The following is a 142,176-nucleotide window of genomic DNA, read 5'->3' on the forward strand; positions in this document are numbered from 1 at the left end:
CTCTCTTCAGATTCTGAACTGGAATGGTGACGTTTTTTGTTCTTTCTACTCTTCTCTCCAGAGTCACTTTTTTTCTTTTTGTTTTCATATTTAGAGGCATGTTTATCATGTTTAGAAGACTTCTTGTGTTTTTCATATTCACTGGATGAGCTACTAGATAAAACTGTCAGCCATTTTTCCAAAGTTAATTTACACTTACAGCTAAGCTCCCTCTTTCAATAGAACTTACACCCAACTTAACTCTATGTGGGTCTATTCTTACTTTGTGCATCTACACTTGTGTTGATTTGCAGAACCCTAGCGCCTAGCCCAAAGTTTAGGCCTACATCAACCCACAGACCTGGGGGGTTAACAAAATAGCACCTCAGTTGTCCTCACGAGGCTGCATTACCTTTCATGAGTGCTTACTTTTCTTGCCATGTTTCTTCCTTTTCTTATAGCTATCTTCTTCACTTGTATCAGAGGTTTTCTTTTTCTTTGATTTCTTATGCCTCTTTCTCTTTTCTCCATCACTTGAATCAGAGCTACTGTCTTCAGATTCTGAACTGGAATGGTGACGTTTTTTATTCTTTCTTCTCTTCTCTCTAGAGTCACTTTGTTTCTTTATGTTTTCATATTTAGAGGCATGTTTATCATGTTTAGAAGACTTCTTGTGTTTTTCATATTCACTGGATGAGCTACTAGATGAAGAATCCGAATCAGAGCTACTCTCTTCAGATTCTGAACTGGAATGGTGACGTTTTTTGTTCTTTCTACTCTTCTCTCTAGAGTCACTTTGTTTCTTTTTGTTTTCATATTTAGAGGCATGTTTATCATGTTTAGAAGACTTCTTGTGTTTTTCATATTCACTGGATGAGCTACTAGATGAAGAATCACGGGACTTGGTTGAGTATTTTTTTCTTTCCTGTGTGCTTGTGTGTTTCTGGTTGGAGTCATATTTTTTGTTACTTTTCTGTTTGTATCTGTCATCACCTTCACTGTCACTGTCAGAATAGTGTCTGCTTCTGGATTTGTGAGACACAAATTTGTACTCTTTTTCTCTGTGATGACTCCTGAACTCATATTTATCTTTGCTAGTTGAATGAGATGTTTGGTGTCTTTCTTCACTGTCACTATCTTTTCTTTTCCTTTCCTGATAATCTCTTCTACTCCTGCTAGATTCCTGTTTGCTGTACTGTTCATGCTTGTTTTGTGATCTAGGCTCATTTGTTTTATATTGTTTCATTTTCTTTTCTTCATATTCACTATCAGAACTGTTTCCATACTTGGAGTATTGTTTCTCATGTTGTTCTCCCCTGTGGTTATTTTCTGATTTATCTTTTACTTTCTCAATATTACTCTGCTTAGCAACTCATTTGTTTTATATGGTTTCATTTTCTTTTCTTCATATTCACTATCAGAACTGTTTCTATACTTGGAGTATTGTTTCTCATGTTGTTCTCCCCTGTGGTTATTTTCTGATTTATCTTTTACTTTCTCAATATTACTCTGCTTAGCATCTTTTTCTTTGTACTCTTCATATTTATTCATGTTGATAACTCTACTATTCTTATCATATTCACTCTGGGTTACTCGAAGAAGTAGAGATTCAACTACAGTAACATGTTCATCACCTAAAGCTAACTTGACTACAACTCTCCCTGAGTCTTCATTGAAACTTTCAAGTTTCCCATAGTTATTTTTAAACATACCACCTGTAATCTTAACACAACAATTTTTAACCAATTTGGCCTCTTCAGGATTTGTATTACTTTTTGAGGTTGTAATTTGTGTGGCACTTTTGTCAGCACCCAATCCTAAACCTTTAGGTCTTAAGGTGACATCCATTGGTTTGTTTTTATTTTTGTTTTCATCAATTTGTATTACTTTTTGAGGTTGTAGTTTGTGTGGCACTTTTGTCAGCACCCAATCCTAAACCTTTAGGTCTTAAGGTGACATCCATTGGTTTGTTTTTATTTTTGTTTTCATCAGAGGTTGTAGTTTGTGTGGCACTTTTGTCAGCACCCAATCCTAAACCTTTAGGTCTTAATGTGACATCCATTGGTTTGTTTTTATTTTTGTTTTCATCAGGTTTCCATCCCATGCCTCGTAGCATGGCCAAACCAAATTCTTGAATAGGAATATTCTCATAGTCATCCAGAGTTGGTTCTTTTTCTCCTTCCTTAGGAGCATTTGTTGTCAGTGGAAGGGAAAAAACTTTAGTTTCATTTTCATCACCATCAGGATTATTGAGGCTTTCTAATATTTCACGTCTAGCCTGTGCATCCAATGAATTTGCATCTCCTTGGTCTGTTACTTCTACTTTGACTGTAACCTTGGTAGAAATATTTTCCACTTTAGAATCATTGTCATTTAATTCTTGTTTTACTTCTACTCTTTCCAGCTCTGGTTCTTTCTTGATTATTCTGGTAATGTTAGCTTGTTTCAAAGGAATAACTAGTTCCTTCTTTTCTTCAAGGATTTCATCTTTTACTTTGATTGACTGATTCTCCAAACAGTCAATGTATTGTACAGCATTCACTTGACTTTTAGAACTGGTTGTTTTGTCGAAAGACTTTATCACTTTGGATGGTGCTTTCAATTTACTGAAGCCAAAAGATATTGTTTTCTTTTCTTCTGCCATGTCTGAGATGTTGTCTGGTTTTGAATGTCTGAAAATAAAAGAAGAGCTTTAAATAAAATGCGGAAATTTTTGGTACTTGAACCTATAGGATACACAAAAAGAAAGTACTTATGTGATTGTACAATAAAGAAGGTTGAAAAATCAAGTTAAGCCAAAATAGCAAGCCATGGTTTTCTTGACGGAGACTTGCTTGGCTGTACAATGATGAAGTTTTTTGGTACTTGAACCTATAGGATACACAAAAAGAAAGTACTTATGTGATTGTACATTAAAGAAGGTTGAAAAATCAAGTTAAGCCAAAATAGCAAGCCATGGTTTTCTTGACGGAGACTTGCTTGGCTGTACAATGATGAAGTTGATTGACTCCAGCATTCAGGATCCACTATTTTGAATGAGGTTTATCTTGAGTTTCAGATGGGAACATAGTGTGTTTATCAGAGATTAGCTGGGCATGGCAGCAAGTCAAAGATTGGTTGAGTAGGAGGAAACATGAATGAAATGAATGTAGATTGTTTCAGCATGAAAACAATCTCTTACCTTTATACTGGACTCAATCCACATACGATTCAGACCTTGATAGATATTTAAATAGTCTTAAATCATATCACAGTTTGGTATTTGAACCTATAGGATACACATTCTCAAAAAGCTGGGCATGGCAGCAAGTCAAAGATTGGTTGAGTAGGAGGAAACATGAATGAAATGAATGTAGATTGTTTCAGCAAGAAAACAATCTCTTACCTTTATACTGGACTCAATCCACATACGAATCATACGATTCAGACCTTGATAGATATTTAAAAGGTCTTAACTCATATCACAGCATAATTCCAATATTAAAAGGAGACTTTTTGGATTTCAAAGTTAAAAAGTTAAAATTTGTGGTTTTTTCCGTTTTGCCAGCGAACGATTTTTTACAAAAATTTTGAAAATTTCCCACCAAACTTCACCAAAGATCAAATATCTATTTTGATATACGCCACTGATCATGGAGGTAAATGAACAGTGGATATTGAAATCGAATGACTACTTTAAAATTTTAAAAATAAGGAAATCTAATAAAATTTAATTTAAATTTATAATAATTTTATTTATGAAATGATTCAAATGCCCCTAAATAACACATATTAGGAGTATTTGAGCCCTATAACTTATTTTAGATGTCAAAATAATCAAAGATTCCTAGAAGTGATCGAACGGCGAAAAGAAAAATCGTGTAGACGGTTCTTTTGTTTTCTTTTTTCAGTGCCGGAGAAAAATTCTTATCTTATCTAAACATTCTAAACTGCTCCATTTAAATCTGCAAAATCTGCTCCATTTCAAAATTTTCTTCAGTTCTTTTTAATTAAATCTAATTAATTAATTAAATTAACGTGACTTCAAGTGTTTTAATCACTTAAAATATTAGTTTACATAACTCGCACATTCCTGTAAGGTTACCTGTGTTGTCTGTTCAAATATCTCCAAGCCTTCTTTTGTTCCTTTTACAAGATTACAGTCAAAATAGTGGGTTATCTATTTGGCTGTTTGAATAATGCATGATGTCTTCTTATCGTATGAGGTAAATGTCTTATCAAAATAGCACATGTATTTGATTATTCGATGTATTTGATTATTCGATATAGCTACCTATTATGGAGGTGAACTTTTACTAGAAGCATGTACACTGATGGTTGTAGCCAAATTAAGGAGTGTTTGTAAGATTAGTAAAATCAATGGGTGGAACCTAAAAGCATCAAATTGTACTTCCCATGGCAATATTGTGATACAGTAGCTGGTAGAGGAAGTTCTTATTTCATAATCTACAAGCTGGAACTCTACTGTTGGGCAGTGATTATGTACAATAAAGGAGTGGGGCAGTGCTCTACCTCACCAAGTCAAAATTTGACAGCACTACTAAGAGATATAAGTATGTCACCGAGTCTACTGTACATGAAAGTATATGCTGGAATAGTTGTCTAGAAAAAAAGGGGCGGAAATTTCCTCAATTAATTTTGCATCTATCATGGAGTTAGAGTCACGGTTAGAAGGTAATCAATTGGTACTTACCTAGGTATGGGTACTTTGTGTTTAATGCCCATTTTAATTTCTTTTATAGAGTGAAAGCATTTGAAGATACTCTGAGCCAAAATCTGATTGACATCAAAACACTCCGGAAACTTTGCTTCAATGGTAAGAAAATTGAAAAATAATCATAATAAAATAATTTATGTACCTAGTTAGCCTCCAATGGCATAGTGGTCACAGTGCTTGCCTTGCACGCGGGAGACCCGGGTTTGATTCCTGGCGGGGTCAAGAAATTTGTATCATGCAAATGATTGGTTCCGTAACTGGCTGTTGCGGGGCCCACTCAGCCTTGTGAGGAAAATGAGTAGCTATGACATATAAATGCTCATAGCAACCGGTGCCAGCATGGTACTTAGGTCAACATTGGATTTTAGGATTATTGAGATATTGGGAAAAATCCTACAGTGCTGCAGTGAGCACCAAAGTTGTGACATAATAACCCAAAGAAACTGCATTAATTTATGTACCTACCTACTGCTACATAGATACTTTAAATTGAGAGAGAAAGACAGGGTGTTTTTTTTTTTTTTTTTTTTTTTTTTTTTTTTTTTAAATATTCCTTTTGGTTTCATCTACCAACCAGAGAAATTTGAATTCTGGAAATACCCAGGCCACTACATGTACTAAGGCTTCCATACATTTGATGTCGATATTAGCATTATCCCTAACATTTCTATGTTGTACTTTCAAAGCAATTGTGCTACCATCATGTAATGTAGCTTTATGCACTTGGGCCAAGGATGCCGCTCCCATTGGATTTGGTTCAATGGAAGCAAATATTTCACTAGGATCTTTTCCTAAATCTTCTTTCAGAACAGCTAGTATATCTTTCATAGGAGACATTGGAGCCTTGCTATGCAATACTTTCATAGTCTCCACATACTCTTTGGGCAATAAGTATTCCAAAGCTCCAATGTGCTGTCCTACTTTAATGTAAACACCCTTGTTCATTTTACACAGTTCCAATAGTTGTTCTGCAGCTTCTTTATGAACTTTGGATTTCAAGTTGCTATACTCTTCAGAAGTAGGATCTGGAGTTGCTTTCTGATAGAGTGCCTTCTTATAAATGTAGGCTATATTGAACACACAGCTGGCTGCTCTTACCAGACGCACTGCTACCAATGAGTTGACATCATAATTGTTTCTATGCAGGAGGATACCTGTGCCACCGATGACTGAGCCCACACCCAGGGCATACTTGATGTGCCTCCTAGTCTGCAGGATTTTGTTCATTTTATATTGGTCTTCTGGAAACAGCTCAAGTTACTAGATGCAATCCTGCCCTCTGGTTTACCTCATCCTCTGCAAAATCATTGAATACATAATCTAGAATAAGGGTTCCATTGTCAATAAAGAGTTATCAAAGAAAATAGAATGTTCAAATCATATTTTAATTTTTTACTCTTATCACCACATTAATTTACACAAGGATGGTACAAAGTTAGTGTTTTATATTACATTATTATTAAATACCTACTTATTTTAGAAGTTAAATAAATTGTAATTATAAGTAGACTAAACACTAAAATTAACTCAACTTATTTTCTATTTATTTTTTAACATAAAACCAAGTTAAAAAATTACTAAAAATAATTGATTTCATGTAGGCAATAATAAGTAATGGATAAAATAAAATACATAAAAAAATAATATATATATATAAAAAATACTGGTGGATACTCTATATATTATTGACACTGAACAAGTAATAGAAACACTACCATTAGGTATTCTATCACTAGTCAAATAACTTTCACTCAACAATAGGTGATAATGAATGAAGAATTCAACATATTTCAATGTTAGGACTAGACCAATCCTAGCAAACCAAGGTTTAGGATTTGGAACTATTTTTTTTTTTTTTTCAAGAGGTTTGACAGAGGGAACTGTAACTGCTATGGTCTTATCATCCCAAAATCGAAGGGAGAAGGAAGACAGGATAGGAGAAAGCCAGCCGTTCTGAGAACGAACATTATCCGTTCAGAATAAAATGCGCCACGAGCGGGAATCTAACCCGCGGCCTAGCGCTTATATCAACCAAGCTAACCAGGCTAGCCAATGTAAGTCAAGTGAGGTAAACGTTACATAATGGTTAAATATTCCTACATTTGTAACAGCAAATACTTGGGTCATATAAGGGCATGTCTCAGCCATCAATTGGGTGGGTTCAATTGTTACTTAATTTAATCGGAATCTGAATGATTTGAAAAGATGTTTTATTTTACTTACTTATACATAATAATTTAAAATGGTCTTACTTACTCATATTATGTACTTGGACTGAAATAAAGGGCTTCACACATGAATCATTTTTAGTACATAAAACACTGTTTTTACTTACGCATCTGATTTTTATTTGTTCATTGCTTACATAATTTAATTGGAATCTGAATGATTTAAAAATTATTTTCACTTAAACATAATACTGAAAAATGGCCTCACATAATATTGTGTACTCAGCTTGAAATAAAGGACTTCACACATGAATCATTACATAAAACACTGTTTTTACTTACGCATCTGATTTTTATTTGTTCATGCTTATTTATTACATTGGATTTGATAAGCAGCAGGTATGTATAATGGCATTTCATTAAATTAAACTTGTTAATGGCCATATCAGGATTATGATACCTCGGTCGCCCGTCCAGATAAACCTACACGATGGTGCTTAACATCAGTGATCCATCACGAACTGGTACATTCAACGTCATATTTCTTAAAAAAAAAAAAAAAAAAAAAAAAAAAAAAAAAAAGGATGTTTTTTTTTTTTTTTAACCTATTATTTTTTTCTATTTTTCAACAGGAAGTATAGACTGTGGTCAAGAAAACAGTCTTCCTATGGAAGATCAATTGGAGAAGGAAATGGAGGAGAGAGAAAGAGAAGCAAAGAGGGGGAGGGAGAGAGAAAGAGAGAGAGAGAAAGGGGAGAGTGAGGAAAAAGGGAGAGGTAGACAAAAGTAAAAAAAAAGTACACTATTATTTTTAATGAAGTATGTAGATATAAATAAATTATAAATTTTGTCGCAAATGAGAGATACCTACATTTTTTTATTATTATTTATTCATTTACTCAAGTTAATAGCAGAGAAACAGTCAGTCTTAAGAGGACTATAATGAGATAAAGAAGTTTGACATACTTGTATAGGTAAACACCTCCATTTTCGCTCAATATTTGTTCACAGACGTCTGTGTCCAGAGATCTCGTTCTTCCAGCAAGCTGCTGAGTATCCTTGCAAGGCAGTAGTCACCAGTGGAGGCAGGAAACGACTACACCGGAGGGTCACACATTCCACACTCAGCTCCGCCAATGTACAGAGAAGAGGCCTGGGAGTCACCAAAGTAAGTCTTTTTTTTCTGAAGAGGTTTGATAGAGGGAACTTTGACTGCTAGGGTCTTATGTGTCGTTCTCATGTGATCACTTGAGCTCACACTTTATTGAGTCCAATAGTTAAAGTCTTCGGATTTTTTTTTTTTTTTTAAGATGTTTGATAGAGATATGAGATGAAGAAGTTTGACATACTTGTATAGGTAAACACCTCCATTTTCACTCGATATTTGTTCTCAGACGTCTGTGTCCAGAGATCTCGTTCTTCCAGCAAGCTGCTGAGTATCCTTGCAAGGCAGTAGTCACCAGTGGAGGCAGGAAACGACTGCACCGGAGGGTCACACATTCCACACTCAGCTCCGCCAATGTACAGAGAAGAGGCCTGGGAGTCACCAAAGTAAGTTTTTTTTCTTCTTTTGAAGAGATTTGATTGAGGGAACTGTAATTGCTAGGGTCTTATCGTCCCGAAATCGAGGAGAGAAGGCAGACAGGATAGGAGAAAGATCCTCTGCGGGCGGTAATCGAACCTGCGGCCTTGCACTTACTTACAAGGCAGACACACTAACAACCAAGCTACCCAGGCTGGCCAAAAAGTCAAATGGGGTAAACGTGACCCTAATGGACAAATATTCCTACATTTGTAACAGCAAGTACTTGGGTCATATAAGGGCATGTCTCAGCCATCAATTGGGTGGGTTCAATTGTTACTTAATTTAATCGGAATCTGAATGATTTGAAAAGATGTTTTATTTTACTTACTTATAATATACATAATAATTTAAAATGGTCTTACTTACTCATATTATGCACTTGGACTGAAATAAAGGGCTTCCTTCACACATGAATCATTTTTACATAAAACACTGTTTTTACTTACGCATCTGATTTTTATTTGTTCATGCTCGTTTATTACCTACATTGGATTTGATAAGTAGCAGGTCATAATAATTTAAAATGGTCTTACTTACTCATATTATGTACTTGGACTGAAATAAAGGGCTTCACACATGAATCATTTTTAGTACATAAAACACTGTTTTTACTTACGCATCTGATTTTTATTTGTTCATGCTCGTTTATTACCTACATTGGATTTGATAAGTAGCAGGTATGTAATAATGGCATTTCATCGGATTTTTTATTTTAACTTGTTAATGGCCATATCAGGATTATGATACCTCGGTCACCCTTCCAGATAACCCTACACGTCGCGTCGGTGCTTTACTTCAGTGATCCATCGCGAACTGGCACATAAGGTACATTCAACGTCATATTCATATTTCACCAAAAAACCACTAGATGTTCTATTTCTGTACTTATTACCAGTTCTCAAGGTTAAGGTTGCCTTACACCCCGGCCACTTAGGGTTTTTTGTGTACATTTCCAGTTCTTGTCTAATATACTCCATCCGATTTTCTCTCTGTCTCCATAGATCGCTCTGGTAGTTCGTAAGGCGTCACCAAAAAACCACTAGATGTTCTATTTCTGTATTTATTACCTGTTCTCAAGGTTAAGGTTGCCTTACACCTCGGCCACTTAGGGCTTTTTGTGTACATTTCCAGTTCTTGTCTAATATACTCCATCCGATTTTCTCTCTGTCTCCATAGATCGCTCTGGTAGTTCGTAAGGCGGCTGAAGACTATGCCCCTCTGGAAGAAGGCCGGGAAGCTCACTGGGAAGTTGTAGAGCGACTCTTGTTCCTCTACGCCAAGATGAACCCAGGCCAGGGATATGTACAGGGGATGAATGAGATCATTGGACCCATCTATTATACGTTCGCCACGGACCCTGTATTAGAGAATCGAGGTACGATTTCATTGTCTAGAGAAATTGGATTTCTTACTTTCTATTACTAATATTTAAAGGGAACCTATACAAATTAATAATAAGAGAGTACAAGGTCCAATTTTTAGTTTAACGTCACTGTATAGCTGCTAAAAAATTTAGTGGCCGGGGTTTTACCCTCCATCCAGCTACCCGTCTCTTACATTAACTTCACCCAGTACGAGTTGGGCTGAGAGAAGCCATCATATGATTTCTTATAGCAGATGGTCACCGTCCAATTTTTGCTCTGTCTCCATAGATCGCTTTGGTAGTTCGGAAGGCAGCTGAGGACTATGCCCCTCTGGAAGAAGGCCGGGAAGCTCACTGGGAAGTTGTAGAGCGGCTCTTGTTCCTCTACGCCAAGATGAATCCAGGCCAGGGCTATGTACAGGGGATGAATGAGATCATTGGACCCATCTATTATACGTTCGCCACGGACCCTGTATTAGATAATAGAGGTAAATTTCTTTGTTAGAAGTACGATTTCATTTCATTGTATGGAGATATGTATTAGATTTTTTTCTATGAAGTTTAATATGTCACTGCTTTTAGTGACAGGGGTTTTACCGTCTATTCGGCGACAAGCTACCCGTCACCCGTCTCCCTACATTAACCTCACCCTGTCTGAGTTGGGCTGGGAGAAGCCAACACATGATTCCTTGAGATAGCAGATGGTCATCGTTGCTTAACTTCAATCGACATTTAGGTTTAAGAACTTACTAGTATGCCCTATGCCAGCCTAGTTAGCTGGGTTGGTAGAGCGTCTGCTTTATGAGCGCTAGGCCGCCCGGGGCGAATTTTCTCCTGAAGGGATAAGGTTCGTTCTCGGAACGGCTGGCTTTCTCCTATCCTGTCTTCCTTTTCTCTTCTATTTCGGGACGATAAAACCTTAGTAGTTACACTTCTTTCTGTCAATCCTCTTTAAAATAATAATCCTGATTTTGTTATTTTTCATTCACAGAGCATGCAGAAGCAGATTGCTTCTTCGTGTTCACAAATCTGATGGGAGAGATCCGAGACTTCTTCATCAAGAGTTTGGACGAAACTGAATCCGGCATCAATCGACTCATGAGCAAACTCAATCAAACCATGAAACAGAAAGACCTCGAAGTGTGGGAGAAACTGTACGCCATTGAACTTCATCCTCAATATTATAGCTTTAGGTAAGACTTTTGTTTAATCATGTTTAGGTGGGAGGTACCTGTATTACTGGTGTAAAAGTGTGAAATTCGAAGACCAGAAGCATTTTTTTTCTTTTTTTTTTCAAATTTTCGGCCTTAACCGAACATTTATCGAAATCGGGGCCAAGGACACTTTTGATCTACGTAAATTAGAAGTTCAGTGTAGACCTCACTTAGACTCCTTTCTTAGGCAAATTTAGTTTGGTGGTTTACCTGTATTATCTACGTAAATTAGAAGTTCAGTGTAGACCTCACTCAGACTCCTTTCTTAGGCAAATTTAGTTTGGTGGTTTACCTGTATTATTATTATATTATTGAGGCACTTGGGCCCCTACGGGACCCCTGTTTCCTATCGGGCCCCAGATTTAATGAAGAAATTTCCTTTGTGTTGAACATTTTTGCCAAGTTTCATTAAAATCGGATGAAACGTTCGATAGTTCTTGTGGATCAAACAGACAAAATCAAGGCAAATCGTCCATAGCAAAATCAGTAATTTATTAACCATTCCTTTGTTTCTTTTCAGATGGTTAACCCTCCTACTCTCGCAGGAGTTTCCCCTTCCCGATGTACTTCGGATTTGGGACTCCCTGTTCGCGGACGAACACTTTTGATCTACGTAAATTAGAAGTTCAGTGTAGACCTCACTTAGACTCCTTTCTTAGGCAAATTTAGTTTGTTTTTAGGTAATTTAGGTGTATTATTATTGAGTCACTTTGGGCCCCCAAAGGACTCCCTTTTCCTTATCGGGCCCCAAATTTAATGAAGAAATTTCCTTTGCATTGAACATTTTTGCCAAAGCCAAGTTTGATTAAAATCGGATGAAACGTTCGATAGTTCTTGTGGATAAAACAAACAAAATGCAAAACAGTCCATTGCAAAATCAGTAATTTATTAACCATTCCTTTGCTTCTTTTCAGATGGTTAACCCTCCTACTCTCGCAGGAGTTTCCCCTTCCCGATGTACTTCGGATTTGGGACTCCCTGTTCGCGGACGAGCTTCGCTTCTCCTTTCTCAACCACATCTGCTGTGCCATGATCCTTCTAGTGAGGGAAGACATCCTGGCGGGAGATTTCCCGTCTATAGTGAAGCTCCTGCAGCATTACCCGTCCTCCGTGGATATACCGACTGTGATTAGCAAGGCTGTGGAGCTGGCCGGCAGAGAGTGAGTGAATACTGTGTGATTTTTAACGTTTTAAACCGGTTTTCCACCCAAAGTAACCACCATAACATTAATCTATTAATATACCCATAAAATACATGAAACGTTGTTTAGACTGCTGGGGTAAAGGGACTTTTTAGTCTCATTCGAGCGGGATTACCTAGTCCCTCTATGAAACCTCCAAAAATTAGCGAACGACCTATTGTCCTTAGTGTTAATGCGCCTTAAAGGAAAAAAAGTTTATAACTCATAGTACCCTAAAAAAAAAGAAAAGTTCATCATATTTCATTGTACCCCAAAAAGTTAATAACTCATTGTGCCCTTTCTCTGCTTTGTCTTCCAGTGTACACGGCAGTCTACTACACAGGTGACCTGAGACCTAGTCCCTCTATGAAACCTCCAAAAATTAGCGAACGACCTACTGTCCTTAGTGTTAATGCGCCTTAAAGGAAAAAAAGTTTATAACTCATAGTACCCTAAAAAAAAAAAGAAAAGTTCATCATATTTCGTTGTACCCCAAAAAGTTAATAACTCATTGTGCCCTTTCTCTGCTTTGTCTTCCAGTGTACACGGCAGTCTACTACACAGGTGACCTGATCGCGGACGAGCTTCGCTTCTCCTTTCTCAACCACATCTGCTGTGCCATGATCCTTCTAGTGAGGGAAGACATCCTGGCGGGAGATTTCCCGTCTATAGTGAAGCTCCTGCAGCATTACCCGTCCTCCGTGGATATACCGACTGTGATTAGCAAGGCTGTGGAGCTGGCCGGCAGAGAGTAAGTGAATACTGTGTGGTTTTTAACGTTTTAAACCGGTTTTCCACCCAAAGTAACCACCATAACATTTATCTATTCTGTTCTTATACCCATAAAATACATGAAACGTTGTTTAGACTGCTGGGGTAAAGGGACTTTTTAGTCTCATTCGAGCAGGATAAACAAGGTATATCCTATTCTATTTTACATAGGTTGGATGTGGTTTTTAACGTTTTAAACCGGTTTTCCACCCAAAGTAACCACCATAACATTAATCTATTATGTTATTATACCCATAAAATACATGATATTTGTTTAGACTGCTGGGGTAAAGGGACTTTTTAGTCTCATTCGAGCAGGATAAACAAGGTATATCCTATTCTATTTTACATAGGTAGGTCTATGTACTCATTGTGCCCTTTCTCTGCTTTGTCTTCCAGTGTACACGGCAGTCTACTACACAGGTGACCTGACAAAGTCACCCCCTTCACAACTCTTATCCTGCCACTGGTTTACCATATCATCTTCCAATCATTCAACTACAATATTTTCGTGTATCAAACTAATGGCCAGGACCACAACTGAGTTTAAACTTGGTCTAAGTAAGTTTGACTCTGGCTAATTTGGAATTCTCCCAGCCTCTTCAGGGCAATTGAAGAGCTGGTTTAAATTCCAATAAATTTGGGTAGCCGGTCGGGAAATTCTCATATCGAACAAAATCAGCCTGAGTTTAAACTTGGTTTAAGTAAGTTTGACTCTGGCTAATTTGGAATTCTCTCAGCCTCTTCAGGGCAATTGAAGAGCTGGTTTAAATTCCAATAAATTTGGGTAGCCGGTCGGGAAATTCTCATATCGAACAAAATCAGGTACTCAAATTATAACCAATATCCAAAGGTATTTAAATTAGCCAAAGTTGGTTAAGGATGGTACTCAGTCCCCCCTCCTCATGTTTAAGCGATTAATTCCTATTTTTACACTATATGTACCTATATGGGGGGGGGGGGGGGGGGGGAGAGTGAATACTGTGTGATTTTTAACGTTTTAAACCGGTTTTCCACCCAAAGTAACCACCATAACATTAATCTATTAATATACCCATAAAATACATGAAACGTTGTTTAGACTGCTGGGGTAAAGGGACTTTTTAGTCTCATTCGAGCGGGATAAACAAGGTATATCCTATTCTATTTTACATAGGTAGGTATAGCCTTCAAAGCCCGTTCAAATTTGTCCGGGAAAAAAATCGTGTCGTGTGAACACGCTCATTGAAATTATATTGCCTACAGGACAATCAAAAAAAAAAAAAAAAAAAAAAACGGGAAATAAAAAAAAAAAAAAAAAAAAAAATCGGGTGAAACTCACAAGTGTGAACAGGCTCTAAGGGATTGGATATAGGTGGGTGTAGGTAGAAAGGACTACTATGAGCACTAAATGAGAGAAGAATAGGCCATTGTCGAGTCGAGATAAATCAAGAAATTAGCCAACATAGCTTGGGGGGGTAGAGCGTCTGCCGCGTTTTATATCTTAGATGCGAGGCCTTTTCTGTTTGTTCTCGGAACGGCTGGCTTTTTTCTATCCTGTCTTCCTTTTCTTTTCGGGACCATGAGACCTAGTCCCTCTATGAAACCTCCAAAAATTAGCGAACGACCTACTGTCCTTAGTGTTAATGCGCCTTAAAGGAAAAAAAGTTTATAACTCATAGTACCCTAAAAAAAAAAAGAAAAGTTCATCATATTTCGTTGTACCCCAAAAAGTTAATAACTCATTGTGCCCTTTCTCTGCTTTGTCTTCCAGTGTACACGGCAGTCTACTACACAGGTGACCTGACAAAGTCACCCCCTTCACAACTCTTATCCTGCCACTGGTTTACCATATCATCTTCCAATCATTCAACTACAATATTTTCGTGTATCAAACTAATGGCCAGGACCACACCTGAGTTTAAACTTGGTTTAAGTAAGTTTGACTCTGGCTAATTTGGAATTCTCTCAGCCTCTTCAGGGCAATTGAAGAGCTGGTTTAAATTCCAATAAATTTGGGTAGCCGGTCGGGAAATTCTCATATCGAACAAAATCAGGTACTCAAATTATAACCAATATCCAAAGGTATTTAAATTAGCCAAAGTTGGTTAAGGATGGTACTCAGTCCCCCCTCCTCATGTTTAAGCGATTAATTCCTATTTTTACACTATATGTACCTATATGGGGGGGGGGGAGAAAAGTTCAGTTTGTGTTTAGAATGTTTCCTTTTCCTTCGTGAAGATCTCTTCTTTGAATTTTCCATAATTCCACACACATAAACCAACTCTGGTTAATTTCACCACTTCTCCAAAACTTGCCCCCAGTTTTTCATTTACCCATTGTAAATCAAAGCAATTCATAATACTCTTGTAGGTATATTTAATATAATATCGAAATTTATTTTTTATTTGTTATTATTAGTTTTTTTTATACATAAATAATTTAAAGTCCAAAAATGCGAAATAAAATTATGTATTATGTATTAACGAATAATATTGCATTTTTAATGTGAACAAAGTGTCCCTTTACTCCAGCAGTAGACTACTGCTGAAGTACGAGTACAATAATAATACTTTAGGACTTGCATAGAAGGAACCACTAGGCGAGCATAATATTGCTTTTTTAATGTGAACAAAGAGGACTAAAGAGTCCCTTTACTCCAGCAGTAGACTACTGCTGAAGTACGAGTACAATAATAATACTTTAGGACTTGCATAGAAGGAACCACTAGGCGAGGTTAAAGCCACCGGAGGCGTCCTCTACCACCTAACCCGTTCGATTGTACGAGGACAGTACCTAGACATGCAAAGAAAAAGGAAACTAATAATTACCTGGTACAAATCTCGGCTTGTTTTTAACCTCGGTCATTTTGGATACAATTGAGTTTGGAATGTTCTCCTTGTTGAGTCCTGTTTTCATTGTTCTAATGGGAGTTTTCACCACGGGTCTATTTTTGTTCATATTGGAACTAGTTACCAGTGGAGCGCGAGCAGCTGGAATAATATATCGAATTGTTAGACTTGGAATAGATTGTTTAAAGAAAAAAAAAAAATAGAAAGCTACTTGAGACTTATATGAGTCATATGCCAATTCCGCAGTGCCCCTTCGTATAAGAGTAACCCATCCTTTCGAGCTGTTTGCCCCTACAACTAAGCCTAAGTGACATTGTCTCCAGGCTTTATAAAATTATACCTTTAAAAAAATGGACACTCTGAATAATAATAAAAAAAAATGTCATCTTAAAAGAAAATTGACGAGATAAATATTTCAGGTTTCTGTCATGGAGATGTAGAAAATGTCAGCTTAAAAGAAAACTGACGAGATAAATATTTCAGGTTTCTGTCATGGAGATGTAGAAAATGTCAGCTTAAAAGAAAACTGACGAGATAAATATTTCAGGTTTCTGTCATGGAGATGTAGAAAATGTCAGCTTAAAAGAAAACTGACGAGATAAATATTTCAGGTTTCTGTCATGGAGATGTAGAAAATGTCAGCTTAAAAGAAAACTGACGAGATAAATATTTCAGGTTTCTGTCATGGAGATGTCATTGCGAGGAGATCTTGAATTGAATTCATGGAATTATCCCTGTGCCTGTGGACATTCACCACCTGAGCTGTATAAACGTATATTCGACTTCTTAGTATAATCGATCGTTGATTGATTTTAACCTGAAAAGAAGGAGAAAGAATTAGATATATCAAGAATAAACAGGTTATTTAATAATTGGATCTTTAGTTGATTGCAGACACCTCTTATTCTTTCAAGACTAATCAAGTGGTTTATGGCTGACTGGTTTAGAATCTAAACTTTAGATTTCTCGTTTCGTTTAGGTTTAGACCACTCATACCGATTTCAACACGGAGGTGCTGGGTTCAAATCTCGGCTAGGGCGGAAAATTTTGACCAAACTTTTCCGTCCACAGACAAGCAAAGATGTAAAAGAATGGTCAATAGAGAGAAAAAACAAAATGAATAAAAGTACAAATTAACTAAAGTTCTAGATATTAATAAAAAGAAACTGACAAGCACGCATATAAAAAACAAACTAATCACAGCACAAAACAAATAACAATCTAAAGACTGTCAGTACGCAAAATAGTAGAACTAGGTATAAATACAAAACAGCACAATTTTAGAAGCACAAAACACTCATTTTCTTACAAATTGGCCGACTCGTAAGCGCGGGGTTGGGGTATAGATATAGGGGAATCAAGTTCCTTCCCTTCATAATCCTCAGAGCGGTCATTAGTGCTACAAGAATTTAGATCTCTCAATATTTGACGCGTCCTAGAAACACGGGCAAAGCAATGGCATCTTCAAATTGTTCATGGAAACCACCGCGGTCGTTTAAGTGGAAAGCACTTCTAGCTAGACGAGAATAACGCTAGATAGTAGATACCCTTTCTTCCTTAGTGGATCACTGAAGTCAAGCAACGTTTCGCGTGGTTGATACCCGGATAAGTGACCATTTAGGCATAGATATAGGGGAATCAAGTTCCTTCCCTTCATAATCCTCAGAGCGATCATTAGTGCTACAAGAATTTAGATCTCTCAATATTTGACGCGTCCTAGAAACACGGACAAAGCAATATTGTGATGGCATCTTCAAATTGTTCATGGAAACCACCGCGGTCGTTTAAGTGGAAACCACCTCTAGCTAGACGAGAATAACGCTAGATGTTGTTGTTGTAGCGGCTTTAACTTTCGCCGAATGGCGATAGCAGAATAAAGAAAAGATGTCTTTTTGTATCTGCTATACACCGAGGTGATGATCTCTAGCTCTAGCCATGTTAAATTGGCTGGCTCGTCCTGAACCGCAGTCAACCATCGTGAGGACTTGTACTTGGTCTTTAAAAGCAGAGAGAACCCTTTGAGGAACTGCCAGCTTGCTAGGCTGGTTAGGGATAGTAGATACCCTTTCTTCCTTAGTGGATCACTGAAGTCAAGCAACGTTTCGCGTGGTTGATACCCGGATAAGTGACCATTTAGGCAATCGCGTGCTGCTAGCTATTCACGGATCACGGCCCACTTGGGCTGAGTGAGGTCAATATTTGGAGTCGAATAGCTGGTAAAAATCCCCGTCACTATAAACCTAATCAGTTACACAGTGATGTTAAACCCCTTCAAAATAATTATTCCATTTTGGGTCATTCGGACTTACCTATTTACTAATGTAGGATCAGAGATGACAGCAGGGGTTTTCCTCGAATAAATATTATTACTTGTCACTTCGGACAATAAAAGCCAAACTACGTTTTACCCAGTTTTTCCTAAGTCAAGAACTCAAAAATAACGTGGACTTTTTCTCAACTTGTTGTTTAATTGCATACAAATTTTTGTCAGTTTCAGAAATAATATATGGTTTCTTCAAATTAAATTGTTTCCAAGGGCCATGTTCCTACAACTTTTCATAGTACCTACCTACTCAAACTCTTCAATTGTATTGACGACAAAATTTCATACCTCAGCTGGGATTGAACCCACGCCCTCCTGTTTACTAGGCGAGCAGCTTGACCATTACAGCACCGAGGTATAATCTTCTTCGAGCAAGGGTTGAACAGGCAATGGTAAAGTTATTTTCTACCTTAGATAAAGACTTACCTGAGTCTAACTGAACTCGTAAAATTTGTGGCAAATACGTTTGGTATTTGCCACAATTTGACAGCCCAAAGCAATCACCCTAGTTAGGACTGATTGAGAGGCTGACGACAAACGCCGACCTCGTCTGTACACGAGGAAAGGCAAAGAAAAAGAAGAAGAAGACTAAAGACTTACCTGTTTAAGACATGTAACATCATCTAGGTCCGTATCTAGTTGTTCCTTCTCAATAGCGCTAAGATAGGATGAGATCTTCTGTTTCATATGTATTCGCCACTTGATGCTCAGTTTCTGAGAGTGACAAATGTACAGCTCGTTCACCACTTGTTTCTTCTGCTCGTACATGGATTTCATTTCCTTCCGCTGAGGATCTACGTTCAGTCTGAAATATGAGGAAAACATGTAAGCAAATAGATCACTTAAGTTAAGCAACGTTACACGTGGTTTGAAATAAATATTGCGTGATTGGCTTCAGCTTTAATGAAGATGAACCTAAAGTCATTCGCCTTTAAAACTATGTTCATGTTTTTTTCAAGAGGTTTGACAGAGGGAAAGGGAATTGAAAAAAAAAATCTACCCTACTGATATTTGACCAAATATTTTCTTAACCAACCTCCAAAGAGTTTCTCCAGATTTCGAAACGATAAGACCTCCGTTTTGGCAGTTTCCTCCTTCAAACGTCTTGAGAAAACAAAGAACATAGGAGACTATTCAGACCTAACTTATCAAGGTAAAGTCCAATCTATTTTGAGACACACACCTGTTGTTCTTGAAGTCCTGTAGATTAATGGCCTCCTTCAGAGACGCTATCTCCTGCAGCAACTTCTCGTTCTCTTGCTTCAGACAACTGTTCTCGGTTTGAACATTCTCAAAGAACTTCTTATATTCTGCATTGTGCATCTCGACCGTCAAAATATTCTTTGTGAGCTGAAATCAGAACCAATACTTGGTTTATCTATCTACAGGTTTCATCCCCAGGGCCACAAAGTGAGTTTAAACCGATCTTGAGATCGGATGATGCTTAGAGATAATGACAAAGCACTCTCCAAGATTTCTCAGAGATTGAGAAATACTGTACCAAGAGATTGTAAATCCAGGGTAAGTACTGCATACTAACTTTGATTGGCATTAGGTCCCACAGAACTGTTCTCGGTTTGAACATTCTCAAAGAACTTCTTATATTCTGCATTGTGCATCTCGACCGTCACAATATTCTTTGTGAGCTGAAATCAGAACCAATACTTGGTTTAAGTATCTATCTACAGGTTTCATCCCCAGGGCCACAAAGTGAGTTTAAACTCCGTTTGAGTTTTAATCTGGGTTTAAACAATCTGATTGTGTAGGTAACTAAACATTGTTGAGGATTTCCAAGAGGATGCCTATTACAAGATTTACAAGCAACCTTAATATAAGTCCACCAAACTTGTGCTTGGGTTGCATTCTGTGTGGGACAATAATCACAATATCAACCAAAGGGATAGAAGGATACTTCTGTGTGATTCTAAGGTCAATTTTCTGTGTGAGTTTTACAGTGCAATAAACTACTAGTAACAATCTGGGTATTTCTTGATGAAAACGCCCCCGGCCTTAATAAGTAATGATAAAAAAGTACCTAGGAAGGTTGAAGAAGACTTGAGAAAGAATAGAATAGAATAGAATATACCTTGTTTATCCTGCTCGAATGAGACTAAAAAGTCCCTTTACCCCAGCAGTCTAAACAAGGTGGGTGGATGGGGGAGGCATTGGATAGAAGGGTGAAGTGTTCGAAGAGCCGCTCGCCCTGTATTAACACGAAATAGAGTTTCAAGGTTTTTCTACATTTTCATCTCAAGTTTTCTCGCATTTCCCTTCAACTTTAAGCAAATTTCATTCCCCCCGGCCTTAATAAGTAATGATAAAAAAGTACCTAGGAAGGTTGAAGAAGACTTGAGAAAGAAGGGATGAAGAAGGGTGGATGGGGGAGGCATTAGATAGAAGGGTGAAGTGTTCGAAGAGCCGCTCGCCCTATATTAACACGAAATAGAGTTTCAAGGTTTTTCTACATTTTCATCTCAAGTTTTCTCGCATTTCCCTTCAACTTTAAGCAAATTTCATTTTCTCAAGATGTGTCCAAATGTAGGTAATCGACGACGACTGACACGTCCACACAGATTTAGGTACCTCGTCGACCGACGTTTGGACACACCTGCAGTCAGATATTCTAGTTTAAAGTGAGCACCGGTTCTCCAAATGTAATCGACAACGACTGACACGTCCACACAGATTTACCTCGTCGACCGACGGCCGGTCGACAATGCTTGGACACACCTGCAGTCAGATATTCTAGTTTAAAGTGAGCACCGGTTTTAAAAGTCCCGCTTACCTTGGCTTTGATCTTCTTAGCGCCGACAACGACTGACACGTCCACACAGATTTACTTCGACGACCGACAATGTTTGGACATACCTCCAGTCAGATATTCTAGTTTAAAGTGAGCACCGGATTTAAAAGTCCGGCTTACCTTGGCTTTGATCTTCTTAGCGCGGGTTGCATACTTGAGCGTATTGTAGGAGTCTTCATAGCTGAGAGCCGTAGGAGCTATGTTAGCAATCATCACCGTCTTACAGTTACCTCCTAGAGAGTCCTTCAGGATTCGGGTCAGCTTGGAATCTCGATAGGGGACATGGCGGCACCCGTCAGCCAGACTGTTGATACAGTTGCCTGTGGCAGAAGGGGAAAAGCTATTAATATTTCCGATTTATAAATCGAAGGAGAGAAAAATCTGGTATAGATATCTCTAATCATTAGCTAGATCTGAAAACCCGCCAAAATAACGCCAATCGTTGCACCGATCTTGGCCACCGATTGTCATATTTGAGGGCTTCATACCAATTTTCAAATCTCTAGTTCATTAGCAATCATCACCGTCTTACAGTTACCTCCGAGAGAGTCCTTCAGGATTCGGGTCAGCTTGGAATCTCGATAGGGGACATGGCGGCACCCGTCAGCCAGACTGTTAATACAGTTGCCTGTGACAGAAGGGGAAAAGCTATTAATATTTCCGATTTATAAATCGAAGGAGAGAAAAATCTGGTATAAATATCTCTAATCATTAGCTAGATCTGAAAACCGCCAAAATAACGCCAATCGTTGCACCGATCTTGGCCACCGATTGTCATATTTGAGGGCTTCATACCAATTTTCAAATCTCTAGTTCATACCGTCCTTGAAATATTTCGTTTACTGACACACCCACGGACCAATTTTCATGTAAAATTCTTGTCCTCAAGTATACCAGAGGACAGAAAAGTTCTAAATAAGTTCAGTAAATAATAAATAAGTTTGACTCCAATCATGATCCAATAAAACATGTTTCACTTGGGGTCGACTGGATTGGAACACATCACGTGCCTTCAGGCACACTCCCTTTGTCAAGGGTGTAGGTTTTCCTTACCCTTGGGATCAATTTAATTGCAATAAAAGGAATATTGCCAGGAGATACCGTCTTTGAAACATTTCGTTTACAGTTTACAGACACACCGACGGACCAATTTTCATGTAAAATTCTTGTCCTCAAGTATACCAGAGGACAGAAAAGTTCTAAATAAGTTCAGTAAGTAAATAATAAATTTAGTTCATACCGTCCTTGAAATATTTCGTTTACAGACACACCCACGGACGAATTTTCATGTAAAATTCTTGTCCTCAAGTATACCAGAGGACAGAAAAGTTCTAAATAAGTTCAGTAAGTAAATAATAAATAAGTTTGACTCCAATCATCATCCAATAAAACATGTTTCAGTTGGGGTCGACTGGATTGGAACACATCACGTGCCTTCAGGCACACTCCCTTTGTCAAGGGTCGAGGTTTTCCTTACCCTTGGGATCAATTTAATTGAAGAAACTTACCTAACGCCAGGAGAGACTTGTTGATGTTGGATCCTTCCTTGAATGGGGATCAATTTAATTGAAGAAACTTACCTAACGCCAGGAGAGACTTGTTGATGTTGGATCCTTCCTTGAATCTCATCTGATTGGAAGAGTTGGCCGCTGCTCTTTCTGATCCTGCCAGATCTATCATGCTTAGCTTAACCATCTTCATTTGTTTGGTGGCCTTGTCTTGCATTTTCACGTAGACCTGAAGTGCAGTGAAACAATATTGTTGGGACAGAATAAAGTGCAGTGAAGAAATAAAATAAATTCAGCTGTAGCCGAATGGTGATGGCAGAATAAACAAAAGATAAATAAATCGGTAATAATTAGACCCTTGACAAAGGGAGTGTGCCTGAAGCCACGTGATGTGTTCCAATCCACTCGACCCCAACTGAAACATGTTTTATTGGATGATGATTGGAGTCAAACTTATTTATTATTTACTTACTGAACTTATTTAGAACTTTTCTGTCCTCTGGTATACTTGAGGACAAGAATTTTACATGAAAATTGGTCCGTCGGTGTGTCTGTAAACGAAATATTTCAAGGACGGTATGAACTAGAGATTTGAAAATTGGTATGAAGCCCTCAAATATGACGATCGGTGCAACGATTGGCGTTATTTTGGCGGTTTTCAGATCTAGCTAACTGATTAGAGATATCCATACCAGATTTTTCTCTCCTTCGATTTATAAATCGGAAATATAGTACCATGCCACTATACAGTTCCTAAGTTACTCAGCTAATTACCTACTAAATACTTTGAAGATCAAATTAGATCCAACACTATAACCTCCCAGAGAAATTGTATACTTCACCATGGGAAATTTCTCTCTCAAAATACAAGATAGGCTCTCTAATTCACCCATTGTTGGACCTCCAGTGTTGGCAAACAGTCTCCAGGTTTGAAAGGGCAATTTTCACAAGTATAAGAATATAAGTCAGTGAAGTCAAAGACCCTCGCGGTCTGTTAAGACTATGGAGTAAGTACCTAAATAGTTTAAGTATAAGTAGTGCTTTATTTAGAGTATTTAGACTGTCAGATTAGAACAAGTTGTTCCATTAAACCAACAGTTTTACCCAATTTCCCTTTGACAAATACACAATTTATGCCCAATTTTTAGGCTGTCAGCTTAGAACAAGTTGTTCCACTAACAGTTTTGCCCAATTTCTCTCTAACAAATGCACAATTTATGCCCAATTTTTCTTGAAGAGATATAAAAAAATTCATACCAGCTACCACCACACCATGAGTTGCATCTTCTCGCAGATGGAGGGCTTTCTTCTCAGGATTAAGCAAGTCTTGTACATAAAAAATTCATACCAGCTACAACCACACCATGAGTTGCATCTTCTCGCAGATGGAGGGCTTTCTTCTCAGGATTAAGCAAGTCTTGTACATTCTCATTGTACACCTAAAACATAACAGAAAATAAAAGACAAGTTATTAAAAATCCGCCTTGAAGTAATGCAAAAGCCATTCCTAGGTACAATCTATTTATATAAAAAAAAGTCCGCCAAAGCCACTCAGTTAACTTGGAGGGTAGCACATCTGTCTTGTAAGTGCTGAGACACGGTTTCGAATCCCCATAGTCAAATACATGATGCCCTTGTGATTCTCATTGCCCAACATGGTGTGGGTTTTGCCAGCCCCTGTGGCACCGTACACAAACACTGAAACCAAATTGGATATGAAGATTTTATGTTAATGATGACATGTTGTTGTTGTTAGCTAATGTCAATGTAAAGAGTACTTTCCTAACATCATATTCATATACTTTGCATACCCCCAGTGGAGTAATTCCCCCCCCACAAGGTTTTGATAGGGGGCCTCCTGGTTCAATACATTGACAGAGGGGGGATGCTCCAAAATTTGGCATTTGGGGACCCTCCCAAAATTTAATGTTTAGGTGTATAAGAAAGGCTTTTACATATTTTGACAATATGTGCCTTTGTTTTACCTGAACAGTTGTACCCTTCCAAAAGAGAGGCAATAATGTCCTTAGTGCTTCCATCATACACATCTTGGTTACTCTCTGAAGGTCCATACACACGATCAAAAAGAAACTCCATCTCTTTGCTTTTCTTCTTGTTGATGTCACGCAATGATTGCTTGACTCCATGGAAGAAGAATTCTGAGTCATCTTGTTTGGGGTCAAAAATGATTGTGTCCCTATTTAAAATCTTGACAATCTCCCTGAAATGGAAAAGCAAAAGATGGATGTTTACTAATACAACATGAGACTTTGATACCATGCAACTTACTATTACTTATCTTAAGCAGAATAAGGAACTAAGCACACACTTATCTATACCATATGGTTGATATGGATCACTTGAACTTCAGTGTAAAACGGTATGTATATTCCCTGAAATGGAAAAGCAAAAGATGGATGTTTACTAATACAACATGAGACTTTGATACCATGCAAATTACTATTATAGTAAGCAGAATAAGGAACTAAGCACACACTTATCTATACCATATGGTTGATATGGATCACTTGAACTTCAGTGTAGAACGGTATGTATAATGCCAAGTTCCAGTGTTGTCATTACACTACCTACTTATTACCATCTCCATCAACATGCCTTTTGAACTAATAAAGTCATATCTGGATTTGTCTAGTTTAGGGCATCTTGCCTTCTGGAAAAAAAAGTTTACCTATGGCAGCCATCTTCTTCTTTCTGACTCTGAGGTCTCACTCGAATGTAAACTTTCATGTGGGACTGTTCTCCGGTATGTATAATGCCAAGTTCCAGTGTTGTCATTACACTACTTATTACCATCTCCATCAACATGCCTTCTGAAAAAAAAAAGTTTACCTATGGCAGCCATCTTCTTCTTTCTGACTCTGAGGTCTCACTCGAATGTAAACTTTCATGTGGGACTGTTCTCCGGGGGTTCTTGAAGAGGATGTGGATCTTGGCCTGACTTTGCTGACTCTTGGCGAGAAAGCCCGCTCAATGTCTCTTTTCCCCAACACCATTGTTGAAAGTTAATCTGCAAACAACAAATTAATAAGAAACACTATAAATCAGGAATTGGTGGAATTCATATTCCAAGATGGCTACTTAGGTACCTTCACTCCTATCATGCTAAGTATAGGTAAGTGCAATAGTGAGGGTAGGCCCCATGGCATGAAACAAATGGATAATTATGTTGACAGAAAACCATCAGTCAATTTTGTTTCCAACCTCATGTTAGAGGCTGTGGTTTCCAATCTTGAGATCGGATGATGCTTAGAGATAATGACAAAGCACTCTCCAAGAATTCTCAGAGATTGAGAAATACTGTACCAAGAGATTGTAAATCCAGGGTAAGTACTGCATACTAACTTTGATTGGCATTAGGTCCCACATATCGGATGATGCTTAGAGATAATGACAAAGCACTCTCCAAGAATTATCAGAGATTGAGAAATACTGTACCAAGAGATTGTAAATCCAGGGTAAGTACTGCATACTAACTTTGATTGGCATTAGGTCCCACATTTGATAGATACTTGCAATTTTAGGTTGGCTGGTTGAGAGACTGACTGCTGACTAACCATTAAATTTGACAGAGGTAAGATATTAGGTACCTAACTAAACATTGTTGAGGATTTCCAACAGGATGCCTATTACAAGATTTACAAGCAACCTTAATATAAGTCCACCAAACTTGTGCTTGGGTTGCATTCTGTGTGGGACAATAATCACAATATCAACCAAAGGGATAGAAGGATACAAGTTTCTGTGTGATTCTAAGGTCAATTTTCTGTGTGAGTTTTACAGTGCAATAAACTACTAGTAACAATCCGGGTATTTCTTGATGAAAACTTCATCTGTTATTCATGCCAAGGGCTGGGCTTACATTAACATACTAGTGGTTGACCCGTCCTTTGTACAGGATCAGCACAGTGTAAGGGGCATAACTTTGAAGCACTGCCATTTTGAATCAGAATGAAATGTGAAAAATTTAAGTAGCCTATGTCTCCCTCAGTACTCTTCTTATTCACTCTTGGTTAGTGAATTGGAACTTTACGTTGGTCTTCAGAAAGCTGAAGGCTCCAGGCTGCCTGATAGGACCTCATACTTACCCTCTAGAATTAGTGCACACTTACAAACTAACGAAACATCTAATAAAACTGAAATCTATCTTAATAAACGCAATGGATACTTGGGAAAGAAATTAAACATGGGAAAATCAAGTAAAACAATTATTACATTTAAATCGAACGATAAAAAAGTCTTTTTTGGCTAAAAAATTTTCCTCAAAATCCTCAAATAAAAAAATGACGGTTGGTTGCTCGAGATCGTTGTTTTTCAAAATAGAAGTCACCCATCAAAATAATAAACAAGCGTACTTGCGCAGTAATTACATTTAAATCGAACGATAAAAAAGTCTTTTTTAGCTAAAAAATTTTCCTCAAATAAAAAAATGACGGTTGGTTGCTCGAGATCGTTGTTTTTCTAAATAGAAGTCACCCATCAAAATAATAAACAAGCGTACTTGCGCAGTAGACTACTGCGCGTCCTTCAACAAGCCGCGTTCACATCCTATTTGTTATCGATTATCGTTGGTAGGATTATCGCACAATGTTTCCTCAGTATTTAAAAAATGAAGAAATCTGATGGGTGAGCTAACTTTTCCGACTTTACATTATTTATTCTAGCCCAGAACTTGCCACAAGTTTAAAAATAATAAATGTATGAAACAATAAAACAGCATACCTCTTACCATGGTTGGTTTAGTGGTAATAGGTTTACATATATAATGCAGAAGGTCCTGGGTTGAATTCTATATATAAAAAAAAGGCACATCTCTGGAAATTTTTCTCATCAACTCCTTGTGACTATTCAAGTTAAAGGCTTAAAATTAAAGACATGATTCAAGTTTTTTCTTTATTTATTTACATACAGGGTGATACTAAAACCACTAAAACCCTGCATACAGGGTGTGACTGAACTCTTTTATTCATTACAATTACACCATCAGAACTACTCTTCAAACATCAGGTGTTGACTTTCTTCTCAAAGCATTTGTTGACAGTGTCCTATAAATACCATGGGGAGAGCCTAGGAAGTTTTCTGTCCCAGAAGTAACTCGAGAGTAGCTTCCTTATACCTGGCTAGAGTGTACACATCTTCACCTGAAATTAAATCAAGACAAGCAAGAAATTAGGAAAGCTTGTGTTGACATAGGATATAGCACCCAATGGGAAAGGATTATGTCTTATGAAATGAAATGATGAGAGAAAGGTATTTTTTTTTTTTTTTTTTTTTTTTTTTGGGGGGCATTTACCCCCCCCTTTTTTTTTTTTTTTTTTTTTAATGGGATGCTATACACTGCCCAGGCAAAGTGTGGCATTACTTCAAGGCTACCTATGGTTAAAGAGAGACATGCTATGATACAGACCCATAAAGTTATTTTTATTTCATTGGGAGGGAAGTTAGGCAGTAATTCCTGATCCCTTATGTGCCGCATCCATTTTAGTTTAGGACTATAGCACTGGGAGGGGAAAAAATATTAAATAAATAAAACCTATTTAAAATATCATTCTTCTTTTTCTTTGCCCTATCCCAGGTTTAGATGGGGTGGGCACTTGTCATTGGCCTCTCAATCAGCTTTAGAGTGATCACTTTGAGGCCAATGATATTAAGAATATTAAATAGGTCTGTCAATAGGTCATTACCTTGGTTAAATAGGTCTGTCACAGCCTTGCTGTACTTCTGAGTGAGAGGATCTTGACCTATCTCTTGTTCAATATTGCTTGTATCTTGGGATGGATAGGCTTTCAGTTTCAAGTACGTCTGATAGGATGGATGGTCCTTCCATTCATAGTATTCCATGTCCAGAGTGCTTTTCTCTTTTTCCCACTCTTCAAAGGTCTGAAAAGAGGATAAAAATGAATAAAATGACAGGTACATAAATAAAAATATACCTAAAAAAAAGAGGGTGTCAACTCAACATCAACTCAAAGTACATGATTATTTCCAAATGCTGACTCATATCAATGGAAAATTGCTACAAGAAGGAGCTGTGAACAGTGTTATTATAGGGTTAAGTTAAACACAAAAGAGAGCTTCTTTATGATTGTTGTGGCTTCTGAATAATTACCAAAATAAACACCTACACCATGGAAAAGTTTGCTTACCCAAGACTCATGGAACAAAGCTGTAAGAGCTTCTTTTTGATTGTTGTGGCTTCTGAATAATTACCAAAATAAACACCTACATCATGGAAAAGTTTGCTTACCCAAGATTCATGGAACAAAGCTGTCAGCACATACATACAGTAATCATAATTCTGTTTCTTCATAGGACACCTGTCAGTCACAATGGTGAGTACATCTGTTTTAGGATTGTAGCGGTCTCCTACCAAGCGTAGAAACTTGTCTCTTGCATGATCATCAAGCTCCAGAGTGGACAATTTGAGCTGAAATAAGAAAAACATTAGGATGAGTAGGTAAGTAAGTTTTATTATTTTTAAAATTGGTCATAAAGTCTATTTCCCATCTAGATCTTACCTTTATTGTGACTATCCTAGCCTTAATATCTCTAATGGTTGGAGATGAGTGACAGTAGTCTGATGTGATGACAGTAATGGGGATTTTCCCATCTATATCTTCTCTTGAAGCAATGAAAGGAATCCAACTTACCTTTATTGTGACTATCCTAGCCTTAATATCTCTAATGGTTGGAGATGAGTGACAGTAGTCTGATGTGATGACAGTAATGGGGAAATGCTTCTCCATTTGCATCTCAGTTTCCAAACCTTGAGGCCAAGGGGTACAGAATTTCCGAATGGCATCACAATGTTTTTTAATGGCAGGTGGAGTCAAATGTAAGAAGTTGGGCACTTTCATAAGTTCTGCATTTCCAAACTTTCCTTGTGCCACACGCTTCTTATCATAACCTTGTCTCAGAGGTAGAGGTACAACTGCTGGGTGGAATGTCCGAGGACCAGGCCATACACTAGTCCAATCTTGATCCACAGGCATTTTTAAATATCTGAAAGTGCCAATCAATTTGAACATTACATTTTAGAATGAAAATACATTCTATTTATGTTATGTCAGCCACAGCAAAATAAAAGGTACTTCTTTATGTGTTCTCAAGAGTCTTTTATCTTGATTTACCTTGGAGGTTGGGCTTTGAACTTGAGTTTCCTTCTTTCTTGTCTTTTTTCTGTTACTGAATTTTTTCCTGGTATGACAAACACTCTGAACTCATCCTCTGTAACAAAATAAATACAAAGTAATTAACAAGGAATCTCTATTTGTCTTCAGGGAGAAAATGAAATACATTGATGGACCACTATTGAAGATTTTGATTGATAGAGGTTCAACATTATCATGTGCTGACTAAGGTTATTACTGATGGGGTTTTTGCCATCCATGCTCTATTCAAGACCACTATTGAAGATGAAGATTTTGATTGATAGAGGTTCAACATTATCATGTGCTGACTAAGGTTATTACTGATGGGGTTTTTGCCATCCATGCTCTATTCAGCCACAAGCTACTAATTTTTGAATGAGTGTTTCAGTAAACATTCATCTTCACATATACAATTTCTGACCCATGCACATCTCTTACCTTGAAATTTGTCGGCTTCTTGAGGATTGGAAGAAGTGCCAGTTGCATGCTGTAGTCTAAAGCTAGAGTGGGAATAACTAGGACTGAAGTGCAAAGGACTGCATCTGGAGAATTTCAGGAGCTTTGCGACATTCATGCTGATATTGTTGATGCTGTTTAAAGTACTACAAAAGTAAAATAATATGGATTGGTGTTACACTGATCTACGAACACATTTGTGTATCTCCTAGCCTGGTTGTACTGACAGACTGAGACTGATTATGACTAGGATTAATGAAGATTAATATGAAATGATTCAATCAATTAATATTCATTGTAATCTTCAGAAATTATTGACAAGATGATAAGATCACAATTTTACTTTTTTATACTTATATTACTTATCAAAAAAGATTTTTACAAGAAAAGTCACTCCGACACTCCCGGAGAAGATCAAAACAAAGCATCAAAGGGTTAAAAAAATTGAGGTTATGTGGAAGTCACCCACAAAAGACCCCGTCACTTTTGATGCTGCACGTGTAAACGAATCTTTTCAAGGAGGTTGGAAGCTTTGAAATCTGATCGTCTGGAAAGTGAAGCCTTTTTTTAAAAAAAATCTTGATTTATACAGGGTGTATAAAAAAGAGCCACTAGAATATTTTCAGATTTTTCAGAATGATTTTTTGAGTTTCGAAAATTACTTGGAAACTTGTCTCCTTTTATCAAGGGCATCTCTTGATGCCCAGCAAATTTGATTTAAGCATACATATTTCTATCTATTTAGATACTACAATTTCAGTTTTTTATGTACAAAGTTGAGCATTCATGCTTTTATTGTTCAGCAAATAATACACATCAACTAACATAAATGGAACTTTCATGTATACTATTCCTTGGTGATAAAAATATTTGAGGATATTAACATGTACCTGGCACTGGCTTAATATTATTTTTTTTCTTTTCTCTCCAAATTCAAATAATGGTAGGAATTCAATATTACTCATTTTGACAGCATTAAGAAGAAAGAGCCATCCAAAATATAAGACAAATAAATTAATTTTCTATTCTTTTAATCCAGTTTAGGCCAAGCTGTACATAATTTTTGACATGTGGATCCGATCTGGTGGTGGTACCCATTTTGCTGTTGAATACTGATCTCAGGACAACTTTCAGTACCTATATGCTGTCGATCGATCGTGTCTACAAGGTGAGCTCTATACCAGAGTGTGCAGGCTCGTATAGAACTAGACGAGCCCTTGAATCGGCTGAAGGACTTAAATTGTTAACCTCCTCTTTAAATAAAACAGATTTAAAAAAAAAGTATGACTAATATGACCAATATTACAGGAGATGAACAACCATAACCCTAAAATTTGTGTGAAACCAAAAAATTAAAAAATAAAATTTGTGTGAAACCAAAATTTTGAAAGTTTATGGCTCTCTCCACTACTCACCTTTCTTTTTTTCACCTTTGATTGCCACAAGCACCTTATCACCAATAGTTCCAATATGGGTCTGATTGTAAATGGCAATGACTCTAGGAGGTTTGCCTTCTGCCATTGCCTGTCTTCCGATTTCACAGTTGTCCACAACCCTCAATCTTGTCAGCAATTTGATATGGTGCAAACAAGGTGTTGTGTGATACAAATCAGAGCAGAGTTTTAATGCACTTGGTGTTCTTGACAGAAGGGATTTGACATTTTTAGTGATTAACATTGTTACCTGAAAATTTCTCAGAACTATGTTCAAAAGGAATGTAGGTACCCACACAGTTTAGTATTAACTAATTAGAAGAAAGAATAAAAAATATTGGAAATTTTGAAAACACCTCTCAGTCTCTCAGCTTTCAGTCTAAATCAAAAATCGAATTTCTTAAAAAATTCAAAAGTTGGCGCGAAGATGCCAACGAAGTGCTCTCGAGCCAACGAAATTATCGGCTACCGTAGTTTACTTTAGATTTAGAGGGAAATTTCAAATTTTCCTCTCTTGTGACTGGTGTGAAAAAAAAGGTTTTCAGCTTTACGCCTTTGCATCTCGAAGAAGTATTTGAATGTTTGAAACACACCAGAGTTTGTTTAGATTACTATTCAAGTGCTCTTGAAAAAGTGGAAGGCACACATAATTTCATCACCAAATAATCATTTTGGTAAAGTATGTTCTTACAATTCAAGAGGTTCAAATCAACATGCTTCATTACAACTCCAATATTCTATGTGAATGCATCTCCTCACATTGGCCATTTGTACACAGCTCTCCTAGCAGATGCAACTCACAGATTTGTCAAACTTGTAAACCCTAGAATCAGCTCAATACTGACTACAGGAACTGATGAACATGGGTTGAAAATTCAAAATGCTGCTATAAAGCACAAATTAGAAACTATTGACTTTTGTAATAAAATAAGTGATCAATACAAACTAATGTTCAAAACCTATGATATAGAATACACTCATTACGTTAGAACTACAAGTGAACATCATTTCCGTACAGTGAATACTGTGTGGACCAAGTTGAAGCAGCGTGACAGCATTTATCCAAACAAATATAAAGGGTGGTATTGTGTTTCAGAAGAATCTTTTCTATTGGAACACCAAATTAGACCAGATGAGAAAAATGAAGGTCAGTATGTGAGCATTGTGATATCTTTTTTCTTTATTTAAATAAAGTCTTTGAAGGAGTTATTATTTTCGTCCCCGAGGAAGTTCTTTGCAGTCCCAGGGAAATTAATAAGGAGACTTTAGTTGAGCAGTTCGTCCAATAAAAGATTGATATAGTAATCTTTAACTCTGTATGAGGTCTATGTTTTAACAGGTTTGACAGAGGGAACTGTTGTTTTAGATATTTGTTTATGCGTTTGAAAGTTCTTCTATAACTCGCGATTGCCTGGTCCGATTTCGATGAAATTTGAGTTCCTTGAATCAAGGCACGTCGGTCCTTGAAATAAAACTTAGACCTTCCTTTGTTCGGTTAACAAATTACCTCCAGAATATAATTGTCCATTTCAGGTTTGAGTGTCTCATAGACCAGGGTACCGAGGTTTTGTTTCCAGTTGTTGATGTTGTTGTTTATCTGGGACTGTTTGGCTAGGAGAGTTCTCATCTTCTCGTCCAGAGATTTGATTTGGCCGTCAAACTGGGATAGGGATGCTTCGATACGTTTCACGTCCTGAAATACAAAAAACAAACCCTTCAGATACCTATGTTTAAGAGCCAAACTACTTTACTTAATTAGACTTATTTTATCTTGGACACTTGTAGCTATGTTGAAAGTTGAAAGTCAGGAAGACGTTAGATTCTCTCAAGAATATGTACAAACCCTTCAGATACCTATGTTTAAGAGCCAAACTACTTTTCTTAATTAGACTTATTTTATCTTGGACACTTGTAGCTATGTTGAAAGTTGAAAGCCAGGAAGACGTTAGATTCTCTCAAGAATATGTAAGATTCATACATGTACATTCGGACAATACATGTACATTCTAACTGAACTCGTAAAATTTGTAGCAAATACCAAATGACAGCCCAAAGCAATCACCCTAGTTAGGGCTGATTGAGAGGCTGACGACAAACGCCGACCCCGTCTGTACACGGGGAAAGGCAAAGAAAAAGAAGAAGACTAAAGACTTACCTGTTTAAGACATGTAACATCATCTAGGTCCGTATCTAGTTGTTCCTTCTCAATAGCGCTAAGATACATACATGTACATTGTACATTCGGACAATATATGCACATTCTAACTGAACTCGTAAAATTTGTAGCACATACCAAATGACAGCCCAAAGCAATCACCCTGATTAGGGCTGATTGAGAGGCTGACGACAAACGCCGACCCCGTCTGTATACGAGGAAGTACATTCGGACAATACATGCACATTCTAACTGAACTCGTAAAATTTGTAGCAAATACCAAATGACAGCCCAAAGCAATCACCCTGATTAGGGCTGATTGAGAGGCTGACGACAAACGCCGACCCCGTCTGTATACGAGGAAAGGCAAAGAAAAAGAAGAGAAGGAGAAGAAGAAGAAGAAGAAGAAGAAGAAGAAGAAGAAGAAGAAGAAGAAGAAGAAGAAGACTAAAGACTTACCTGTTTAAGACATGTAACATCATCTAGGTCCGTATCTAGTTGTTCCTTCTCAATAGCGCTAAGATAGGATGAGATCTTCTGTTTCATATGTATTCGCCACTTGATGCTCAGTTTCTGAGAGTGACAAATGTACAGCTCGTTCACCACTTGTTTCTTCTGCTCGTACATGGATTTCATTTCCTTCCGCTGAGGATCTACGTTCAGTCTGAAATATGAGGAAAACATGTAAGCAAATAGATCACTTAAGTTAAGCAACGTTACACGTGGTTTGACCTGCTATATTTCTTTCTAACTCATTATTATGCTGTAATTATTGCTGTATGTTACGCGGATTCAACTGACTGATTTGAGATACCTTTTTGTTCTTTATTTAAATAAAATCTTTGAAGGAGTTATTATTTTCGTCCTTGAGGAAGTTCTTTGCGGTCCAAGGGAAATTAAAAAGGAGACTTTAGTTGAGCAGTTCGTCTAATAAAAGATTGATATACGTAATCTTTAACTCTGTATGAGGTCTATGTTTTAACTCGACTGTTTTGCATTTGTTTTAGATATTTGTTTAAGTATGTGTTTGAAAGTTCCTCTATAACTCGCGATTGCCTAGTCCGATTTCGATGAAATTTGAGTTCCTTGAATCAAGGCACGTCGGTCCTTGAAATAAAACTTAGACCTTCCTTTGTTCGGTTAACAAGCCGGGCGAGCTTTATGCTAAGCCGATATTAAGGCTTTTTTAGGATTGGCTTGCTTTCTAATATCCTGTCCTCCTTCTCTCTTCGATTTCGGGACGATAAGACCTCCTCCGTTACATGTTCCCTCTATCAAACCTATTGAAAAAAAGTATAGTATTCTGCCAGACAAACATTTCCTTTTGAAGGGTAGATACACATTGGATTTGACTGAAAAGTCTAGAAAGAAGAAAGTGAGACTGAAAGAAAGAGAATTAGACAGATTGTTAGACGCCGAATGGATTGCTTGCCAGCCTAGTTAACTTTGAGGGTAGCGCGCCTGCCTTGAAAGCGCTGTCTTCCTTCATTCGGGACGATAAGACCTGTCAAGTTAGTTTCCTCTATCAAAACTCTTAAAAAAGAAGGGAAAAATTCTTCTTAAACTATACGTACCATATGATTGCCCTTCATTTCGCGATCTGTTTTGCCGTAGATTTTGAGCAGAGAGTAGTAGCTCATCAGCTTGATGGAGACCTCGGTTAGCAGAGTATTGTGACTATTGAATACAGAACATAGCATACTGTTCAAACCATTGTTGTGCTCGGACTCCAGGCGAGATTTGATTAGATCCATCTGAAATGAAGAAATTTTATTAAAACGGGTCTTTGTAAATTGATAGTAGTAACCTGCCTTCACTATTCGTACTAAACATGCCGTGGTAGTGGTATAATTACGGCCAGGCACTCACTATCAGGTAGACGTAGACCACCTGCCTTCACTATTCGTACTAAACATGCCGTGGTAGTGGTATAATTACGGCCAGGCACTCACTATCAGGTAGACCAAATCAGGTCTACCTGGTACATGATGAGCACACACACTATCAGGTAGACCTGACAGCCGGACCTGATCAGGTGTGCCTGTCAGGTCTATCTGATAGGGAGTGGCTGGCCTAAGGCACTCGACAAGATTCCATGTTAGGTTAGGATTCAAACCCACACTTTCCAACTAACGAGTCGATCGCCTTAGGGTTATCTTCCTATGATTGTTTATCCTATACAACGGACTCATTGAAAAGAAAATAATTTGGCCGTCAAAAATACCAAGTTTTCGAAAGAAACCTATTCCTGTACTAATCGAAAGACAATTTTTTCAACCCCCTTCATTTCTCGCTGCTTTTGGCACAATGGAATATTTAAATCCGAAACATCAGCTGAGCAAAACTTTACCTTTTAGACTCAGGTGACCTTGAAACGGATATTTCCAACCATTTCTCAATTTTGCGAATTTTTACTGACTCCAATGCTGTTTCATTCACCTCATATAGGTTCCTTATTAACATACGTTACTTGGATTGTGGAAAGTAGCAATATATGTTGCACACTAGTTGCGTACATATTTTTAACATGCGTAAAAGAAACCCAGAAATACATTTCTAAATGCGTAGGGGAGACCAGGTTTTACCTGAAAGACCGCATGAGATCTGGAAGACTCAGCATTGGCATCTGTGGGATGTTGAGTACGATTGTCATTTCCTTTCTTGAGTAACTCGAACAATTGATCAGCATTGTGAATCACTTCTACTTTCATACCTGAAAAGAGAATCACGTTTGTATACCATGCCACTAACGCTCAGAACAGGAGAAAATCCAGCTGTCATCAAAAGTGTACACCTGTTCCGAGAACGATCAAATCTAGTTCCGAAATATGTCGAGAGAGGGCTGCCCGGGAAATTGAAGCTAATAATTTGACTTAAATACTTTGACCAATTTTTAGGCTGTCACCTTAGAACAAGTTGTTCCACTAACAGTTTTGCCCATTTTCTCTCTAACAAATGCACAATTTATGCCCAATTTTTCTTGAAGAGATATAAATACTTTGAAGATCAAATTAGATCCAACACTATAACCTCCCAGAGAAATTGTATACTTCACGATGGGAAATTTCTCTCTCAAAATACAAGATAGGCTCTCTAATTCACCCATTGTTAGACCTCCAGTGTTGGCAAACAGTCTCCAGGTTTGCAAGGGCAATTTTCACAAGTATAAGAATATAAGTCAGTGAAGTCAAGGACCCTCGCGGTCTGTGAAGACTATGGAGTAAGTAAATAGTTTAATTAAAGTAGTGCTTTATTTAGACTGTCAGATTAGAACAAGTTGTTCCATTAAACCAACAGTTTTACCCAATTTCCCTTTAACAAATACACAATTTATGCCCAATTTTTAGGCTGTCAGCTTAGAACAAGTTGTTCCACTAACAGTTTTGCCCATTTTCTCTCTAACAAATGCACAATTTATGCCCAATTTTTCTTGAAGAGATAAAAAAAATTCATACCAGCTACAACCACACCATGAGTTGCATCTTCTCGCAGATGGAGGGCTTTCTTTTCAGGATTAAGCAAGTCTTGTACATTCTCATTGTACACCTAAAACACAACAGAAAATAAAAGACAAGTTATTAAAAAGCCGCCTTGAAGTAATGCAAAAGCCATTCCTAGGTACAATCTATTTATATAAAAAAAAGTCCGCCAAAGCCACTCAGTTAACTTGGAGGGTAGCACATCTGTCTTGTAAGTGCTGAGACACGGTTTCGAATCCCATCGGGCGAGCTTTATGCTAAGCTGATATTAAGGCTTTTTTAGGATTGGCTTGCTTTCTAATATCCTGTCCTCCTTCTCTCTTCGATTTCGGGACGATAAGACCTCCGTCGTTACAGGTTCCCTCTATCAAACCTATTGGAAAAAAAGTATAGTATTCTGGCAGACAAACATTTCCTTTTGAAGGGTAGATACACATTGGATTTGACTGAAAAGTCTAGAAAGAAGAAAGTGAGACTGAAAGAAAGAGAAAGTGTTTCAGTAAACATTCATCTTCACATATACAATTTCTGACCCATGCACATCTTACCTTGAAATTTGTTGGCTTCTTGAGGATTGGAAGAAGTGCCAGTTGCATGTTGTAGTCTAAAGCTAGAGTGGAAATAACTAGGACTGAAGTGCAAAGGACTGAAGAAAGAGACTCACCTCCAGGTAAGAGATACCAAGTTCAATGTTCAGTGTGTCCTGACAAGCGTCCATGTGTCGATACAGATCTACCATAGTCAAATACATGATGCCCTTGTGATTCTCATTGCCCAACATGGTGTGGGTTTTGCCAGCCCCTGTGGCACCGTACACAAACACTGAAACCAAATTGGATATGAAGATTTTATGTTAATGATGACATGTTGTTGTTGTTAGCTAATGTCAATGTAAAGAGTACTTTCCTAACATCATATCCATATGCTTTGCATACCCCCAGTGGAGTAATTGCTTCCCCCCCCCCTGCAAGGTTTTGCCAGGGGGCCTCCTGGTTCAATACATTGACAGAGGGGGGATGCTCCAAAATTTGGCATTTGGGGACCCTCCCAAAATTTAATGTTTAGGTGTATAAGAAAGGCTTTTACATATTTTGACAATATGTGCCTTTGTTTTACCTGAACAGTTGTACCCTTCCAAAAGAGAGGCAATAATGTCCTTAATATACAATTTCTGACCCATGCACATCTCTTACCTTGAAATTTGTCGGCTTCTTGAGGATTGGAAGAAGTGCCAGTTGCATGCTGTAGTCTAAAGCTAGAGTGGGAATAACTAGGACTGAAGTGCAAAGGACTGCATCTGGAGAATTTCAGGAGCTTTGCGACATTCATGCTGATATTGTTGATGCTGTTTAAAGTACTACAAAAGTAAAATAATATGGATTGGTGTTACACTGATCTACGAACACATAGTATCTGTCTTTGGTATGTGAGGTTTTTGATGCTTCTTCACACCAACTATAATACCTGAAAATAAATAACAATAAATTCCTCAATTGTTGAAGAATGACATTGATAGATTTGATTAAAATTTTAATTCTGGCTAATACTTTGTAGGAAGTTTTACACTTTGTATTACACACTTTACAAAAAGTATGATTAGGAAAGGACTTAAATTGTTAACCTCCTCTTTAAATAAAACAGATTAAAAAAAAAAAGTATGACTATAATATGACCAATATTACAGGAGATGAACAACCATAACCCTAAAATTTGCAAAGGACTGCATCTGGAGAATTTCAGGAGCTTGGAGACATTCATGCTGATATTGTTGATGCTGTTTAAAGTACTACAAAAGTAAAATAATATGGATTGGTGTTACACTGATCTACGAACACATTTGTGTATCTCCTAGCCTGGTTGTACTGACAGACTGAGACTGATTATGACTAGGATTAATGAAGATTAATATGAAATGATTCAATCAATTAATATTCATTGTAATCTTCAGAAATTATTGACAAGATGATAAGATCACAATTTTACTTTTTTATACTTATATTACTTATCAAAAAAGATTTTTACAAGAAAAGTCACTCCGACACTCCCGGAGAAGATCAAAACAAAGCATCAAAGGGTTAAAAAAATTGAGGTTATGTGGAAGTCACCCACAAAAGACCCCGTCACTTTTGATGCTGCACGTGTAAACGAATCTTTTCAAGGAGGTTGGAAGCTTTGAAATCTGATCGTCTGGAAAGTGAAGCCTTTTTTTAAAAAAAATCTTGATTTATACAGGGTGTATAAAAAAGAGCCACTAGAATATTTTCAGATTTTTCAGAATGATTTTTTGAGTTTCGAAAATTACTTGGAAACTTGTCTCCTTTTATCAAGGGCATCTCTTGATGCCCAGCAAATTTGATTTAAGCATACATATTTCTATCTATTTAGATACTACAATTTCAGTTTTTTATGTACAAAGTTGAGCATTCATGCTTTTATTGTTCAGCAAATAATACACATCAACTAACATAAATGGAACTTTCATGTATACTATTCCTTGGTGATAAAAATATTTGAGGATATTAACATGTACCTGGCACTGGCTTAATATTATTTTTTTTCTTTTCTCTCCAAATTCAAATAATGGTAGGAATTCAATATTACTCATTTTGACAGCATTAAGAAGAAAGAGCCATCCAAAATAAAATTATGAATGTGATGCAATGTCAAAGTTTATTCAGGTCATGGTGATAGAACCACAAAACAGCCGGCCACCAGCATGTGATGTACACCATGCCCATCTACTGTGTTCTGTAATAACCTTGAGGAAGCTACTGGCCTTTAGTAACATTTGACAGACTAGCTAATTCTCGTTTCAATTTGCATTCCTACTTGGTCAATTGTCTTAGATAAAAGTAGTGGCAATTGCTAGTAACTTTGTATAATCAGCCCCTTTTGACAGTGTTTTTTCTTTAAGAATTGTACGCAGCATTGATGGTATTGGGACATGTATTCTTGTGCCCAAGGGGGTTCCACTGTCATCTATCAGAACAACATTGTTGGTATCTGTCTTTGGTATGTGGGGTTTTTGATGCTTCTTCACACCAACTATAATACCTGAAAATAAATAACAATAAAATACTCAATTGTTGAAGGATGACATTGATAGATTTGATTAAAATTTTAATTCTGGCTAATACTTTGTAGAAAGTTTTACACTTTGTATTACACACTTTACAAAAAGTATGATTAGGAATAGGACTTAAATTGTTAACCTCCTCTTTAAATAAAACAGATTTAAAAAAAAAGTATGACTAATATGACCAATATTACAGGAGATGAACAACCATAACCCTAAATTTTGTGTGAAACCAAAAAATTAAAATTTGTGTGAAACCAAAATTTTGAAAGTTCATGGCTCTCTCCACTACTCACCTTTCTTTTTTTCACCTTTGATTGCCACAAGCACCTTATCACCAATAGTTCCAATATGGGTCTGATTGTAAATGGCAATGACTCTAGGAGGTTTGCCTTCTGCCATTGCCTGTCTTCCGATTTCACAGTTGTCCACAACCCTCAATCTTGTCAGCAATTTGATATGGTGCAAACAAGGTGTTGTGTGATACAAATCGGAGCAGAGTTTTAATGCACTTGGTGTTCTTGACAGAAGGGATTTGACATTTTTAGTGATTAACATTGTTACCTGAAAATTTCTCAGAACTATGTTCAAAAGGAACGCAAGGCTACCTATGGTTAAAGAGAGACATGCTATGATACAGACCCATAAAGTTATTTTTATTTCATTGGGAGGGAAGTTAGGCAGTAATTCCTGATCCCTTATGTGCCGCATCCATTTTAGTTTAGGACTATAGCACTGGGAGGGGAAAAAATATTAAATAAATAAAACCTATTTAAAATATCATTCTTCTTTTTCTTTGCCCTATCCCAGGTTTAGATGGGGTGGGCACTTGTCATTGGCCTCTCAATCAGCTTTAGAGTGATCACTTTGAGGCCAAATTTCGAAGTTTTGTAATTTTTGTTTACATTTGCTGCCAACGAAATTTGTAGCTACCGAAGCGACTACCGTAGTTTTGAAAAATCGTTGGCTTTGCCGATCGTTGGTTTTTCTATTGGCGGGATTTTGAATTTTGTGTGTATCCGCATCCGTACCCGTACCTTCTGGAAACAAGGCTCAAGGATACTTTTGATCTACATCTACTACATAATTTATCGAATCTCTGCGCCAAGTTCGAGCGACTTTGGCTGAAATTTAAAGGCCTGAAAATAAAATTGCGAACGAGCTTTTTCGATTAAGTTTTCGGGTTAAATAGCGGCTGAACCGTATATTTCTCTTAAGTCCGTCCTGCGGACACTTTTGATCATCATTAATTATGTAAGCTGTCTGCAAAATTTGAGCGACCTGTGGCTAAAGGTAAAGTTGTGAGAAGCGCTCAATCCTTTTGAGCTTTTTCCCTGTATAGCCCTAAATAAATAGCGGAACTCTGTTCCGGAATAACGGCCGAACCGTACCTTCTGAAAACAAGGACCAAGGATACTAATTTTGATCGACATAACTAACTTATCGAATCTTTGTCCCAAGTTCGAGCTACTTTGGCTGAAATTTAAAGGCCTGAAAATTGCGAACACTTCTTGAGCTTTTTCGAAGTTTTCGGGTTAAATAGCGGCCGTACATTTCTTGAGGCCAATGATATTAAGAATATTAAATAGGTCTGTCAATAGGTCATTACCTTGGTTAAATAGGTCTGTCACAGCCTTGCTGTACTTCTGAGTGAGAGGATCTTGACCTATCTCTTGTTCAATATTGCTTGTATCTTGGGATGGATAGGCTTTCAGTTTCAAGTACGTCTGATAGGATGGATGGTCCTTCCATTCATAGTATTCCATGTCCAGAGTGCTTTTCTCTTTTTCCCACTCTTCAAAGGTCTGAAAAGAGGATAAAAATGAATAAAATGACAGGTACATAAATAAAAATATACCTAAAAAAAAGAGGGTGTCTTTTGATCACCATTATTTAGTATGGAATCTGCAAAATTTGAACGACCTCTGTGGCTAAAGGTAAAGTCGTGAGAAACGCTTGTTTCTTTTGAGCTTTTTCCCTGTATAGCCCTAAATAGCGGAACTTTGTATCCTTATTTTTTTAGCATTCATGATGAGACCAAATCGGTGCAGGATTTTTTTTCTATATCCGCCACTTACCACTGTTATCAACAAATGTAAAAGAGTGGAAAAAGAGGAGGAGGAGGAGGAGGAGGAGGAAGAAGAAGAAAAAAACGTTGGTGTTATGAGATGGACAAAAAATGGTAAGTTATGTTATGTATTATTTATTGATCAAAAGAACAACCTTTTACTAGTAATAGGGTTAAGTAAGTTAAGTTAAACACAAAAAAGAGCTTCTTTTTGATTGTTGTGGCTTCTGAATAATTACCAAAATAAACACCTACACCATGGAAAAGTTTGCTTACCCAAGACTCATGGAACAAAGCTGTCAGCACATACATACAGTAATCATAATTCTGTTTCTTCATAGGACACCTGTCAGTCACAATGGTGAGTACATTGTGACAGCATTTATCCAAACAAATATAAGGGGTGGTATTGTGTTTCAGAAGAATCTTTTCTATTGGAACACCAAATTAGACCAGATGAGAAAAATGAAGGTCAGTATGTGAGCATTGAATCAAACCAACCAGTTGAATGGGTAGAAGAACAAAATTACATGTTCAAACTATCAAATTACATAAATGATGTAGCACATTGGTTAGATAAAAATGAAGATGTTGTAAAGCCAAAGAAATTTTACAATCAGTTGAGAAACATGTGTTCTGAAATAGAAAATGATATCTCAGTGTCCAGACCCAAAGCAAGAGTTCATTGGGGTATTCCAGTACCTGATGATGACACTCAAACCATTTATGTATGGCTGGATGCACTAATGAATTACCTAACAGTCAGTGGTTATCCTGATTTTCATACATGGCCTCCTCATATTCAAATATTGGGTAAAGATATTTTGAAATTCCATGGCATTTACTGGCCTGCATTCCTAATAGCTGCTGGATTAGAACCTCCCAAGTCTTTCTTGGTGCATTCTCATTGGACAGTGGATGGTGTGAAAATGTCCAAATCAGTTGGTAATGTTGTGGATCCTATGAGTAAACTATCAGACTTCACATCTTGTGGCTTGAGATACTTTTTGTTGAGGGAAGGGACAAACCACAGTGATTCCAACTATAGTGAAACTAAGGCAAAAAATATTTTGAATGCAGAGCTGGCCAATACCTTGGGAAATTTGTTGAACAGGTGTCTGTCAAAATCTATCAATCCAGATAATGTAAATCCTCTTGTAAACAGAGAATGCTATGAGGTGATGTTCACCAAAGAACCAGTACTAACTGAACTGATAGAGAACTGTCAGACATTACATGAAGATGTAAAACTACATTACAGTGAGTTCAATTTCTATAAAGGTGTAGATAGCATTATATTAGTGTTACACTTAGCCAATAAATTTATTGATACAACCAAGCCCTGGACACTCAGGAAAGAAAACAAAATTGAAGAGTTGAATTTAGTTTTAGGAGTAACATTTGAAGTTCTTAGGATATGTGGTATAGGATTACAACCCATTGTACCTAAATTAGCTGATAAACTGTTAACAAGGCTAGGTATTCCAACAAATGAAAGGCTTTGGGATAACATGAGGTTTAGTGACAATGACATGTTCAATGATCTGATAAACTGTTAACAAGGCTAGGTATTCCAAAAAATGAAAGGCTTTGGGATAACATGAGGTTTAGTGACAATGACATGTTCAATGATAGACATAAACTAAATGATGAAAAAATTATTTTGTATGAAAAAATAAAGTGAACATGTTTTTGTGTTAACATTACATTGTTTTTGTTTGTTTATTTTGTACCAAATATCAAAATCAGATGAACCTTTTGAGAGTTATAATAGAATTTGTTAAGAGCTAAGGTATAATTAGCAGATTCTATTAGAATGAAAAGTAAAATACACATGTGTTGCTCATCAGTGTAATAAATGGGGTATGTACATGAGTTTTATTAAAAATTAATTTTAATAAATGATAAATTTGTACATATTGTACCTAGTAGTATGCTTTTATCCTCCATAAAATTATGAAGTCATACAATACAGGATTTCTCAATGACACACGTGTTGCTCATCAGTGTAATAAATGGGGTATGTACATATGTGAGTTTTATTAAAAATTAATTTTAATAAATAATAAATTTGTACATATTGTACCTAGTAGTATGCTTTTATCCTCCATAAAATTATGAAGTCATACAATACAGGATTTCTCAATGACACAATTTTTGTCTGACACAAAACACTACAGAATTTTTCAATAACACAATTTTGTCCAGCACAAAACATTTGTGTCAAATTGTTACATCTCAAATGTAAAAGGGTTCAAATATTTCTTACATCAAAAGGTGCATGAGAGCTTTACTTCTTAGCAAATGAGATCTTCATAGCATGAGTGGGAGTGATTTTGAAGCCATGGAGAGCAAGTTTGGCAGCAGCACTTATAAAGTCATACAACACAGGATTTCTCAATGACACAATTTTTGTTTGACACAAAACACTACAGAATTTTTCAATAACACAATTTTGTCCAACACAAAACATTTGTGTCAAATTGTTACAACTCAAATGTAAAAGGGTTGAAATATTTCTTACATCAAAAGGTGGATGAGAGTTTTACTTCTTAGCAAATGAGATCTTCATAGCATGAGTGGGAGTGATTTTGAAGCCATGGAGAGCAAGTTTGGCAGCAGCAGATTGCATTTCATTTTCAAACTCAACAAAAGCAATATCATGTCTGTTGGGAACCAATCGCACTTCTTTGAAGCCAGGAAATCTGTAGATTAAAAAGCAGGGATAATAATAATTGAATGAATGTTAAAAACTGATATGCCAGCATAGTTAGCACCAGCCTTGTCAGTGCTAGATCATGGGTTTGATTCCCACCTGGGGCAAGCTTTATACCAAAGGTTCTTTCTGAAAATATTGGTGGCTTTCTCCTGACCTCCTTTGTTCCAGCTGCCTCTATCAAACCTCTTAGGGTTGGCACAAACAACACAAGTGAGAGAGAGAAAAGTTGGGAGAAAAAAGCAGTTGCAAAAGAAAACTTACTGATTGAACAACATGGACAGCATCATTTCACTGGTTTCTTCTGGTAGATTTGTGAGGAAAAGAATTTGATTTGGAGGCTGCTCTGGAACTCCAGCAGTGGCCATGGCTGAAATGAAAGGGAGGGAAATATAATATATGTGAACTAGTACAAAATAATTTTCAAGATGCCTCAATCACTTAACCCCCAAATTTCATGTTGACCTTGATTTTTTTTTTATTATTATATATATAAAGAAATCAGCATTAGTAGGTACCACAGCTTTACAAGCATGTAACAATTGTAACATTACTTTGCTTTTAATAGGATAAAAGAAGTAAAAAGGCAGTACCGAATACATAAGACCTTGTTTTAGACTATGGGAGTAAAGGGACTTTTCAATCCCATTCTGACAGTATAAGCAGGGTATATTCTATTCTATTCTGTGTTTTATACTCACGGGCAGGTGGTGCAGGTTGGCTGACTGGAGGTTGTTGTACAGATAGAGCTTGCATCTGCTGCTGTTGTGCTTGCATGAGTCGAGCTTGCTCCTTGGCTGCCTTTTTCTTAGATTTCTTGGCTTCAGCAGGATCTTCCACAGGGGCTGGTTGTTTTCTAACTTTCTTGGGTCGCTCCATAAATGTGCCCTTGATTTTGGAGATCACATCAGAGTCTGTTTTGGAATACTGTATTCTCTGTAAGAAAGATTCATTATTTTAATAGGTGTTTAGAATAATGGTTAATACCTGTCATTTTTCAGAAGTTTAAAGTTGAATATTCTAAGAAATAGTATAGTAATTAAGTAATACAATAAAGCAAACCAACATCACCATGATGAACTAATGAGTTAATTAACTGTGTAAAATACATTCATAAAAAATAAAATGAAAATAAAATCCAATTATTAATTTGAAAATATGTTACTTCTTACCATGGGTTTATCATAGAATGGAAACCCTTGCATGGATCTCAATGCATTGGTAGCACTAGCAATTTCTTTAAATATCACAAAGGCTTGACCTCGCATCTTCAATGTTTTGAGGGCAACAATGTCCATGATTTGTCCAAACTGAGAGAATATTGCATACAGGGACTTCTTCAAATCTGTTGAAGAAATGTGTGTGACATAAACAAAGTTAGTGACACAGATATGAGCTAAAATAATGTTCATTTAGGTAATCTTATGCAAATAATAAAGTAAATGAATCCTCATGAATAAATCATCAGACAAAATTCAGAAATCATGGAGCTTGTAAATACAAAGTACTTAGGTAGGTGTCATGTGACATATTAAACAAAGTTAGTGACACAGGTATGAGCTAAAATAATGTTCATTTTTGTAATCTTATGCAGAAAATAAAGTAAATGAATCCTCATGAATAAATCATCAGACAAAATTCAGAAATCATGGAGCTTGTAAATACAAAGTACTTAGGTAGGTGTAGGTAATCTTATGCAGATAATAAAGTAAATGAATCCTCATGAATAAATCATCAGACAAAATTCAGAAATCATGGAGCTTGGAAATACAAAGTACTTAGGTAGGTGTAAATCCTTCTGGGAAACCCAACTTACCTTCTTTTTTCACTTTCTCATTGAGATTGTTGATATAAATTGTGTGATTTGGTCGTATGTCCAACATGGTTGTTGAGTTCGGTGTCAAATTCTGAAACATAATAACAAGTTTTCCAAATGAGGTCTTTCATAGTCTGTGAACATCCCCAGAGCATACCATGTCTATTTAAAATTAGAACATGGCCTCAGTAACATAGTCGTTGAGACACTTGACTGGTAAACTAGAGTGCATAGGTTCAATCCCAGCTTGTGATTACCTTCTGCTCAGAGTATTTACCTGGACTTCTTAGTCCCGCTTTGGTCCTACACATCTGCTATGTTAGTCAATTTGGGATATCATCTATTCCTTCATAGTAGTAAAAAGTACCTTTTAACATGGGAATGAAGATCCTAGGGTAATCTTCAACTAACGTAGGTACTAACAATCTTACCGTGTGAAGAGTGAGATAAGCCTCGAAAACCTTAGCTCCTGATATAAGGATGTAACTGGATAAGTACTCTAACCCACTTTTGATTATTTTTTGGGGTAGATTTGAAGATTTGAATGAAAATCTGTACAATAGAGATGAAAACTGTGGAAAACGGAAAATCCTCCCCAAAACGTCGATTCTTGCAGCAAGCGGTGTTTCGAAGTTTTGTTTATTGTTTACATTCGCTGCCAACGAAATTTGTAGCTACCGAAGCGACTACTAGTGATGGGCCGAGTGAATGATTTTACTCGAGTGGACTCGAGTTTGACTTCACTCGAGTGCACTCGATTATTATTTTGTTCCACTCGAGTGGAAAAACTATTCATTGGGTTCTCTGACCCGAGTTCACTCGCGCACTCGCCACATATTATTGCAGCATACAGTTTCTATTCGAGTACAAATCTATTCGTCAGAAAAACTATTCGTTTGAACGAGTTGAATGATTCACTACCCCCCTCTCCCCTCTTGCCTCTTACTAGATGATGATGCAAGAAAGAGAACTGAAGAGGGGGAGGGGTATAGTGGTATACCCGTATACCGAGAGTTTCCGAACGAAAACCCGAATATCAGCGACTCGCTCGCCTACTCGACTCGCGAGTGAGAAATCGGCCACACTCAGACAAAATATCCGGGATACCTGCTTGCATTGGCACACCACACACGCCGATGGTGAAATGGATAAAAATAGTTTCAATTAATGTTTGTTTTTCATCCCTACTCTTTAAAAAGGTAGATTTTCGGGGGATTTTTTATGGTGGAAAAAAAAGGGATTTTTTTCAAAAACATTGCTACATCGTCTTTTGTCACACCCTGACGAATTTGTAGTTTCGTTGGTAGGATTCGTTGGTAATTTCTATACAGTGAAGATTTCGAAGTTTTGTAATTTTTGTTTACATTTGCTGCCAACGAAATTTGTAGCTACCGAGACTACCGTAGTAGTTTTGAAAAATCGTTGGCTTTGCCGATCGTTGGTTTTTCGATCGTTGGTTTTTCCATTGGCGGGATTTTGAATTTTGGGTGCATCCGTACCGTACCTTCCGATAAATTATGTAATAATATAGTAGATGTAGATCAAAAGTATCCTTGGGCCTTGTTTCCATGATGATGATGAAAGCTGACATCATCATCATCATGGAAACAAGGCCCAAGGATATACTTTTGATCTACATCTACTATATTACATAATTTATCGAATCTCTGCGCCAAGTTCGAGCGACTTTGGCTGAAATTTAAAGGCCTAAAAATTGCTAACTCTTTTTGAGATTTTTCGATTAAGTTTCCGGGTTGAATAGCGGCTGAACCGTATATTTCTCAAAGTCCGTCCTGCGGACACTAACTTATCGAATCTTTGTCCCAAGTTCGAGCGACTTTGGCTGAAATTTAAAGGCCTGAAAATTGCGAACACTTCTTGAGCTTTTTCGAAGTTTTCGGGTTAAATAGCGGCCGTACATTTCTCGAGGTCCGGGCCGCGGACATTTTTGATCATCATTAATTAGTATCGACCTCTGTGGCTAAAGGTAAAGTCGTGAGAAACGTTTCTTTTGAGCTTTTTCCCTGTATAGCCCTAAATAGCGGAACTTTGTATCCTTATTTTTTAGCATCCATGATGAGACAAAATCGGTGCAGGATTTTTTTTCTACATCCGCCACTTACCACTCATCTTATCAACAAAAATGTAAAAGAGTGGAAAAAGAGGAGGAAGAAGAAGAAGAAGAAGAAGAAGAAGAAGAAGAAGAAAAAAAACGTTGGTGTTATGAGATGGACAAAAAATGGTAAGTTATGTTATGTATTATTTATTGATCAAAAGAACAACCTTTTACTAGTAGTATAACTATAAATCAAATTTCAGGAATTGAAAAAAAAGAACCTAATAAATTACTAATAAGATAATTACCTACATACTTTTGACAATGTGTGGAATCGAACCTGCGATCCCATACACGATATACAAAAACAAAAGGAAAGAAATGATATAAGGCCAACTAATAGGGAACAGTCATGATAAAGATGACAGTAAGGTAAACACTAGGTGAGGTTAACACTGAAGGCATTCTCTATCACCTAAACCTCAGAGTTCTATTGTTATGGTAGTCAATGTCTCAAATAAATGAGGATAAAATTTCATGTTTTGGCTGGGTTTGAAACCATGACCTCCAGTGTACCGGACGAGTGCCTTGACCACTATTAAATTTGAATATAAAACTAAAATAATATATTTATTAAATTAAATCGTAGAGTAAATAAGTAATTTATTTAAAAATAAAATGGTTTAATACTAGTGACGTATTACAGTATACATCTTTGAGAAGAGATATTAAAATTAAAATACCAGGAACAAAAATAATACTGTTGACATAAAATATGACTAGGTATAAGGGTGGTTATATGGAGCAACCTAGCTACTTCTCTAGAAAAAAGTACATACATACACCTAAGTGACTATGTACCTACTTAAAATTAAATTCGGGGGTAAGTATATAAGGGTGGTTATACATATGCACGGAGCAACCTAGCTACTTCTCTAGAAAAAAGTACATACATACACCTAAGTGACTATGTACCTACTTAAAATTAAATTCGGGGGTAAGTACCAACCTATTACTTAATTCGTAATAATACTCAATTTCATTATTATTATTATTTTAAATAATTAATTAAAATGAAAATCACATAACGGACACAACTTTGGTTTTGGTAACTAATAAAACAGTAGGTAACTAAAAAAAAAGTTCAAGATTTTAGTTTTTCCGCTAGCTACATCATAATATTAATTGCTTGAATAACTATGTACACGTAATTTTATCCAATGTGATAATGGGAATAGCAAAAGTTGTAAGAATAATTTTGACTCTGTAGTCTGTAGTCAAATGAGAGAGTTATTGAAGTAATTCAATACTTAGGGAAAAAAACAATGTTTGCGACTGTGCGTGTTAAAATTGCAGAAAAGAAATACATTGTACCAAGAAAGTGTTTATGTATATGGTTGTACTTTATAGAGTTATTTAATACTTATATGAACTAAGATATGTTATTTGATAAAAAAAAAGCATGGTTCCAAAGACAAACAAATTAAATTATAGATTTTTTCTCTCCAAAACTATGCTCAAGTCCATTTCATAAAAAATGAGCAAAAGTAAATGATTAATTTATTAACAACCTTAAATTTATAAATTCAGCCGCTGCTGGACCATAATCTATCCTTCCCCACATTAGGAATGACTTCCCTAAATTGTAACGTTTTAGTATTAAAGATTATAGCTAAGTTTGGTCTACAAACCTACATTAAACACTTACCTATTAGAGAGGTAATTTTATTACCTCTTAAATATTGTGCTTGCTCGTCCTTTCATAAATGCAACGAACAATGCAACTATCACTATGACCTTAGTAAGCTACATAATATTGAGACTAGAATTTGCTACCCATTAGATAGATATAATGTAAGTATAAGAAAATATATTAGGTTGTTGTTATGTACTGGGTTAGGGTATACTAGGATATGAAAAGAAAGGTGCTTATTTATACTGCTCGTCGCATAGGACTGAAAAGTCCCTTTACTCCAGCAGTAGGCTACTACTATTGTTGTGGTCAAATTCTCAAAATTTACCTATTGAGGATAAAAATTCCATACCTCGGATGGGATTGAACCCACGCCCTCCTGTTTACCAGGCGAGCGTCTTGATCACTACACCACCAAGGCAGGTAGAAAAAAAAAAATCGGAGCAAAGTATAGCCCCCAGCACATAAACACAACCTTCTTTATACAACCGGTAATACTGATACTCATACCCGTATTTATGAACAAGTTCTTCAGTTCAGATCGTTCTGAGAATGTACTTGGGAAAGAACGTACTCAGAGGTAAGCACGTTCTAAACCCGTTCAAAATAAAATGGTATTTATAAACAAGTCCGATGAGAGGTAAGACCGGTCTTACCTAAGATCATGCTAAGCGTGAGGTACGCGTTGGCAACACTGTAATTTTACTCGGGATTTTTCAAAACATATTTATTCAAACATTTATTCATAAATACGGGTGTCAATGTTTCAAAGCCGCTTACACACTGGTAATACTGATACTCTTCTGTTTGCAAGCTGCTTACACAGTCTTACCTAAGATCATGCTAAGCGTGAGGTACGCGTTGGCAACACTGTAATTCATTTATTCATAAATACGGGTGTCAATGTTTCAAAGCCGCTTACACACTGGTAATACTGATACTCTTCTGTTTGCAAGCTGCTTACACACTGGTACAGTTGACACCGGGCGCGTGTGTTTGAGAGAGACGGATCAGGGCGCTACTCTGACCCGTGGGTGATTGCTAGGAGGCCGGGGCAGCGTCTGGAGGGTCGGTGGGGTGCTCCGACATCCAGTCATACAGGGGGTACTCGCAGCACAGGATGAACTTGAGAAACTTGGGCACCTCCACGTACACGGACGGGGGGATGGGGATGAGAGGCGAGGTGGACTTCTTGTAATACTGATACTTGGCGTTGCTGGAGAGAAAACACGTCCAGAAGTGAATATATTGAGTGAGAATAGGGAGAGAGAGGGGAGGTATTACATAATTTTCGTAAAGATTTCCTGTAATACACCAACCTCGTTAGCTTGGAAGCTAAGCAGTGCAATAGTTCTAGACAAAAATGAACGCGCCACACAAGGGATCAAGAAGAGAAGCTTAGCTGGTAAAGTCACGCCTTGTAAGCGCTACATGTATCATGGGTTCGCTTACCACCTGAGGCGATCTTTATCCTAAATATAAGGTTCGTTCTCGGAACAGCTTTCTCCTATCCTGTCCTCCTTCTCTGTGATTTCGGTACAATAAGACCTCCGTTGTTAGAGTTCCCTCTTGAAAAGAAGAACACCAGTAACTTATAGTCTATGACGAATCTTCACAAAGTCACGTCAAAATCTATCAAAGTTCCCCCTATCAAACCTCTTGAAGAAAAGACACTTACTCGCGATACTTGTGATCCGAAGATCGCTCCAGAAGCGGTATTCCCGAGAGAAACAAAATGATGAGTGTTATGAAGATGGGACTTAAGACACAGACGAACTCAGCACCACGAATCACGTTGAGAGAAATGATGAACATGCCCCACCAGAGTACTATCTCGCCGAAATAGTTCGGATGACGAGACATACTCCAAAGGCCTGGGGAAGAAGTGCACAAAACAAATTTCACTTTTCATGCATTATTAATTTTTGATTTTGTATTATTAATTAATTTTATGGCACCCTGGAGATGTTTTCTAAAAGTCCTTTCTTCTGTCCAAAGTAGGCTATTTTTGTCGACTTTTTTCTTCAATATTGGTACAAAAGAAGCTGATTTTGTATTATTAATTAATTTTATGGCGCCCTGGAGATGTTTTCTAAAAGTCCTTTCTTTCCAAAGTAGGCTATTTTTGTCGACTTTTTTCTTCAATATTGGTACAAAAGAAGTACTATTTTTACTACTTTACCAGCAAATACATAAGATTCATATGGGGAACTGTAACAACACCCTTAAATCATCTTATCATTCCCCAATTTACAGTGTTATCATTATCATCCTTAAATTCAAGAGAGAAAGAGGACATGATAGGAGAAAGCCAGCCATTCCAAGAATGAACCTTACCAGCTTACCTGTTAATTTGCAGTAATCTGGCTTGGCTGCTATTTCTTTTAAAAGGATAGCTTGAGGCAGCTCCAAATTTTTATTTCTCCAGTTCATTGGAAAAAAATTGTCCACCTTGAAAATACATACCTAAATATCAATCAAAGCATGAGGCTGAGATAGAGACTAGTGATTACCTAGGTATCTTTTACAATCTCTCTCTCTCTCTCTCTCTCTCTCTCTCTCTTTCTCTCTCTCACTCTCTCACTGTCACACACTTTTTTCCAGGAAAAAGCTGATTGAAGGATCTCGTGGTATCTTGCAAGGTACCTCTTCTCTGCTGCTCTGCTTTGACGAGTCCGAAGTACGAAAGATGATTCGCGAATGCAAGAAGGTGCTGGACTATTTGGCCGTGGCAGAAGTCATCGAGTCCATGGAGGACTTGGTTCAATTTCTCAAGGATTTGAGCCCGTGTCTGAGCAAGGTCAGTGACCCCCAGGTCTACTGTTTCATGTTGAAAGACAAATAAAATCGGTGTAGGCAATAGGCATAGATGCGCTAAAAACGTGCAAGAATCCCACAGGTCTTGAAAGACAAGACATGTTGGGGATTCCGTGCAGGTATAGATGCGAGAAAAACGTACAAGAATAGGGCAATCTAAAGTTTACATGAGACTGTAAATCATGAAATGTTGAGCTGGAAGAAAATCCAATCCATTATTAAAAAAAAAAAAAATCAAGTAGATAACCATCGGGAAAGTCACAAAAGATCTAACCAGGTCGCAGTGACATAGGGCGTTAATTATAGCCGATGGTCCTACTTCTTATACCAATACCAAAGTAGGAGACCTTTTTAAACTGTGGGTCGAATGTACCAGTTGTTTCACAGGTACAAAATAAAATCGGGATGAAACACTCATCTTTTCTAAAAGGTAACTGCCTGCTGTAGAATGTTTGGCCTTAAGATACAGTTCTATAATGTAAACATTACCTTATAAGGTATCTATTTTATAAAGACAGTAGTAACTGCCTGCTGTAGAATGTTTGGCCTTAAGATACAGTTCTATAATGTAAACATTACCTTATAAGGTTATTCATCATTCTTTACACCTAGATGACTTAACTTCAATAAAATCATATTAGAGATAACATTTCTTGTTCTGCCCTTGACTTTATTATGCTTGAATAGACTATTAATATTGTATGTAGCAAAATCTTAGCTACTTCAGAGATAACATTTCTTGTTCTGCCCTTGACTTTATTATGCTTGAATAGACTATTAATATTGTATGTAGCAAAATCTTAGCTACTTATAAATTAGAGATAACATTTCTTGTTCTGCCCTTGACTTTATTATGCTTGAATAGACTATTAATATTGTATGTAGCAAAATCTTAGCTACTTATAGAGATTTACTATCAGATGAATTCTCTGTTTTGACACACAAGTATGTGTATGTTATGGACCTATCAGGTAGTTTGAATGACACTGGTTTTTTTCTTTTTTATTCATTTAATGTTTTGTGGGAAAGTTATTTTGCAATACAATATTTCCTAATAATTACTTTTAGGTATTTGATCATGTTCTCCATACTTTTATGTTATCATGTTTCAGGTGTCAAGACTTGTTATCCTTCATGAGGAAGCAGAAGATGGAAATGCCATGCCTGACCTGGAACGGCCGGTGCAGGCTGTCAGTCGTGCTGTGACCAATCTTGTCAAAGTAAGGCTGACAAACACTACATGAACTTATCAAGTACCTATATTATATTAAAATCTGACTATCAGCTGTTCCCTCTTGAGAATTTTGGAAGATTTGTAAAAAAAAAAAAAAAAAAAAAAAAAAAAAAAGGGGAGCTGTTCCCTCTTGAGAATTTTGGAAGATTTGTAAAAAAAAAAAAAACAAAAGAGGGGAGCCTAGGTATTTGGCAATGAAGAGTTGTTCAATGATGTTACTTCACATGCATATCTTCACAGCTTTTGCTACTCTCTTGATAGGTACCTCATTCAAAATCCCTTACAATGTCTAACCTCCCTCAATGGTACACATGTTTATTTCTTCTACCTACCTACTATCTAGGTACCTACCCCTTCTTTGTTGTTTTTATTATTATTTTTTATTACCAAGTACCTACTGGTCCTTTTAATTCCCTCTAAATGGTTGAAATAAATTTTTGCTTCCCCCTTGTCAAATTATTGATAGATGACTCTGATGTTTACTACTCTTTTGTCTTAACTGTTCTTGTCCTAGGTGGGTAAGGAGACCATCAACAGCAGTGATGACCCCATTCTGAGACAAGACATGCCCTCTTCTCTGCATCGTGTGGAGGGGGCCTCCAAGCTCCTAGAGGAGGCCTCAGCCATGCTCAAAGCTGATCCATACTCTGGCCCTGCTAGGTGAGATTATCTATACTTTTGTGTGTTGATTTCTTTTTTCTTCAAGATTCAGAGGGGGAACTGTAACAACACCCTTAAATCATCTTATCATTTCCTGATTTACAGTGTTATCATCCTTAAATTCAAGAGAGAAAGGATAGGAGAAAGCCAGCCATTCCAAGAACAAACCTTACCAGCTTACTTTGTGTGTTGATTTCTTTTTTCTTCAAGATTCAGAGGGGGAACTGTAACAACACCCTTAGATCATCTTATCATTCCCTGATTTACAGTGTTATCATCCTTAAATTCAAGAGAGAAAGGATAGGAGAAAGCCAGCCATTCCAAGAACAAACCTTACCAGCTTACCTGTTAATTTGCAGTAATCTGGCTTGGCTGCTATTTCTTTTAAAAGGATAGCTTGAGGCAGCTCCAAATTTTTATTTCTCCAGTTCATTGGAAAAAAATTGTCCACCTTGAAAATACATACCTACATATGAATCAAAGCATGAGGCTGAGATAGAGACTAGTGATTACCTAAGTATCTTTTACAATCTCTCTTTCTCTCTCACTCACTGTCACACACTTTTTTCCAGGAAAAAGCTGATTGAAGGATCTCGTGGTATCTTGCAAGGTACCTCTTCTCTGCTGCTCTGCTTTGACGAGTCCGAAGTACGAAAGATGATTCGCGAATGCAAGAAGGTGCTGGACTATTTGGCCGTGGCAGAAGTCATCGAGTCCATGGAGGACTTGGTTCAATTTCTCAAGGATTTGAGCCCGTGTCTGAGCAAGGTCAGTGACCCCCAGGTCTACTGTTTCATGTTGAAAGACAAATAAAATCGGTGTAGGCAATAGGCATAGATGCGCTAAAAACGTGCAAGAATCCCACAGGTCTTGAAAGACAAGACATGTTGGGGATTCCGTGCAGGTATAGATGCGAGAAAAACGTACAAGAATAGGGCAATCTAAAGTTTACATGAGACTGTAAATCATGAAATGTTGAGCTGGAAGAAAATCCAATCCATTATTAAAAAAAAAAAAAATCAAGTAGATAACCATCGGGAAAGTCACAAAAGATCTAACCAGGTCGCAGTGACATAGGGCGTTAATTATAGCCGATGGTCCTACTTCTTATACCAATACCAAAGTAGGAGACCTTTTTAAACTGTGGGTCGAATGTACCAGTTGTTTCACAGGTACAAAATAAAATCGGGATGAAACACTCATCTTTTCTAAAAGAGAATAGAACAAAAACGCATGATTTGTGTGTTTTAACTTCTATGTTGATTTTTTTCTTCTTCCAAATAATGTATTTTTATTTTATTCATGACAAGTTTCATATCAGAGTGAAGTGTCCCGGAGGACACGGTATTTGTTTATTCGAATGACTCAGATATGTCACTAGGGCTGCTTTGTGTCCCCCTTCTCTTCTAAGCACATGCTTGAGTTCATTCTCAATTCGGGCATGGGTCCAAATTTTCGAGTTTCGCTTCCGAGTCTACCAAGGTAGACAAGGCATTGTGTTCACTAATATTTAGCAGTTCAGAGAAAAAATGAAACATGTATAGGATAAGAAAAGAAAAAAAAAAATCCTCCGTGTTTCAGAGCTTTCCGAGTAAATTTGGTTCCATGGCAGTTTTAGCAGTCTATCTATACTTACATAACTTCCTGATTTATGATGCTTAATGATCTTATAACTGTCCGACTGTCCATATTTGACAATCAAGCTGAACTTTTGTTTAGTAGGAAGAATGTATAAATTAATTAGGCAGGTCATTAGATGGCTTGAGGTTTTGAATTATAGGACCCCCAAAAACAGGCATCAGTATACTCCTCATTTGACATTACGAGGCTGAATGCCCTTCGAAACAGCCATCAGCACGCTTCGTCCTAGGCGGTCACCCATCCATCTTCCACCCACGCACAAAGTTTCTTAACTTCCCAATCTTCCCATCCCTCTGTTCCAGGTATCTCGCGAAGTGGACGCCCGAGAGAAAGAGCTAACGCATCAGGTACATCGTGAAATTCTCGTTCGGTGTTTGGACCAGGTGAAGACCCTTGCTCCTATACTGATATGCAGCATGAAGATCTACATTCATATTATCTCCCAGGGGGGCAAGGGGGCGGAGGAGGCCGCTGAAAACCGAAACTATTTGACTGCCCGGTAAGAGAGAGTTGTATGAACAGTGATGTCTTATTTCCAGGAAAAAGTCCGTGTTATAAACTATCTATTAGAATTTCTACTGTCCAAATACCTAAGCCCTTTCTTTTTACGTTTTTTACAAACCTTTGCAGAACTTTAGAAGAAAAAAAGTGATACCCATTTTACTATTTCTAGCAAGTACAAAACAACCCAGGAATCAGCCATAGATACCAACAGAAATTTAATGCTCTGATTGATGCTAACAAAAATGATGGTGAAAAGGGGCCACATATGGCTTCCATCTTTAGTGTGTGAATAAATCGTGAAGAGATTCTCAGCTGCCATTTGATGATTTAGGTAGCAGAGGGTCGAGCAACCGTGACTTTGTTTAGACTGGTGGGGTGGAGGGACATTTTAGTCTCATTCGAGTAGGATTCTTCTTTTTTTTTTTTTTTTTTTTTCTTTATTTGAATTTTCATGGACTCATTCTAGTGTTTTCAATGGCCATTTTTTTAAAAACACACTTTGATAGGTAATGATCCAAGTTTTATGCTGATTTTGGATTGATCTTTAGCCATTTAACAGAAATGCGTGAACACTTGAGGTCTTGAACTTGAACGTCTCTTACTACTCTTATTTTTTGCAATTTGCATGGTTTATTTTTTTCTTATCTTATCAATTTTTTAGGATTTTTTTCATTTAAATTTTTGCCGTCCAATCTCCAATATCGACCAGCTGCCGTCAATGCCGTCATTGCCGTTAAGAACCGTTCACACGATCGATAAGTAGCTCATTGTTCTGGTTATTCCGTCATGACAGTCACCCATATGGGATGGGGCAAAATGACGGCATGTACCTACTAAGACGGCAAATCTCTCAGCTCCCAGTTCGTCTTCTGAAAAGAGAGAGCAAGAAAATATTTTAAATTTTATTCATTTGAGCTTTGAAAGAATTTGGGGGAAGGATATTTCTCGTCTGTTAAAAAAAAATAATTTATATCTTTTACTACCTTCTTTTTTAAAAATATAATGTTTCTTCTCTTTTTCGATTAAATAGCTTTTTAAAAACACCTACCGGTTGTTTAAAAGTGTTTCAACCCTATCAAATCCCTGCTATTTAATTATTGAATCAATTTGTCCAGAGTACTCTTATCAAAATGCCAGTGTTTCATACAAAAACTATTGAGAGTATCCTGGAACCAGTAGCCCAACAGGTAACCTGACTGTTATGAAGAAAGCTCACAGTGCCATTCAGTCCAAGATGAGAACCGCGTATGATTGGCTCGAGGTAACACTGGGCGTTAGGTAGCGTGAAAAATGTCTTTCACAATTGGCTCGGGGTAAAACCATGGTTAGGTAGCGTGAAAAATGTCTGGCTCGAGGTAAAACCGGCCATTAGGTAGCGTGAAAAATGTCTTTCACAATTGGCTCGGGGTAAAACCATGGTTAGGTAGCGTGAAAAATGTCTGGCTCGAGGTAAAACCAGGGTTAGGTAGCGTGAAAAATGTCTGGCTCGAGGTAAAACTGGGGTTAGGTAGCGTGAAAAATGTCTGGCTCGTGGTAAAACCAGGGTTAGGTAGCATGAAAAATGTCTGGCTCGAGGTAAAACTGCGGTTAGGTAGCGTGAAAAATGTCTGGCTCGAGGTAAAACTGCGGTTAGATAGCGTGAAAAATGTCTGGCTCGGGGTAAAACCAGGGTTAGGTAGCGTTCAAAAACTCCTCCACAAATGAGCCTAGGTAGTGCGATAGAGAGAGCGAGTTTCCCCTCTCTCTCTCTCCATCAATATGGACCTTCACAAAGTTACCGAGGCATTCATTCATCAAGAGCCTAGTTAACTTGAAAGGTAGTGCATCCGTCTTGTAAGATGTATGTTATTAATTGACTCATTACAATATCAAATATAATTACACACTGTTTAAAATAATCATCTGGTGCATTTTATGTTCTGGTATTTCTCCCAACAATTGAACATTGTACCTATCTATTTTATAAAGACAGTAGTAACTGCCTGATAATAATAATGAGGAACTAATAGTTATGGCCTTTTTGTCCTTACTATTTCCCAGAATTCGTTAATAGAATATATGCTATTTTCCATCAGGAAGTTCTTTAATGTCTGCTTGAATGTATTTGTATATCCTAAACGGATAAGAGTAAAAAAGAAGAAGAAGAAGAAGAAGAAGAAGAAGAAGAAGAAGAAAAAAAATGGTACAGTTCAAATTAATGAACTTTAAATTAATTAGTCAATAGCGCAATATTCATGTTCAATTTCATGTCACCATTCAAGCGGTCCACTATGATTATATGTCAGGTAGATCCCCCTTTAAGAGAAGAATTAATCTCTGCCAAGATAAGGGTTAATAGGAGTATGCGATTTTCTCTGCCATCTTTTTAGACTTTTGTGACAATCAGTTAACAAATGTTCGTAACATTTCAGGATCCGCTCGCTCTCCGTGGAGGACTCGGGGAGAAATCCCTGCGCCAAATCCTCGACCATGCTATGACTGTGGCTGAGCGCGCTCTTCCACCTGACCAGACGGCTATTAGAAAGCTCTGCTCGGAGATAACGACCATGACGGACGCCCTGTGTGAACTTAGACAGGACGGGAAGGGCGCTACTCCTCAGGTAAGATGAGTGCAGAGGTCCTGGGTTTGATTCCCAGAGTTGAAAAAAAATTGCTCTCAAATTTCGATTGCAAATATTTTTAAAAAAGTAATTTTCTGGTGCTCTTATGTTGACGCAGCACCTATGTAATAGGAAGAGTATTTTGTTAGCTAAATTCCCTTTAAGGGTGACCTATTCATTTTCTTTTTGCCCTTCCAATTTACTGCAAGATATTCATGCTACGAAACAAACTTATAACGTCCAGGGTAGCAGATTTTTCATCTCTTCGAAATGTTTCTCCTGCTAAAAAGCCAAGATAGGAGTGAAAAGTCAGAAAAGTCGTTCCTCAATCAATATCTACACTGTATGAGTACCTCTGTATTGTTATAATTTTGTTTTTTATGCCCATCTCTGACTATAATTTCCCTCCGTTTGATTCCAGGCGGAGTCTCTCGCGCACAGCATCCAGGAGAAGCTGGGCTCTCTCAACCAGGCGGTAGGCGGGGCCGTTAAATTACTAATAAGATAATTACCTACATACTTTTGACAATGTGTGGAATCGAACCTGCGATCCCATACACGATATACAAAAACAAAAGGAAAGAAATGATATAAGGCCAACTAATAGGGAACAGTCATGATAAAGATGACAGTAAGGTAAACACTAGGTGAGGTTAACACTGAAGGCATTCTCTATCACCTAAACCTCAGAGTTCTATTGTTATGGTAGTCAATGTCTCAAATAAATGAGGATAAAATTTCATGTTTTGGCTGGGTTTGAAACCATGACCTCCAGTGTACCGGACGAGTGCCTTGACCACTATTAAATTTGAATATAAAACTAAAATAATATATTTATTAAATTAAATCGTAGAGTAAATAAGTAATTTATTTAAATATAAAATGCATGACAGTAAGGTAAACACTAGGTGAGGTTATCATTGGAGGCATTCTCTATCACCTAACCCTCAGAGTTCTATTGTTATGGTAGTCAATGTCTCAAATAAATGATGATAAAATTTCATGCTATGGCTGGGTTTGAGACCATGACCTCCAGTGTACCGGACGAGTGCCTTGATCACTATTAAATTTGAATATAAAACTAAAATAATATATTTATTAAATTAAATCGTAGAGTAAATAAGTAATTTATTTAAATATAAAATGAAGAAAACACGTCCAGAAGTGAATATATTGAGTGAGAATAGGGAGAGAGAGGGGAGGTATTACATAATTTTCCTAAAGATTTCCTGTAATACACCAACCTCGTTAGCTTGGAAGGTAAGCAGTGCAATAGTTCTAGACAAAATTGAACGCGCCACACAAGGGATCAAGAAGAGACCGCCTTAGCTTATTGGAAGTCACGCCTTGTAAGCGCTACATGTATCGTGGGTTCGCTTACCACCTGAGGCGATCTTTATCCTAAATATAAGGTTCGTTCTCGGAACAGCTTTCTCCTATCCTGTCCTCCTTCTCTGTGATTTCGGTACAATAAGACCTCCGTTGTTAGAGTTCCCTCTTGAAAAGAAGAACACCAGTAACTTATAGTCTATGACGAATCTTCACAAAGTCACGTCAGAATCTATCAAAGTTCCCTCTATCAAACCTCTTGAAGAAAAGACACTTACTCGCGATACTTGTGATCCGAAGATCGTTCAAGAAGCGGTATTCCCGAGAGAAACAAAATGATGAGTGTTATGAAGATGGGACTTAAGACACAGACGAACTCAGCACCACGAATCACGTTGAGTTCGAAATAACAGAGGATTATGCAGTTCGGTAAAAAAATTCTATCGAAGGTATGGACAAGAATAGGTACAAGGGAGGAAGGATAATTTAAAGATCAAAGAAAATGACTACAGTGCGGATAAAAAAATTGAAGTTACCTGTGAAAAATTTATGTTTCTTCGAGCACTTTAATTCAGAAATTTATTGCATTATCTAATTTATTCTTTTATTTTGTATTAACACACTTTTTTTACATTATTTGCTTTGTGCTGCTTTTTTATTTGCTGAAGGATGATAGAAAGGTAAAGAGATTTTTTCCGTTTTTGATTGAAGCTCTTTTTATTTCAAGCTGCATCACTGCTCTCTGCTGCACTAATTCCTTTATCTGATACTATACCTTTGTGTGGAGGATATATTTTGACTATTTTGAGGGCATAAATCGTAAGGTCTGAGTAAGGGTCGTAACTTAGTAAGGTCTTATCGTCCCGATTCCCGAAGTCGAAGAGAATAGGAAGACAGGATAGGAGAAAGCCAGCCGTTCCGAGAACGAACATTATCCCATCAGGATAAAATCCGCCCCGGGCGTAAATCGAACCCGCAGTCTAGCACTTACAGGGCAGACGCGCTACCAAGCTAACTAGGATGGCAAAAGCTAAAACTTAAAATTCACATCGTTCCCTCAAAAATTCAATTCTCTCTTCACAGGTTGCCGAGGGTTTACCCGGTGTACAGCGGGCCGAAATCCTCTCCCTGTGTGACGAAGTGGACCGTCTCTCGCGGCAGCTAAGCGATCTGTGTCGTTCGGGCCAAGGTAGTTCGCCTCAGGCTCAAGAGATCGCTCGTCTCCTGTCGTCCAAATTGTCAGAACTCAAGGATCGTATTCAGAACGCGGTGGTGACTCAGGCTCAGGAGATCGCTCGTCTCCTGTCGTCCAAATTGTCAGAACTCAAGGATCGTATTCAGAACGCGGTGGTGAATCGTGTTGTAGAGGACTTTGTGGACATTGCCACTCCGCTCAAACAGTTCACGGAAGCTGTGCTCGCCCCTGAAGGTAAGTTATTTCGACGGAAAAAAAATGAAATAAAGAACGAGTTTTCGTAGCGAGAAGCCAAATTTTACCTAAAAGGTGGTGAGACACCCACATAGCACATAGTAACAAATCTAAACCAGATTTTAGGGCCGAGCGACTTTGAAGAGACTGACTAAAAACGTATTGTCCATCTTGAAAATACATACCTACATATGAATCAAAGGATGAGGCTGAGATAGAGACTAGTGAATCTAGTGATTACCTAAGTATCTTTTACAATATCTCCCTCTCTCTCTCTCCCTCTCTCCCTCTCTCTCTCTCACTCACTGTCACACACTTTTTTTTCCAGGAAAAAGCTGATTGAAGGATCTCGTGGTATCTTGCAAGGTACCTCTTCTCTGCTGCTCTGCTTTGACGAGTCCGAAGTACGAAAGATGATTCGCGAATGCAAGAAGGTGCTGGACTATTTGGCCGTGGCAGAAGTCATCGAGTCCATGGAGGACTTGGTTCAATTTCTCAAGGATTTGAGCCCGTGTCTGAGCAAGGTCAGTGACCCCCAGGTCTACTGTTTCATGTTGAAAGACAAATAAAATCGGTGTAGGCAATAGGCATAGATGCGCTAAAAACGTGCAAGAATCCCACAGGTCTTGAAAGACAAGACATGTTGGGGATTCCGTGCAGGTATAGATGCGAGAAAAACGTACAAGAATAGGGCAATCTAAAGTTTACATGAGACTGTAAATCATGAAATGTTGAGCTGGAAGAAAATCCAATCCATTATTAAAAAAAAAAAAAATCAAGTAGATAACCATCGGGAAAGTCACAAAAGATCTAACCAGGTCGCAGTGACATAGGGCGTTAATTATAGCCGATGGTCCTACTTCTTATACCAATACCAAAGTAGGAGACCTTTTTAAACTGTGGGTCGAATGTACCAGTTGTTTCACAGGTACAAAATAAAACCGGGATGAAACACTCATCTTTTCTAAAAGAGAATAAAACAAAAACACAACATGATTTGTGTGTTTTAACTTCTATGTTGATTTTTTCTTCTTCCAAATAATGTATTTTTATTTTATTCATAACAAGTTTCATATCAGAGTGAAGTGTCCCGGAGGACGCGGTATTTGTTTATTCGAATGACTCAGATATGTCACCAGGGCTGCTTTGTGTCCCCCCTTCTCTTCTAAGCACATGCTTGAGTTCATTTTCAATTCGGGCTCGGGTCCAAATTTTCGAGTTTTGCTTCCGAGTCTACCAAGGTAGACAAGGCATTGTGTTCACTAATATTTAGCAGTTGAGGAAAGAAAAAAAAAGTCTGTGTTTCAGAACATTTGCACAAATTTGGTTTCATGTTCAGTATTATCAGTCGATCTGCACTTAACTTCCTGATTTATGATGCAGTTTAATGATCTTTTAATTATCCGACTGTCCATATTTGACAATCAGACTGAACTTTTGCTTCATAGGAAGAATGTATAAATTAAATAGACAGTACATTAAATGGCTAGGGATTTACAAGTATAGGGCTCCCAACGGGCGTCAGTAAACTCCCCATTTGACATTCCGAGGCTGAATGCCCTTCAAAACAGCACGCTTTGTCCTAGGCGGTCACCCATCCATCTATCAACCACGCACAACCTTTCTCAACTTCCCATCCCTCTGTTACAGGTATCTCGCGAGGTGGACGCCCGAGAGAAAGAGCTAACGCATCAGGTACATCGTGAAATTCTCGTTCGGTGTTTGGACCAGGTGAAGACCCTGGCTCCTATACTGATATGCAGTATGAAGATCTACATGTGCTGACATTTGGTTTTGGCTACAAAATTTTTCGAGTGGATGCCCTTCGCACTCAACCTTTGCTACTTATTTCGCTCATTCGAGCAGGATAATTCTATTCTACTTATTTGCCTTCATATTAATTTCATTGAATGGATTTCGTTTTCCAGAATGACAGACGAGCTGCATGAAATCATCCGTGTTCTGCAGCTGACCACTTATGATGAAGATGAATGGGATGCTGACAACCTGACTGTTATGAAGAAAGCTCACAGTGCCATTCAGTCCAAGATGAGAACCGCGTATGATTGGCTCGAGGTAAAACTGGGCGTTAGGTAGCGTGAAAAATGTCTGGCTCGGGGTAAAACCAGGGTTAGGTAGCGTGCAAAAATTCCTCCACAAATGAGCGAGCCTAGGTAGTGCGATAGAGAGAGCGAGTTTCCCCTCTCTCTCTCTCCCCATCAATATGGACCTTCACAAAGTTACCGAGGCATTCATTCATCAAGAGCCTAGTTAACTTGAAAGGTAGTGCATCCGTCTTGTAAGCCTTAGGTCGCCGATTCTATCACCGCCCGGAGCGATCTTTATTGAAATTGAAACGGATTTATTGATCAATCAATTGTTACATTATAAAATATATACAACCAATACCTAGCTATGGTACATTTGATCAAAAGTCATAAACTATATCAAATCTATTTACTCTGGTGCCGCCACTGGTCGCTAGTAGCGCTACTCAAGTAAAGTAGCTACCCAATTGTCCCCACGCGTCGTGTACGATGATGCAGGGCTGGGCGTGCGGGCGATTTCGCTTATACTGGACGAGGGAAAGAAGGTGAGTAAAGCAGTATTTTACTGTGTGACTTTTCTTTATAGTCAACATGGCTGAACCAATGAGATTAAATTTTTGCCGTCCAGTATCGACCAGTTGCCGTCATTGCGGTAAAGAACCGTTCACACGATCGATAAGTAGCTCATTGTTCTGGTTATAGAAAACATGACATGACAGTCACCCATATGGGGCAAAATGACGGCATGTACCTACTCAAAAGACGGCAAATATCTCAGCTCCCAGTTCGTCTTCTGAAAAGAGAGAGCAGAGAGCAAGAAAAATAGAAAATATTTTTTTATTGAAAGAAGTTGGTGGAAGCTGGAAGGACATTTCTCGTCTGTTAAAAAAATAATTTATCTTTACTACCTTCTTTTATAAAAATATATAATGTTTCTTCTCTTTTTCGATTAAATAGCTTTTTAAAAACACCTACCGGTTGTTTAAAAGTGTTTCAACCCCATCAAATCCCTGCTATTTAATTATTGAATCAAGTTGTCCAGAGTACTCTTATCAAAATGCCAGTGTTTCATACAAAAACTATTGAGAGTATCCTGGAACCAGTAGCCCAACAGGTAAGAAAATGGTAACTTTTTAACTAATAATTAATTCATTACCTACGTCTAGATTTGCCTTCAAAATATCAAAGACCTACACTACATGTAAATGGTTTTCAAAGGGTCCTCTTGAAAGGAGTACCAGCTCTATCAGGTACATACTTACATAGATGGAAACTTCTCTTTTGAAGGGTTTTCGTTTTTTATTTCAAAGAATGAAATGGATTTTATATTAATCAAACATAGAGCAAAATGTAAGAATATCTTGAAATTTGATGGACAAGGGCTCAGTGATGTGTAGGTGGGGCCCATTTCATCAAAATCTATTTTTAAACTTGAGTTATGACTCATACCATCACATGTATGTTATTAATTGACTCATTACAATATCAAATATAATTACACACTGTTTAAAATCATCTGGTGCATTTTATGTTCTGATATTTCTCCCAACAATTGAACATTGTACCTATCTATTTTATAGCTATTAGAAAGCTATGCTCGGAGATAACGACCATGACGGACGCCCTGTGTGAACTTAGACAGGACGGGAAGGGCGCTACACCTCAGGTAAGATGAGTGCAGAGGTCCTGGGTTTGATTCCCAGAGTTGAAAAAAAAAAATTGCTCTCAAATTTCGTTTGCAAATATTTTTCAATAAGTAATTTTCTGTTGCTCTTATGTTGACGCAGCACCTATGTAATTGGAAGAGTATTTTGTTAGCTAAATTCCCTTTAAGGGTGACCTATTCATTTTCTTTTTGCCCTTCTAATTTACTGCAAGATGTTCATGCTACGAAACAAACTTATAACGTCCAGGGTAGCAGATTTTTCATCTCTTCGAAATATTTCTCCTGCTAAAAAGCCAAGATAGGAGTGAAAAGTCAGAAAAGTCGTTCCTCAATCAATATGTACACTGTATGAGACTTGGACTCGAACTACAAACCTCTAGATATGAGGTTCTGCTGACCACTACGCACTTCGTTACAATAATTAGTTATTTCCCTTCTTTACAAGTATAAGTAGTGCTTTATTTAGACTGTCAGCTTAGATCAAGTTGTTTCTCATACTAACAGTTTAATAGAGCACCTCTGTATTGTTATAATTTTGTCTTTTATGCCCATCTCTAACTATAACTTCCCTCCGTTTGATTCCAGGCGGAGTCTCTCGCGCACAGCATCCAGGAGAAGCTGGGCTCTCTCAACCAGGCGGTAGGCGGGGCCGTGTCTCGCATGGATAAGAGGGGCAAGCTGGGGCCTGGGGGACAGCCGGCACACACGGTCCAGGGCCGACTGGAACAAGCCCGGGCCTGGTTAGCACATCCTGAGCGAGATGATGCAGGGCTGGGCGTGCGGGCGATTTCACTTATACTGGACGAGGGAAAGAAGGTGAGTAAAGCAGTATTTTACTGTGTGACTTTTCTTTATAGTCAACATGGCTGAACCAATGAGATTGTGAGATTCCGTGGAGCAAGTGTGGACACCCAAAGCGGAATCTCATTGGTTCAGCCATGTCGACTATAAAAAAAAAGGCACATAATACATGAGTTCGAAATAACAGAGGATTATGCAGTTGGGTAAAAAATTCTATCGAAGGTCGAATTCTATGTAAAATATGGAGGCCGTGTCTCGCATGGACAAGAATAGGTACAAGGGAGGAAGGATAATTTAAAGATCAAAGAAAATGACTATAGTGCGGATAAGAAAATTGAAGTTACTTACCTGTGAAAAATTTATGTTTCTTCGCGCACTTTATTTCAGAAATTTATTGCATTATCTAATTTATTCTTATATTTTGTATTACTTAACACACTTTTTTTTACATTGTTTGCTTTGTGCTGCTTTTTTATTTGCTGAAGGATGATAGAAAGGTAAAGAGATTTTTTCCGTTTTGGATTGAAGCTCTTTTTATTTCAAGCTGCATCACTGCTCTCTGCTGCACTAATTCCTTTATCTGATACTATACCTTTGTGTGGAGGATATATTTTGAGGGCATAAATCGTAAGGTCTTAGTAAGGGTCGTAACTTAGTAAGGTCTTATCGTCCCGATTCCCGAAGTCGAAGAGAATAGGAGGACAGGATAGGAGGAAAGCCAGCCGTTCTGAGAACGAACATTATCCCATCAGGATAAAATCTGCCCCGGGTGTAAATCGAACCCGCAGCCTAGCGCTTACAGGGCAGACGCGCTACCAAGCTAACTAGGATGGCAAAAGCTAAAACTTAAAATTCACATCGTTCCCTCAGAAATTCAATTTTCTCTTTACAGGTTGCCGAGGGTTTACCCGGTGTACAGCGGGCCGAAATCCTCTCCCTGTGTGACGAAGTGGACCGTCTCTCGCGGCAGCTAAGCGATCTGTGTCGTTCAGGCCAAGGTAGTTCGCCTCAGGCTCAGGAGATCGCTCGTCTCCTGTCGTCCAAATTGTCGGAACTCAAGGATCGTATTCAGAACGCGGTGGTGAATCGTGTCGTAGAGGACTTTGTGGATATTGCAACTCCGCTCAAACAGTTCACGGAAGCTGTGCTCGCCCCTGAAGGTAAGTTATTTCGACGAAAAAAAAAAAAAAAAAAAAATAAAGAACGAGTTTTCGTAGCGAGAAGCCAAATTTTACCTAAAAGATGGTGAGACATAGCACACCGTAACAAATCTAAACCAGATTTTAGAGCCGAGCGACTTTGAAGAGACTGACGAAAAACGTTGCCCCTGCTTGAGCGGGAAAAGGCGAAGTTCACGAAGAAGATTGGGTATAATAAAGAAAGTCAAACGGTCAATAGAGAAGGGACTCGAAAACAATTTGAACAATCCACAAGATTATTATTTTTTTCTTCTTAATAATGTACATGTGTACACCTATGAAAAGAAAAAAAAAATAAATAAATAAAAATAACGGTAGTTTTATTCTTGTTTCAGACACACCCGGGAGAGAGGCCAACTTCACCGAGAAGGCCAACAACTTGTCCGAGTGGTCTAAGCGGGCCGCCAAGACAGGCCGAATGGTGGCGGCCGGCGGCCCTGGCGGGAAACAGAAGGCGGGCCGAAGCCCCGGGGTGGCGGCAACAAGAAGCTGGCCGAAGCCCTGGTGTCGGCTGCAGGCCAGGTAAATATCCTCGAGACAATACATAGTAACAAGGAGGGAATGAATGGGGGATTATATTTTCCCTCCTCCAACCCCTAAACATGATGAGAAATTAGTATGTAAGTTCTTTCATTATCTTTCGCCAGCCTAGTTAGCTTAGTTGGTAGCGTGTCTGCCTTGTAAGCGCTAGGCCGCGGGTTCGATTCCCGCCCGGGGCGGATTTTATCCTGATGGGATAATGTTCCTGCGTCTGCCTTGTAAGCGCTAGGCCGCGGGTTCGATTCCCGCCCGGGGCGGATTTTATCCTGATGGGATAATGTTCGGGTGGCGCGTCTGCCTTGTAAGCGCTAGGCCGCGGGTTCGATTCCCGCCCGGGACGGATTTTATCCTGATGGGATAATGTTCGTTCTCGAAACGGCTGGCTTTCTCCTATCCTGTCTTCCTTCTCTCTTCGATTTCGGGACGATAAGACTATAGTAGTTACAGTTCCCTCTGTCAAACCTGGCTGGCTTTCTCCTATCCTGTCTTCCTTCTCTCTTCGATTTCGGGACGATAAGACCATAGCAGTTACAGTTCCCATCGTAGGCTTTCTCCTATCCTGTCTTCCTTCTCTCTTCGATTTCGGGACGATAACTAGCAGTTACAGTTCCCTCTGCTTTCTTCTCTCTTCGATTTCGGGACGATAAGACCATAGCAGTTACAGTTCCCTCTGTCAAACCTCTTCAAAAAAAAAAAAAAATCATTAACTTGTACTTATGTACCTAAGAAAAATAAATACATGAAGTTTTGAAAAGAAGAATAAGAAGCAGAAGAAGAAAAAAAGTAAGTAGACTGGATGGAGAAAAGAGGGGGGGATTGAGGCGAAAGCCGGCAGGTGCCCCCTTTCAATCGCCCACCAGGGGAAGGATGAAGGGACCACTAAAAAAAAGTTCTCTCATTTATTTTTTTTTTCAACAGTACTTTCTTTATTTGATTACTGAATATTTTGAATACAATAACTGGTAGGTATCACAATCAATAGAATAGAATACTATCATTAGAATCAATCTTGGATTCTTTGTCCCCCTATGTCCCGATAGATTTTAAGGCTTTTTCTAAGAGATAACAATGGATGGTAAGTAAGGCTTTTAACAGCGTGCACCAACCTCAGTGGTGCAGTTGTTAGCACGGTGGACTTTGAATCTGGAGGTTAGTGGTTCGAGTCCAAGTTAGGTCATAAAATTTAGCGTAGTGTATTAAGCGGGGAACGACATTTGTAACAAGAATTTGTGCTTAACGCAATTAAAATTCCTATTTGACCGCAGGTTGAATCACTCACCCCGCAACTAGTCAACGCGGGTCGCATACGCATGACATACCCGCAAAGCAAGGCCGCAGACGAGCACTTTGAGAATTTGCGGAACCAGTACGCAAACTCCGTGGGTAGACTGCGCGATCTGTGTGATGAGGCTATTGATCCCGCTGAGTTCATCAAGTATTCCGGTAGGTCAAATAACTAACCAAACGAAGTGAGGTCCAGTTTTTTTCCCCCTCTTAAAAGAGTCAGGGTGGATTTCACCAATATTTTTTCAGTCCTTAGAAGGCCTGTTAAGCTAACAGCCTGTTAAGTTCCATAGTCCAGGGCCAAAATTTCAATGTAAAATTTAAACCGGAAAGAGCCTTCAAACCTAGTTAGCATGGAGGGTATCGCGTCTATCTTTTTAGTACTAGGTCGTGGATTCGATACCCGCTTGGTGCGGATTGTATTCTAAACGGTCGGCTTTGTCCCATCCTGTCGTCCTTCTCTCTTCGCTTTCGGGACGATAAAGCTCCAGCAGTCAAGTCTGGCGCACATTGAGACGCAGTTCACTTGCACAGCCGCGCAGTTCAGCAGAGCAGTTTTTGTAATCCACTGGATTCAATTATACCGCGCACATTAAGACACAGGACACTCGCACGTTTCACTTGCCTGTGTCATTGGCCTGCGACACTTGTTAATAGGCTTAACAGCGCTGTTAAGCTGACGGGCTGTTAGGGACTAAAAGAAAGTTGGTGGAATCCAGGCTCTATTGTTCTATTAAATCAAAGGCTCTATTATTCAATTAAATATCAATCATTAATTATTTGTGGTGATGCAGAACTTTTTCACAACGTTTGCGCTTAGTACCTTCTTTAAAGTCAAATCTATTTACTCTGGTGCCGCCACTGGTCGCTAGTAGCGCTACTCAAGTAAAGTAGCTACCCAATTGTCCCCACGAGGCTGAGTGTATCCCGAACTTCAAGCACACTGCCGAAAAAACTTCGAACCCGGGACTTCTCTTATGAAGCCTAGTGTAATATCTACTCACTCAACCATGGAGGTTGCTAAAGTTTCGATTTTGAATATTTTTAGGTCACTCGATTTTGATTTTTTTTTTCATTATTATTTATTTATTTGTTTCAGAGGAGCAAATGCAGAAGCATACCCACCTCTGTGAAGATGGCATCACGAAGCACGACCCGAACAAAATGGTGGAGCACACCTCTGCCATTGCTAGATTGGCCAACAGAGTGCTGCAGGTGGCCAAGCAGGAAGCTGACAATAGTGAGGACCCGGCCTACGTAGCAGCATTGAACAGAGCTGCCAACGTGTTGCAAAATGGTGAGATTAGTTTCATATAAATAAAGAGTCTAAACAGTTTAAACTGCGGAAAGTTAAACAGGAAGGAAGTAGACCAGCTTAGTCTGGCTGGGGGACTTTAAACAGGGAGTATACCAGTTAATTTCCCTTGTTAAAGAAACAGCAAAGGTTGAGTGTGAAGGGATCGACTCGTAAAATTTATAGCCAAAACCAAATGTCAGCCTAAAGTAATCACCCTAGTTAGGGCTGATTGAGAGGCTGACAAAAAATGCCAACCCCGTCTGTACACGGGAAAAGACGAAGAAAAAGAAAGAGGTTCCATTTTACTAACCTTTTTTGCTGCCAGCCTAGTTAGCTTGAATGGTAGTTCCATTTGACCGCTAGATCGCGGGTTTGATTACCACCAGGGGGGACTTTATCCTGAATAGATGAGTTTTGTTCTTGGAAGGGCTGGTTTTCTCCCATTTTGTTTTCCTTCTATTTTTTATTTCGGTCCAGGTATGAATTTTAAAGATACTAAAACTTGACTACTTCTTATTTCAGCGGTTCCTCCCATGGTACAGAACGCCAAACAAGTGGCTCTCAACACAAGGGACGCAGCCTAGTTAGCTTGAAGGGTAGTTCCTTTTGACCGCTAGATCGCGGGTTCGATTACCACCAGGGGTGGACTTTATCCTGAATAGATGAGTTTTGTTCTTGGAACGGCTGACTTTCCCCCATCTTGTTTTCCTTCTATTTTTTTATTTCGGTCCAGGTATGAATTTTAAAGATACTACAACTTGACTACTTCTTATTTCAGCGGTTCCTCCCATGGTACAGAACGCCAAACAAGTGGCTCTCAACACAAGGGACGCAAGTGCCGTGTCTAGATGGAGAGAGGCCAACAAAGCTGTAAGTAGATTTGCTCGCCTCGTCCTCCTTCTCTTTTCGATCGCGAAGTGCCTCGGTGGAGTAGTGGTCAAGACTCTCGCCTGCTAAACAGGAGGGCGTGGGTTCGATCCCAGCCGAGGCATAAAATTTTATCCTCATTTATTTGAGAATTTGACCACATAATAATGGGGCTCTAAGGGTTAGGTGGCAGAGAACGCCTCCCGCGTTAACCTCGCCTAGTGGTTACATTTCACTCAAGAGTATATTATTATTATTTGTCTATTTTCATTCCAGTTATTGAATGCCGTAGGGCAAGTAAGACGGGCAGTCACTGTAGTGCCTGACATGGAATCCTTGAGACTGAACGGTAAGCTCTCTTTGTGGTTACATTTCACTCAAGAGTCTATTATTATTATAATTTGTCTTTTTACTTTTTTTCATTTCAGTTATTGAATGCCGTAGGGCAAGTAAGACGGGCAGTCACTGTAGTGCCTGACATGGAATCCTTGAGACTGAACGGTAAGCTCTCTTAGTGGTTACATTTCACTCAAGAATCTATTATTATTATTTGTCTTTTTACTTTTTTCATTTCAGTTATTGAATGCCGTAGGGCAAGTAAGACGGGCAGTCACTGTCGTGCCTGACATGGAATCCTTGAGACTGAACGGTAAGCTCTCTTGTGTTATTAACTCGTACTTGTACTAAATAAACACTGAGTGAGTTTCTATTAGGGGCCCATTTCTGATAATCCTGATTACCCAATGAAGGAAATAGGACCTACCGCATTTGGTGGTTCAAGTACAACACCGACCCTTCCAGGAATTGGCCCCAGTAGATTTACCAGTACCAGTATGCATGTTAGATAACACTTTAGATCTCACTGAAAAATTAGTAGAGAGTAGATTTCACTAAAACCATCTTAGTAGTGTGTAGATCTCATTAAAACACATTTGAAGGTTTAAAAACAGTAGATTTGTTGAATTAATATTGGTCAAGGAAACTACTAGTTAATACTCAAAGTTAATACTCTTTTGAAGATAAAATGCCTAATCAGTAATTAGCATTCAAAAAAGAGAGATCTATTTTGCCCCGGCTGGGATTTGAACCCAGAACCTACGGGTCGATAGTCAGTGTCCAATGACGATGCGAGTAGCAGGACTACCAACTAGCCTTGTGTAATATTGTAATGTTGTGTATAGTGTATAGCCATAGTTGTCCAGTCCAGTTTAATTGCTGTCCAGTAGTGTCCAGTCCAGTTTATTTCACTCTTCTTAACCCTAACGTTTTGTATATAGCCATAGTTGTCCAGTCCAGTTTAATTGCTGTCCAGTAGTGTCCAGTCCAGTTTATTTCACTCTTCTTAACCCTAACGTTTTGTTTTTCCACCGGCCATTGTTTCAGATGCTAATATCAATAACGAGTATGACTTTAGCTATGCTCATGCTCACCCAAGTAACTCTTCACCCCATCACATTGCTTACGCTAACCATTATGTAGTGCCAGGTACATTGACTAATTTCTTCTAGTTTTTTAACCATTAATAATAGTAGCAGTTTCAGCAGTCTTCAACTTCCACTGTTTCGTAGTTTTACGTCCCAGGAATGTTGCGACCATTTTTTTTAACCATTAAAGGTAGACTACTCACTCTACTAATGAATGATCAACAAACCCTGGTTGAACCTTATTTAGACTACGGGGGTAAAGGGATTTTTCAGTCTCATCCTAGCCGTATAAATGAGGTATAACAAACGTTCATGATGTATAATAACTTTAAAGGAGCAACCTCATTGGCCGAGTGGGTATCACACTAGGCTTGCACGCAGGAGGCCCGGGTTCGATTCCCGGCGGTGCCGAGGTTTTTTCGGCTCTGTGCTTGGAATTCGGGGTGCTCTGATGTTGTATTGAGTGTTTTCCTGTGGTTTGATGTTGTAAATACTCTGTTCCATGTTGCTCTATCCAAATTTCAATCATTTACTGTTAACTCTATTCTACCCCGCATACCCTATTGTTTTGTGTGTTTGCACCGTTTGTTATCTACAGATTTACTTGATTCGAGTAGCGAACAGTGGCTACATTACCAGTGTAAAAAGATTAATAAAATATGGAAATTGATTGCAAAGGAGGCACTTAGTAATGTTGTGATATCCACAAAAGTTGTGAAAAAGCTCCGCTTTACCACAAAAAATTTGAGAGAGACTAATAACTTAAATGGTATTCTGGAATACCGTGAGTAAAGTAGGCTTAAAATGTATCACCGACTCAAGTTGAGAGTTTGGTAATGTTGTATTTAGATGTTAAAAAGATGGATTGGAAAAAATATTTTGACACTTAGGAAATAAGTCATTACACTTAACCAGTCACTCAGCAATGTGCGAGTTTTTTTTTTTTTTTGTCACTTTTATGTTTTAGATTTTTTCACTTTAGAATCATTTAGAACTTTGTCACTCGGCAATTTTGGGTTTCGATTTCTGTCACTTTGAAATGTTTTGCACCTCGAATACTCTCATTTCTTTCAGATGAGCCTCTCTATCAACAGAAACAAATGAAACCCAATGTGTACGCCGACAGAGGTAAGAATTTCTTAGTCATAGATTTCACAGATCAACCCTATAGTTTTCATATAAGTGGAGAGACCCATATTTGTTTTCGATTTTTCAGAGAATTACAATAGTAAAGCAGCGTTACGGGTGATTGATATCCAAATGGGTGACCACCTGGACCAATAGTGTCCAGATGGTTTGACTTTTCCTGGCCACACTCAGGCTGTATAAGGTTAATGTTAGGAGGCGAGTAGCTTGTTGCCGAATGGAGGTTAATACCCTCCATTACTAAAAACCTTAATATTGATGGTGTCCGGTCCGTTATACAGTGAAGTTAAACCCCTTGGATATGGGGTGCAATAGTCCTACATACTGGACTCCGCACACAGGAATTTCATCAGAAAAGGCCCCCATTTCAATGTAATGTAAACCCCTTCGCTTAACCGAAGACAAATTTCTGTTGTGGTTTCAGACATGGCCCCACCCCGCCCCCCTCTACCAGGGGGTGATATGCCCCCTCCCCGTCCTCCCCCTCCCGCGACAGATGATGAGGATGATATGTTCATGCACGCCCCCCTTCCCAGTCAACCTATCATGGTAAGAGGGAGAAAAATAATTTCCGGACTTTGAGGGTGGATTTCACCAATATTTTTCAGTTGAAAAAATGCTCAGGTTGTTTTTCAGTTTTACCTACATTCATTTGACATTCCCTCTTCTTCGCCTTTTCCCGTGTTCAGACGGGGTTGGCGTTTTTTTGTCAGCCTCTCAATCAGCCCTAGCTAGGTTGTTAGCTTTGGGCTGACGTTTGGTTTTGGCTACAGAAATTTTACGAGTGGATGCCCTTCGCTGGTATCCTCCCTGTTGAAAGTCCCTTAGCTAGACCAAGCTGGCCAACTCTCTGTTGTCCACCAGCCAGACCAACCTACATTCATTTAACACACTTTTTTTTATTCAGGTGGCCGCCCACGGTCTGCATCAAGAAGTGAAGCAGTGGTCATCGAAAGACAACGACATTATTGCCGCCGCCAAGAAGATGGCTCTGCTCATGGGCCGCCTATCCTTACTAGTGAGGGGAGAGGGCGGTACTAAGCGAGACCTGATTGCCTGTGCCAAGGCTATAGCCGAGGCCAGTGAGGAGGTCACCAGACTCGCTAAGGAACTCGCCAGGGAGTGTACGGACAAGCGAATGCGTACGGTAAGTTATCGGAATTTTTTTCGTTAGGCTGAGAGCCTCTTCACAATTTTTGCAGGTATCGTAGCATTACCTAAGGAGAATTTTATTTTCGCTACCAATTTTGGTTCCGCCTAGGAGATGTGCATTTTCAACTTCAACGCCTTGTTGGCTGGTGTTTATCCGCAGGCCCCCATGTATGAAAACATCTCCATTACGTGAGAGACAGACTCTAACCATTGAAAATACAGAAATACAAGTGTCCCGTGGCAGCCAGTGTGGCAGCGCTATCAAGCCCAAAGAGAAAAAAGTTCCGGAAAATAAAATGCCCCTTTAGTTTTCATGTCTGTAAGACAAGCATGATTCCTGTATCACAGTGTTTGAGTCATATTTATTAAGTAAGCAGTCATATGTATTAATTAACTTCGATGTTGTTTCTATTTGGTTTTCAGAACTTGCTGCAAGTATGCGAGAGAATTCCCACCATTGGAACTCAGCTCAAGATTCTGTCCACGGTGAAGGCAACCATGTTGGGAGCTCAAGGTAAACTTCAGACCAAGTGTGTCTTAACTAAAATATCAAGGGGGAAAAGAGATGGCCCTCCTTCTTGTGAAAGAACGAAGAAATTTAAGAACTGTGTATGTATGTAGCAAATGTCGGGATCTTTGACCATTAGGCCATTTTTCCTCTCGCATCCCAATATCTCCCTACAATGTCATTGCTGGCTTCCAAGGCAGGACAGAAGTTTAGGTGTGAGGAGTTCATAGGGGCATTCAAGGAACATAAAGGACAAGTCCTTCTCTCTTCGCTTTCGGGACGATAAGGCTCCAGTAGTCAAGTCTGGCGCACATTGAGACGCAGTTCACTCGCACAGCCGCGCAGTTCAGAGCATTTTCTGTAAACCACTGGATTCAATTATACCGCGCACATAGACACAGGACACTCGCACGTTTCACTTGCCTGTGTCATTGGCCTGCGACACTTGTTACAGTTTCCTTCATCAAACCTAAAAAAAAAAAGTCTACACATACACCTACATTAATTTAACACATTTTTCTTTATTCAGGTGGCTGCCCACGGTCTACATCAAGAAGTGAAGCAGTGGTCATCGAAAGACAACGACATTATTGCCGCCGCCAAGAAGATGGCTCTGCTGATGGGCCGCCTATCCTTACTAGTGAGGGGAGAGGGCGGTACTAAGCGAGACCTGATTGCCTGTGCCAAGGCTATAGCCGAGGCCAGTGAGGAGGTCACCAGACTCGCTAAGGAACTCGCCCGGGAGTGTACGGACAAGCGAATGCGTACGGTAAGTTATCAGAATTTTTTTCGTTAGGCTGAGAGTCTCTTCACAATTTTTGCAGGTATCGTAGCATTACATGAGAATTTTATTTTCACTCTTAATTTTAGTTGCGCCTAGGAGATGTGCATTTTCAACTTCAACGTCTTGGCTGGTGTTTATCCGTAGGCTCCCATGTATGAAAACATCTCCATTAGGTGAGAGACAGACTCTAACCATTGAAAATACAGAAATACAAGTGTCCCGTGGCAGCCAGTGTGGCAGCGCTATCAAGCCCAAAGAGAATGAATTTCTTCTCTTGCATTATGAATTTTTAAATTACATTATTAGTTACTGATAGTTTACGAAATTTAGGAATGTTTTAAAAAAATTGCTGTACGTCTGTTATGTTTTAAATCGATCAATTTCTCTCTAGGTGTCTTCTAATGTGTAGAAAGTAATCTTACCTGGTTCACATGACATTTCACTACAAGTTATAATTATATTCTAAATTCCACGCTACATTAATTTTATTAACTTTATTTTCTCCTGTTTAACATTGTCATATTGTGAACCAGGTCCAGATTCATCGCATGAAATTTTCTTTATATCCAAAAAAGAGTATTTTTTTCGTTTTTTTTTTTTTTTTTACTTTCTTTTACTAATTTTCCATCTATTTTCTGCTAGTACCTTTTTTTTTTTACTTTCTATTACTAATGTTCCATCTATTTTCTGCTAGTACCTAGCGTAATCTCTTAACATTTAATTGAATACTAATCCAATTTAGGGCTCAATTGCATAATAAGATGACTGTCTTCTTTTTACATATCACATTCTAATCAAACTTATTACGTTTGGTAGTATCCTTCCTATCATTTTGAACAATCTCTAGTATGCATTTGGGCCCTTCAAGTAGGTACCTAATTTTCTTTTCTTTTTTTTTAACTAGTTTTTTTGTTTTTACTTTCTTTCTTTCTTTCTAACCTGTCTTGTGCAGTTATTAACATTTGGATTTTCTTTTTCTCTTCGTCAACTTTCCAGGCCTGATGATTGGCGCTAGTAAGTTTTATTCTGATACCCCTCTGATGTTGTATTGAGTGTTTTCCTGTGGTTTGATGTTGTAAATACTCTGTTCCATGTTGCTCTATCCAAATTTCAATCATTTACTGTTAACTCTATTCTACCCCGCATACCCTATTGTTTTGTGTGTTTGCACCGTTTGTTATCTACACCTTTCTCTGCTGTAGGTGTCATATGCTTCGCATTACACAAAGGATATAGAAATGTATTTTTTTATCCAGCTCCTAGCTACTTCTAAGTGTATCGCAAAATTTGTCATTTATTTTGTACGTGTTTTCCTTGAGTGTTTTTGCATTATTATTTCCTTAATTATTATTTTTATTTTAAGAACCCTTCTGATGTTGTATTGAGTGTTTTCCTGTGGTTTGATGTTGTAAATACTCTGTCTGTTCCATGTTGTTCTATCCAAATTTCAATCATTTACTGTTAACTCTATTCTACCCCGCATACCCTATTGTTTTGTGTGTTTGCACCGTTTGTTATCTACATTCTGATGTTGTATTGAGTGTTTTCCTGTGGTTTGATGTTGTAAATACTCTGTTCCATGTTGTTCTATCCAAATTTCAATCATTTGCTGTTAACTCTATTCTACCCCGCATACCCTATTGTTTTGTGTGTTTGCACCGTTTGTTATCTACACCTTTCTCTGCTGTAGGTGTCATATGCTTCGCATTACACAAAGGGTATATATAGAAATGTATTTTTTTATCCAGCTCCTAGCTACTTCTAAGTGTAGGTATCGCAAAATTTGTCATTTATTTTGTACGTGTTTTCCTTGAGTGTTTTTGCATTATTATTTCCTTAATTATTATTTTTATTTTAAGCAAATCTCCATTAGGGTCAGGGCCGTATTTAGCCCCCCCTCCTTTACCATAGGCCAGACTCCGAAAATTTGGAGCATTTTTACTGACGGGAAAATCAATTGGCAATGTTCGGAAAACTAGACAAGAGTCTTTTTTCAAGCAATTATTTAACTTTGAAAAGGGGAACCCAATGGTTAGCTCCAAGATAAAAGCGAATAATTGAATTTATTTCATTTCTCTCCCTAGGTACGGAGGAAGATCAAGAGGCTACGGATATGTTGGTGGGTAACGCCCAGAACTTGATGCAATCCGTGAAGGAAACGGTGCGAGCTGCTGAGGCCGCGTCTATCAAGATTAGAACAGACGCTGGTATCCGACTAAGATGGGTACGGAAGTCTCCTTGGTACCAGTAGATACCAGGTAAGCTATGTACCTTAAATTAAATTAAAAAATTAAACCCAAGTCTCCTTGGTATTAGGAGACCAGGTCAGTTATGTACCTGAAAAATAATTTGGACCGATAACAATACTTTCTCATTACTAGCTTCGCTAGTACTTTAGTAATCTTCTTCTTCTTCTTTTCCCGTGTACAGACGGGGTCGGCGTTTTTCGTCAGCCTCTCAATCAGCCCTAACCAGGGTGATTGAGTGACATTTGGTTTTGGCTTTGTCACTGGGTTGTGGTCTCGGCCATTCAAGATCAGGTAGGTTCCGTGGTCCGTACAGCTTCATTAGACGCGTACCTGTTTTTATTAGGTATCATTTCTCATTAATATTATTTTTCGGGAAATCTCATAGTTACAATTTATTTTTACTTTTTGTGTATATTTCCTGTGACCAATAAAAACCACTGACCTGACGTTTTCTGTTTTAGGTTTTGGGGAACTCTCTAGCCTGTCTCAATAAATGATCTTGGAATCGGTGCATTATAATTTTTGTTTTTATTTATTCTACTAAAGCCAAGCTGCCTTATTGTTTAAGATTTGTTAAGTGCCATTATTTTATTTATTTCTGTGTATACTGGAAGTCTAGTTATAAGACAGGTAGGTATCAAATTACCTATTTGTCCCGATAGATTCAGTGTGACTCAGAGAACCATCTGTGAGACACCCTGAATTGCAGATCTTATCTATTTGTAACTTTTAATTAGTTAAATAATGTACAAAACAGTGTAACGAACTTGGGCTATTCCTTAGAATCCCGACTCATATGCAATTTTTTAGGTACCTTAATATTGAATTTGCCTTTTTTTATGAACCTAAGTAGACAATCATGGAAAAAGTTGAGCAATTTCCGTATTTGTCAAATTGTCCTTTTTTCTCCCTTTCATTTCCTCCCACAATTTACAAAATTAGATGTCCACTATATGCAAAGCTCTACCTTACTAATAGACTACAATGTATATTACTTACGATAGTAGATAATTTTATTCCAATTTATTAGCCTCTTTCTTCAGGTCATATTTATCAGTAGGTACCTTATATATATATAAAAAAAATTGACCCTGCCAAAAACATAGGTTGCTACATGTCATATTGAATAAATTTACATGCTTTTATTTAAATGTGCCAGTTTTAACCCAAGTTTCAATAGTTAGAGGCATTTTTTTTTTCCTCAGAATTATTCCGTCCGTCTATCATGCTCTATTTCCTATTTATTTTCGCTAACCATGTCCACTTTTCTATATTTAGCTAGGTGCTTTGTAAACCACAAAAGAGTAAAGTTACCCAAGTTCATAAATAGGAGTATTTTATATTGCTAAACAAGCATACATTTAAACATGACAGATTGAAAAAGCCTTTTTTGTTTTTGATCTAGAATTTAGTATTAATTCTGTAGTTCAATATGTTTAGTCTGTAGTATTATTATTATTATTTTTTTTTTATTTGTATATTTTTAACATAAAAGCAAACCGTGGGCAAATTAAGAGTAAGAATAAAAATGAAAAAATCAATATGGGCTTGACATTATTGATATTTTAGGGATTAATTTGTATTTTAAATTGGGTTTAAATATTTTTCCTGTGTAGTCCATCATTTGATGGTTGTTATTGTTCATGATTGTGTATGTAGGTAATTCAATACCTATTACCTACCCATTTTCATTACTTTCCCTATTTTATATTTAGGGAAGATTTCAGAAATTGATGTATTTTTTACAGTTTTCCCTAAAACTGTAGTCTTCCCTTATTTGATATCTTTATTACAAAACTTCTTCCCTTTATTATTGGTCTTCCTTCTTCAAATGCACTGGAGTAAACACAGAAATATAAACCATGGTATAATGTAGGTTTACCCTTGTTTCAATAATAAAATTACCATGGTGACAATTGAAGGAGTTTTATTTTAAAATCTTACTTATGATGTAGCTCTAGTTAAAGATTGTGTTCACATATGTGGGTTAGAACTAAGGGTGGGGATTTTCTTATCAAAAACAGGCATGAAAATTTTACTAACAGTGATAACTTTTGGAAAAAGATTCCCACATTTAACCTGTTTAATCACACCATTTTCCATAGTTTACTAATTTTCCTATTTAGCTAATTTAGTCAAGTAATAATGTTGTTTGTTGACTAAAATGTTTATTTTATTTATGTATTAAAAATAACTGTTTAGAATCGAATTATATAACCAAAGTACCTAGGTATGTCCCGGTAAAAAAATAAAAAAAAGGCATTTTTTTTCACCTCTGAGTGCATATGTGTAGTACAGAAGTCAGAAGTTGTATTGAGTACCATGCTTTGAGTGTGATTATATATCTGTAGCGCTGTTTTGAGAATTATATATTAATATTTATTTCAATAAAATTGAGAACTATGAAATCATAACAAAATGAGAACTTGTCATTTATTTATCTTTATCTGGATTTGTGTGTTCAGATAGTTGTTGGATACAGATTGAAGGAATGTAGCTGTTTTGATGTGCACTGTACCAAACCATTGAACACAGAGGAGTGGCACTACATTGTGGCTAACACATTGGACACAAATACAGAAACTATGAAACTTGGCACTTTACACAGTGCTGGGAAAATTGAAATCTTGCTCTACATTGACATAACACATCTTGATTTCTCAATGCCACTCATGAAATGAGAATATTAATAAATTCATCAACCCTTTCATCATGCATTGTTGTGAACACCAAACTACTTGTATTGTGTGGACAGATTTTTAAATCTGAATTACGAAAATGCCTGTAGTTTTTGTTTGAGTAGGTACCTGGAAGATATTCACATTGGAAGTTTAATACCAATCAAACTGTGTAATTAGTACCCAAGTATGTATTTTTTTCTCCTTTTCACAAAACATTGGAAAAGAAAACTGCACATTTGAGTGGGCTGAGTTAATGCTGTAATTTTAGGTCCAATTCAATTAACTTTTCAGTATTTTTTTCTCCATTTCACAAAACATTGGAAAAAAAACTGCACATTTGAGTGGGCTGAGTTAATGCTGTAATTTTAGGTCCAATTCAATTAACTTTTCAGAAGTTCTGACACCCAATGTCTCGAAAACAGATTGATTTTAAAAAGTTTCCTTGTGGTAATTAATGACACAGCTAATAACGTTTATTAGTAATAATGACACAGCTAATTATTGTGATTAACTCATTTACTCTAAGCTTGTCATGAAATAGGTTAGTACGTTTCCTTGTGGTAATTAATGACACAAGCTAATAACGTTTATTAGTAATAATGACACAGCTAATTATTGTGATTAACTCATTTACTCTAAGCTTGTCATGAAATAGGTTAGTACTTACTGTAGCAGGTATTAGTACACGCTTAGTACTGTGACACGTGCTTTAAGTAATGGGATAATTAACGATGACTTGAACAATCGAACTCTTTTTCCATTGAAATCGACGTGAGAAACAAGTAAAATAATACCTAAGTAGGGTGGTAATACTGAATTATAGGTAGGTACTAGGTACCTACCAAATTACCCATACACCAAATAAGTTAACTTTAGTAAGTGGAACCCTACAATATTTCCAACAGTGTTGTAAGAACCCTAGGTGAACCCTATTCTTGTAGAAAAGCACTCCCTCAAATTGACTCTGGATAAAATGATGAAAGGTCTTACCTCAGGTGTTTTTTTATGCGGATAGGCAGTACCTACTTGATAATATGATAATCTTCCAGATAAATAATTAAGAAAACTTCAGGCAAGTACAAACTAGATAATATGCGGATAGGCAGTACCTACTTGATAATATGATAATCTTCCAGATAAATAATTAAGAAAACTTCAGGCAAGTACAAACTAGATAACTGGAAAATTCACTTTTCAAAGATTTCAGCTTTCAGCTTTCAGCACTTGCAACTCGCAAGCACGAAGCACGTGAGCAAAAGAGGAAAACAAAAAAGAAAAACAAAAATCAGCTGATTTGTCAAAGAGGTGATGAACAGTGGACTGGCAAGGGTACAGAAATGAAGCCAACTTATGAAAAGTTCGAACACAGCTGCTAGTGTTCCCTACTTGATTTACAGTGACTGTTTTGATGTGCACTGTACCAAACCATTGAACACAGAGGAGTGGCAGTAGTGGCACTACATTGTGGCTAACACATTGGACACAAATACAGAAACTATGAAACTTGGCACTTTACACAGTGCTGGGAAAATTGAAATCTTGCTCTACATTGACATAACACATCTTGATTTCTCAATGCCACTCATGAAATGAGAATATTAATAAATTCATCAACCCTTTCATCATGCATTGTTGTGAACACCAAACTACTTGTATTGTGTGGACAAATTTTTAAATGTGAATTACGAAAATGCCTGTAGTTTTTGTTTGAGTAGGTACCTGGAAGATATTCACATTGGAAGTTTAATACCTATCAAACTGTGTAATTAGTACCCAAGTATGTATTTTTTTCTCCATTTCACAAAACATTGGAAAAGAAAACTGCACATTTGAGTGGGCTGAGTTAATGCTGTAATTTTAGGTCCAATTCAATTAACTTTTCAGAAGTTCTTACACCCAATGTCTCGAAAACAGATTGATTTTAAAAAAGTTTCCTTGAAGGAATGTACCCATCATCTTTCATGTAAACTCAGAGAAGGACTCTACAACCATAGCCCTTTACAATCAACTTTGTTTTAGAATTCAGTTCATAAGTGGTTAAAAAACTCAAGGTCATCCAGTTGATCATAGTTTACATAAGTATTTTGCTTTACTTTAGTATTTTAAGCCAGGTATTATTCTTACCCCAAAGTGTGAGTAAATTTAAAAGAATGGTGGCATTAAATAATTTTCTATAGCCTAGTGTTCAGAGAGAAAATGAGAATAGTTTCATAAGATAAAAGGACCTTGCTTATTACTTCTAGTTTTCCCAAGATCTAACCATGGCAGTCTGAATGATCTTAGTCAGACGCTGAAAGTAAATCACAGCCCAGTCTTTATAGTAAACCACTGATTGAAAACAATATGGATGGCATATGGGTTCAGATATTAAATATTTATCCAGATCAAGTGCTGACACTGGTTGATAGAGAGGCACTCAAAATTTCTGCTACTTTTCGTTCTTTTTTACCCTTAGCTTTATTTTTCTTATTTTTGGCCTTGAGGACTTTCCTGTTCTTAGTTTGAAACTGTTCTGCTTTCTTTCTCTTCTTCTTGTCATGTTTTCGGTCCCGTCTTAGATTGTCTTTCAATTTTTTTATGGCTCTCCTAGACATCCACTCTGGATATTTTCCCTTTTCATCTACAAATGTCTTCACGTCTCCAGTTCTTTTCAGTCGACCAGTTCTGTCTTCAAGGTCACCTACTGTTTCATTCATTTTTCTAATCTCACTCATGATGTGTTTCTCGGCTCTCCTAGACATCCACTCTGGATATTTTCCCTTTTCATCTACAAATGTCTTCACATCTCCAGTTCTTTTCAGTCGACCAGTTCCGTCTTCAAGGTCACCTACTGTTTCATTCATTTTTCTAATCTCACTCATGATGTGTTTCTGTCTGGCTGACATTTTCAGTTCTTTAGCTGATCGGACTGAAATAAAGGAAAAAAAGAAGAAAAATTATTAAAACTTATCTCATTAAAGTTTATTAATAAATTATACTCTTTTCTAAGGAGCCAGTTGTCAGAATAAAACTGATTTTAAAAAGGGATGACAAGTGAAATCCGACTTGACTACCCATCTCACATTAAATTCATCCAGCCTGAGCAGGGCTGGGAAAAGATTGCATGTGAACTGGTGCATTCAACACGCATCATCATTGGATAACTATTTTTACCTGTAGCAACATCTTCAAGATTTTTCATTTCTGCATCTGTAGTGGTATCTGTAATGCCCAACATAGTTTTAAGTCTTTGCAGTTCTTTCTTTCCATAGCGTACTCTTTTGATCCTCCTCAGCTTACGCTCCCTTTTTAAACGACTTGAGAAGTCTCGCGACCATGGACAAAAAGAACTAAATAGAAACAACCAGCAACCAGCGCGATGCTAAAATGATTTCCAGTTTCGTGTAGGGTTTTTTAACCCTCACTCTGTTTTCTATAGTTGTTGTTGTCCTAGGTTAAGGTTAATTGTGTTGAATTTCCTCGTATTGGATTCCCCCGCTGTTAACCCTTGGTGGGATTAGCGTTCGGTTGTTCGATAATCACGACAATGGGAAGCTGGTAATACCGATGTAGTTTCCAAGTATCGCTCATTTTATTCAGCCATTCACAGGTCGAGTAATATGGTGAAATGTTTGCGTCCTTAAGGTTTTGTTCATTAGCATTCGGTTGTTAGATAATCACGACAATGGGAAGCTGGTAATACCGATGTAGTTTCCAAGTATCGCTCATTTTATTCAGCCATTCACAGGAGTCATATGGTGAAATGTTTGCGTCCTTAAGGTTTTGTCCAAATATAGTCGACCGGCTGTCACGCGTCGATTGATCGACAAGGTGAATCATTGTTTTCCAGGCAGTGTGGCAGTGTGGACGGTTCACTCGACATCGATCGACGGCCGGTCGACTATGTGTGGACACACCTTAATATACTCGTACTTTGGTGAAAAAGGCAGATTTTTGGGAAACCCTTAGTTGGGTTATAAATATTATGTGGGCAAGATTTCGGGCAAGATTTTTATGAAATAAATCTCTGAAACACTTTCACGCATGAGCTTTCTGTCTGTTCACAAGTAGACAAGGGTTGAAGGATAACTGAGTACATATTTCTCCTCTGAATCCCAAAACCTCTCCTCCAATACTATAACCCAGACCACCCTCCTTTCACTGTTTCATAAATCAGGGGCGAAATCAGCTTCGTCTTGAGCCTAGTAGATAAAGGGAACTGTAACTACTAAGGTCTTAAGGTGTGTCCACACATAGTCGACCGGCCGTCGATCGATGTCGACTGAAGCGTCCACACTGCATCGAATCGATGGCATAGATTCACCTCGTCTATCGACCATGTTTGAACACATATTTATTGTCCCGGAATCGAATAGAAGAACAGGATAAGAGAAAGCCAGCCGTTCCGAGAACGAACCTTATCTGTTTAAGATAAAGTCTGTGTAGGTACCCAATAGGTACCTAGTACGTTTGGCAACAACGCCAATCCTGAGTTCAGAAGTTGGCCATGCAAAGCTTCAGTTAGCAAATAAGTTGCAAAGGTACAAAACCTAGGGACTCGGGTGTCCAGACTAATAGCGTATTTTCCTTTCATTAATGCACATTAGCTTAATTCGAATTTTTCTTTCTGAAATGTTAATAATGTAGGTAGGTACATTAACTTCCCCTTTTTGGCGGTAAAATTTAAAATTTCATCAGCTGATTTTTTTTTTCATTTTTTTTTTTTTTTTTAATCGTCAATTTTTACCCCCCCTAAGAGAAGGAAGACAGGATAGGAGAAAGCCAGCAGTTCCGACAACGAACATTAACCCATCAGGATAAAATCCGCCCCGGCTGGGAATCGAACCCGCGGCCTAGGCAGACGCTCTACCAACCAAGCAAACTAGTAGCGTATTTTCCTTTCATAATGTTAATGCACATTAGCTTAATTTGAATTTTTCTTTCTCAAATGCTAATGCACATTGGCTTCCCCTCCTCTCCTTTCACGAATTTTGTAATGTAGCTTTTTTCTCGCATTACGATCCGCCATCTTGTTTTACATTAGGAATATAGGTTAATGCACATTGGCTTCCCCTCCTCTCCTTTCACGAATTTTATTGTAATGTAGCTTTTTTCTCGCATTACGATCCGCCATCTTGTTTTACATTAGGAATATAGGAAGTTTTTGGCGGTAAAATTTAAAATTTCATCAGCTGATTTTTTTAATCGTCAATTTTTACCCCCCCTACCAAACTTCTTCCATTTTATTATCCCCACCCCTGGAAAATCCTAATGTCAATGCGCATTAACATTACGAAAGGAAAATAGGCTTTGCGCAAGTCTCCTTGGTACCAGTAGATACCAGGTAAGCTATGTACCTTAAATTAAAAAATTAAACCCAAGTCTCCTTGGTATTAGGAGACCAGGTCAGTTATGTACCTGAAAAATAATTTGGACTGATTACAATATTTTCTCATTACTAGCTTCGCTAGTACTTTAGTAATCTTCTTCTTCTTCGTCTTTTCCCGTGTAAAGACGGGGTCGGCGTTTTTCGTCAGCCTCTCAATCAGCCCTAACCAGGGTGATTGAGTGACATTTGGTTTTGGCTTTGTCACTGGGTTGCTGGGAATGCTGGGATTGACTCTAGCTTAGTACCGACCGACCCGAGAGAAAATAAACAATGCTAATGGTGTATCCACTATCCACACATGTCCACATTGCCTTGACAACCTAGATTCACATCGTCGATCGACGGCCGGTCAAATATATTTTACACCTTAATAATGAAGAAGCGTACTCAACAGAGTCTTGACTATAGTACTGTAGTATATACATACTGACCCTTTCTTTCTGTGACGGACTTGACGGTCAAAGCTTTTCTTGTTTGACGAAAAAAATCGAGAATTTGTCTCTCATTCAGGGCCTTATTTAGGAGGAATATGCTTTGGCAGTCAAGATGTTAAAGTAGAAAAATTGAGCATAAAAGAGAAGCTTAAATTTGTGAAGTAAATATGGCAACATTGTAGACTAGCTGATGGCGATCGTGGCTCGACTCGAGACTCGAGACACTCGAGTTGATTTTGGATTTCTACTTTTCTAGCCATAAAATTGAACAGTAAAAAATTAAATACAGTGCTTGAATTTCATTTTAGTTTTAATTATTTTATCTCGAAATGCCCTTTTTATAACTACTCTTTTAGTTTAGAGCTTTTTAATACCTTTTAATTCCCAGTTTACTGTGTAACTTAAAATCATCAAAGGGTTCCTTCTAAAATTTTTTTAGACCAAAGGTAAGCTACTCATACCTACTAGTAAAATAAAATTTGTTTGTCTTTTGTACCACCTAAGTACTTGTGAACAAAAAATAAGTACAGTAGTGCTCAACTACTAATTATCCTTCCTTATAATCGTCCAAACTTCAAATGAAGTAGGTTTGTTTGGATTTTTGGAAACCTTTTCCCACACACCAAAAAATGATAAAGTATAACTCCTCAACTGATAGTCAGACAGGTACATAGGTATATGTATTTTACTACCCTATCTGAAAGGTTGTGAAAAATAGTTACCTACCTACTTGGGCTGGGAAAAACCATTCACATGCTAAACTATCTATAGTTTTTCAAAAATTGCACAAAATTTTCAGTTCACGATAGTAAAGACCATGACTTCTGATTTCAAAAAAGTATAACTCCTCAACTGATAGTCAGACAGGTACCTACATAGGTATATTTTACTACCCTATCTGGAAGGTTGTGAAAAATAGTTACCTACCTACTTGGGTTGGGATAAACCATTCACATGCTAAACCATCTATAGTTTTTCAAAAATTGCACAAAATTTTCAGTTCACGATAGTAAAGACCATGACTTCTGATTTTGTAAAATCAAAAAAAAAAGTAGCTTATGTACTTAGTGCTTATAAGGTTGAAATGGGTTTCTGCGCAAGTGCAGATGTATGAAAAATGTCCAATGGGCCAACATTAAGTCAACATGCGACCGTAAACCAGGGCCCCAGGGGTGAGCTAATGCGAAGACAATTTGAGTTACTAGAATAGTATTGATACTTAACAATATTTATGTCAGAAGATAATATGAAGTTTCCAGCGAGAAGTAGGTAACAGGACTTTAAAGAGATTTTTTTTTCTTTTTTAAAGATGTTTGATAGAGGGAACTCTAACAACTGAGGTCTTATTGTCCCAAAATCGAAGAGAGAAGGAGGGAAGGATAGGAGAAAGCCAGCCGTTCCGAGAACAAACTTAACGTTTGCCCGGGTGGAAATTGAACATTACACGACCGCTACCCTCCAAGATAACTAGGCTTTCACGCTGGCAGTATGTGTTTATGAATTTCATCTTTGAAGAGAAGAGCTGGTAACTAAAGTTCCCTAATAGACGTGGTACTTGAAGAATTTTTCTCCGACACCCTGTTGTACGTACACAACAATCGCAGCTCTGGACGGGAGATTGCTCCAAGTGCCACACATTTTCAAGGCTGATGCAAAAATCGTAGAATATGATTGTTGGGTGTTTGTTGAGTTCCATACAGCTGGTGATGTATTGCAAGTCGGAAATTCTCCAATGCCTGGGCAGCAAGGCACTAGGCCAAGTACCAAGCAGGTTGCTAAGGTCAGAGATGTAAAGATAAAAGAAATAAATAGAATGGCAATAGAATGAGTTGGTACCTAACTTAAGAATCTAAGGTGTAGTCAAAGTACTGGCATCAGAATAAAATTGTTGAGAGCAAGAGGACGAAGAGGATTAGTGAAATATACATAAATATGAAAACACCTTAACCAAGTCTTTGGTGTATTGGTAGGGTTTTTAGAACTTTGGGTTAAAAGGGCAAACAAGGGCTGGCCGAAGCCAAAAACAAATCGGTTCATTGGTTCTTTTTCTATCTCGAGAACTTTACAGAAAAAAAAGAAAAAAAAAAAAAAAAATCCCAGCTATTCAAAAGTGACAAGGGTACCTAGTTCTTATTTGAGAAAGAAGGGCGTATAATTTTACCAAAATTCATAAATCATCCATTGTAAATTGATTTAAAAAATATATCCCAACATTCTTAACTGATATCCCCCGTCTTGTCCCCCCACCTAGCGGTAGCAACCAGTTTCCTTGTGGTAATTAATGACACAGCTTATAACGTTTATTAGTAATAATGACACAGCTAATTATTGTGATTTGTGATTAACTCATTTACTCTAAGCTTGTCATGAAATAGGTTAGTACTTATAAGTACTACTGTAGCAGGTATTAGTACACGCTTAGTACTATGACACGTGCTTTAATGGGATAATTAACGATGACTTGAACAATCGAACTCTTTTTCCATTGAAATCGACGTGAGAAACAAGTAAAATAATACCTAAGTAGTGATTATTTACTTACTCAAAACCAGTAGGTATTAATTTTTATTAATGTACTTATAACTCTGTATCTTATTAATTCTCTGTCCTACCTTCTTAAATCTTCTGTGATCATTTTATTCCTTTTCTTCTGTGATATTTTTCACCCATACCAATTAATGTAGAATTTTGGTGTTCCGTAGCGTATGTAGGTACTTTTACATAAATGCAATGTTATCCATATATTGACGTTCTAACGCTTACCATCGTACGTTTACGGCCAGACATTGAATCCCCCCCAGTAAAAAGAACACATCCGAAAAGTTTTAAGAACATTTTTGTGGAAAAAGTCGGAACAATCCACCAACCCGTGGGTATTTCCAAAATTTTGACAACGCCGTTCATTGACACTAGAAACAGGTGTAACCATACCTACTGGTAGATAAGCGCTGATGTGAGCTATTTCTACAGACAAAACCTGATCTGTAGGTACCTAACTTGGTCTATAACCCGATGCTGTAACGATTGGATTAGGATTAGTAATATTCTGAGAGGCAAGAGCGAACGAAAAGGTGAGACAAAATTCGTTTTCGCTTTCATGCGAGAAAGTTGCTCACGCGCTGGTAATTACTTTTATTATTTGATCAGATATTATAGATAAAGTGGTAATTTATCGTCCTTATAGGATAGTTTCGGTTTGAAGTGTGAGATAATATTCCAGGTCGTACTTATTTCTGCATATATTATACTCTCCCGCCTAGGCAGGTACATACTCTGCAACTTCCATGAAATTTTGTTTTGTGCAGAATTATACGAGTCACTACAAATTTCTTCCTATAGGTAGGTACTTCAACATTTTGAACCATTACTTGACTCGAATAAGTGAATAACTGAATATCAATTAGGTACCCATTATTTATTGGGACTGCAATATGGATCCATCCAAAAAACAGCTCTGACGGTCTGACGGATAACTTCAACAGACTACCACACATTCATAAGCGTATACCTATCAGGGACCCGAGACTCCTGAGAAAAACAAGGCAAAGTTTATGCATCGCAGAAGCAGCTGCACAAATTTACAACCATAGACACAGAGGTACCCAGTCTGCAATATCAAGTGACTTCCTAGTGCAACTTGTTCTCAAGATCGCTGAGTATAAGGTGTTACCAAGGGCGCGACAATAATTTGTTTTACATACAAGTCCCCATTGTTATGCTCGGTTATTACATGCGACTCGAAGGTAGAACGTATATGACAAATACAAACAATACTCAAGACATGATGTATGTACCGTACCTGTACCTATATGATTGATGGATAATACCGGAATTCGCGACGATGTAAGTTTTTTCAACAGCTGGCAAATGGCGGATTTCGTCAGATAAAAAGTGAAGCAAAAATGGTGTACTAATTACGCATGGGGTGTCTATGAAATACTCATTGATGGGATATCATTTCAAGTTAGCAAAATCGCCAAGTTAGAAAATTCTACTTACAGTTTAAAAATGGGTAGGTAGGTAGGTAAGTTATTAGTATAAAAAGTACTTATTGACGTGGACCGTCAGGCTGATAAGTACCATAGATTTTTTCAAAATAATGGCATTACTTTTTCTCCCTTTAACCTGTTTACCATTTAAACCCCTTTAAAATTTGCATAGAGTATAAAAAGTAATTATTGACATGGACCGTCAGGCTGATAAGTACCATAGATTTTTTTCAAAATAATGGCATTACTTTTTCTCCCTTTAACCTGTTTACCATTTAAACCCCTTTAAAATTTGCATAGAATCATAGATTGCATAATGGGTGCTAAGATGAGACTAAAAGCCCCTTTCGGTACTATCCATGTAGGTAAAAGATACCCATCTACACATTTAGCAACAATAAAATTATGTTGGTTAGATACAACCTACTATGTATTTTCTCTTACAATTTGGACTATCTCCAGAAATATCTTTGATCTATTCTCTCACCGCTTTCAGGGCCGACTGTCACATTTTCGCACCCGCATAGTTGTGAGTTGTGTCGGTGAATGTTCGCAAGTAATGTCCTAAATTATTTCAGTTAGATTTGCATTTCAGTTTATCTGTAGTGGGTGTTTGTGAGATCTATTATTATGACATTATGAGAAATTAGATTTGCATTTCGTACAAGCTTAACCCATCCTCTAGGGCTGTTTGCCCCTACACTCAAGCCTCGGAGTGGGTTTTTTGTTTATAGATTTCCATTTACTACACTAGAATTACATTTACCCCTTATAAAATCGTAAGGACGTTATTTAGGAGCGTTTGCCAAACTTTCCCGTGTAATAACTCTGTCAGACACTGACCCTTCCGAGTTAGTTGATAAATTCTTGTGTTATTATTAATTAATTATGGGTGGTACCTACCTTGTTTAATGGATAGGCACCCATACTAGGTATGAATATTTTGTTAAAAATTATTATTCTAATGCATGTGTATTTGTGTAAATATGTACTTGGTGTGAATTTGCGGGGAAATTTTTCGTCGAAAAACAAAATAAAATAACCCATAAATTTCAACCTACCCTGCTCCTTCTCTTCAACTTCTTGTTCCTCTTCGCACCTACTCCTTTCCTTTTTCCTCTCTATTCATCTATTCTGTTTCTCCGTCTCCTCTTCTTCTCCTCCTTCATCCTCCTCTTCCCCTTCTTCTTCCTCCTCTTTTTCCTTCTTCCTATTTTGTTCTCGGAACAGCTGGCTTTTACCTATCTTGTTTTCCATCTCTCTTCGATTGCGGGACTACAAGACCACCGTTATTACAGTTCCCTCTATCAAACTTCGTAATACGAATGAAAAATAATAATTATGATAATAATAAAATAAACAAGTAAATAAAAATAAGATAAAGTCTCATCTAAATTGCAAACGAAAGACGGCCACCCCGTATGTATCAGACATGTTGTGTGCAAAGAAATGTGTGTGGACGCATACACACTTGTGTTTTATTATTGTTTAACTTTCTATTTTTATTCGCCATCACTGATTGCCCAGTGACTAAACACAGAAACATAATGCAGATATACAGTAGACATGGACCATATTACGGGCAGGTATATGGACACGAAATAGGAAGGTAATATGGACACGATATAGGAAGGTAATAATAATATGGACACGATATAGGAAGGTAATAATAATATGGACAAAATGGACATAAGAGTGCTGGCCTGTCTTGATAGCGCAGTGGTCAGGCACTGGGTCACGGGTTCTGGCGATTGGTTTTTTTTTACCCACTACCCCGATCATAGATTTTTTTTTTTTACCACTTTAACAATTTCTTGTCCTGCCTGGGGTTGGATGTTTTGGTTACTAGTAATGCTTTTTTCCCCGTCATTTATAAAAATTTCCTTCATAAAACATTTTTGTTTACAAAAACAAAACATTTTATCAAGGTGTTCTCAAGACAGTGGTGATTTGTGACCCAAGTTTTTTGATTTTTCACTTGATTGTGAGACTTTCCTAAGTCTCCCTTTATGAGGTTGAAATGGGTTTCTGCGCAAGTGCAGATGTATGAAAAATGTCCAATGGGCCAACATTAAGTCAACATGCGACTGTAAACCAGGGCCCCAGGGGTGAGCTAATGCGAAGACAATTTGAGTTACTAGAATAGTATTGATACTTAACAATATTTATGTCAGAAGATAATATGAAGTTTCCAGCGAGAATATACAGGGTGTAGTTGGTAACAGGACTTTAAGGAGATTTTTTTTTCTTTTTTAAAGATGTTTGATAGAGGGAACTCTAACAACTGAGGTCTTATTGTCCCAAAATCGAAGAGAGAAGGAGGGAAGGATAGGAGAAAGCCAGCCGTTCCGAGAACAAACTTAACGTTTGCCCGGGTGGAAATTGAACATTACACGACCGCTACCCTCCAAGATAACTAGGCTTTCACGCTGGCAGTATGTGTTTATGAATTTCATCTTTGAAGAGAAGAGCTGGTAACTAAAGTTCCCTAATAGACGTGGTACTTGAAGAATTTTTCTCCGACACCCTGTTGTACGTACACAACAATCGCAGCTCTGGACGGGAGATTGCTCCAAGTGCCACACATTTTCAAGGCTGATGCAAAAATCGTAGAATATGATTGTTGGGTGTTTGTTGAGTTCCATACAGCTGGTGATGTATTGCAAGTCGGAAATTCTCCAATGCCTGGGCAGCAAGGCACTAGGCCAAGTACCAAGCAGGTTGCTAAGGTCAGAGATGTAAAGATAAAAGAAATAAATAGAATGGCAATAGAATGAGTTGGTACCTAACTTGAGAATCTAAGGTTTAGTCAAAGTACTGGCATCAGAATAAAATTGTTGAGAGCAAGAGGACGGAGAGGTTTAGTGAAATATACACAAATATGAAAACACCTTAACCAAGTCTTTGGTGTATTGGTAGGGTTTTTAGAACTTTGGGTTAAAAGGGCAAACAAGGGCTGGCCGAAGCCAAAAACAAATCGGTTCATTGGTTCTTTTTCTATCTCGAGAACTTTACAGAAAAAAAAGAAAAAAAAAAAAAAAATCCCAGCTATTCAAAAGTGACAAGGGTACCTAGTTCTTATTTGAGAAAGAAGGGCGTATGATTTTACCAAAATTCATAAATCATCCATTGTAAATTGATTTAAAAAATATATCCCAACATTCTTAACTGATATCCCCCGTCTTGTCCCCCCACCTAGCGGTAGCAACCTCCGTTTAACCCATTTTCAAGGTTTTCCAGTCTACCTTTAAACGCAACTTTTACCGCTGTGAAAGCTTTCAGACAAAATGAAAATGTCGAACCGGATGCGCTGTCTATTAAGTTCATTGATTTTGCAAAAGGCATCCGTCGTTTGACATTAGACTCTGAAAGTTCAGGTGGAGAAACTAAACCCCCGTGGAAGATAAAGGCAGTGAATGCTAATAATATAATGTACATATATCGATAAAGATAAAGGTAGTGAATGCGAGTATGTATGGAATATGGATGTATAAGTTGAAAAGTTTTCCATGTATAGATAGGTGATACTCGTGTGTACATTGTACAGGTATCTTTTATTCATATCGTTTTCACCCCTACCTACAGTATCTATGTTTCTAAAGAAAACACATTTAAATATCTTTTGTCTCTATTCGAGTTTTCCACCTATGTATTATTTCGTTTTTTTGGGGATGGAAGGAGGAGCAGGAAATAGGAGGGTTTAGGGGTCAAATTAATTAGGTAACAATGGACGGCATTGTAAATTTTCAGGGGATGGAAGGAGGAGCAGGAAATAGGAGGGTTTAGGGGTCAAATTAATTAGGTAACAATGGACGGCATTGTAAATTTTCACGTTTCAATCTAATGTGAGGTAGAGTAGGGGTGTAGTGTAGCAGTGGGATTATATTTGGTCTCAAACGACTATCCGGTCTAAATAAGGCGATAGTAGGTAAATCAATTTTTCTTTTGAAGGTCTTTTTGTGACGCACCATACTTGTGATAAGATTATGACACTTTATCTCCTATTGATATTGTAGTTATTATGCTATTAACTTGTTTAACAGACATTTATGTAAGTGTAGTCCATAAATACAGAGTACACAAATGGTACAAGTGTTGTTGCGTCAATACAGTGGAATTGTAATTAATTTTACCGTGAATTAGAGTAGGGGTGTTGTATAGCACTGGGATTATATTTGGTCTCAAACGACAAGCCGGTCTAAATAAGGCGATAGTAGGTAAATCAATTTTTCTTTTGAAGGTCTTTTTGTGACGCGCCATACTTGTGATAAGATTATGACACTTTATCTCCTGTTGATATTGCAGTTATTGTACTATTACCTTGTTTAACAGATATTTATGTAAGTGTAGTCCATAAATACAGAGTACACAAATGGTACAAGTGTTGTTGCGTCAATACAGTGGAATTGTAATTAATTTTACCCGAAGTCCTGATCCGTACATCATGTGTGGCGAAGTCTGGTCAACTTACCAAGAGAGAACACCATTGCCCTCGGCACTATCTCAACTTGGCAGTGCTATAATATCTGATAACAAGTTTTTACTTTCATCTCGCGGACTACCTATCGTCTTACGTTGAAATCTTAGAACAACAAGACATGTTATAGCCATAACATTGAAACCCAACCAACAACCAACTTACACAACGTTGAAATCCAATCGGCGATCATTTGTTTCAAATAAGTTCTCACAAACACAGAATTCACATATCTTGGTGTGACATATCGCCTAATGAGAACCGGGAAAAATCATCTTCCTGATTTCTTACTTCGGTAATCTGACTTTTTGATCAGTGATAATCTGATAATGAAAAGCCAGTGAACAAGGAACAAGCTATAAGCTATCTCAAGCACAACTTGCCTGTTTAGTGATTCGAGGGGTAAAGATCTTGGCCTTTCTTTTAGAAGGTGATAGTTCGATTCCAGGTCTGATAGAACAGTTTTTAGGCGGGGAAATTACGCATGGGGTGTCTATGAAATACCTACTCATTGATGGGATATCATTTCAAGTTAGCGAAATCGCCAAGTTGGAAAAATCAACAGTTTAAAAATGGGTAGGTAGGTAGGTAGGTTGGTAATTTATTAGTATAAAAAGTAATTATTGACATGGACCGTCAGGCTGATAAGTACAAAGTACCATAGATTTTTTCAAAATAATGGCATTACTTTTTCTCCCTCTAACCTGTTTACCATTTAAACCACTTTAAAAGGGGTAAAGATTACGTAATGAGTGCTAAGATGAGACTAGAAAGCCTCTTTTGGTACTATCCATGTAGGTAAAAGATACCCATGTACACATTTAGCAACAATAAAATTATGTTGGTTAGATACAACCTACTATGTATTTTCTCATACAATTTGGACTATCTCCAGAAATATCTTTGATCTATTCTCTCACCGCTTTCAGGGCCGACTGTCACATTTTCGCACCCGCATAGTTGTGAGTTGTGTCGGTGAATGTTCGCAAATAATGTCCTAAATTATTCCAGTTAGATTTGCATTTCAGCTTATCTGTAGTGGGTGTTTGTGAGATCTATTATTATGACATTATGAGAAATTAGATTTGCATTTCGTATAAGCTTAACCCATCCTCTAGGGCTGTTTGCCCCTACACTCAAGCCTCGGAGTGGGTTTTTTGTTTATAGATTTGCATTTACTACACTAGAATTACATTTACCCCTTATAAAATCGTAAAGATATTATTTAGGAGCGTTTGCCAGACTTTCCCGTGTAATAACTCCGTCAGACACTGACCCTTCCGAGTTAGTTGATAAATTCTTGTGTTATTATTAATTAATTATGGGTGGTATCTTGTTTAATGGATAGGCACCCATACTAGGTATGAATATTTTGTTAAAAATTATTATTCTAATGCATGTGTATTTGTGTAAATATGAGCTATACCGACTAAACGGTTAGAGATATTGTAAAAGTTAGGGTAAAAGAACACTCAAATAAGCATCATTTAATAGGACACCATTCACAATACTTGATTGTCCATTGAATCATTGATTACTGATTTGCTGAATCTATTACCTAAATGAGGATGTCACAGGTATTTGTCATGACTGTAATACCTACGCTGTATAATAGTGTAATAGCCAGAGTGTCCCTTCTGATTAATTTGATCACCAGCCGACGAATCATGATCGATTGATCACATTATCAGGTGAAATATACTCGTGACATGTGGTGTAAAGTATGCAATTATTAGGTACACAGGTGTCACCTGTTGACCTGTTATGTGTTTGCCTGTTGACCTGTTATGTGTTTGTTATAAGTTATAATGATCTCGGGCTATTGTTTTTGACCTTAACAGGTATAGATGCATGCATCCTTTCTTCCAACTTTTTTTTTTACCCGGTATAGCATAACTCATAGGAACCTGGTCTTACCCCTTACCCATTGGGAGTTGGGGCAGCTGGGGCACTGGTCTCAAGTATGACAAAAAACAAAAAACCAAAACACCCATAGTTGAGAGACTGCATTGTCACTTAATTTTACATTTCCAGCAGCTTTTGGATACTGGATCTGGAAATCTGGATAGTATTCTATTATAAGTTATAATGATCTCGGGCTATTGTTTTTTATCTTAACAGGTATAGATGCATGCAACATGCATCCTTTCTTTCAACTTTTTTTTTTCACCCGGTATAGCATAACTCATAGGAACCTGGTCTTACCCCTTACCCATTGGGGGTTGGGGCAGCTGGGGCACTGGTCTCAAGTATGACAAAAAACAAAACCAAAACACTCATAGTTGAGAGACTGCATTGTCACTTAATTTTACATTTCCAGCAGCTTTTGGATACTGGATCTGGAAATCTGGATAGTATTCTACATCCCACCAAAAAGCCATTTATCTTATTCACAATTCTATCATATATTCGTTTTCAGTATCATTCCGTACCATATCATAGTCATAAATACAGTATAATTCTATATCCCACCAAAAAGCCATTTATCTTATTCACAATTCTATCATATATTCGTTTTCAGTATCATTCCGTACCATATCATAGTCATAAATATTATTTCGTAACACAGTGTTAGTATTTCCAATAAATCACCATTATCGATATATTTCGACGCACAAATTCTATAAATACCCCAACGTTAACACACCAGAGAAAGAATTCAAAACAACCATCAGCTACACTGGAAAGCACGTGGTATCTCAATGATACAAAATATACCCATATAAAAACAACACACATTTAATTATTCTGATAGTTCAACCTTCGTTTTGAAATTGAATTAGATAAAGATTTCCAATTAGAGATAAATAATTCTAGTTGAGAAATGAAGTGTGAACCGAATTTGAGATTCTTGCCTGTGTGTGTATAGTAATAACCTTCTAACAACTATACTTTTTCAAACAATATCATTGTTTAGTTAGGTGATTCAACACAGAGGTTTGTGAGAAGTTTGTAGTGTAGTAAGTAGATTTAACACAGAGGTTTGTCCGCATCCATAAGTTTGTTTATTCTACTTACTGAACTGGAGTAGTAGTATTGTACTTAAAATAAATTTTTCGTACAAGTCAATGGAGTAAACAGAGGGTTGAAATACCTGGTTCAAGGCACAAACATCCTTACTACTTTTAGCTCCCAATTATTCGTGGATTTACGCGAATCCTAGTGCATGACAACCATCAGCTACATTGGAAAGCACATGGTATCTCAATGATACAAAATATCCCCATATAAAAACAACACACATTTAATTATTCTGATAGTTCAACCTTCGTTTTGAAATTGAATTAGATAAAGATTTCCAATTAGATATAAATAATTCTAGTTGAGAAATGAAGTGTGAACCGAATTTGAGATTCTTGCCCGTGTGTGTGTGTAGTAATAACCTTCTAACAACTACTTTTTCAAACAATATCATTGTTTAGTTAGGTGATTCAACATAGAGGTTTGTGAGAAGTTTGTAGTGTAGTAAGTAGATTTAACACAGAGGTTTGTCCGCATCCACAAGTTTGTTTATTCTACTTCTACTTACTGAACTGGAGTAGTAGTATTGTACTTAAAATAAATTTTTCGTACAAGTCAATGGAGTGAACAGAGGGTTGAAATACCTGGTTCAACTCACAAACATCCTCACTACTTTTAGCTCCCAATTATTCGTGGATTTACGCGAATCCTAGTAGCCTCGTTTTTACCTACTAATCAATAAATAATTTGAAGATCAACATACGAACCTTCTCAAGGTTTGATGGGAGTATGGGAGATATGTATAAGGAAACTAAAAGCTTTCTTTCAAGTAGAAACCCTGAAGATTGACTTTGTCCTCGGCCATAAAACAAAGATGCATAGCAAAGATGCACGCTGTACCTTCACAAATGCAGCCACTGGTTGTCCAATCAATATTTTGATTGCAGGACTGACAATGAAAACTTTGAAGATTTTCACTCCTTTTTAGGGTTAGAAAACCAGATACTTGCCCTCCGGAATAGATAAACACTCCTTTTTCGGGATATTTAAACTAGCTGAAATATACATATCGAATTATCAACTGGAGTTGCATTCCCTCTGTTTGGTATTCTCGCGAAAACTTGTTCGAAATCAATCTTGAATTTTACGATTTTATGATCTTAATGAAGTCTGGTTATAATGGTGAATCATGAACGCCAGTAGTCATTTTCTTCGTAAGAAAAGAACTGAATGTATTTCTTGTGATGGTACATGAAAGAGATAATGAAAACAATCAGATACATGAGTCTTGCCGTAGGAATTCCCATGCACTCCTGAACTCTAAGATTTCCAATTAGAGATAAATGATTCTACCTACCCAGTTGGGAAATGAAGTGTGAACCGAATTTGAGATTCTTGCCTGTGTGTGTGTAGTAATAACCTTCTAACAACTACTTTTTCAAACAATATCATTGTTTAGTTAGGTGATTCAACACAGAGGTTTGTGAGAAGTTTGTAGTGTAGTAAGTAGATTTAACACAGAGGTTTGTCCGCATCCACGACTTTGTTTATTCTACTTACTGAACTGGAGTAGTAGTATTGTACTTAAAATGAATTTTTCGTACAATTCAATGGAGTAAACAGAGGGTTGAAATACCTGGTTCAACTCACAAACATCCTCACTACTTTTAGCTCCCAATTATTCGTGGATTTACGCGAATCCTAGTGCATTTCACTCCTTTTTAGAGTTAGAAAACCAGATACTTACCCTCCGGAATAGATAAACACTCCTTTTTTGGGATATTTAAACTAGATACTCTCTGAAATATACTATACATATCAAATTATCAACTGGAGTTGCATTCCCTCTGTTTGGTATTCTCGAGAAAACTTGTTCGAAATCAATCTTGAATTTTACGGCCCTCCGGAATAGATAAACACTCCTTTTTCGGGATATTTAAACTAGATACTCTCTGAAATATACATATCAAATTATCAACTGGAGTTGCATTCCCTCTGTTTGGTATTCTCGAGAAAACTTGTTCGAAATCAATCTTGAATTTTACGATTTTATGATCTTAATGAAGTCTGGTTATAATGGTGAATCATGAACGCCAGTAGCGCTGTACCTTCACAAATGCAGCCACTGGTTGTCCAATCAATATTTTGATTGCAGGACTGACAATGAAAACTTTGAAGAAATACGAGTAATAAGGAACACTCACTGTTCGATGCATCATCAAAGAGAAACAAAGATGAAAATTATTAAAGAGTGGGTATTCATTTTCTTCGTAAGAAAAGAACGGAATGAATTTATTTCTTGTGATGGTACATGAAAGAGATAATGAAAACAATCAGATACATGAGTCTTGCCGTAGGAATTCCCATGCACTCCTGAACTCATAATACTCATATGATGTGTCTATAGGGTTTGGTTGACTCAGAATCTGTGTGTACACAAAGAAAATTGTGCTGAAAACAGAGGTGCATTGTAGGTTCTGGTGTGTCTCTCTGTGTGTACACAAAGAAAATTGTGCTGAAAACAGAGGTGCATTGTAGGTTCTGGTGTGTCTCATGAATGACTCGTGCAGGAATGGTTCTTTTTGTGTGGAAAGCCAGGACTTGAACCTGAGACTTTGAGAGTGAGTGCTCTTGAATAAATTTCTATTTCGTAGACCCTTGGTAGGTTTTTATTTTGTGTGGAAAGCCAGGACTTGAACCTGAGACTTTGAGAGTGAGTGCTCTTGAATAAATTTCTATTTCGTAGACCCTTGGTAGGTTCATCAGAGGATTCAAGTTCTAAATAGGAAACTAAATCATTAAGCTGACGAAGAGTTTTCGATAGTTAGGTTCGCTTTTACGTTGTATGTATGTGTAAGTTGTCCTTTATTGCACTTCAGTTCTTGAGGTTTACAATGTTTTTTTTTTCGCCCCGAGGGGCTCAACTTGAGAATTTGCTTCACAGTCGACATTAATTGTAGGGGCAAACAGTCCTAAAGGATGGGCAGTTGTCCTTTATTGCACTTCAGTTCTTGAGGTTTACAATGTTTTTTTTTTTCGCCCCGAGGGGCTCAACTTGAGAATTTGCTTCACAGTCGACATTAATTGTAGGGGCAAACAGTCCTAAAGGATGGGCTAAGTTGTCCTTTATTGCACTTCAGTTCTTGAGGTTTACAATGTTTTTTTTTTTTCGCCCCGAGGGGCTCAACATGAGAATTTGCTTCTCAGTCGACATTAATTGTAGGGGCAAACATATTCCTAAAGGATGGGCTCCTACGTGAATCTAATACACTAATAGGGACCAACTTCAGTCGAAATTAATATTACAAGTTGACCCTGTTTCACTGCTCGATTGGAATTCTATGCTTTAAATTGTTGGGGATTAAGTCCTTTTCCTCTGATAACATAGCACATAGTGGTGGATAAAAACCCTTAAGAATGCACCTATACTCATCTCCTGCAGGATATGTTATACTTTGTATTCTGAAGGAATGAGGAAAGGAAAAATCCTTACAAGATTGCTATCCTATAAAAATACTCAACTACTTACAGGTACTTCGTATTCTGTAAGGATAAGGAAAGTAACAAGCTGGGCCCGTCCCTCCGGGAATTTTTTAGCCCGTAGTTTATTCGATCGTGGTTAAAGAATACCTTTGTACCTACCTAATTTGTTTAATATTCAGTTTATTATTATTCTTGATTTGATTTTTTGATTTTACTTTCATGTAATGATTTAAAATCAAGACTAGAGCCCGTTCTCCCTTTATTCCCAATATAATGTTTAAGTCACCCATCCATTTATTGGCCTTCCTCGGCGTAGCTTAACATAGGTAACGCTAAAACCGGTCTTAAATGATCGACTGAAGTGTTATCCAAAACTTTCTCGCTTTGAGTTCATAGGTCGTCGCGACAAATTTCGAGATCAGAGCTCATTTGCGTGAGAAAATGTGAAAAAAAATCCTCCAAAAACTAGTTTTTTTTGGCTTTTTGGTTTTCTGGACAAAATTTGCACCACCATTTTCGTGTTCCTGGTAAGACCCTTAATTTGATATACGAGAGGTCGACCAGGTTTGGATAAGTCCTTCTATGGGGACAGACAGAGTGACAGACAGACAGACGACACCGAAGCAAATACAATAGCCCGTGCACTATACCTTTTGTTATTACTATCGTAATAATAAAGGAAGGACGGGCTAAAAACTGCTCAGTCTGGCTCGTCTAGCTAGCTAGCTAGCTCTCTTTAAACTCTTCTCTTCAACTGTGTTATCTGCTCTAGATAATTCACATTAGGTTTATGTACCTGTTCCAGTATACTTTTCCGGACAAAATTTGCACCACCATTTTCGTGTTCCTGGTAAGACCCTTAATTTGATATATAGGTCGACCAGGTTTGGATAAGTCCTTCTATGGGGACAGAGAGAGTGACAGACAGACAGACGACACCGAAGCAAATACAATAGCCCGTCCACTATACCTTTTGTTGTTACTATCGTAATAATAAAGGAAGGACGGACTAAAAACTGCTCAGTCTGGCTCGTCTAGCTAGCTCTCTTTAAACTCTTCTCTTCAACTGTGTTATCTGCTCTAGATAATTCACATTAGGTTTATGTACCTGTTCCAGTATACCTGTTGTAATACGTGTTGCTCATTTGGTTCGCCTTAGTTCGTGTTCAGGGTGGGATCGATAGTCAAATTTTTGATTGTGATCCTGGCCAAGTTTTATAGTCCAAAATTTGTAGTCCATTATCCTAATCATCCTTGCTGTAGTTTCGATGAGAAGTGAAGTAGGTGTTGAGAAAATAACAAATTTTATGAGTAATGGTGAAAATAAATTGATTCCAAGGGTAAGGTAAACTTGGACCTTTATACAAACGAAGTTTCCCTGAAGGCATGTGATCCACCCTACCAAAACCAAAACACGGATTAAATCCTCATATTTATGACATCTTGTACTCTTATACCTACGAGTAGCTACCAAATATTCCTCATTCTTGTTTTGAGTGCACCACCCTGTAAATATTATGATGAACCATTTTCTCATGATTCTTGTTCAACACGAGGTAAACACCCTGTATGTGTTTTCATTTGACTCACACGAGGTTCTTATCTTTCTTCAGAGAGAGCAACTGGGGTACTTGTACAGTGTACACTGTACTCATCCAAGTTCATAGAAAACTCTAAAAAATAGAGGTGAGAGGCCAACAGCCGATTCCATGTGTCTAAGTTTGCCATTTGGCATTCTTTTTAAAGATAAGCTTTTGTAAACATTACGTATTGTATTATGTTTTCCCATAAAATACACGAGACCTTGTTTAGACTGGGGCAAAGGGACTTTTTAATCTCATTCGAGCTGTTTATCCTGCTCGAATATTCTTTTTTGATGTATTCTATCAAATGCACTCAAGTTTTTTCAAAATGAAATCTCAAAAACTCTTCAATTTAAAGAGTTAAACGAAAATATTTCGAATCCACAACACAAAACTCGTTTTCTCTCGTTTCAGTAGCAAATTTTATAGGGTCATAATAATTAGACCAAACGGTAATTAATTTTATTGCTCCGACAGACATTGGCTATATTTGTATTTCAATGTCTTCCGGTTTTACATACATAATTATATCAAATTATCATACGTGGAATGTTTGTGTGCACTTCAGTTTTCATTCTGTTTCAGGAATCTTCTACTTAGTGTTCACGAATCATGACGTCATTGCCAACAACATTGACATTCAATCCTACTTAAGTGATAGTTGAGTACGAGGTAAGTCTTGATAATTGAGACATTGACTTAAGTCCTACTTATCGAACTCCTTGTTGTTATAATGCTATTCATGTTGTTCCGCTGATTGTTGTTAATGTTGTTCTGCTAATGAGGAAGGGTTAAGGTTATACTCATGGAATGTTCTTTTTTATCTGTATTTAATAAAGTGCTCGCCTTAGCGGATAAATTTAGCACGGAGATAAATCGTCACTATTATTTATGTGGAATTTTGGAAGGGAAATTGTTCCATTTTTGGACGATAGACATGTGTGACATCAATGTTCAGTACGTGAAAATCTGGAATTGGGACTTTTGAAAATGGGGCGATCAATATACACGTTATCCTTTGACATGAAAAGGTCACAGTGCCTTTTCAGAGTGTTTTTCTATTCACACCTTTTCTGTCCTTAGCGGATAAATTTAGCACGGAAATAAATCGTCATAATATTATTGTGGAAGGGAAATTGTTTCATTTTTGGACGATAGACATGTGTGACATCAATGTTCAGTACGTGAAAATCTGGAATTGGGACTTTTGGAAATGGGGCGATCAATATACCTACACGTTATCCTTTGACATGAAAAGGTCACAGTGCCTTTTCAGAGTGTTTTTCTATTCACACCTTTTCTGTAGAACGTGTATAATTACTCCCCCCCCCCTAATGCTAATGAAAAAGGAGTAACAAGTAGGTATTATATCGATAGCATCCTTTATCGAAGTATCTTTTTGGACTAGAAATTGAAAAAGCCCCGAGCGTAGCGCCCTAATTGTCCTTGGACAAACCTTTTTGACATTAAATCCAAAATCATGGAGCTCAAGCCTAAATAACTAAACCTTTTTTGCGTCAGTCTTTTGCGTGTATTCTAATCAAATTGACATTTTTGGCCCCTTTTTTCGGGAGGTGGGGGACTTCGGTTGGAAACCACTGACCGTTCTGACTCATCACGACATGATTCAGACGGAATTTGCGAATTCAAGGGAAGATGAAGATCCTAGTGTGGTGCAGCTTAATTAGACGTAATTTAGTCATTAGGTTCCCTTGCACGTTGTAATACCCGGAGCATACACAACGTGAATTGTTGAACACGTATGATAGCATTGGATGTACGAGTATTGCTGGTAGACTATTTTCAACTTGAGCTGACCGATTTTTGCTTCCGACACTGTGGCGTTAAACCATTTTTCTCCCGATAAGGCATTTTAAAGGTAAATATTATACCATTTTTAAAGCTCCCGAAAAAGCTTTTAAAAATTCTTGGCTACTGTGTTTTTTTGGCAAGTCTTATGATCAATTTTCGTCTGTTAGAGACCATCGCACCGGTGCGGTGTATGGCAGATAAAAAAGATGTCTCTTCTTTATTCTGCCATTATCATTCGGCGAAAGCTAAAGCCGTTAAAACAACAACAGAAACTGCAATCATTGCTTGGAACAAGTATAGCTGTTTCTGAGCTGTCAGGTCTAGTCAGGAGGCCTTCGCTAAACTTCACTTGTGTAACAATGGAGGCAAGAAGGTGACGTGTGTCAAGTGCAGGCTTTATCTTATTTGTCTCCCTTGACACTCTCGTTCACCCAACCTCCAACTAGTCAGGAGGCCTTCGCTAAACTTCACTTGAGTAACAATGGAGGCAAGAAGGTGACGTGTGTCAAGTGCAGGCTTTATCTTATTTGTCTCCTTTGACACTCTCGTTCACCCAACCTCCATGCCCTTCCTCCATCTAGCCTTGAATTACCCCCGGGGTTGGTAAATTGGGGTTTCTTCTCTCTCCCTCCCCTTTTCTTCTCTCTCCCTCCCCTCCCTTTTCTCTCCCCCTGCCCTTCCTCCATCCAGCCCTGAATTACCCCCGGGGTTGGTAAATTGGGGTTTCTTCTCTCTCCCTCCCCTTTTCTTCTCTCTCCCTCCCCTCCCTTTTCTCTCCCCCTCCCTTCTATGCAACCTCGAGAATCTTGAGATACACTGCACCCTGAGTCTGAAGGAATGTATTTTTATTCAGCCTTGAATTACCCCCGGGTTTGGTGAATTGGGGTTTCGCTTCCCGAATCTCCCACTCCGTCTCTCTCTACATTATGTCTTTCCTCTGATTCCTTCCCATCCTCCCTTTCTCCTCTCTTTTTATTCAGCCAGAGTTGGTGAATTGGCCTTTCTTTTCCGAACCTCTCTTTCCCCTAACTCTCCCACCTTTGTTCTCTCCCTCCCTCTCATTATATCTTTCGTTGCCCATTATAGCTTTCGATACCTATTATAGATTTTGATACCCATTATAGCTTTCGATAATACCCATTATAGATTTCGATACCCATTATAGCTTTCGATACCCATTATAGATTTCGATACCCATTATAGATTTCGATACCCATTATAGCTTTCGATACCCATCCAGTAGTTTAGTTAGTGACTGTTGGTGAAAATTCAATAATCGAAATTAATATTACAAGTTGACCCTGTTTCACTGTTCGATTGGAATTTTATGCTTTGAATTGTTGGGGATTAAGTCCTTTTCCTCTGATAACATAGCACATTGTGGTGGATAAAAACCCTTAAGAATGCACCTATACTCATCTCCTGCAGGATAGGTTATACTTTGTATGCTGAAGGAATGAGGAAAGGAAAAATCCTTACAAGATTGCTATCCTATAAAAATACTCAACTCCTTACAGGTACTTCGTATTCTGTAAGGATAAGGAAAGTAACAAGCTGGGCCCGTCCCTCCGGGAATTTTTTAGCCCGTAGTTTATTCGGAAAATTCAAGGAATAACCATTTCGGTGCGCTCAAAAACTCGTCGCGTCGGTTGAAGGGTTGAAGCACCGAATGCAAATTTATTCAGACAAAGAAAATTCAGACATACCATTCAGGCACCGAGTAACATATGTGCAAACAATGGCATACGTATATATTTTCATTCCGCGATATGGCTCCAAGCTTTAGCATATGAAGCGAAACTCATATCGACATTTTTGGAACTCAGTCAAGAAAAGAAAATTTTCTTTGAATGCAAATTTATTCAGACAAAGAAAATTCAGACATACCACAGAGGCACCACAGTAACATATGGGCAAACAATGACATACGTATATATTTTAATTCCGCGATATGGCTCCAAGCTTTAGCATATGAAGCGAAACTCATATCGACATTTTTGGAACTCAGTCAAGAAAAGAAAATTTTCTTAGTATGTACCTAAATTGTTTAATATTCAGTTTATTATCATTCTTGATTTGATTTTTTCATTTTACTTTCATGTAATGATTTAAAATCAAGACTAGAGCCCGTTCTCCTTTTTTCCCAATATAATGTTTAAGTCACCCATCCATTTATGACGGATTCAAAATTTAACTGAATAAGGCTAAAACAGAGTGAAAGTAGTGCAAGAGAGCATTGAGCAGGTAGAAGTGATGATAGAGGAAAGCGGAACTGAGAGCAAAAAGCTCTATGCTCTTTGCTCTCCACTCCACTCTGTTTTTAACCTAAAGCTGGGTCCACATATAGTCGACGAGGTGAATCTATGTTATCGAGGCAGTGTGAACAGTTTCAGTCGACATCGACTATGTGTGGACATGGACACAGCTTAGGAAACCAACTTTTTAGAACACATTAGTCACATTACTTTTCTATTTTATTTTTTAAAAGCAGACTTCGCATTTACTTTTTTTTGGAACTCGTTCAAAAATAAGAAAAGTCATGTAAAGCATTTTCTTATTATCGAACCGAGTTGTGCACTTTTTTTTGGGGGGTGAACTTTGAAACAAAAGGGGGAGAAGATTCCCCCTCTGTTTTTCTGCGAGATAAAATTTTATAGGCAGAAGTTTGCCGGGACATTTTGTTTATGACTCCCAAGGTGGGATGGAAGTTTTGCGTGGGGATACGGGATGCATGTACGGCCATTTCGAAAGTCATTTAATGAATTATGCACGGACCATGGTAGATTTTGTTTACCTACCGTCTGTTTTTCAAGGAAATTTTGGTAGCCTTCTCCTTTTACGGAGGATCAGTAGTTGTCAGATAGTAGCTATCTACTTTTTCTCTAACGAATAGTCTATTCTCAATGGGTGATGCTCATCATGATTCTAATTACTCAAAGAATGAATCTCAATCTTTACGGAGAAATAATTAATGCAATGTTAGATTCTACAAATACTGGCACTCGGTAAAGGTTATATCATCAATCAATTGCCTGTAACACTAGACGAGTAGATTACGATTGTGTTGCGTGTAAACACTGTAAACTGATGTTCCTGTTTTTCTGTTTCAGGAATCTTCTACTTAGTGTTCACGAATCATGACGTCATTGCCAACAACATTGACATTCAATCCTACTTAAGTGATAGTTGAGTACGAGGTAAGTCTTGATAATTGAGACATTGACTAAGTCCTACATATCGAAGTGCTTGTTGTTATAATGCTATTCATGTTGTTCCGCTAATTGTTGTTAATGTTGTTGTGTTTGTTGTTCTGCTAATGAGAAAGGGTTAAGGTTATACTCATGGAATGTTCTTTTTTATCTGCATTTAATAAAGTGCTCGAATCCGTTCCTCAATGAATGACCATCAGCTAGGATAGGGGTGATCTTTGCAATCGCGCTTGAAACTTGGAATTTGTTCTGTCCTGAAACTTCTCAAGTTTGTCCGAGTTGGGATAAGCAGAACATTGAAGATGATCCGTTTTTTATTGAAGGCATTTGAATGTCAGAGTGGTTCATCAGAGGCCATTGGCTCATCAGGGGCAAAGAAATGTGCCCCCCAGTCCCACGTATGTTTCGAGGGGATCTTTGAGGTGTTCTTGTATTGACTAAGCATAGGCTCATTGGCCCTCGCTCTTTTGCTGTAATATGGGCTTTGTGATTGAACCCTGCATATCTGCTAGACCACTTGAAAAATGAAACCATATCAGCTACTCTACTGCTCAATGGAATTTTTTCCGTAATTCATTGATAAAATTAAAATTAGTAAAACCATCATATCAGCTACTCTACTGCTCAATGGAATTTTTTCCGTAATTCATTGATAAATTAGTTGTTTCATTGATAAATTTAATGTTAAGGTAAAAAAAAACAAGCCGTGAGAGATGCAATGATGCATCACTATTTTTATTCTATTCTTATCAGACGTTCCGCTAATATCTACATTTCTCGCCCCTGCTCATGTGTTCGAATAAGGCCAACAGTGATAAAGTGCTGTATTATCGAATTTTCATAGACGAAGTCTAAAGTCTAGACCTCTCCAGACAAAACATAAATATTGTGCATTTCCTCTTCTGACCTTTTCCCCACGGAAATGAAGGATTTCACCAACATTTTTTCGTCCCTAGAAGGCCTGTTAAGCTAACATCCTGTTAAGTTCAATTTGATTTGTAAATGCTTAACTGTTAACCTAACACGCTGTTAGGGGGGGAAAAGAGGGTTGATGAAACCCACCCTTAGACTACGAAAGTCGAAATGACCTTAGAGTTCCTTTGCAATTTATTTTGACCCTAGTTAAGTTCCATTTGATTTGTAAATGCTTAACTGTTAACCTAACACGCTGTTTGGGGGGAAAAGAGGATTGATGAAACCCACCCTTAGACTACGAAAGTCGAAATGACCTTAGAGTTCCTTTGCAATTTATTTTGACCCTACGGATAGGCACGGAAGATGGCACAGCTTTTATGGAACTTCCCATTATCTCTCACACATAGGGAAGTTTAGTCGAAAGATGTTTGTTCCAAATGAACATGCAATTTCTTCGATGGAAATTTTATTTGAGATGTGACTACAATAATAAGGAGAAGGACAGTGATGCGGGATGCTTTCCTATGAGATTTTCCTTTGTTCAACCTAAATAGAACGGCCAGTTATGGATTTTGCATATTTTTACTTTCTATTACTACAGTATAGCGGAGCTATACTAGTAATGAAAGTATTGCAATCGGTCCAAATTTTCAAAATCGGGAAGGCATATTTCTTTGACCATATTTGCAGAATGACTATGTTTGTGGTATGGCCCTTCTCTAATTGCAGGCCATATGAATATAATCAGTGATCACAAACCCTTCACAATGAATCATTCAGCACACAAAAACCCATTATCAAATATCAATTTAGCCCCGATTAATAATATTAGGCTTCTCTTTATTTTATTATATGACAATTAAATATTCGTTCCATTTTCATAGTGCTCCTGACGCAAATATTTGCTTTTCTTATGAACTCAATGAAATCACTTCGGCTAAGTCAGTGCTTCTCAAACTGTGTGCCGCACAAAGATTGGAAGTCTTCAAAAGTGTGCCGCGGTGGCGACAACTTTGAGAAGCACTTCGGCTAAGTGCTCGGGTCGGTGGCATATAAGAATGACTCCTATTGTCCAGAGATAATTTCGCCGTGTCGTCTTCCGTCTTTAAACTTGCAACTCACTTGATTTCAATTAAAAACTTCTCCTCTGTGTGCATAATCTAAATGTGTATTCATCGGTCTTATCATACTGGTATTTAGAGTAATGCAGGGGCGACTGTATCAACTTATCAAGTCAGATGAGCAGTATAATGATTTCAATTTCGAGTACTGCAGTGATGATACTCTTGTAGAAATGTTGAACCATTTGTAGAAATGTCGAGTCATTTCTCCCACTGCAGTGATGATACTTTTGTGGAAATGTCGACCATTTCTGTAGAAATATTGAACCATTTTTTTGTAAAAATGTCGAGACTTAAACATAAACCACCAAATCTTATTATTTCAACTTTACATTGGAGGCCATTGTAATGACAGCTAGCCTTTTCGACGATGGATTTTACCTCATGATTGCCATTCTATTGGAAAGTAGAAACCTCTGGTTATGATCTCTTCACCCATTCAATCAGCATGTGGACCATATGGTTAGAAATTTCTGTATAGCTCTGAAGCTATTCATAGGTGTAAATACAGAAAGACGTGTGATTAAGATGTGTGTTGGTATAATAAAACGGACGACAAGGTTGTGAAATAAAAATAATATGCAATAAACGTTTCGAACATGTGCGAGCAATTGAAGAAGACCTCTTGCCTTGATACGACGCAACACTATTATTACCAACAACAACTTCCATATAAACAACAACAAAATAATCATCATCTCAACAACAAGAAAACCATCATCATCTGAACAAAACCATCATCATCATCTCAACAACAACAAAAGGAACAGTGGAGTGACATGGAACACGAGTTGAAGATAAAAGAGTTGAAACTGTTGTTAATAAACTCTCAGCAGAGGACACTGGGAGAGGAAATAAAGCTTGTCTTGTTAGAACTTTAACTTTGATTTGTAGAAATGTCGAGTCATTTCTCCCACTGCAGTGATGATACTTTTGTGGAAATGTCGACCATTTCTGTAGAAATATTGAACCATTTTTTTGTAAAAATGTCGAGACTTAAACATAAACCACCAAATCTTATTATTTCAACTTTACATTGGAGGCCATTGTAATGACAGCTAGCCTTTTCGACGATGGATTTTACCTCATGATTGCCATTCTATTGGAAAGTAGAAACCTCTGGTTATGATCTCTTCACCCATTCAATCAGCATGTGGACCATATGGTTAGAAATTTCTGTATAGCTCTGAAGCTATTCATAGGTGTAAATACAGAAAGACGTGTGATTAAGATGTGTGTTGGTATAATAAAACGGACGACAAGGTTGTGAAATAAAAATAATATGCAATAAACGTTTCGAACATGTGCGAGCAATTGAAGAAGACCTGTGTGTACACAAAGAAGATTATGCTGAAAACGGAGGTGCATTGTATGTTCTGGTGTGCCTCATGGATTGATGACTTGTGCAGTAATGGTTCTTTTTCTGTGGAAATTTATTCACCTAGCCAGGACTTGAAGCGAAGACTGCCCTATCCAAAGACTTCGAGAATCAGTGGTCTTGAATAAATTTCCATTTCGTAGACCCTTGGTAGGTTCATCAGAGGATTCAAGTTCTAAATAGGAAACTAAATCATTAAGCTGACGAAGAGTTTTCGATATAAAGATATAATGAGTCTATACTCATTATATCTTTCGTTACCCATTATAGCTTTCGATATACCTATTATAGATTTTGATACCCATTATAGCTTTCGATACCCATTAGAAAACCATCATCATCTGAACAACAACAACAACAACAAAACCATCATCATCTCAACAACAACAAAAGGAACAGTGGAGTGACATGGAACACGAGTTGAAGATAAAAGAGTTGAAACTGTTGTTAATAAACTCTCAGCAGAGGACACTGGGAGAGGAAATAAAGCTTGTCTTGTTAGAACTTTAACTTTGTGTACGGCAAACTTGTGTGTTGAAGTCTTGTCTGCTTATCTCTGATATGTTGGACAGAACATTCTGTTGTCTTTGAAGAGCTGGGTATGTTGGAATATGATTCTCAAATCTAGAAACTACTGGAAAGGTCCAACTTTTGTCCAATGAGATGTCAGCGAGTTCTAACAGCATAGGATTTCCTTGGTAACAATTTTTTCCAGACGATCGCTATTGGGGTACAGAGTAGAGCATTGTAAATAATATCAGTGAAATGGTCCAAATTATCTTCAAATACAATTTACCTATGTGAGTAAATGGCATATTTTGACTACAATACGTTTTGAATAGTCATGATTCATAGAAGGAACCATTGAAACTGAACATCATGAGCTCTAAACTGTGTGTGTAGCAACTCACTGAATGACTCTGAAATGAATCCACTGACACAACCAAAATTTTCGGAGAGGATGTTGGCCTAGCCTTAATTGGCGAATTAATATTCCGGCGTATGAGCGAGCATAGGAGTATTTAGATGTTATATTTGTATGTGTGTAGGGGTTTTTATATACAAGTACTCCAAAAAACTCAAGTGGTGTCACGTGGGTGTCTCAAATTGTGTCTTCATTGTACAAACACACAAGTATGACGAATTTTGCGAATCACTTGTAATTTTTAGATCGTTTGAAAATCTTGTTCATGTGGGATAGTGGTATCACAGCTCTTTTGGCTCACGACATGCTAGATGAAAATATCGTAAAACCCTAAACGACACCTATAATTGTGTAGTAAGTCGAAATGTAAAATTTAGAAAGAAAATTGTACCAGAAGAATAGGCCTTTTCAGGTTAATTGTTAAATGGATGAAAAATATTGGATCCGCCTCTTTCAAATTAGGTACAGTAACATACATATATCGCACATCTAATGGAATACATGACGTAACTTCTTCAATTGTTTTCAAAAAGGAAAAGTTACCTTATTCCGTTAGATGTGCGTTATGTATTTCTGTTTTCCTCAATATGATGTTCTTAGTGGTGACACTAACGTCACTAAACTGTACTTAAGTCCAATCCTATGAAACATGTTGTCATCTACTTCTAAAATCTCTACTAGTTTCATCATTCCCTTTGCGCAAAGCTTATAATCGGCTCATATGAATGGACCATTAGTTTGACTTATCAAAATTGAACAGACATTGCGTTACTAGAAGCCCTCTACCTAAAAAGAAGAATGAAACAGTCATGTTGAAACACATTTCAGCGCTGTCAAACGTTTTAACAAAATCATTCAAACAGTTTAGAATATAATACCTTTGCAGTTTACAAAATTACAGTTTAGAACATATTTGTTTGTGTGTAGGGGTTTTTTATATACAAGTACTCCAAAAAACTCAAGTGGTGTCACGTGGGTGTCTCAAATTGTGTCTTCATTGTACAAACACACAAGTATGATGAATTTTGCGAATCACTTGTAATTTTTAAATCGTTTGAAAATCTTGTTCATGTGGGATATTGGTATCACAGCTCTTTTGGCGACACCTATAATTGTGTAGTAAGTCGAAATGTAAAGTTTAGAAAGAAAAGTACCAGAAGAATAGGCCTTTTCAGGTTAATTGTTAAATCTATGAAAAATATTGGGTCCGCCTCTTTCAAATTAGGTACAGCAACATATATCGCACATCTAATGAAATACATAACGTAACTTCTTCAATTGTTTTCAAAAAGGAAAAGTTACCTTATTCCGTTAGATGTGCGATATGTATTTCTGTTTTCCTCAATAAGTTCTTAGTGGTGACACTAAATTGACACTAACGTCACTAAACTGTACTTAAGTCCAATCCTATGAAACACGTTGTCATCTACTTCTAAAATCTCTACTAGTTTCATCATTCCCTTTGCGCAAAGCTTACAATCGGCTTATATGAATGGACCATTAGTTTGACTTATCAAAATTGAACAAACATTGCGTTACTAGAAGTCCTCTACCTAAGAAGAATAATGAAACAGTCTTGTTGAAACATATTTCAGCGCTGTCAAACGTTTTAACAAAATCATTCAAACAGTTTAGAATATAATACCTTTGCAGTTTACAAAATTACAGTTTAGAACTCACAAAACGCATAGCCGGACTCCGTAATCCACAATCATAATATTATGTCAGCGAAAATGATTACTGAAACCTTTCTCTTTTCTGAAGATAATCTGAAACTCAATTAACATATTCATAAGCAAATTGAAACAAGATAAGTTCCTATCGTACACAGAACACGTTTAAAACAATTAGCTTCAAGATATGAACATTGAATATGTTGTAAACCAAGTGCACGGTAAAATTTTTCTTTGTTTCTAAGTGTGTATAAAGAGATGGGCTAGATAGCGTGTTATCAACCTACATCAATCCACGGCATGTGACTTGAGTGATCGATAATAAAAAACTTCTATTGGCAAGTCATCAACAGAGGGCATCCATCACAAAATGTTCGTCCAGAAACCGTAGTATACTTGAAACAAGATAAGTTCCTATCGTACACAGAACACGTTTAAAACAATTAGCTTCAAGATATGAACATTGAAGATGTTGTAAACCAAGTGCACGGTGAAATTTTTCTTTGTTTCTAAGTGTGTATAAAGAGATGGGCTAGATAGCATGTTATCAACCTACATCAATCCACGGCATGTGAGTGATCGATAATAAAAAACTTCTATTGGCAAGTCATCAACAGAGGGCATCCATCACAAAATGTTCGTCCAGAAACCGTAGTATACCGGGTGACTCCTGTTTGTCTACACTTGGATTTTGACTTGGATGATTTTTGTTATTCATCATCCTCGCTTTTCTGATCGCCAAAAGACACATATACAAGAAAATCACCATTCGAGATTGGCTCACATGTGCTGCAATACTGTCTGCGGTGATTGACAGGGGCAGTGGTTAGACCTTATGTTACACGTTACAGGCTTAATATCATATGCAGTTGTATGTACATAATACGGATGTACTTGTACCTCTGTCACGTCGTTTTCATTGTTTTGTGAGGTGTTCAATATCATGTCATCTACGGAACTAGGAAAATCTTATTAATTTATTATGCTCTTCTTGTAAGTTTATTTACAAGATATTCATCAAGGATCTAGGAATTCTAGGACCTACCGTAAAACATTGTGTTGTCTATTATCTCAAAAGCTTCTAGTTTAGGATTTGCTCATGCACAGGCTTTCTTCTGTCCTATTTTTATCTTAACAAAGTAACCTTTACTTTGATATGTAACCTTCATTATCATGAATACTGTTCTTGTTGACAGAACAATTTATCCTTCCCTTTCTTATCAGCAAACGCCTCGTTACGGCCCTGATAGCCTTGATATTGCTGTTTTATCCTGATGATGGAGTGGTTCTACACTGGGTTATTGCCTTCACACAAATTATTCTCAATTAAGTACATTTTGTGTGTTTTTTTTTTTTTCCAAAACACATAAAACTGAAAGTTTGATCACATTTTGCAAAGCATTTTGTAAATCTGATAATCAGATGAAATTTCGCGGAAGTATACGTATTTAATGCTGATTCATCTAATGTTGGGGTGCACCGGTACTTGAGTATTTTCTTAATAATTGAACCAAGCCTTGATATGCAGAACTTCCTAAATCCTCTGTCAGTTCTTATTTTCGGTTTGTGTTCCTTCTTTTGAAAAATGGTCTATTGTGCTCATACTGACAGCATAACTGACCTTATTTAGACTGCGGGGATAAAGGGACTTTTCAGTCTCATCCTAGCCGTATAAATGAGGTATACCTAGAGGGAGGAGGGATAAAACGTTAAATAGTTGTAGAGCAGGTCGAAAAAGCGAATAAATTACGACCCTAACCCGATCACTATCCAGAAAAACTTCAAAAAGAAATACGGGTGATGTCAAAAGGTTAAATTCTATGATGTCTACTCTTTTGCCATGCCCTTAATTGACACGGTGTGTATTGAATTGCGAATTGCACTTTATACTAAGTGCTACATTATATGTACATAGATGCCATAGGACGACTCATATGAGGGAGATACAAAATAAATACATATGTAAATTTACCTACAGGTTCAATTGATACAAATGTTCGTTTGTTCGTACATATTACTCTTAAGCCCGGTACAAATGTTACATGTTTCCTAACTTGGTCTGCCAATTTGGTCTTTCGATAGACGCGTCCGTTGCCAATTTGCCAAAATATTCCAACTCTATAGCTCCAATCGTGTCTTTTCTTCATATAACTTCATGTTGGCAATTTGTTCCAGTGGATTTTAAGGGTTGATATATTGAGGAGTGTCTTGAGAGCCTATTTTACCTTCTTATTAAATTTCAAATTTGGGTTATCTCCTTAATACATGGGCGGATAAAGCTTCATTTATTTATTTACACTGGAAGTATCAAGGCCATACGTAGGTCGAGGAAATCATTATTTAAGGTTGATTATTATTGATCAGGAAAATATCTTTGTATGTTACTTAGATTTATAACACTATCTGTTGTTGACGCACTTCAATACTCGTAATAATAAATTAGTAATACATCTAAGAAGATGATGGGAACACCCTGTATACGAACGAGGTCCGACCTACCTCGTTCGCTACGTGTTATCTGGTATTTATCCCAAGTTGAAGGTGAGATAGAAACGAATTTTACGATAATTACGTCCGATCTTACCACACAGAGTTTTCAGTTAATTTAGAGTTCAAGAAATACTGGCCTGTGTAAGTCAAATGGGTGACGTCACAAAAAACCCTTGAAACTGTGTTAACTCTCAGTGGTAAGATCGGCCATTAGTACCTACCCAAAGTTAAAGGTAGGACTATTAAGAATCCCTAAAGGTGGGGGACAGAGGCAGATTTACGCATAGCCCAAACTTAGGATCATGATTCAAAGATTGTAAAAAAAATCGAGAAAAAGCCTGAGAATTTTGCAAGCCAGGAAGCCTTCGAATTTGACCCCGTCTCTTATCTGGATAGTCCACAGAAGCTACATACTGGTTTATCCACCACGACGACAAAGTCGCTGAATTAATTGACTTTCATTTTCTAGCTTTTTATTTATTTTGGGAGGTAATAAAATAGCCAAGACGGCCAGCCGCGCAGATTTTTTTTTTACCTCTATAAAATGGCTTCAAAAATGCTCCAAATATTCTTACCTATAAAAATGCCCATGTGATTCTCTTATCTTTAAAAATGCTCCAAATATTCTTACTCCTAAAAATGCTCATGTGATTTTCTTACCTCTAAAAAGTACTCTTGATTTTCTGTCCTCAGGAGCTCCAGGGTCGATAGATCAGCATGAATCACCCTCATGCCCGGGGGGCCAAGTCCCCGGTGCCCCCGGAAATCGCCCTGGCTAACGATGTGTTTGACCAGTTCTGCAGTGCGGCTGCCATGAAAACTATCCTGGGACACTACCGCCATCTGTGCGAACTGCTCTCCATTAAACCCACCAACTTCCCGCATTTCTACCCCAAGTTGAAGGTGAGATAGAAACGAATTTTACGATAATTACGTCCGATCTTAGATCTTACCACAGATAGTTTTCAGTTAATTCAGAGTTCAAGAAATACTGGCCTGTGTAAGTCAAACGGGTGACGTCACAAAAAACCCTTGACACTGTGTTAACTCTTGGTGGTAAGATCGGCCATTAGTACCTACTACCTATTCAAAGTTAAAGATAGGACTATTAAGAATCCCTAAAGGTGGGGACAGAGACAGATTTACGCATAGGCCCAAACTTGGGATCATGATTCAAAGATTGCAAAAAAAAAAAAAAAAAAAAAAAAACGAAAAAAACCTGAGAGTCGCGTCCAATGTGAGCCGGGCCTTACACAAAGAGTGCTTACTGAATAGTATTTCTCATTCAAATGATATCGTGCATTACTGGCGACATGTCGCTTGTGTGCAAGTGCATCCGAGTGTTACAAGCTATCAGTCCTATCAGTACTGTGTGGCAGGCCCAGACCATAATGACTATGTTAATGACCGCTCTGCCCTACAGTCTAGGAGTAGCGGTGAGCAGTGTAGTCAGTGTACTTAAGTTCCATTTGATTTGTAAATGCTTAACTGTTAACCTAACACGCTGTTTGGGGGGAAAAGAGGGTTGATGAAACCCACCCTTAGACTACGAAAGTCGAAATGACCTTAGAGTTCCTTTGCAATTTATTTTGACCCTACGGATAGGCACCGAAGATGGCACAGCTTTTATGGAACTTCCCATTATCTCTCACACATAGGGAAGTTTAGTCGAGAGATGTTTGTTCCAAATGAACATGCAATTTCTTCGATGGAAATTTTATTTGAGATGTGACTACAATAATAAGGAGAAGGACAGTGGTGCGGAATGCTTTCCTATGAGATTTTCCTTTGTTCAACCTAAATAGAACGGCCAGTTATGGATTTTGCATATTTCTTTGACCATATTTGCAGAATGACTATGTTTGTGGTATGGCCCTTCTCTAATTGCAGGCCATATGAATATAATCAGTGATCACAAACCCTTCACAATGAATCATTCAGCACACAAAAACCCATTATCAAATATCAATTTAGCCCCGATTAATAATATTAGGCTTCTCTTTATTTTATTATATGACAATTAAATATTCGTTCCATTTTCATAGTGCTCCTGACGCAAATATTTGCTTTTCTTATGAACTCAATGAAATCACTTCGGCTAAGTCAGTGCTTCTCAAACTGTGTGCCGCACAAAGATTGGAAGTCTTCAAAAGTGTGCCGCGGTGGCGACAACTTTGAGAAGCACTTCGGCTAAGTGCTCGGGTCGGTGGCATATAAGAATGACTCCTATTGTCCAGAGATAATTTCGCCGTGTCGTCTTCCGTCTTTAAACTTGCAACTCACTTGATTTCAATTAAAAACTTCTCCTGTGTGCATAATCTAAATGTGTATTCATCGGTCTTATCATACTGGTATTTAGAGTAATGCAGGGGCGACTGTATCAACTTATCAAGTCAGATGAGCAGTATAATGATTTCAATTTCGAGTACTGCAGTGATGATACTCTTGTAGAAATGTTGAACCGTTTGTAGAAAGTCAGTGTACCATCATTCCTAAATGGAGCATCAGAGTCAGTGGTCGTTTATATGAGCATTGACCAGGGAGCCTCCTAAGGGTTAAACACATAATATTTATTGACATTATATACAGATACGCTGATCTCGTACCTACATTATTTTAATAATTTATTTAAAGGAATTGATTTGTTCAAACTTTCTACCTGATCGTCTTATTCTGAATGATTTCCTCCCTCGACTTTTGATTTTATGTCGCCAAATTTGAACCACAGATTTCCCAGATTATGAACCCAATGTTTGATCACTAACATGATTACTGACTGTGGGCAAATTGGGATCATTGAAGCTCATCATTCTGGCCCTGACCTGGCCCCCTGAAAGGGATGTAGCTTGAAAACTAGTAATTGGTTAAAACTAGTAAACAGCTTAAAAACTGGAGAAATCGCAGAAAAATCCTCTAAAAATGCCTGTTTCCTTCCAGGCGTGAGACCCTGAAATCAAACCGGTACCTTCTCGTCTAGCTGTCAAGGTGATGACCGCACTATGAATGAATATTGAGTAGTGAGGCTGTTCTATGAGTTAATACTGAATAGTGAGGCTGTTCATAAATAAACCTAATATGACCGCAGTATTAAATGAATATGGGATAGTTAGGCTGTTCATAAATAAACCTATAATAACCACGCGGTAGTAGACGACTTCCTCATTTGTGTTTGGTGCGGGGGTGTTGCGGCAGTAGACGTATACCCTGGTCCGTTAGGCCAGCCACTCACTATCAGGTAGACCTGATCAGGTCCGCCTGTCAGGTCTACCTGATAGTGTTTGCTCATCAGGTATCAGGTAGATTTGGCAGGAGGATCTTTTCAGCCGTACGTGTCAGGTCAGATCTACCTGTTAGTGTGTATCAGGTGGACCTGACAGGCGGACCTGATCAAGTGCACTTAATCAGGTCCACCTGATAATGAGTGGCTGGCCTTAGTGTGGCCCGACTGTGTGCGGCCCGACTAGGCTTTTTTGTAATTTTCGAGGCACTGATGACAATTTTGACGAAGCTCTCAAAGTCTGTTGGAGCCCTGCCCAGGAGATTTGAATCATCATGGGCGTTTTTCTAGAAGAAACATCAGCAGTGGTAGAAAATTGCATAAATTGTGAACAAAAGAATTTGAGAATTATTCATTGGATGATTAACCAGGTGGAGCTGTAGGTGAAAATAAATTGCTTATGCTAGAGCGACAACGTACGTAAATCCGAAATAGCGCGACAGCGAGCAGATTTCCAATCAAAACAGATTTCAGAAGGGAAACAAATGATGAAAATAAAATACTCAAACTCGAGTAGAGCACCTGTATTCGAAATTAAGAGGCATGATAGCTTTCTCATGTTAATCCTTTCCTTGTTAATGAAAACTTTGAAAAATGCCTAAAGTACTGGCTTATATCGTAGATTCCACCCCCGCAGCCCAAGTTTATTCACATCAATTGACCCAATAGATGCTCCGAGGCGAAACCTTTCGCCCCCAAAAAGTACGTACATTACTGGGCAAAAGTTGGGTTTTTACTTGCGACAAATTCATTGGGATTTTACTCTGGACTTTGGTAGAAGCTTCACCCATCTTTTAGGGCTGTTGTCCCTACACCCAAGCCTCTGAGTGATCCTTTTGTGTATGGAGTTAACCAGTCAATTACTCTGGACTTCTGCAATGTCCATTGTGCCCTCCACTCACGCTCAGACTGCCTAGTTCTGACAGACCTAGGTCTCAAGCTTTTGCCGCCACAGACGTTCCGCCACAGACACAATACATTTTCACGTTACTTTCCGGGTGTGCATACCCGAGGCTCCACGCTTGGAACGCCCTACAAGAAACGATACACAGGCCATGATTCATTGATGACCAACGATTCCATCGCGTGTATCACACCGAGATTACGTAGTTTTCCGGGTGTGCATACCCGTGGCTTCCCGGTTGGAACGCCCTACAAGAAACGATACACAGGCCATGATTCATTGATGACCAACGATTCCATCGCGTGTATCACACCGAGATTACGTAGTCGTTAGAACGTCCGTTCACCGTGGGAGTATATATTGGCGCCCGAACAAAAAACTGCAGAATTTTATATGCCACCATCCATGATGATGTTTTCTCGAAAATCTGAACAACGTGCGAAGTCGAGAGACTTGAAACAGTGATGCCAAGTTGCCAATAGATTTTCATGATTTTCCCCATATTGTGATTTCCATTTTCCATATTTTCCCATATGATTGGGGGTCGGGTCGACTGGATTGGAATTGGAACTCAACACTGTCTTCAGGAACAGTGTATTTGTTAAAGGTTTAGGTTTACCTTGCCATTTGAACCAAATCAATTTGAAGAAACCTTTTACTGATGAAATTTTGTAATACACGAGTATTTCAAGGAGATTATTTGTCAAATTTTCAATTAATTTTTCCAAGTTGACTGTACCCATTGTTGAGATTTCGCCTGTGATGTTGCGAAGCCCCCGGGAGCGCGAAGCGCGACCCCATGCATAACCCCGCGAAGCCCCCGGGAGCGCGCAGCGCGACCATTTACGCAACCCCGCGTAGCGAACACGCGAAGCCCCCGGGGGGTGGAGGGGGGCGAAGCCCCCCTCCCGAGCACGAAGCGCGAGTCTAAAATATACGCGAAGCCCCCGGGGGGTGGAGGGGGGCGAAGCCCCCCTCCCGAGCACGAAGTGCGAGTAGTAATTATACGCTCTCTTGTACACGGAATTTGCTTATACATCAGCATTAGTTTTACAACCAAAAGATTGATTTGATAGTCCAGTGTGGAAAGATTTGTTCTCAGAGGTTCTTTTCTTATCGTACATATGTAATTATTCGACTTCAATGATTTCACTAGGTTTGTTACCTCCGAGAGTTTTCAGGAATAGAACTTGATAGGGAATATAAGTATTTTTTACATTATTTACTACTGCTCGAAGAAGGCTAACCATACTCCGGAAGGGCCGGAAGTAAGTCAAACTGTCAAATCAATGAGTATAAAAATTCACGTCTATGTAAAGTTTTGCAACTCTCGACTCCTCAACAGGTGAGGGCTTTTACCAGTGGGCCACCAAGAGAGAGGAATGCACCAAACTCCAAAGCTTCTTTGTTAACTGTTCTAAAGAAAATTCAGACACCAAGATACACAAAGTAATGGGTTCTGATTCACATCAAGATGAGATTGTTAACAATGATTACATCTACATTATATCCTCTGATAGTAAAAACAATATCCGTGTGATCCATAGCAACAAAAATGATGATGTAGGTGCAATTTTCTCATCACATCATCGATCCCATCATGATCCGCGAAGAAGAAGATGCAAGAAACCGCATCAAACTGCATGAGTATAAGTATACATAATATGTATAAGTATAAATATAAGTAGTGCTTATATCGAGCGGGGAACTTCTGTAGTTAATATGCACTTGCAGTACACTCGTATCGTATTAAACTGCATGAGTAAAGTATACATATGTATAAGTATAAATATAAGTAGTGCTTATATCGAGCGGGGAACTTCTGTAGTTAATATGCACTTGCAGTACACTCGTATCGTATAACTTCCTGCAGAAAATATTCGCTGAAATGCAGATGCACAATTGAGGAATGTTGAGCTCGGAATATAATATTAGAGGCAAAAACAAAAACTCCAATTCTTACTTTATTTAGACCTAGATTGCTAGATTCTTTATTAGAAATCTAGAATTTATCAGAATCTCATGTGAATAATTACTTCCTAACTGAACTTGAGAGCCAATACATGAAATTGAGAACTCAAAGAACATTGAACCACACACCAATCTACATAACAAATCGGCACTTCCTGCAGAAAATATTCGCTGAAATGCAGATGCACAATTGAGGAATGTTGAGCTCGGAATATAATATTAGAGGCAAAAACAAAAACTCCAATTCTTACTTTATTTAGACCTAGATTGCTAGATTCTTTATTAGAAATCTAGAATTTATCAGAATCTCATGTGAATAAATAGACTACTTCCTAACTGAACTTGAGAGCCAATACATGAAATTGAGAACTCAAAGAACATTGAACCACACACCAATCTACATAACAAATAACTTCCTGCAGAAAATATTCGCTGAAATGCAGATGCACAAATGAGGAATGTTGAGCTCGGAATATAATATTAGAGGCAAAAACAAAAACTTCAATTCTTACTTTATTTAGACCTAAATTGCTAGATTCTTTATTAGAAATCTAGAATTTATCAGAATCTCATGTGAATAATTAGACTACTTCCTAACTGAACTTGAGAGCCAATACATGAAATTGAGAACTCAAAGAACATTGAACCACACACCAATCTACATAACAAATCGGCGAAGATAATCTGAAACTCAATTAACATATTCATATGCAAAGTGAAACAAGATAAGTTCCTATCGTACACAGAACACGTTTAAAACAATTAGCTTCAAGATATGAACATTGAATATGTTGTAAACCAAGTGCACGGTAAAATTTTTCTTTGTTTCTAAGTGTGTATAAAGAGATGGGCTAGATAGCATGTTATCAACCTACATCAATCCACGGCATGTGAGTGATCGATAATAAAAAACTTCTATTGGCAAGTCATCAACAGAGGGCATCCATCACAAAATGTTCGTCCAGAAACCGTAGTATACCGGGTGACTCCTGTTTGTCTACACTTGGATTTTGACTTGGATGATTTTTGTTAATTTTATCATCCTCGCTTTTCTGCTTGCCAAAAGACACATATACAAGAAAATCACCATTTGAGATTGGTTGCCGATTTGCCAAAATATTCCAACTCTATAGCTCTAATCGTGTCTTTTCTTCATATAATATAACTTCATGTTGGCAATTTGTTCCAGTGGATTTTAAGGGTTGATATATTGAGGAGTGTCTTGAGAGCCTATTTTTCCTTCTTATTAAATTTCAAATTTTGGTTATCCCCATAATACATGGGCGGATAAAGTTTCATTTATTTATTTAGATGGTTCTGATAGCTATATTAGAGAGTTATTTATGCCTGTTTTAAAAATAAAACAGTAAATTAATTTAAATTTACCGAGTCATGAACCTGAAACTCCTGAACTATGAGTCGGATAGAGTTCAAAGTTACACATAAGATCATCTATCGTGAAAAATCACATAAAATCATCTATTTGATCATTTCAATAGCTGCACTAGAAAGTTATTATTGCCTATTATTACCATACTGGTTTGTCTCGCTGGAGGACGTAAAACTGAGACAAAGCCAGCCCTGTGAAGCCACAGACAATAACACTGGCTCTTTTGAGGGTACCTGAATGGGACTATGGTCAAGTCCGTCTCAGGAAGTTGGGTACAACGACATAATTATGTACCTGAATATCCCTCATCTGACCCCTACAATTTAGGGGCCCTTAGCTAGCTCTCTGGCCTTGATGACACCTCTTGGTATCCTCTTAATGGGATAGTCTATGGACTCACAGCTTTTCTCTGGAATAAACCTGAGTATGCGGACTCTTTAGAGGTGCTGCAGGTTAATTTTAGAGAAACTGGGGAGGTTGAAATATACCAGTGAGGGTACTTCTAGGTTCCATCAAGGCCAGGGTATAGCAGCTTGGGCAGGGGAAAAAATACTGGTCACAATAGATCTACAGAGGTCGCAGTGTTAATTGCATACTCTCTTGGGAGAGGAGCAACCAGTCCCATAATAAATAATAAATAAATAAAGGAGTAGGGTCTACTTCCTACTAAGGACTAAGGAAGGAAGAACTATGTATAGGTACAATTTACATTTGGTCAGCCTTTATTTCGTTCAAGGATAGCTTTTGTGTAGGTCAAGATAGCCTTTGTTTCCACTCACTGCTGCCAAAGAGTAATCTTTCCGTCACTATCTTAACAACTCGACGTTATACACCACTACCAGTCAGACCACGTTCCTGTCACACCTGTAGCTTTCGTTGCGCCTGAATGCCTAACTCCAGAAACATTATGATATCCGGGCCTCATGAGGGGGGTCCGTGAGCTTCTGTACTAATACCAGTATAATAATATGCTATTCTGTTTAGTCACCAGGAAAGCTATTCATTATTCATCCGAGAAGACAAACCTACTTGATGATTACGGAACCAGGAACCAGGCCTTCAACTGCTTCAACAATTTCACTCCTTCGCCATACGCCATACATCAGTGATGACGATTACTCGATGAGGCTATTTTTTCGCTCTCTCCAAATGTGCCCTAGATTTGGGGTTTCAAATTTGTGTCATTTTCTCAGGGAATTTTCAAATTTTCGTGTGAAATATTTGAGATATATCTGTTGTAGTCGTACGTTTGGGTCAAATTTTCTAACCAACTTTTCCTTTTGGTGGATTGACTTGAAACTTGAAAAAAATCCCTCTTGAAACACCAATCATTTTTATTGTTTTTTAAAGACCACTTCTACTGTGTTGAGCCCTGGCCAGGAGATTTGAATCATCATGGGCGTTTTTCTAGAAGAAACATCAGCAGTGGTATAGAAAATTGCATAAATTGTGAACGAAAGAATTTGAGAATTATTCATAGGATGATTAACCAGGTGAAGCTGTAGGTGAAAATAAATTGCTTATGCTAGAGCGACAACGTACGTAAATCCGAAATAGCGCGACAGCGAGCAGATTTCCAATCAAAACAGATTGCAGAAGGGAAACAAATGATGAAAATATTTTCCTCACTCAAACTCGAGTAGAGCACCTATACTCGAAATTAAGAGGTATGATTGATATTTTGCTCGTGTTGATCATTTCTTTGGTAATAAAATTTTTGAAAAATGCCTAAAGTACTTACTGGCTTATATCGTATATCCCACCCCACAGCCCTTGTTCATCCACAATTGACCCAAAAGATGCTCCGAGGCGAAACCTTTCGCCCCCCAAAAAGTACGTACATTACTGGACAAAAGTTGGGTTTTTACTTGCGACAAATTCATTGGGATTTTACTCTGGACTTTGGTAGAAGCTTCACCCATCTTTTAGGGCTGTTGTCCCTACACCCAGAGTGATCCTTTTGTGTATGGAGTTAAGCAGTCGATTACTCTGGACTTCTGCAATGTCCTTTGTGCCCGCCACTCACGCTCAGACTGCCTAGTTCTGACAGACCTAGGTCTCAAGCTTTTGCCGCCACAGACACAATACATGTTCACGTTATTTTCCGGGTGTGCATACCCGTGGCTTCCCGGTTGGAACGCCTTACAAGAAACGATACACAGGCCATGATTCATTGATGACCAACGATTCCATCGCGTGTATCACACCGAGATTACGTAGTCGTTAGAACGTCCGTTCACCGTGGGAGTATATATTGGCGCCCGAACAAAAAACTGCAGAATTTTTATGCCACCATCCATGATGATGTTTTCTCGAAAATCTGAACAACGTGCGAAGTCGAGAGACTTGAACAGTGATGCCAAGTTGCCAATAGATTTTCATGATTTTCCCCATATTGTGATTTCCATTTTCCATGTTTTCCCACATGATTGGGGGTCGGGTCGATTGGATTGGAATTGAAACTCAACACTGTCTTCAGGAACAGTGTATTTGTCAAAAGTTTGAAATCTTTGACAACCTTTTGATTAATTCTTATTCGGTTCATTTCCAGGCGTAGAAATTCACGAAGGTGTCGGTTTCGAGTCCCTACTACCTCCTCCTAGTAATCAGGACGAAGAGAAGATTGGCTGGAGAGCCGTAGTCAGTCCGCCCGACCATCCTGTGTCCCAGTATGAGTTCAATGTTCTAGTGGGAGCTGACGGCAAGCGAAACACTCTGGAGGGATTTAAAAGGTTCGTATTGATCTGCCTTTGTGGTAAAGTGATTAAGAGTCTCGACTCTTTATTCAAAATTTCTCTCAGAGATTTAGCCCCCTTTACTCCAGCAGTAGGTAAAGACTCCTTGGTAATGGTAAAGGAAAGACTCCTTGGTAATGGTAAATACTCCAATGGGATAAATTATGTTGAAATATTTGGAGATATCACAGAGAGGAGAGAGGGAACAGAGAACCTTAGATCTTTGGTGACCCCGTATGCAGCAAAGGTCCTTTGTCTGAAGTATTACAAATTTTCATCAGTACATGGTTTCTTCAAATTAAATTGATTCCTTGACAAATGGAGTATGTCGGAAGGACTCTGAAGGCATGTGATGTGTTCCAATCAATAGAAGTAAAATGTTTTCTCGAAAATCTGAACAACGTGCGAAGTCGAGAGACTTGAAACAGTGATGCCAAGTTGCCAATAGATTTTCTTGATTTTCCCCATATTGTGATTTCCATTTTCCATATTTTCCCATATGATTGGGGGTCGGGTCGATTGGATTGGAATTGGAACTCAACACTGTCTTCAGGAACAGTGTATATGTCAAAGGTTTAGGTTTACCTTGCCATTTGAACCAAATCAATTTAAGGAAACCTTTTACTGATGAAATTTTGTAATATACGAGTATTTCAAGGAGATTATTTGTCAAATTTTCAATTAATTTTTCCAAGTTGACTGTACCCATTGTTGAGATTTCGCCTGTGATGTGGCAACGCTCTCTGCTCATGACTTGGAAAAAGTCAATCAAATCGACCTCTCCACAGCCCGAAGTTGACCCTGTCTCAGACTCTCAGTGAATGACATACAGCATAGAACAGTGATTCCCAAACTGGGGTCCAGGGGGCCGTCTGCTATTACAATCACAGGAAGATCACATAAATGCATATAGGTAGTAAAAGGGCCGCGGAACGTTCAGAATCGAAAAAAAGGGCCGCGTAGAAAAAAGTTTGGGAACCACTGGCATAACTAGAGTATCATGTATGTAGCTTATATCTCATTGTCTCCTATCTACTACTCTATTCCGAGTACTCCTACACGCTGGGTTCAACACACGAGTATCCTGAGGCAGTCAAACACAAATTGAATACAGTGTTGCCGAAATATAAAAGAAAATCTGTTTGAAATGGGCTAAAAACTCGGTGAACTGACAGTGATTCCCAAACTGGGGTCCAGGGAGGCCGTCTGCTATCACAGGAAGATCACATAAATGCATATAGGTAGTAAAAGGGCCGCGGAGCGTTCAGAATCGAAAAAAAGGGCCGCGTAGAAAAAAGTTTGGGAACCACTGGCATAACATAGAGTATCATGTATGTAGCTTATATCTCATTGTCTCCTATCTACTACTCTATTCCGAGTACTCCTACACGCTGGGTTCAACACACGAGTATCCTGACTCCTGAGGCAGTCAAACACAAATTGAATACAGTGTTGCCGAAATATAAAAGAAAATCTGTTTGAAATGGGCTAAAAACTCGGTGAACTGGCAACAGTGGGAGCTCCTCCCACCCAAGTTTGTAAACAATCCCTTTGTTCAAATACTATTAATGTTTTTATTTTATCAGTTCTTTGTAACGTAACGATAATGTCTACATGAGTGACTGAATGAGTTCTAATGCCCGCCTTTCACTCAAAGACCGTCTGAGGTCTGCACTCAGACCACCTGAGGTCGGTGGGACCGCGGTCTGTCAGACGGTCTGAGCGTCAGTGGTGGGAGAGACCTCCAAACATCCAACTCAGAAAAACTGTCCAATTCTGAGAAATCGCCCAGTTCTGAAAAATTGCTTGGTTCTGAAAATTCGAGCTATTCTAATTCCCGCCTTTCACTCTAAGACCGTCTGAGGTCTGCACTCAGACTGTCTGAGGTCTGCACTCAGACCGCCTGAGGTCTGCACTCAGACCGCCTGAGGTCTGCACTCAGACCGCCTGAGGTCGGTGAGACCGCGGTCTGTCAGACGGTCTGAGCGTGAGTGGTGGGAGGGACCTCCAAACATCCAACTCAGAAAAACTGTCCAATTCTGAGAAATCGCCCAGTTCTGAAAAATTGCTTGGTTCTGAAAATTCGAGCTTGACACTAGAGTACTAGAGATATGGTACAAATATGGGCCACTCCTATTCATTTTGCTCAATGTGGGTTTCATCAAACAAGCACCATATCCTATGTCCATTATGTACTTTGGTACTTGTAATAAGTGAGTATAAAAATCTTGTAAACAGAGATCAAGTAAGAGATGATTTGACCAATGGGAACTCTTGTTATCCTATAAATTATGTTGAAATATTTGGAGATATCACAGAGAGGAGAGGGAACAGAGAACCTTCCAGTCTGAAATCAGAAGAGAGAATGAGCTCTGACAAAAATCCAGATCTAAAGAAACCTCCCCTTGACCCCTACTACCAAAATAAGTGTAGGGGATCAGGGGAAATGTAGGGGGTTGAGGGGTTTTTTCTAAAAACCATGTTGAAATATTTGGAAATATCACAGAGAGGAGAGAGGGAACAGAAAACCTTCCAGTCTGAAATCAGAAGAGAGAATGAGCTGTGACAAAAATCTAGGTCTAAAGAAACCTCCCCTTGACCCCTACTGTGGTGGAAACTGCAGTGGAAGCTTGGTTTTGTCGACTCACCACATAGCTGTGAAATGTTGACTCAAGAATGGTGGTTACTCACTACACAGGGTTTTGAAGGAACTTCACAAAGGGTAGTAACAAATGGCTTTATTCTGCTCGTATCAAATTTACAGTAATTAACAGTGGCAATATCTCTCTTCTAAATACAAAATAGGTATATAGCTTCTCTAGGAATCTTAAATAGGTATCTTCTTCGTAAAAAACTTCTGATAATTTCACTAGAAAAATTAGGCTTTCGCTTCTATGAAAATTTCTTCTAGACTGAAAAATCCTGTAAATACAAAATATAGCTTCTCTAGGGATCTTAAATATCTTCTTCGTAAAAAAACTTCTGATAATTTCACAATAGAAAAATTTAGGCTTTCGCTTCTATAAAAATTTCTTCTAGACTGAAAAATCCTCCATGTTGTTTTCCTAGGCGAGAAAAATCGATAACTCCCTAGCAACGCGTGTCAATATTTTACTCTCCCTAGCAACCATTCTCCTCTCATTAAACTTTAACTAATAATTTCCAAACACTTCCGTGTTTACTCGCGGTTTCCGCGACATTCCCCACCGAGAATGGTCCTCAAAGGGTTAATCAGAACATTATTTACATAATAAATATACAACAAACGAGAGGCCTCAAAAATTGAACCTAAGCCTCACACTTGACAAAAGAAATGACAGTTAGAAAAAGACAAAGAAAATTACAACAGAAATAAGTAGGTACCTAAGGGGTAAAACAAAACTTCCCTAAGGAACGTGTTTACTCGCGGTTTCCGCGACATACCCCCCCCCCCAATTTGACACAAATGAATCAAGCGTAAACTGCGACGCAGGCAATTTTTTCAAACAAAAATTAATAATTAACGAACTCCAAATTTTGAGCGCCGCAGGCGAAATTTTTGAAAATTTTGGTCTACAATCTTGAGAAATCCAGTCTCACCACAACAAAATTTTTCAGCGCCGCAGGCGATTTTTTAAACTTTTTGTGCAGCCCCTTCAAGGTTGCATACTTTTTGAAATTTTATCCCCCCCCCTTCCTACGCCATGGACTGTATGTACGCCAGACTGCGAAAATTTGGAGCTTCAAAATACAAAGTCTGTAAGTAAGAAATGGAGAAAATATGTAATACTAGCTGAATTCCGTCGCTTCGCTCCGGAATCCCGCTAGTTCATCCCGAGGCATGGCCAAACTTGTGGAAAAGGCATGGCTGAACTTGTAGTTATCAAACTAAAAACATAAACGAAACTCAAATAAACCTTGCTTGGACATGACAATAATTGCCCGATTATCAGATTATTATAACTTGTACCGGAACTAAATCCAATAAGGATTACAAACATTATGGCCTCGAAAACAACTAGGGAAATAAATATTTTTATTCATGTATCTATAATCTTAGATAGGTACCTAATCATTTTGCTGATTATTGTTGAATGTTTTTGAAAGGATGTTAGTATCTAATAATTGGAAATTAAATTATACAATCCCACATATGTACCTAATGTTTCAGTTAAAAAAAAAGTTCAATTTCAATATTCGGCCTTACCGTGTACAGAAGGGTTAATCGTGTAATCTAATTTAAAATACATCTCGTTTGAAACTAGCTCGTATATTTTTTTAACCACAAACTTACGACATGTACATTGTACCTACTAAGGATAGAGAAATATGATGAACATACTCGGGTCTAAATTCCCCCGTCATTTGGACGAGTGCAATTTAATCCCACTTAAACTTGTAGTAGAGGACTTCTTGTTTACTCTTTCATTTGGGACAAGAACTGCGTTTACTCATAGAAAAAAAAACAATGTAAACCAAAAAATCTGGTAAAATATATCTCTTGTTCTTCTCTTGAATTTGCCTTATTATTTTTTACTCAACTTCCAATCAACTGCTGTAGATATAGTAGTCATAAATAAGCCTAGTATGCAGGAGGTCCAGCTTTAAATCCCGGTGTGGCTGGTCCATAAAAGATAATGCGAGATTTGGCTCTTTTTTTTTCATTATTATAATGCGCGCTTTTGGCTTTTTTTTCATTTTATTAAGTGGACAACTAACTGGTTTATCCACAACGACGACAAAATCGCTGAATTAATTGACTTTCATTTTCTAGCTTTTTTCTTTATTATATGTCAATAAATACTTTCTCCGGTTTCATTATTCCCACACTACAATTTGCCTCACTTGGAGTTTGCCGTCAATCATTACGGACAGAGTGATGTGGCCATGTTTGATTTCACGTCCATGTACGCCGCGGAAAACGCGTGCCGATTTCTCGAACGAAACGGACATAAGCTTCTCATGACGCTTGTGGGAGATAGCTTGCTTGAGGTAAAAAAAAGAGCTCGAATTTTATTGCCAAAGGTTAAAAAAAGAATAAAAATAAAAAAATAGTTATAAAATAAACACGTTCGAAGAGATAAGAAAGACAGGATAGAAGAAAGCCAGCCATTCCGAGAACGAACCTTATCCGTTCAGGATAAAATCCGCCCCGGGTGGGAATCGAACCCGGAGGTAAAAAGAAGAGCTCGAATTTTATTGCCGGAGGTTAAAAAAAGAATAAAAATAAATAAATAGTTATAAAATAAACACGTTCGAAGAGATAAGAAAGACAGAATAGAAGAAAGCCAGCCATTCCGAGAACGAACCTTATCCGTTCAGGATAAAATCCGCCCCGGGTGGGAATCGAACCCGCAGCCTAGCTCTTACAGGGCAGATGCGCTACTCTCCAAGCTAACTAGGCTGGCTGTTAGTCAAGTTTTAATTAATTAATCTGACAATCATGCAATATTTGTTGTCGATATTACGTTATTTCATCATCACTCAAGCAGCCCTTTATTTATTGTACCTAGCTTGTATCTTACTTGTATTTTTTTTACACACTTACGTAAGCTCTTCCACCCAACCACTGATTTCTAAAATATCCTTTTGTCTTACTTATTTCAGCCGTTCTGGCCTACTGGGTCTGGCTGTGCCCGAGGGTTCCTCAGTTCCATGGATGCGTGCTGGGCAATACGAAGCTGGAATTTATTGTACCTAGCTTGTATCTTACTTGTATTTTTTTTACACACTTACGTAAGCTCTTCCACCCAACCAGTGATTTCTAAAATATCCTTTTGTCTTGCTTATTTCAGCCGTTCTGGCCTACTGGGTCTGGCTGTGCCCGAGGGTTCCTCAGTTCCATGGATGCGTGCTGGGCAATACGAAGCTGGGCCGCTGGCATTCTTAATCCTATCGAGGTATTTATAACGTAACATACAGGTTTCTCCTTAAGTTTGTCGTACGACTTTTGAAACACCCTGTATATTGAGAGATCCGTTTCGTATTAACCTCGCTGGTGTAGTGTTTGGTATGAGTAGCGTCATCGGCTATTTAAACCCTGTCAGCGACCTGATTAGATTTTTTGTGACTATTCGGAGTAGTTATCACGGTGGATCGGATGTGGGGATTGGTGGTTAAAATTTATTTCTTTATCGTATGTTAAATATGACATGTGACTAAGGGTGTCTCAGCTTGGGCTATTTGAAGTTGGGCTGCTGACATTTGAGAGTCCTATACTAAGAACGCCCGAAAATAATTTTACTTTCTAAATTACCTTAGACGGCTTAGACCGTCACAAATTACCTTACATTGTCACCAATTACCTTACATTCACCTTCTAAAGTACCTCACACATACCCACTTTCCCGCAGGTTCTAGCCGAACGGGAATCGATCTACCGTATCCTGGGCCAGACAACGCCGGAAAATCTTCACCGGGACCACGCCTCTTACAGTCTAGATCCGACTACCCGCTATCCCAATCTGAATCAACGCACGGTATTACCGGTACAAGTGAAGGGGCTGTACGATACAGACGATCCGAGTACCCTGGAGTTGTATCTCAAAGCTCCCTCTACCTTGCTGGCACCCGGGGCAGACCAGCCGAAGAAACGGCGCCGACGAGGTATGTACTGCACATTGCTTAGGCTAAAATTTGCGATTTGTTTTTTTTTTTTATTATTTTTTTTACCCAAAATACCATTTAGACATTTGGTGTAGTTTTGACTTACTAAGCAGGCAGCTATGTACATTTGTGGGTATCTGATGCAAGTGGCAATGAGACAGTTTCGCCAGTTATAGCTATTAACTCTTGTCTGCGCAAAACATCAAAACAATCTTGGTGAACATGAAGTTAAGAGACCACAACAGTGCAATAGTCCTAAATAAAAATATACGCGGCACACAAGGGATCAAGAAGAGACCGCCTTAACATAATAAAAGACCAAAAACCCGGGGGTAAATAAACCCTTATTCCTAAATTCTCCTTCTTCCTTTCCTCCTCCTCTCCTTTCTATTTCAGACCTCCTCCATTCACCACGACGCGGTCTCCGCCAATCAGAATCCTCCATTCGCGCCATCACCTCCCCTCCCCTCTCCCTCTCCTGCTCCCTGGACTCCCTCCATGTGTGTTCTTCCCCCCCTCCTCACTCAAACCGTCCTTCGCTTTCCCCTAACTTTGTCCCTTCCCCTATCCCCCTTCATCGTCATCAGTGTAAATTTCCCTCCAATCAGTATAAATTTCCCTCAAATGGATATAAATATCCTTCCAGTCAGTGCAAATCTCCCTCCAATCAGTGTAAAGCTCCCTTCAATCGGTGTAAATCTCCCTTCAATCGGTGTAAATTTCCCTTCCCTCAGTGCAAATATCCCTCCAATCAGAGCAAATCTCCCATTCGCGACTTGTTTGCGGTATTCGCGACTTGTTCGCGGTATTCGCAAGTCGTAAGCGGTATTCGCAATGTGTTCGCGGTATCCGCGGTTAGTTCGCGGTATTCGCGACTTGTTTGCGGTATTCGCGACTTGTTTGCGGTATTAGCAATTTTGTTCCCGGTATTCACGATCGATTTCTCGTGAAAAGTTACATAGGAAAGACTCCTTGGTAATGGTAAATACTCCAATGGGGACTCTTGTTATCTTATAGATTATGTTGAAATATTTGGAGATATTACAGAGAAGAGAGAGGGAACAGAGGACCTTCCAGTCTGAAATCAGAAAAGAGAATGAGCTCTGACAAAAATATAGGTCTAAAGAAACCTCCCCTTGACCCCCTACTACCAAAATAAGTGTAGGGGGTCAGGGGAAATGTAGGGTGTTGAGGAGAGGGTTCTCCTACATTTTGACCATTGGTTTTGGAGATATTAGTTGCATTGTCTTCTTTTAAGTTATTCACAGTTGGTTCTAGGTATCCGCGGTTAGTTCGCGGTATTCGCAATGTGTTCGCGGTATTCGCAATGTGTTCGCGTTATTCGCAATGTGTTCGCGGTATTCGCAAGTCGTTCGCGGTATCCGCGGTTAGTTCGCGTTACAAATATGGACCACTCCTATTCATTTTGCTCAATGTGGGTTTCATCAAACAAGCATCATATCCTATGTCCATTATGTACTTTGGTACTTGTAATAAGTGAGTATAAAAATCTTGTAAACAGAGATCAAGTAAGAGATGATTTGAGTTAAAGTTCTACTTAATCATATCAAGTTTGAAGCGAAATACAATACAAGTAATTGGGCAATAACGAGAAAGTTGTTCACTTAGCCCTCGCTAGCATAGGCAAACTTTGCTTGGACATGACAATAATTGCCCGATTATCAGATTACTATAACTTGTACCGGAACTAAATCCAATAAGGATTACAAACATTATGGCCTCGAAAACAACTAGGGAAATATTTATTTTTATTCATGTCACCTTGCTTGGACATGACAATAATTGCCCGATTATCAGATTACTATAACTTCTACCGGAACTAAATCCAATAAGGATTACAAACATTATGGCCTCGAAAACAACTAGGGAAATATTTATTTTTATTCATGTATCTATAGTTTTAGATAGGTACCTAATCATTTTGCTGATTATTGTTGAATGTTTTTGAAAGGATGTTAGTATGTAATAATTGGAAATTAAATTATACAATCCCACATATGTACCTAATGTTTCAGTTAAAAAAAAGTTCAATTTCAATATTCAGCCTTACCGTGTACAGAAGGGTTAATCGTGTAATTTAATTTAAAATACATCTCGTTTGAAACTAGCTCGTATATTTTTTTAACCACAAACTTACGACATGTACCTACTAAGGATATTCATGTATCTATAATCTTAGATAGGTACCTAATAATTTTGCTGATTATTGTTGAATGTTTTTGAAAGGATGTTAATATCTAATAATTGGAAATTAAATTATACAATCCCACATATGTACATAATGTTTCAGTTAAAAAAAAAAATTCAATTTCAATATTCAGCCTTACCGTGTACAGAAGGGTTAATAGTGTAATTTAATTTAAAATACATCTCGTTTGAAACTAGCTCGTATATTTTTTTAACCACAAACTTACGACATGTACCTACTAAGGATAGAAAAATATGATGAACATACTCGGGTCTAAATTCCCCCGTCATTTGGACGAGTGCAATTTAATCCCACTTAAACTTGTATTAGAGGACTTCTTGTTTACTCTTTCATTTGGGACAAGAACTGCGTTTACTCATAGAAAAAAAGAAAAAAAAAAAAAAAATGTAAACCAAAAAATCTGGCAAAATATATCTCTTGTTCTTCTCTTGAATTTGCCTTATTATTTTTTACTCAACTTCCAATCAACTGCTGTAGATAGTAGTCATAAATAAGCCTAGTATGCAGGAGGCCCAGTTTTAAATCCCGGTGTGACTGGTCCATAAAAGATAATGCGAGATTTGGCTCTTTTTTTCATTATTATAATGCGCGCTTTTGGCTTTTTTTTTCATTATATTAAGTGGACAACTAACTGGTTTATCCACCACGACGACAAAGTCGCTGAATTAATTGACTTTCATTTTCTAGCTTTTTATTTATTTTGGGAGGTAATAAAATAGCCAAGACGGCCAGCCGCGCAGATTTTTTTTTTACCTCTATAAAATGGCTTCAAAAATGCTCCAAATATTCTTACCTATAAAAATGCCCATGTGATTCTCTTATCTTTAAAAATGCTCCAAATATTCTTACTCCTAAAAATGCTCATGTGATTTTCTTACCTCTAAAAAGTACTCTTGATTTTCTGTCCTCAGGAGCTCCAGGGTCGATAGATCAGCATGAATCACCCTCATGCCCGGGGGGCCAAGTCCCCGGTGCCCCCGGAAATCGCCCTGGCTAACGATGTGTTTGACCAGTTCTGCAGTGCGGCTGCCATGAAAACTATCCTGGGACACTACCGCCATCTGTGCGAACTGCTCTCCATTAAACCCACCAACTTCCCGCATTTCTATCCCAAGTTGAAGGTGAGATAGAAACGAATTTTACGATAATTACGTCCGATCTTACCACACAGAGTTTTCAGTTAATTCAGAGTTCAAGAAATACTGGCCTGTGTAAGTCAAACGGGTGACGTCACAAAAAACCCTTGACACTGTGTTAACTCTCAGTGGTAAGATCAGCCATCAGTACCTACCCAAAGTTAAAGATAGGACTATTAAGAATCCCCAAAGGTGGGGACAGAGACAGATTTACGCATAGCCCAAACTTAGGATCATGATTCAAAGATTGGAAAAAAATATCGAGAAAAAGCCTGAGAATTTTGCAAGCCAGGAAGCCTTCGAATTTGACCCCGTCTCTTATCTGGATAGTCCACAGAAGCTACATACTCGTGTATGACAAAACCTTAGAATTTAGCACGCCCGAAAAACTAATGTACACATTGGTATTTGTTGCTCTATTCTTTCAGTCCAAGCTCAAATCATGGAAAGCCCAAGCATTGTGGAACAAATTCGACAAACGAGCTAGTCATAAGTGTTACAATAGAGGCAAAGCATGTTCTAACAATCGAGTAAGTCCAAACCACATTTCAACTTTTATTGAACAATTAAAGAGACGAAATGTCCTACTAAATGGTAAAACCTTTAGATCGACGTCCTACTAAATGGTCGATTGCGATTTTAACTTCATTAATGTCGTGATAACCACTAAAGTTATGACATTCTTGGTAATTAAATCATAGACCAGAACCCTTGAACGGTAACCACAAGGCAAGGTGTAGATCGACATGTCCTACTAAATGGTCGATTGCGATTTTAACTTCTTTAATGTCGTGATAACCACTAAAGTTATGACATTCTTGGTAAATGTCCTACTAAATGGTCGATTGCGATTTTAACTTCTTTAATGTCGTGATAACCACTAAAGTTATGACATTCTTGGTAAATCCTTTAGATCGACATGTCCTACTAAATGGTCGATTGCGATTTTAACTTCTTTAATATCGTGATAACCACTAAAGTTATGACATTCTTGGTAATTGAATCATAGGCCAGAACCCTTGAACGGTAACCACAAGGCAAGGTTGGTGTCCAACTTTCTTGTAAAGATGTAAAGTGACCAACCACTGTAAAAGACATTGGGACCACACTTTTGAAATTATTCAGCATTTTAAACTTTGGATTCAGATATAATCAGATAGGTTCATGTTTTAGTTCTTCATCTTTTTCAAGTGGTGGACCACTCACGTCAAACGTAACTCTTTGCGAACCACTTGACTGTGTATATATATCTAGTCAGCAGCCATTACAAAGTGGTCATTGCATTTGTCTTGAGATCGTAGGTTAAAAACTATTGATTTAGATGGTAAACCAGGATATTTTACGGGGACCAAATTATTCAGCATTTTAAACTTTGAATTCAGATATACATAATCAGATAGGTTCATGTTTTAGTTCTTCATCTTTTTAAAGTGGTGGACCACTAATGTCAAACCTAACTCTTTGCGAACCACTTGACTATGTATATATATCTAGTCAGCTCCCATTACAAAGTGGTCATTGCATTTGTCTTGAGATCGTAGGTTAAAAACTATTGATTTAGATGGTAAACCAGGATATTTTACGGGGACCTCCTTGACAAAAGGGCTCCTTTTGAATCTGATGTAAATCTAGCTTGTTAATAAATCTCTTTCCCCCCTCAGGTGCTGATCATAGGGGCAGGTCCATGCGGTTTGAGGGCCGCCATCGAAGCTCAACTTCTCGGTGCCAAAGTCGTGGTTTTGGAGAAACGCGACCGCTTCTCTCGGAACAACGTCCTTCATTTGTGGCCATTTGTGATTCACGATTTGAAATCCCTCGGGGCAAAGAAATTTTTCGGCAAATTCTGTGCCGGGTCCATCGATCACATTAGCATACGACAGCTCCAGTGTATTCTTATGAAAGTAGCTTTAATATTAGGTGAGTGTGCCTACTGCCTACTTGGTCTCAGAAGCTCACTGTAGCTCGTCATCCTCTGAGGCCTTACAGCTTAGAAAGACTCCCTTCCCCCTCAGTAGGGCGCAACAAAGGAAAGACTTGAAATTCGATTCACTTTGACTAAGGCCAGTCACTTACTATCAGATAGACCTGATCATTTCCGCCTGTCAGGTCTACCTGGGTTGGGGAGTCTTTCTTAGCTGTTACTTACCCATTCAGCCGTACCTGTCAGGTCTACTAGATAGCCCTAAGCTGGCCTGAGAAGCGCGGTATGGTCTCAGAAGTTCACTGTAGCTCATCATCCTCTGAGGCCTAAAGTAACAGCTAAGAAAGACTCCCCTCCCCCCCAGTAGGGCGCAACAAAGGAAAGACTTGAAATTCGATTTGACTAAGTAACCAGTCACTCACTATCAGATAGACCTGATCATTTCCGCCTGTCAGGTCTACCTGGGGAGGGGAGTCTTTCTTAGCTGTTACTTACCCATTCAGCCGTACCTGTCAGGTCTACTAGATAGCCCTAAGCTGGCCTGAGAAGCGCGGTAGCGCTCATCGTCACCAAGTCAAAATTCGGAAGTTACTTAATGAACTGATATTGATAGACAAATCTTTGACAACCTTTTGATTTCTTCTTTCTCGGTTCATTTTCAGGCGTAGAAATTCACGAAGGTGTCGGGTTCGAGTCCCTACTACCTCCTCCTAGTAATCAGGACGAAGAGAAGATTGGCTGGAGAGCCGTAGTCAGTCCGCCCGACCATCCTGTGTCCCAGTATGAGTTCAATGTTCTAGTGGGAGCTGACGGCAAGCGAAACACTCTGGAGGGATTTAAAAGGTTCGTATTGATCTGCCTTTGTGGTGGAGTGATTAAGAGTCTCGACTCTCTATTCAAAATTTCTCTCAGAGATTTAGATCTTTGGTGACCCCGAATGCAGCAAAGGTCCTTTGTCTGAAGTAATACAAATTTTCATCAGTACATATTTGGAAATATCACAGAGAGGAGAGAGGGAACAGAGAACCTTCCAGTCTGAAATCAGAAGAGAGAATGAGCTCTGACAAAAATTTAGGTCTAAAGAAACCTCTCCTTGACCCCCTACTACCAAAATAAGTGTAGGGGGTCAGGGGAAATGAAGGGGGTTGAGGAGAGGGTTCTCCTACATTTTGACCATTGGTTTTGGAGATATAAGTTGCATTGTCTTCTTTTAAGTTATTCACAGTTGGTTCTAGGTATCCGCGGTTTGTTCGCGGTATTCGCAATGTGTTAGCGGTTTGTTCGCGGTATTCGCAATGTGTTCGCGTTATTCGCAATGTGTTCGCGTTATTCGCAATGTGTTCGCGGTATTCGCAAGTCGTTCGCGGTATCCGCGGTTAGTTCGCCTCCCTCTACGTTGCTGGCACCCGGGGCAGACCAGCCGAAGAAACGGCGTCGACGAGGTATGTACTGCACATTGCTTAGGCTAAAATTTGCGAGTTGTTTTTTTTTTTTTGTGGTAGCTTTGACTTACTAAGCAGGCAGCTATGTACATTTGTGGGTATCTGATGCAAGTGGCAATGAGACAGCTTCGCCAGTTATAGCTATTAACTCTTGTCTGCGCAAAACATCAAAACAATCTTGGCGAACATGAAGTTAAGAGACCACAACAGTGCAATAGTCCTTAATAAAAATATACGCGACACACGAGGGATCAAGAAGAGACCGCCTTAACATAATAAAAGACCAAAAACCCGGGGGTAAATAAACCCTTGTTCCTAAATTCTCCTTCTTCCTTTCCTCCTCCTCT

At 38.1% G+C, this 142,176-nt stretch overlaps 13 protein-coding genes, 2 long non-coding RNA genes and 1 pseudogene across 16 annotated transcripts in view; 5 read left to right on the forward strand and 11 right to left on the reverse strand.

Annotated features, from left to right (window-relative positions):
* Positions 1-3,517, reverse strand: part of LOC103510781 (G-patch domain and KOW motifs-containing protein) — a 4,271-nt gene extending 754 nt beyond the window's left edge. The window contains exons 1-6 of the mRNA XM_026824744.1: positions 3,365-3,517; positions 2,017-2,651; positions 1,858-1,917; positions 1,467-1,742; positions 865-1,317; positions 409-684 (exon numbers count right to left, since the gene is read on the reverse strand). Coding sequence (XP_026680545.1) covers positions 409-684; positions 865-1,317; positions 1,467-1,742; positions 1,858-1,917; positions 2,017-2,623 — 1,672 coding nt within the window. The 5' untranslated portion in view covers positions 2,624-2,651; positions 3,365-3,517. The remainder of the gene's footprint in view (positions 1-408; positions 685-864; positions 1,318-1,466; positions 1,743-1,857; positions 1,918-2,016; positions 2,652-3,364) is intronic.
* A 378-nt stretch (positions 3,518-3,895) lies between these two features.
* LOC103510783 (TBC1 domain family member 13) lies at positions 3,896-13,482 on the forward strand. Its single transcript, XM_017444730.2, has 8 exons — positions 3,896-4,184; positions 4,722-4,795; positions 7,890-8,055; positions 8,259-8,415; positions 9,626-9,824; positions 10,804-11,005; positions 11,941-12,186; positions 13,378-13,482. Exons 1-8 carry the CDS (start codon positions 4,162-4,164, stop codon positions 13,403-13,405), a joined length of 1,095 nt encoding a protein of 364 aa, XP_017300219.1. The 5' UTR covers positions 3,896-4,161; the 3' UTR covers positions 13,406-13,482.
* On the reverse strand, positions 5,240-6,027 carry LOC108252591 (annotated as a pseudogene).
* Positions 13,483-16,416: 2,934 nt separating the features above from the next.
* LOC113468086 lies at positions 16,417-18,188 on the reverse strand. Its single transcript, XR_003391949.1, has 2 exons — positions 18,119-18,188; positions 16,417-16,626 (listed from the first exon to the last, which is right to left on the reverse strand). It is a non-coding gene; the product is annotated as an uncharacterized LOC113468086 (long non-coding RNA).
* Positions 18,189-18,720: 532 nt separating this feature from the next.
* Positions 18,721-38,321, reverse strand: LOC103510784 (kinesin-like protein KIF18B). Its single transcript, XM_008475475.1, has 8 exons — positions 38,252-38,321; positions 37,800-37,957; positions 37,112-37,202; positions 36,242-36,369; positions 22,516-22,672; positions 21,056-21,255; positions 19,316-19,482; positions 18,721-18,937 (listed from the first exon to the last, which is right to left on the reverse strand). The coding sequence occupies exons 1-8, from the start codon at positions 38,319-38,321 to the stop codon at positions 18,721-18,723; spliced, it is 1,188 nt and encodes a 395-aa protein (XP_008473697.1).
* Positions 27,329-30,469, reverse strand: LOC103510776 (28S ribosomal protein S35, mitochondrial). Its single transcript, XM_008475464.3, has 6 exons — positions 30,051-30,469; positions 29,592-29,688; positions 29,112-29,463; positions 28,709-28,888; positions 28,146-28,341; positions 27,329-27,602 (listed from the first exon to the last, which is right to left on the reverse strand). The coding sequence occupies exons 1-6, from the start codon at positions 30,184-30,186 to the stop codon at positions 27,529-27,531; spliced, it is 1,035 nt and encodes a 344-aa protein (XP_008473686.1). The 5' UTR covers positions 30,187-30,469; the 3' UTR covers positions 27,329-27,528.
* A 1,208-nt stretch (positions 38,322-39,529) lies between the features above and the next one.
* Positions 39,530-40,808, reverse strand: LOC103510775 (39S ribosomal protein L14, mitochondrial-like). The gene is made up of 2 exons (XM_008475462.3): positions 40,508-40,808; positions 39,530-40,189 (listed from the first exon to the last, which is right to left on the reverse strand). Exons 1-2 carry the CDS (start codon positions 40,767-40,769, stop codon positions 39,978-39,980), a joined length of 474 nt encoding a protein of 157 aa, XP_008473684.1. The 5' UTR covers positions 40,770-40,808; the 3' UTR covers positions 39,530-39,977.
* A 938-nt stretch (positions 40,809-41,746) lies between these two features.
* On the reverse strand, positions 41,747-42,644 carry LOC103510785 (28S ribosomal protein S35, mitochondrial-like). The gene is made up of 2 exons (XM_008475476.2): positions 42,556-42,644; positions 41,747-42,016 (listed from the first exon to the last, which is right to left on the reverse strand). Exons 1-2 carry the CDS (start codon positions 42,616-42,618, stop codon positions 41,747-41,749), a joined length of 333 nt encoding a protein of 110 aa, XP_008473698.1. The 5' UTR covers positions 42,619-42,644.
* A 6-nt stretch (positions 42,645-42,650) lies between these two features.
* LOC103510786 (methionine--tRNA ligase, mitochondrial) lies at positions 42,651-44,254 on the forward strand (the record flags this gene model as incomplete). Its single annotated transcript, XM_008475478.3, has 2 exons — positions 42,651-43,795; positions 43,885-44,254. Coding segments are annotated over 2 exons (1,224 nt in total), but the record flags the coding sequence as incomplete, so codon positions are not given.
* A 41-nt stretch (positions 44,255-44,295) lies between these two features.
* LOC103510777 (U1 small nuclear ribonucleoprotein A) lies at positions 44,296-47,455 on the reverse strand. 2 transcript variants are annotated; one of them, XM_026824745.1, is made up of 7 exons: positions 47,243-47,455; positions 46,812-46,902; positions 46,168-46,340; positions 45,697-45,931; positions 45,260-45,365; positions 44,846-44,984; positions 44,296-44,590 (listed from the first exon to the last, which is right to left on the reverse strand). In XM_026824745.1, exons 2-7 carry the CDS (start codon positions 46,876-46,878, stop codon positions 44,570-44,572), a joined length of 741 nt encoding a protein of 246 aa, XP_026680546.1. In that variant the 5' UTR covers positions 46,879-46,902; positions 47,243-47,455; the 3' UTR covers positions 44,296-44,569. The 2 variants fall into 2 exon arrangements, with proteins under 2 accessions (XP_026680546.1, XP_008473688.1); XM_008475466.2 differs by lacking the exon at positions 44,296-44,590 and having other exon boundaries at positions 44,708-44,984; positions 47,243-47,454.
* Positions 47,456-49,032: 1,577 nt separating this feature from the next.
* LOC113468087 lies at positions 49,033-51,379 on the reverse strand. Its single transcript, XR_003391950.1, has 2 exons — positions 49,791-51,379; positions 49,033-49,676 (listed from the first exon to the last, which is right to left on the reverse strand). It is a non-coding gene; the product is annotated as an uncharacterized LOC113468087 (long non-coding RNA).
* A 175-nt stretch (positions 51,380-51,554) lies between these two features.
* LOC103510778 lies at positions 51,555-52,450 on the reverse strand. Its single transcript, XM_026824746.1, has 2 exons — positions 52,239-52,450; positions 51,555-51,776 (listed from the first exon to the last, which is right to left on the reverse strand). Exons 1-2 carry the CDS (start codon positions 52,421-52,423, stop codon positions 51,602-51,604), a joined length of 360 nt encoding a protein of 119 aa, XP_026680547.1. The 5' UTR covers positions 52,424-52,450; the 3' UTR covers positions 51,555-51,601.
* Positions 52,451-54,464: 2,014 nt separating this feature from the next.
* Positions 54,465-81,741, forward strand: LOC103510787 (vinculin). Its single transcript, XM_026824747.1, is given in 21 exon segments — positions 54,465-54,597; positions 55,126-55,271; positions 55,844-56,039; positions 57,215-57,411; positions 64,703-64,951; positions 66,410-66,488; positions 67,074-67,304; positions 68,182-68,449; positions 68,824-68,926; positions 68,962-69,010; positions 70,294-70,471; positions 71,412-71,609; positions 72,388-72,479; positions 72,753-72,825; positions 73,860-73,961; positions 74,975-75,028; positions 75,471-75,595; positions 75,954-76,193; positions 76,622-76,712; positions 79,575-79,748; positions 80,201-81,741. Coding segments are annotated over 20 exon segments (2,955 nt in total). The 5' UTR covers positions 54,465-54,480; the 3' UTR covers positions 79,742-79,748; positions 80,201-81,741.
* Positions 81,742-82,147: 406 nt separating this feature from the next.
* LOC103510779 lies at positions 82,148-85,717 on the reverse strand. The gene is made up of 4 exons (XM_008475470.2): positions 85,574-85,717; positions 85,285-85,328; positions 84,370-85,137; positions 82,148-82,236 (listed from the first exon to the last, which is right to left on the reverse strand). The coding sequence occupies exons 1-3, from the start codon at positions 85,635-85,637 to the stop codon at positions 84,805-84,807; spliced, it is 441 nt and encodes a 146-aa protein (XP_008473692.1). The 5' UTR covers positions 85,638-85,717; the 3' UTR covers positions 82,148-82,236; positions 84,370-84,804.
* A 47,612-nt stretch (positions 85,718-133,329) lies between these two features.
* Positions 133,330-142,176, forward strand: part of LOC103510788 (F-actin-monooxygenase Mical) — a 23,082-nt gene continuing 14,235 nt past the window's right edge. The window contains exons 1-3 of the mRNA XM_026824743.1: positions 133,330-133,486; positions 134,290-134,394; positions 134,848-135,100. Of these exons, the coding sequence (XP_026680544.1) occupies positions 133,382-133,486; positions 134,290-134,394; positions 134,848-135,100 (463 nt within the window). The 5' untranslated portion in view covers positions 133,330-133,381. The remainder of the gene's footprint in view (positions 133,487-134,289; positions 134,395-134,847; positions 135,101-142,176) is intronic.
* LOC113468088 (F-actin-monooxygenase MICAL2-like) lies at positions 138,208-141,333 on the forward strand. The gene is made up of 4 exons (XM_026824748.1): positions 138,208-138,451; positions 138,895-138,996; positions 140,128-140,383; positions 141,050-141,333. Exons 1-4 carry the CDS (start codon positions 138,266-138,268, stop codon positions 141,316-141,318), a joined length of 813 nt encoding a protein of 270 aa, XP_026680549.1. The 5' UTR covers positions 138,208-138,265; the 3' UTR covers positions 141,319-141,333.

This window comes from Diaphorina citri, unplaced genomic scaffold (genome assembly GCF_000475195.1).
Source record: "Diaphorina citri unplaced genomic scaffold, Diaci psyllid genome assembly version 1.1 scaffold642, whole genome shotgun sequence".
Lineage (NCBI taxonomy): Eukaryota > Metazoa > Arthropoda > Insecta > Hemiptera > Psyllidae > Diaphorina > Diaphorina citri.

Bases quoted from the DNA above. Each gene is read 5' to 3' on its own strand.
- LOC103510783 (XM_017444730.2), top strand. From the start codon at position 4,162: ATGATGTCTTCTTATCGTATGAG. The intron at 8,056-8,258 runs GTTTGATAGAGG...ATTTGTTCTCAG, and splicing joins AGTCTTTTTTTTCTGAAGAG to ACGTCTGTGTCCAGAGATCT. The intron at 9,825-10,803 runs GTACGATTTCAT...TTTCATTCACAG, and splicing joins CCCTGTATTAGAGAATCGAG to AGCATGCAGAAGCAGATTGC.
- LOC103510776 (XM_008475464.3), bottom strand. From the start codon at position 30,186: ATGAATGTCGCAAAGCTCCTGAAATTCTCCAGATGCAGTCCTTTGCAC. The intron at 29,689-30,050 runs GTAAGAGATGTG...ATTTTGTTACAG, and splicing joins AGAAGCCGACAAATTTCAAG to AGGATGAGTTCAGAGTGTTT. The intron at 28,342-28,708 runs GTAAGCAAACTT...TCCTCTTTTCAG, and splicing joins CTTTGTTCCATGAATCTTGG to ACCTTTGAAGAGTGGGAAAA.
- LOC103510784 (XM_008475475.1), bottom strand. From the start codon at position 38,321: ATGTGCATGGGTCAGAAATTGTATATTAAGGACATTATTGCCTCTCTT. The intron at 37,203-37,799 runs GTGAGTCTCTTT...GTTGTGTTTTAG, and splicing joins TTGGTATCTCTTACCTGGAG to GTGTACAATGAGAATGTACA. The intron at 36,370-37,111 runs GTATGAATTTTT...TTCTCTTTTCAG, and splicing joins TCATGGTGTGGTTGTAGCTG to GTATGAAAGTAGAAGTGATT.
- LOC103510775 (XM_008475462.3), bottom strand. From the start codon at position 40,769: ATGTTAATCACTAAAAATGTCAAATCCCTTCTGTCAAGAACACCAAGT. The intron at 40,190-40,507 runs GTGAGTAGTGGA...ATTTATTTTCAG, and splicing joins CAAAGGTGAAAAAAAGAAAG to GTATTATAGTTGGTGTGAAG.
- LOC103510785 (XM_008475476.2), bottom strand. From the start codon at position 42,618: ATGAAGAAACAGAATTATGATTACTGTATGTATGTGCTGACAGCTTTG. The intron at 42,017-42,555 runs GTAAGCAAACTT...TCCTCTTTTCAG, and splicing joins CTTTGTTCCATGAGTCTTGG to ACCTTTGAAGAGTGGGAAAA.
- LOC103510777 (XM_026824745.1), bottom strand. From the start codon at position 46,878: ATGTTGGACATACGACCAAATCACACAATTTATATCAACAATCTCAAT. The intron at 45,932-46,167 runs GTAAGAAGTAAC...TCTTTCTTACAG, and splicing joins CATTCTATGATAAACCCATG to AGAATACAGTATTCCAAAAC. The intron at 45,366-45,696 runs GTGAGTATAAAA...CTTTCATTTCAG, and splicing joins CCAACCTGCACCACCTGCCC to CCATGGCCACTGCTGGAGTT.
- LOC103510778 (XM_026824746.1), bottom strand. From the start codon at position 52,423: ATGTCTCGTCATCCGAACTATTTCGGCGAGATAGTACTCTGGTGGGGC. The intron at 51,777-52,238 runs GTAAGTGTCTTT...TTTTCTCTCCAG, and splicing joins TCGGATCACAAGTATCGCGA to CAACGCCAAGTATCAGTATT.
- LOC103510779 (XM_008475470.2), bottom strand. From the start codon at position 85,637: ATGTTGGGCATTACAGATACCACTACAGATGCAGAAATGAAAAATCTT. The intron at 85,329-85,573 runs GTAAAAATAGTT...CCTTTATTTCAG, and splicing joins TCTTGAAGATGTTGCTACAG to TCCGATCAGCTAAAGAACTG. The intron at 85,138-85,284 runs ATCATGAGTGAG...GCCGAGAAACAC, and splicing joins TGTCAGCCAGACAGAAACAC to ATCATGAGTGAGATTAGAAA.
- LOC113468088 (XM_026824748.1), top strand. From the start codon at position 138,266: ATGAATCACCCTCATGCCCGGGGGGCCAAGTCCCCGGTGCCCCCGGAA. The intron at 138,452-138,894 runs GTGAGATAGAAA...CTATTCTTTCAG, and splicing joins ATTTCTATCCCAAGTTGAAG to TCCAAGCTCAAATCATGGAA. The intron at 138,997-140,127 runs GTAAGTCCAAAC...TTCCCCCCTCAG, and splicing joins AAGCATGTTCTAACAATCGA to GTGCTGATCATAGGGGCAGG.